At 41.7% G+C, this 106017-nt stretch overlaps 2 protein-coding genes and 2 long non-coding RNA genes across 8 annotated transcripts; 1 reads left to right on the top strand and 3 right to left on the bottom strand.

Annotated features, from left to right (window-relative positions):
* Positions 1-7396: 7396 nt before the first annotated feature.
* On the bottom strand, positions 7397-8417 carry LOC124307668 (uncharacterized). The gene is made up of 3 exons (XR_006908848.1): positions 8384-8417; positions 7707-7789; positions 7397-7429 (listed from the first exon to the last, which is right to left on the bottom strand). It is a non-coding gene; the product is annotated as an uncharacterized LOC124307668 (long non-coding RNA).
* A 2487-nt stretch (positions 8418-10904) lies between these two features.
* On the bottom strand, positions 10905-16400 carry LOC124306955 (uncharacterized). Of its 2 annotated transcripts, none has more exons than XM_046768165.1 (3): positions 16185-16400; positions 13371-13576; positions 10905-12408 (listed from the first exon to the last, which is right to left on the bottom strand). In XM_046768165.1, the coding sequence occupies exons 2-3, from the start codon at positions 13462-13464 to the stop codon at positions 11774-11776; spliced, it is 729 nt and encodes a 242-aa protein (XP_046624121.1). In that variant the 5' UTR covers positions 13465-13576; positions 16185-16400; the 3' UTR covers positions 10905-11773. The 2 variants fall into 2 exon arrangements, with proteins under 2 accessions (XP_046624121.1, XP_046624123.1); XM_046768167.1 differs by lacking the exon at positions 16185-16400 and adding an exon at positions 14064-14193.
* Positions 16401-19460: 3060 nt separating this feature from the next.
* On the top strand, positions 19461-20093 carry LOC124306808 (uncharacterized). The gene is made up of 2 exons (XR_006908687.1): positions 19461-19596; positions 19944-20093. It is a non-coding gene; the product is annotated as an uncharacterized LOC124306808 (long non-coding RNA).
* Positions 20094-24052: 3959 nt separating this feature from the next.
* Positions 24053-99194, bottom strand: LOC124306875 (uncharacterized). Of its 4 annotated transcripts, XM_046767980.1 has the most exons (11): positions 98229-99194; positions 75850-75917; positions 74945-75435; positions 74321-74600; positions 53231-53568; positions 47593-47656; positions 31488-32066; positions 29779-31401; positions 28932-29030; positions 27111-28568; positions 24053-26942 (listed from the first exon to the last, which is right to left on the bottom strand). In XM_046767980.1, exons 2-11 carry the CDS (start codon positions 75878-75880, stop codon positions 26917-26919), a joined length of 4989 nt encoding a protein of 1662 aa, XP_046623936.1. In that variant the 5' UTR covers positions 75881-75917; positions 98229-99194; the 3' UTR covers positions 24053-26916. The 4 variants fall into 4 exon arrangements, with proteins under 4 accessions (XP_046623936.1, XP_046623938.1, XP_046623939.1 ...); XM_046767982.1 differs by lacking the exon at positions 28932-29030; XM_046767983.1 differs by lacking the exon at positions 74945-75435 and having other exon boundaries at positions 98229-98240.
* Positions 99195-106017: the final 6823 nt, after the last annotated feature.

Below are 106017 nucleotides of genomic sequence, written 5' to 3' on the forward strand. Positions count from 1 at the left end.
GGTGAGAGTCGCGCTCCGCAAATTTCGAGTACCGGGTTCTCAACCTCCCGGATCCCGCGCTTCGGATCCGCTACGCGGTGAAACTCGACATTCAGGATAAGCGCTCCGTGGTTCCTCGTTCACGTTTACAATAAATTATTTCAATTCGTTTTTCGCGCAACCTCAAATTCGGTAACTGTCAGTCCGCTAATAAAATTTCTCGACTTCCAGGATAAGCGCTCCGTGGTTCCTCGTTCACGTTTACAATAAATTATTTCAATTCGTTTTTCGCGCAACCTCAAATTCGGTAACTGTCAGTCCGCTAATAAAATTTCTCGACTTCCAGGATAAGCGCTCCGTGGTTCCTCGTTCACGTTTACAATAAATTATTTCAATTCGTTTTTCGCGCAACCTCAAATTCGGTAACTGTCAGTCCGCTAATAAAATTTCTCGACTTCCAGGATAAGCGCTCCGTGGTTCCTCGTTCACGTTTACAATAAATTATTTCAATTCGTTTTTCGCGCAACCTCAAATTCGGTAACTGTCAGTCCGCTAATAAAATTTCTCGACTTCCAGGATAAGCGCTCCGTGGTTCCTCGTTCACGTTTACAATAAATTATTTCAATTCGTTTTTCGCGCAACCTCAAATTCGGTAACTGTCAGTCCGCTAATAAAATTTCTCGACTTCCAGGATAAGCGCTCCGTGGTTCCTCGTTCACGTTTACAATAAATTATTTCAATTCGTTTTTCGCGCAACCTCAAATTCGGTAACTGTCAGTCCGCTAATAAAATTTCTCGACTTCCAGGATAAGCGCTCCGTGGTTCCTCGTTCACGTTTACAATAAATTATTTCAATTCGTTTTTCGCGCAACCTCAAATTCGGTAACTGTCAGTCCGCTAATAAAATTTCTCGACTTCCAGGATAAGCGCTCCGTGGTTCCTCGTTCACGTTTACAATAAATTATTTCAATTCGTTTTTCGCGCAACCTCAAATTCGGTAACTGTCAGTCCGCTAATAAAATTTCTCGACTTCCAGGATAAGCGCTCCGTGGTTCCTCGTTCACGTTTACAATAAATTATTTCAATCCGTTTTTCGCGCAACCTCAAATTCGGTAACTGTCAGTCCGCTAATAAAATTTCTCGACTTCCAGGATAAGCGCTCCGTGGTTCCTCGTTCACGTTTACAATAAATTATTTCAATTCGTTTTTCGCGCAACCTCAAATTCGGTAGCTGTCGGTGCGCTAATAAAATTTCTATAACTTTACAATCTTCTCATAATCTTTTTGGTAAAATATGTCGATAAAAAAATTATATCAAACCTTACACATTATTTTTGATTTGTTCTCACGCTGAAAACATTTACTAGTATTCGAGGTATAACTCGAGGTGGTTGGCGGTTTTCGTTGGAGGTAGTTAGGGGTGGTTGCGGGTAATCTCGGTGATTCAGGAGGAGGGGGACGAGGATTTGTGCTCGGTGAGTAAAACACTTTTATAATATTTCACGGCAATTGTAATTATATTTTATCTGAAATATTTCAAACTTCTCATGTTTACATTGAATTATTTCAATTCATTTTTCGCGCAAGCACAAATTCAGTAGCTATGAATAAGCTTGGACAATTTATTATATTATTAATTAATCAATTAATATTCTTATATTTGATGGCAATTGTAATTATATTTCATCTGAAATATTACAAACTTGTCACGTTTACAATAAATTATTTCAATTCATTTTTCGTGCAAGCACATATTTAGTAGCTATGAATAATCTTATACAATATATTATATTATTAATTAATTATTTAATTAATTACTCAATTATATTAATCCTTACACAATATTTTCGATGTGTTCTTATACTGAAATATTTATTACTATTCAAGGTATAACCTGAGGTGGTTGAAGGTGGTCGGAGGTGGACGAGGAGGAGGACGAGGAGGACGAGGATTTGTGCTGGGTGAGTAAAACACTTTTATAATATTTGATGGCAATTGTAATTATATTTCATCTGAAATATTACAAACTTGTCACGTTTACAATAAATTATTTCAATTCATTTTTCGTGCAAGCACATATTCAGTAGCTATGAATAATCTTGTACAATTCATTACATTATTAATTAATTGATTAATTACATTAATTCTTACACAATATTTTTGATGTGTTCCTATACTAAAAATATTCATTACTATACCAGGTATTACCCAAGGTGGTCGGAGGCGGACGAGGAGGAGGACGAGCTGGACGAGGAGGAGGACCAGGTGGACGAGGAGGAGGCGGGCTGGGTCGTGGGAGAGGACCTCTCCTCTCCTCAGAGGAGAGGAGGGGAAGGGGCAGGGAAGGGGAGAGGTGGGCGGGGAGGGGGAAGGGACGGGAAGGGCCGGGAAGGGAAGGGAAGGGAAGGGAAGGGAAGGGGGCGGGGAGGGGGAAGGGGCGGGGGAGGGGGAGGGGGCGGGGGTGGGGGAAGGGGCAGGGGGTGGTGGGCGGGAGGGTGGGTGGGCGGGTGGGCGGGTGGGCGGGAGGGAGGGAGGGAGGAAGGGCGGGCGGGCGGGCGCGAGAGGGCGAGGGGGTGTACTGATCTATTAACTGTAACGGGCTCGCATCGACATCCGTCCTCCACTCTCTCCCTCCCTCCCGCCCTCCCGCCCGCCCGCCCACCCTCCCTCCCGCCCTCCCTCCCTCCCTCCCGCCCTCCCCCTCCCCCTCCATCACCCCTCCCCCCTCCCCCTCCCCGCCCCCTTCCCTTCCCTTCCCGGCCCATCCCGTCCCTTCCCCCTCCCCGCCCACCTCTCCCCTTCCCTGCCCCTTCCCCTCCTCTCCTCTGAGGAGAGGAGAGGTCCTCTCCCACGACCCAGCCCGCCTCCTCCTCGTCCACCTGGTCCTCCTCCTCGTCCAGCTCGTCCTCCTCCTCGTCCGCCTCCGACCACCTTGGGTAATACCTGGAATAGTAATGAATATTTTTAGTATAGGAACACATCAAAAATATTGTGTAAGAATTAATGTAATTAATCAATTAATTAATAATGTAATGAATTGTACAAGATTATTCATAGCTACTGAATATGTGCTTGCACGAAAAATGAATTGAAATAATTTATTGTAAACGTGACAAGTTTGTAATATTTCAGATGAAATATAATTACAATTGCCATCAAATATTATAAAAGTGTTTTACTCACCCAGCACAAATCCTCGTCCTCCTCGTCCTCCTCCTCGTCCACCTCCGACCACCTTCAACCACCTCAGGTTATACCTTGAATAGTAATAAATATTTCAGTATAAGAACACATCGAAAATATTGTGTAAGGATTAATATAATTGAGTAATTAATTAAATAATTAATTAATAATATAATATATTGTATAAGATTATTCATAGCTACTAAATATGTGCTTGCACGAAAAATGAATTGAAATAATTTATTGTAAACGTGACAAGTTTGTAATATTTCAGATGAAATATAATTACAATTGCCATCAAATATAAGAATATTAATTGATTAATTAATAATATAATAAATTGTCCAAGCTTATTCATAGCTACTGAATTTGTGCTTGCGCGAAAAATGAATTGAAATAATTCAATGTAAACATGAGAAGTTTGAAATATTTCAGATAAAATATAATTACAATTGCCGTGAAATATTATAAAAGTGTTTTACTCACCGAGCACAAATCCTCGTCCCCCTCCTCCTGAATCACCGAGATTACCCGCAACCACCCCTAACTACCTCCAACGAAAACCGCCAACCACCTCGAGTTATACCTCGAATACTAGTAAATGTTTTCAGCGTGAGAACAAATCAAAAATAATGTGTAAGGTTTGATATAATTTTTTTATCGACATATTTTACCAAAAAGATTATGAGAAGATTGTAAAGTTATAGAAATTTTATTAGCGCACCGACAGCTACCGAATTTGAGGTTGCGCGAAAAACGAATTGAAATAATTTATTGTAAACGTGAACGAGGAACCACGGAGCGCTTATCCTGGAAGTCGAGAAATTTTATTAGCGGACTGACAGTTACCGAATTTGAGGTTGCGCGAAAAACGGATTGAAATAATTTATTGTAAACGTGAACGAGGAACCACGGAGCGCTTATCCTGGAAGTCGAGAAATTTTATTAGCGGACTGACAGTTACCGAATTTGAGGTTGCGCGAAAAACGAATTGAAATAATTTATTGTAAACGTGAACGAGGAACCACGGAGCGCTTATCCTGGAAGTCGAGAAATTTTATTAGCGGACTGACAGTTACCGAATTTGAGGTTGCGCGAAAAACGAATTGAAATAATTTATTGTAAACGTGAACGAGGAACCACGGAGCGCTTATCCTGGAAGTCGAGAAATTTTATTAGCGGACTGACAGTTACCGAATTTGAGGTTGCGCGAAAAACGAATTGAAATAATTTATTGTAAACGTGAACGAGGAACCACGGAGCGCTTATCCTGGAAGTCGAGAAATTTTATTAGCGGACTGACAGTTACCGAATTTGAGGTTGCGCGAAAAACGAATTGAAATAATTTATTGTAAACGTGAACGAGGAACCACGGAGCGCTTATCCTGGAAGTCGAGAAATTTTATTAGCGGACTGACAGTTACCGAATTTGAGGTTGCGCGAAAAACGAATTGAAATAATTTATTGTAAACGTGAACGAGGAACCACGGAGCGCTTATCCTGGAAGTCGAGAAATTTTATTAGCGGACTGACAGTTACCGAATTTGAGGTTGCGCGAAAAACGAATTGAAATAATTTATTGTAAACGTGAACGAGGAACCACGGAGCGCTTATCCTGGAAGTCGAGAAATTTTATTAGCGGACTGACAGTTACCGAATTTGAGGTTGCGCGAAAAACGAATTGAAATAATTTATTGTAAACGTGAACGAGGAACCACGGAGCGCTTATCCTGGAAGTCGAGAAATTTTATTAGCGGACTGACAGTTACCGAATTTGAGGTTGCGCGAAAAACGAATTGAAATAATTTATTGTAAACGTGAACGAGGAACCACGGAGCGCTTATCCTGAATGTCGAGTTTCACCGCGTAGCGGATCCGAAGCGCGGGATCCGGGAGGTTGAGAACCCGGTACTCGAAATTTGCGGAGCGCGACTCTCACCCGTCCGCTCTACTGCGCGGTTGATTCCAGACTGAGGAATTCGGCTAGCTGATTTCAGGTCGGTAACGTCACTTTCTGAACATCCGACATCCAAACTTTGGTTTCGACCTTTAATACTATGTATGATGATGTATGATGTATGATGTATGATGATATGATATGATGTATAATGATTTTAGTTATTACGTTTCGTACAAGAAATACGCACTTTACCTCTCCTGCCGATTCCAGACTCAAGCGGCCAGGCCCTTCGACGGTCAGCCGTTGACTGAAGATATATTTTTCAGTGAACGGGTCAGCTAATAACGCTGCCGTTCTGCGACAGTTGGATGATGAAAAATTTCGCTCGTATCTTTCAAATGTGTGTTAAAATACACTCGAAGTGTTGAGAAGCGTCGTTCTTTCTCTCCCTATCACCTTTCTAGGTCTTTAAATCACTACGCAGCGTTAAATACTGTCTCATATACGAAGCATCCATTTCATCTCTTTCAAAATTAGCGCATCCGTGATGTATTACAGTTACTCTGAATTTTTTTCCATCCGAATACTTTTCGAAAAACAATTCTGCTCCTCCACCCAACGCAGATACTTCACTTGCGACCAGCTAAAACAGCGTTTCGATTCTATGCCTATGAAAATTCATGATCGAGAGAGCAAATGAAAAGTTGTTGGAATAATTATGAATACTAATGTTATGGAATACATCGAGCGCGCGTCGAATAGAATCCCATTTCGAAATGAATAATTCTTCTCTTTTCATATCATAGCTAATCTAGTAATATAGGTAAATAGGATGGTTGGAGGTGTTCAGAAATGGTAGGACATTTCAAAAGTTAAAGTCGACGATGATCCGGTGCATCAATTTTATCGTTACAGATTTTCTTTTCCCATGAGGCATAGAGTATTCAACAACGATAATGCAGTCCTTAAAATTCATCACTCATCTCTGTCCGGAAAACTAATTCGCAAGGCGTGGTATTCTAGATATGTCAAAACTAAGCTAGCGGCACGTGTTTGCATTGTTAGAAAAATACTCGTACTCTACATACACTGTTTCTAATCTTTCGCTACATTTGGTTTAATCCCCATGCTTCCACAGCACGAATAGTCGGAAATGTTTTTGATTATCCATAATAAAATAAAAGAAGTAACAAAGCTTAAATTTATTGTTAAAGCTCTAATCATACATCAAACTGCGGTCGAATTCATTTATTATTTGCACATGACCTTTATATATTTGATAAATTATTCCTAAATACATTGAAACATATGTATTTATAATGAAATATCATGCAATGGGCTGTGTTAACTATAAACTATAATTTCTATCAAACAGCTGCTTTTATGTCAACAGGGCTTTGAGACTCAGTTAAGTTGGATCTCGATTTTTGCCATTGTATGTAGGACATTGGGTTACGAGAACGAATGCGAATTACGAAGAACTCCGTATTAGAGATAAGGATATTTTAGTTCAAGTATACCTATACACAGAAATCCGTATGTGAATATACTAAAACCTCTGTGTTTATTGTAAAAGTCTAGTTTTAAATATGTGCATATATGTATATACACGTGCATAAGTATACATATAAATATATACACATACATGTACATAAATAATTGCCAAGAAATTAGAAACACTCACAACTTGTCGCAAATAGAGTAAAACGTAAGGTTAATAATATACAAATTACACAAACGCACCATCAAAACATGACAAGGGTAATCCTAGTGCAGTGATTGTACAAACTGAAGAAATATACATTTACATATACATCATATAAATTAATAGTCTAGAAAAGAGTATTTAGAGAGCTTATCTAATTCTGATCGTATCACAATAGATCATTAACATAATCAATATACGGTTAAAGCTGTATTAGCTACATTCACTATTAGAGATAATATTTTTTTATCCATTTTTATAGTTATTTAATTTCTTGTACAACAATTCTTCAAATTTCACCGCAAAATGCCCAAGTGTTCTCGTAGTCCATGAGTTCTCGTAGTGCAAATACGAGTCCAATTACCTTACAGATGGCATTACATTGATTTTTGCCTCCTCGCGTCGAGTTATAAATACAGATAAATCTCAATGAGAGCTCATTTCTATAAGATTTATTGTAGTGCTGTATTCGTAGCTATACCTGTTATTCTATATTATATACTGTCCTATATTTTAAACACACAGCACAACAATGGCTGAAAGCACAATGGCAAGAAGAGAGGAGCAATTTGCATCTTAATAAACCTTTTCTTCTTTATACGTAGTACAGCGATGTCACGTCGGAGGATATGTACTGGTGGATCACTAGGTGGGGCACAGAACTGAAACATAATTATGTTGAAAATCTTCAAAATCTCTTACAGAAAGTACGTACGTTGCCAGATCTTATATACCAACAATGAATATTCATAGAGGCTATATTCATAAATACTTACAAAAGTAAGCTAATATTTTACCCGCAATTGCTTATTACTGATAACTTGATATGATAATATTCCCTCCCCGCCCCTCACCGCATACATCTACTTCTACTCCTACTACTCCTACTTCCTGATCCTACTCCTACTCTAATGAATATGATAAAAATGTTATACTCACAGTGTACAAGTCCTCGTCATCCTCGTCCTCTTCCTCGCTCACCTCGATCACCCGGAACCACCGCGAACTACCTCGGGTTATACCTCGAATAGTAATGAATATTTTTAGTATAAGAACACATCAAAAATATTGTTCAAGGATTGATATAATTAATTAATTAATTAATAATATAATCAATTTTATTAGCGCATTTGAAGCTAGTGAACATGTGCTTGCGCGAAAAATGAATTGAAATAATTTATTGTAAACGTGACAAGTTTGTAATATTTCGGATGAAATATTATTACAATTGCCATCAAATATTATAAAAATGTTTTACTCACCGAGCACAAATCCTCGTCCTCCTCGTCCACCTTGTTCTCCTCGTCTTCCTCGTCCTCCTCCTCGTCCACCTCCAACCACCTCCAACAACCACCGGCAACCATCTCGGGTTATACCTGAAATGGTTATAAATATTTTCAGTATAAGAACACATCAAAAATATTGTGTAAAGATTAGTATGATTAATTAATTATTAAATAATATAATAAATTTAATTATCGCATTTATAGCTACTAAACATGTGCTTGCGCGAAAAATGAATTGAAATAATTTATTGTAAACGTGACAAGTTTGTAATATTTCGGATGAAATATTATTACAATTGCCATCAAATATTATAAAAATGTTTTACTCACCGAGCACAAATCCTCGTCCTCCTCGTCCACCTTGTTCTCCTCGTCTTCCTCGTCCTCCTCCCCGTCCACCTCCAACCACCTCCAACAACCACCGGCAACCATCTCGGGTTATACCTGAAATGGTTATAAATATTTTCAGTATAAGAACACATCAAAAATATTGTGTAAAGATTAGTATGATTAATTAATTATTAAGTAATATAATAAATTTAATTATCGCATTTATAGCTACTAAACATGTGCTTGCGCGAAAAATGAATTGAAATAATTTATTGTAAATGTGACAAGTTTGTAATATTTCGGATGAAATATTATTACAATTGCCATCAAATATTATAAAAATGTTTTACTCACCGAACACAAATCCTTGTCCTCCTCGTCCACCTTGTTCTCCTCGTCTTCCTCGTTCCCCTCCTCGTCCACTTCAAACCACCGCCAACCACCTCCAACAACCACCGATAACCACCTCGAGTTATACCTCGGAAGTCGAGTTTCACCAGGTAGCGGACCTGAAGCGCAGAAACTACAGAGCGCTTGTCCCGGAAGTCTAGTTTCACGACGTAGCGGACCTGGAGCTCAGAAACTACGGAGCGCTTGTCCTGGAAGTCGAGTTCCACCAGGTAGCGGACCTGGAGCTCAGAAACTACGGAGCGCTTGTCCTGGAAGTCGAGTTCCACCAGGTAGCGGACCTGGAGCTCAGAAACTACGTAGCGCTTGTCCCGGCAGTCGAGTTTCACCAGAAAGCGGACCCGGAGCGCAGGATCCAAGAGGCTGAGAACCTGGCACTCGAAATCTGCGGAGCGCGATTCTCATCCGTCCTCTCTACTGCGCGGTTGTTTCCAGACTGAGGAATCCGGCTAGCTGAATTTAGGTTGATGACGTCAAGAGAAAAAAAAATTGTGTGACGTCACTTTCTGAACATCCGAACATCCAAACTCTGGTTTCGAACTTTCATACTATGTATGATGTGTGATGTATGATGTCTCGTGATGTAAGATGTGTGATGTATGATGATATTTCATGATGTATAATGATACTAGTTTTCACATTTCACAATCAGACAAGAAATACGCACTTTATCTTTCCTGCCAATCCCAGATTCAAGCGGCTAGGGCCTTCGATGGATAGCCGTTGACTGTAGATATATTCTTCAGTGAACGGGTCGGCTAATAACGCTGCCGTTCCGCGACAGTTAGATGATAAAAATTACTGCTCGTACCTTTCAAATGTGTGTTAAATTACACACAAAGTTTCAAGAAGCTTTGTTCTTTCTCTCCCTATGAAAAAAAAATCTACAACAATCACCTTTTTAGGCCTTTTAATCAGGACACTGCGTTAAATACCGTCTCATATACGAAATATCTATTCAATCCTAATCAAAATTAGCGCATCTGTGGTGTATTACAGTTACTCCAAATTTCTTTCCATCCGAACGCTCTTCGAAAAACAATTCTGCTTCTCTACCCAACGTAGATACTTTACTTGCGACTAGCTAAAACAGCGTTTTGATTCTATGCCTACGAAAATTCAAGATCGAGAGAGCAAATGAAAAGTTGTTGGAATAATTATGAATATTAATGTTACGAAATACATCGAACACGTGCGGAATAGAATCCCATTTTGAAATGAATAATTCTTCTATTTTCATATTATAGACGATACATTCTTCTGTCGGGTACCTATACTTTAATTAAATCACTGTTTTGCTACGAATTTTGGAAGAAATTTGTTCTCATTATTAATTTTTTGTATCGCCGACAAGTCGGTAAGTACACACAGGTTAAGTACTGGCTTGAGCTAACAATTGCGAAGACTTTGTTACTCGGAATGCGAATGCAGCCAGCATTATCTTGAAACCGGTAACTCTGTGATATTCTACAATACGCTCTCAACTCTACTGTTGCAACATCTCAGGGGGCGCAATCGCATGACGATTTTTATTTGTGACACCAAAGCTCATTTGGGCAACTGTCTTTATATTCTTCAGTCAACGGCAGAAGCAAGCCCCTGCACGCCTTTTTGGGCTAGCAGGCATTGTATGCGCCCACGCACCCAGTATCGATGACGCAATCAATCAATTAACCCCTGTTTTTCAGCTACCTCCTTGGCCCAAATGATTTTCCGACACCAGGAATAGTTTTATGCTGAAATTTCTTTGATATTTTCCAGCCGCTGGTCCGATGCTGTTACGGACGTCTTTTCTAAAATCAATTTTTTTAAACACTATACCGACGTTATTTCGCAAATCACAACATTGCGCGTAATCGCCAGTTCGCGTGAAGAATGAATTTTTCAGATTTTACAACAGAAACTTGCAAAAATCTTGTTCACAAGGCAAGAGTGATGTAAAAATCATGTACAACAATTCCGATGCAACATGGCGACGTATTTAGCGAGGAAGTTCGCCTTTCTCAGTGTATCAGAAGTTTGAATAATTACTAGTCCAATATAGCGTTTCTAACGTTAGTAAAAATTTAGAGATCAAAGGTCTATCAGATAATTTTTAATGACAAAGCCCACCTTACTTGTGAAATATTTATTTACAAATCAGTGCCACAAAGCAGTGCTTAGTCTTATGCCAACAAAGTAAATTATTATATACCACTTTGTAGCTTTAATCCGAGCCTTGCCTTTTAAAATTACTTCCAACACAACTTGCACACATGTTAATAACATTATCACGAGAACCATTTGCATGTTTCCATGTACGAAGCACTCGAGTCCATTCTAAATTTGCTGTTTAGGATTTGATAGAAAACATCTGGAATTCGCTCGAAAAATGTGTATGTGATTTTAATCTGACTTGACCTGTGGAAATTCAAACTAAGGTATAATCGAGTTAACGATACCGATCATATCTGAAAGATCAGCAAACTCTGCGTGCACATTAATCTGGATTCACGTATTTATCACATTTTCATAAACTACCGACGTTTCATGAGAGCACAAAATGGATTGATCAAATAAGTTTCTCATATGACGTTGAAGACGTTCAGAGCTCATCTCGAAATATATTTTCGATATATCGATACCAGTAGTATATTCAGTCAGTTCATTTTCTACCACTACAGCTGGCACAAAAATATTTTCAAATGGATGTTTAATCTGTAAACTCATAATTTAATTACATCTTCAATACGATAAATGATAACGAATTTTTTAAGAATGAATATCATTCACGTGATGTAAGCTTTCGTCACAGCACGATAATATTTATCGCAGATTACGGTCTGCAGAGGAGAACTGCAGTTTTGAGGGTGAGGAGATAACGTATCGAATAGAATACAGAAATGTGGTAATTTCTGAACATGCCAGTTGTTACAGCTAAATTTACAAAATATTCTTAAAAAATGAAAGCTGGTAAAAAATTCTAAAGACTAGGGTAAAGTATCACTCAGCTTTCCTCTTCTGTTCTTTGAATCCATGGCCCCCTTTGTCGAATGCCATTATTTTCAAAGTGATATATCCAAGGAAGAGTAGAGCTAACATTAGGAATATGAAACCAGGTGGATATTTGCCAACGAGCATAACACTGATGATACCAACGAGCTGAGAGGCGAGTACTAGAAGAGCAAAGTACACGGCCAGCGTAAGAACAAGGGAGATCCTCTTCCGTTCACGTGGTTTGAACTTTGCAAACTTCTCTTCTTCTTCATTTTTTATTTCTTGCGTCGTCTGCGGTGACTTGGAGGTCCGTCGAAGTGATGCGAAAGCCTCGGAGGATCTGGTCGATCCTTGCGTATGGAGGTGTTTGAGAAGAACTCGCTGGAACCCGATTGCGAAACGGACGGAATTCTTCACTGGGGTCGACTGGAGTATCGAGTTCAGCATGCTCTGTATGATTATCGAAAGGGTGTGCATCAGCAGTATGAAGTTTCTGTGGAGTTTTTTTACAGTGGGATGAGACTTCGAATTGCCGAATGAGTACAGCAGGTACGGAAACAGGTTCAAATTCTGGCAGCAATGACGAAGGCGCTGCATTGATGCGTGACGAAAGAGGAGTGGAGGTCCGCTCGATTTTCCATCTGTAAAGGATAATCAGAATGTCAAGCTGAAGCACAAACTCGATAAAATGATAGGTCATAGATATCTGTGTATGATGAAAGAACCCGTGATAACCGCAACTTTACATAGAAAGTGTGAAACTCAATATCATATTTACAAAACGAACATTATCACGAGTAAATGAATACGACTAGGTACTCCAGTTTCAAGTTTTAACCGGATAATTTTTAATCCGCTTCATACAACGCAAAACAGATTAAAGTATCAAGAATAAATTCCAGCGAGTAATTATTTTTTTATCACACGTAAAATTCACGCTGATTTCTTTTCTCAGTGTGCAATAATTGAAAGAAAATAACACCCGAAGTTTTATAACCACGGAACAAGGTGGAAATACCAAAATTGCTTCAAGTTTTTTCTCGTCATTCCTCGTCACTCATATACACAAAATATAATAGATTGTCAGTTGTTAAAGTTGGAAATTTCTTTGCCGAAACACGTCTTGCCAACGATTCTTATACTCATTCCTTCATTTCGTAGTTGAAAAATTGATCGCTAAGCCAGATTCCGATACGCCTGCACAGAGCTTTGCAATTTACAGTAATTATTACATGCACTTTGGGCTTTACTCTACTGATAAAAAAAAATATGTATTTAATTATAGAGTCGTATTATTATGATCATGTTTGCCAGCATCACCGTAGACATAGCAAGTGGTTATTTTATTTTCATATTTATCCAGCACCGCGCCGCGTGCAATTTTATTACTCGCAGACAGACAGAACATATGCAGATCGCAAAATGTCGTATAGAGAGAATCGAGATCACTCAGGAAAATGAAAAACACGCAATTCATGGTCATGTGGACAAATGCGTATCCGAGACACCTTGTGACTCACTGTATGCATACAATGTGTATACATGTATATTGTTCCCAAACGTAACGACGCATCGAGGCAAAAAAGATGTTTTAGAAATTTACCTCTGAACATGTCAGAAACACGCCGTACCAGCGTGTGTCTCTGCTCGATGATCGGTAAAGACTGTTTTTTCACCGACTCGGTACTCTCGCTCATGATGCTTTCTTGCAGAGTATTATTTCTGATCCGCCAATGTCAACACTTCAGCAATTATTATTATCGTTGCGCTTGGTGTAAATGCGAAGGTGAAGAGCTGGTAATGACTTGGCTGTAACAAAAAATAAAGTTTCCTCAATAATAATCTAAAATTTCGAAGCGTCATTTACGTTACTTGTAGGAATTTCGTCAAAATCATGCTATTGTTAAATCTTAGTATGTAATTATGTGGTAGTATAGAGAAGTTTCAAGTTGAGAAGAATATAGTACAGACATTGAGCATTTAGTCATGTATGAGCTTCACTCTTGAACAGTAATCTACAAGATGAAAATAAAAAAAATTTTTTTTTTAAATTCAGAAAAAAAGAAATTACATAAGAAAATCCCCATGCACAGTTAATCAAAATATTGTGACCAAAATTCTCTACGGATGAAACAGTAATTACTTGAAATTAATACGCAGATGAGAGATATATAATTTAAAAAAATGTAGAGGATGAGCGTAAAGACCAAACTTGCTGTACAGCTATAATTAATTATTAGATGTGGGTCAATGAATACGTATTCCCTGATCAACTAATAATGGCGACATGTCTTACTTTTTTATGGTAATTCATGGAATTACAATAGCGAATCATCCGTCGGGACTGCCATCGGTAATGTTGAACAAATCGAAGTCTCAACTCACACTGGTTGTCAGCCAGTTGGGAGAAATATTCGAAATGCATGCTGGATAAAAAGTTGAAACGCGCGATAACTTTTGACCCAAGATTACAGCCATTAAACGCCGCGACCCTAGTTCCACGGTCACAAAAATGAACCAGTTAAGACTCAGCTTGTGAACACGTTTTTTCACCGATCTTGTGAGATGCGTGATGCGTACTATATTACGATACACGACGAGCTATATACAGTGTAATACCGACTATGATGCGAACAGTACGTGTAGATATTTGTTTTCCTTGTCAATCCTCGGGCGCCGATTTGAGTTCAATCCGAGTCAAGATCAAGGAAACTGATGATCCTACATAGCCAATTGAAAATTGCAGTAGAGGTCATCTCTGTGCGTCAGGCATGCAATTTCCGAACCGACTTTGATACTGCATTTTATGAATTTGTATATATAATACACAGACACACACACGCATATATTTTTTACGATTCTGCACAATACATCGTCGGGCCAAATCCAAGGCCAATAGAGGAGATTTTTAGAGGCAACTAATATTTACATAGCTGATACAAGTATGGCGAAACTAGTGTTTTTCGAGTAAAAAAAAAAACTGATCAGTTCAATAGTTTGCACTGTGAGTGGCAAAACGTCGCTTACATGATCTAACTATAACAATTCGCATTTTAAACGAACAAATATTTTTACCGAATATGGTTCGATCATACGTTGGCTAACGCAAGCCTTCTCTGTCTGTATTATATGTAGGTATACGTCACAAATGGAGTTATACAATATACATGGGGCATTCCGTGACATCTCGATCAAGGTTCTAAGTCGATGTTTCAGATCGGCTTTATAATTTTTTTGTATGAAAGTGCATGACGAAAAACGCATTGCCAATTTTTTTTACAAATTTTTAACACAGCGTATCTCAAGTATAATTTAAAAATTTGAAATGAAAACTCCTACTTCCTTGAATGTGAAAAAATTTAGAAAAATCTTACAAGATATGAAAAAAATTTTCACACGTATTAGAAGGTGGAGATAACTTCAACAAATAAATAATAAACATTATTATTACAGAACTGCATTTTTGAGATAAGATCAATGTACATTTTGATATAAAAAAAAAATGTTATTGTTATTGTATTGCATTTCTGACTAAAGATCCATGTACATTGTGATATTAGAAAAAAAATGTTATTATTATCTTGCTGCATTTCAGACATAATATCAATGTACATTTATATCTAAAAAATTCAACCGAATAATAATAAATATTCTTTTTCTATTTTTCTTGTTTATCTTTTGAGGTTATGAAATCTCCATCTTCTAATAAGTGTCAAAAATTTGCTGATCCTTTTCATATTTTAGAAAGTAGGGGTTTTGTTTCAAATTTTTAAATTATACTTTAGACACGCTGGGTCAAAAATGATGAAAAATAAATTGGGATTCCGTTTTTCGCCATTCACTTTCATACAAAAAATAGAGAAATGTCATGGAATGCCCTATATATATGTATATATATATACACATTTATAAACATCATTACTGACCATGAGTCTATGTAACGATGTTTTCAATTTAATGTGTTGTTTGACCACGGATATATTACTATTATCATCATTTCAAAAGCAAAACACAATATATTATTGTGAAATCGAGGCACGAGCGACACAATTGCAGACAAAACATGTTCCAAGAGATTTCATGTAGCATCGGTAATGTCGAGTATACTTCTACTAGTCCGACTGCGAAAAGAACAGTCTAAAAATGTCAATTGTACCGAACATTTGAATTTGACAAACAACAACAACAACCTTGAATGGCTGCAAATAGTATAAATAACATCACTCAAGCTAGAAATCACTTGAACATTCATTAGTCAAACAACCACACATAATTGTTATTATTTAAGATGAATCAATTAGCAGCGACTTTAAGCAATGATGACAAGCATTACCGGAAATCCTGAATACTTATCGACGATACCTACCTATACCTGATTGCAACGGTGTTGATAAAAGTGAACAAGAACAGTACTAACCTTCGTTCCAAATATACAGTGTATTATTTACAGTTGGGATTGGGCCCGGCAGAGAGTTCGCATTTTCCATAAAATGAACTGCGTCTAACTATACTTTTTATAAAGATTGAAAACTATGGGAAATTCACGAAAAATGCCCATCCTTCGGGTCCGGGTTCTATTTGTTTATCCTCGGTGTCGAACAACGATCCCTCGCGACGTCCAAACAACTACTGATTGTCTGCTTCGGGCGCTCCAGACACCCATGCCAGCGTCGATATCTGTACCGCCCTCTGGGATTGGCGGTGGAACCCGCTTCCCCCGAACCCTGACCCATCCCTGACCAATAACCGGGACTCTGTTAGAGCGACGAAGAATGCTCACGACGTTCGCGCAGTCACGTAGCTATCGGGTCGAAACGATGCTTTTTCAGGGCCTTTCAAGATTCACAAAAATCATGGTTGGAAATTTATCAATCACAAGTCTCCACTGTAACGACCAAGTTCTCGGACTTATTTTCCACTCGGAAAATTTCTTGGTTTCGATTTACAGCCGTTCAGAATTTTTTTGAAATTTCAAGAAGAGAAAGACGAAACTTTGATCCTTTATTGGTCAGCGCAACTTTCCCACTCTCTGTGTTGTACTGATTGTCAGACATATTTTCGAATAAACTAATTCTCGGTGAGACATATTATGCCATTACCCAAAAGTATCGCCACGACTAATCGCCGTGGTCTGTAGATTTTGAGATCATTTTAATACTTGTACCGATCATCGCAACAGATCATCGATTGTGCCCTCAAGAAACTGTTGGTAGCAGTTAATCGCAAGCTGCAGGAAGATTGGAAAGATGCCAGATTAAAATAGTACATATTACGTATACGATGCTGCTTAAACGACAGAAAATCTTTCATATTCATATTTCAAGGGTCTCAATCGGTTAATCGTGTATTCCTTCTTCGAAGCCTATTGAAATTTGACAAGTTGAAGCGTCAGCTTAATTCATAGGAAAAACGACATTATTGGATTTTGTCCAATTGAAATCAATGTTTGTTAGTTTCTATTCCGTTTGAAATATTTCACGACTTTTCATTCCACTTCCGACCAGGCAGCGGTGATTTTGTCCAGTTTCGAGCAGGCGGCTTGAATGTTCTGCACATTGCGTAATCCGGTTGTTATTCGCGTGCTACAGATTTTGAAAAGCAAAATAGCCAATTAGCGATCGATGAGCGTTGATGCAAAAATTTATGATTTTTTACACATATGGGTGTATGCAAAGTGTAAATACGTCGTGTGGAAAATTTCGAATGCTCCTCAATACTTATATACGGTTACGTGTATGATCTGGTACGTCAACAAATGGCTATATCGGCGTCTAACGGTTCCACGGATATTGGCCAATGTGAATTAAACGTCTGCAGATATCAACCGTGTACATAAGTATATGCGCATCGTTCATCTATGTGCAATAAAATATTTTACACGGTTTAATATGTACGTAATTACGACCGCCGGTTAACGCGCTGCAACGTATATACTCGAGCACGTGCGCGTGATATCCAACTCGTTCACAGTTTACACCCATACTTATCTTATATTCTAGGCACACGTGGTTCGGCAGCGAGATCCCATGCAACACGCTGAAACACGCGCTGAAAGCGTGATCAGCGTCTGAAGTTTTCTCTGCAGCAATACTCACACACGTGTAGAACATCGGCGGACATCTTTTTGTGCTGTACGTAAAGGCGTAAAATCATTAACATACTCGAGATCACTCACACAACGGAATCAATAGTCTTAAGTGGAGTTGGCCTGGAAGAGATATTAGAGGTATATGATGTATCAACAGTCGTCTGCTTCCGTCGACCAAAAATTCCGAGGGTCCCACGCGATTCGAAAGATCAAAAACAAACCGAATGCAGCGCGCATGAAAAGCCGCCGCACGCGGCTCGACTCACGCTCGCAGTAATCTCACGGGGTTTCCCGATCTATTTTAAACGGCGAGGACCAGCTCGATCTGTTTAACAACAATATCGAGCAACCTGCAGCTGGCTGCACTTCCGAGGTCGGTGCACTTCGGTGACCGCATCCTCACGTGAAAAAACGGAACAAGAAAGGAAAAAAATGTTGAAATTCACGCCATTGTGTGGAAGGAAATATGTATGTGCGTTGCTTCCAGAGTCGGACTTTTAACTACACAAATTGTAATTTTACCGTATCCAGGAAAGTAGACGCCTTGAAACAATCCTACAAAGTTTTCTATGCCTCTGGATTTGTGCAAATGATCGGTAAGGATAAGCCCATAACTATCCGTTTTATAATCCATATTTTACAGCTAGGTCTACCCGTGGGATATGATCCTCTGGTAGTTCGATCGATGTCGAATATTCACCGGAATTGTAAACCCAGCGTTTCAGTTCAACGAATTAGGTAAATACCCATCAATATATGTATTCACACTGAGCGTACCGCAAACCTAAGGTTTTCTGTGAAACTTACCGTTGAACGCCAGCAGATAGGCAACCGCTCAACAATTCGTAGCCCTACATATTCGAAATGTAGTTTTCGTTGCCTATCTGCTGGGATTCAGCGGCGAGTTTCACAGAAAACGCTTGATACGTACGTACGTATTACAGAAATAATCCGTTCTTTTAGGCATATTGTGTATACGGTAAGCATACGTGTATAAAATATATATACAAACTATGTTTCATTTTCATCCGATTTGTACAAACAACCGTCCCGATTTCACTATCCTCAATACATACTGGAAATGAGATAGTATATTCTAACGAGTCCTGAACTTTGTACCGAACGATCATTTCGTCGGATTAAATTGACAAGCTTCGTCACACTTCCTCTACGGATGTAACGTTGTCTTGTTAGAACCGGAGCCTGTTGAAGAGATTGGTCTGCATCATAAGTAAATTATCCGAATGAATCGATCAGCTATTGTAAGTAAATATTTTCGACCTTACAGTATCTCTGTGTAAGTGAATGACGACAGCGATTTTTGGAAACTGGTATTCTTAACAGAACCACAACTATAATATATTTTGAAAATAATTCAACAGAAATTGAAACAATAACAAACAAGGAAGAAATGTACCGCGCAGCCGATCGTTTTCTATGCTTAAGGGGGGAGCCTGCTTTAGAGGCTTCAAAAAATCTATTTTTTTTTTTTTTTGCATAAACGTCTTCCCAAACTATCCAAGAATGTGTCCCTAAAATTTCAGACGCAAATTCGAAATATTTTCGGAGTTACAGAAGAAATAGTGAGCAAGCGTCAATCAGGTATACGAGCGGTGTTTTGAAGTTTTCAACCAGTTTTTTGAAGAGTCTGAACCAGTTTTTTGAAGTTTTGAACCAGTTTTTTGAAGAGTCTGAAGGGCAACTCTATGGACCAGGAATTGCTGATTAGCATATTAATGCGGTAAGTTCAAGAAAATTACGATTTTTTATGTACGAAAACTTTGGCGCACGATTTCTCGGTTTTTCATTTTTACGATTTTTCCTAATTGGCGGGAAAGATAGGGAAAAAACTAAACGTCCTATCGAAACGAGACAAATTGCATTGTAATCGGGATTAAATTATCTTCTAGTTGAACCTAAAAAACCATAAGAAAGTTAAGATTAACCCACTTTTTAAACAATCTAAATTGAATTTTTTTTTTAATTTGCGAAAAATCGTTGAATTTTTCACTTTTTGTTGAATTTTCTTGGTTTAACTAGAAGCTATACTATTGAGAAGTAATAATTTTTTTGGGTTCTTTGTTTCAGATGGAAATTGCGACCTGCACCTTTTCCGCCGCACGACAAATGCACACTCGAGACGCCTCGGTGAAATGCTTGTACCAGGCATAATATGACATATATCTTAATGAAAAAATTTAAGAAGACTGCTGAAATATATAACAATAAAACCTGAAAGTTTCGTTTCAATCGGATATTTCTTTCTTTCCCAAAAAAATCCTTGAAAAAATCGATTTTGTGAAACCTCTAAAGCAGGCTCCCCCCTTAAACGATGTGTTACTCGGCTAATTGAGAACTAGTTTTCGAATTAATACAAATTAATTTTCACAAAATATTTAAGGCTTGAGGAACGGTAATCGGTCTTTCTCCGCCAGCCAATTTAATATCACTTTGTGACTACTGCCGTTTTCGATTGTATTATGAACAATTGGGCGACACGAATTGAAGGCGGCCTGTCCGGGGTTCTAGGAACCTGTAAAAGTTCCGTGAGGTCCGAGGGCCCGAAAATTTATACGGGCGAGGGCCGGGTGAACGATTACCTGAATAATAAAACCTTTCCCAAAAAAACCAAATGTGCCGCTTGTAACAATTGTTTAGTTGTCTTTATAACTTGTCCGTGACGAACAATAGGAATTGTTTAATTAAGGAGGTTTACAGCTTGGACGGTCTAAAATCATACCTATATTTCAGAGTTTTATTTTTCTATAAAGAAAATGAGAACTCAGAGCAATTTGAGTTTTAGGGCTTTAATTTTTATAGTTTTGAAAATATTTTCAAATTTTTTCATCGAAATTAATAACGATATGGCGGCATGGCGTATGTAAGTAGCGAACGACTGCGAAGTCGAGGGCTTTTGCGTTTCTACGTACCGCCTCATGTAAATCTAAATGTATTTAATGTTTCAAATATTGATTTGTAAAAATGTGAATGAAGCATGGGTAAATAGCCAACTCAATCGAGAATGAATTTATAAAACGGTGTAACAGTTGCGTTACTCCAACTGCAGTTTGAAGCGACCCGAATTTTTTTCGGGCTCAAAGTGTGATGATGCACGCACACATGAAAGTGCATCGCAGTGCATGGTTACGTGATTACTACAATTCTTATCTCCCACAGACTGACGGAATTTATCAATGCTTCAGCAAACAGACTTCAAAATACGACTATGATAACCGTACGCGACTACTACGCATTCGAATGATTCTGGAGGCTATACATTTTACGTCTTTAAATTTTGTTACAAGATGCAGGTGCGCATTAATTGTATTTCATTATACGGACCTGCACGTAAAGATTGGCCGTATATCGTATATGGTTCAGGATTCGAAATGTTATCAAGTCGTTTTTAAAAGGAAGTTGTAACCGATTTCAACAGGAAAAAAACATAAGTTAATGGTAAGAGAGAAAACTCTGATAATCAGTCTTGGTACAAACACTGGACCGTGACTTAATTATCATGTGCTGGAGTTATGAAGTGAGTGGGAGGAAAAAATGACATAGATATTATCTTTTGGTTTCATGCATCAGGTCTGGCATCGTACATACATACTGCTTAGATGAGTTACAATATTTTCAAGGAAATTCTCGAAAGGCTAACAAGATTGGTATTGATTGAAGTGGAATGTTTCAGCGAATACTTGGTTAGTTTTTGAACAAAAGTTCAATGGCACGATCCGATATATCGCGAGTTTATTGAGATCGCGCATGACTCTGTCCATTAGAGGCTATATCATTGGCCGCTCAAAGAGTATGCAACTTTGTGATTTTGTTGCTTCAGGAACGGCTTTACAGTCCGGCTTTGCGACTCTCAGCAACGGCATTACTACCTGCGTCTGCTAGCTAGGGATAGCATAAGTGATTACTAAAAGATTCTTCTCCATATTCATGCCGAGTTCCAAAATTAATTTAGTTCCCTTTAATTGATAAAACTTGATTAACGGACAAAGACACTCACCGGCAAGATATTTAAGTGCATTCAGCACATCGAATTCCGTGTGATCGTTAAAGTATACGTAACGTCGATCAACAAAATTTTTATGCCTGAGTAATGTGTAGTTTGATCTAATCTCTCTCACCTTTAAAATGAAGGAAATAGTCGTTTTTATTTTTCAAAAACTTAGTTTTTCTGACCAGAAGAGCAATTATTCTGAAGGTTGATGAGAGGCAGCTACAGATAACTTAGACCGAATGCCGGTGGTCGGGTCCATAAAGTAAGCCAAAAATTTTTAACCATAAGACAGGTGGTCACTGCAAAAAACGGTGGTATTAAGATTGACTAAAATTCATCGAAATCGATTACTGCAGAACTATTTTGTGGTAAATTCGAGAATTCGGCATGAGGTACAGTAATATATCGACACTAAATTGTAGTCTACAGAAGTTGTTACCGAATTTTTCTTAGTGTATTTTTAATAAATTTACTCGAATCAACTACTTTACGACTAACAGTAATTTACACCTACTGTGACAAAAAATATTGTTCGTGTCTCGGACATACGACGTTAAACTTCTCGTGTGATCGTCGTTCTTTACGCCCTGGATACGAAATGTACTATTTCGTGTATAATATCTATAATGTTCTGATCACAACAAAAAAAGTCCAAGCAAAGTATAGGTACCTTTTTACATTTTTTTGGGCACGAAACACGAATGAAATACCATTCGTAATCCAGGCGCAGCAGAAAAATTTAGTTTGTTAAATCGTATAACAATTTCGAAGAATGTTGGCTTTATAATAGCATGCAGAGTCAATGTTGAAACACGTTACGTTGGAAGATTATAAGCAATACAAGTACACACAATAGTTTTCGTAAAACAAAATATCGTTGCGGTAGATTTCAGGTAAACTCAAGTATCGACGCGTCAAGACGCTAAACCTATGCATAAATGGACATCAAGGCCTATAGAGAGCCAAGAATATATCTATCAATCTTGGCATAAAAATAAGTTACGCATATTCGCATAATATGAAGAAATTCTTGAAGATAAATTTTCCGATATGGACATGTATTTTTTGAACCCGCGACACCGCACAAATCGTTTTTTACATCGAATTATTCACCGCGAGATAAAAAGTATCATCGGACTAGAGTTGTGAACGAACAGATATTCGTTGAATATTTACCAGATCTGTTTGAACGCACGCAGAAAAAAAACAATACGGCCGCCGTTGATAAAATTGCAATTTTATTTCGGCTGAAGGATTGTAACCAGTAGTCGCCAGTTAACTAGCATTATTTCAAGCCGAACAAAACGCCGGAAAACTAGTATAAATTTTACAACCGATGAAGACATAAAAACTAAGAATTCAGCCTGCAAAATTAACGGGTATCTGTCCTTTGCTTGTATATTGCGTATTATGATAAATAATCTGGTAATTTCGTCTCAATTACGGCTTCGCGCAATGTAAAAATATACATAATTCTGATTATTATAATAGTTAGTTATCAGAGTGTATGTATATGTTCAGCATTACAAGTAAATTATAATAACAAGAGATAATATAGACAAATTAATGAGTGACTCGTAAAAAGTTTTCAGTTGATGGCGAAAAAGATAGCTTGTGAATAAATTTGCATCAGCATTTTGTAGACGCGTTTTTCATCACAAATACACAGGTATCGGTGGCTCAGGCGTCAATTGGAAACTGGAATTAGTACTTCTACGTGTCAACCAATATCTAAACAACTAAGTTAATTGCTATTTGTTTGCGAAAGAAAAAAATGTTAACGTCATCATGATCGTAATCGTGGCAACTTGTAAATTAGCAACGGTCGATAAAACTCATTTTTATCCTGCCTTTACGCGTAATCGAACTTCCATAAACTCGAAATTCCACATTGATGTGTCAAAATCTTATTACGGACAATACGTGTGGTTCGCAAAGTTGATTTTACAGGGATATCGAATCGAGCGACCACAGTGAATAATTGATTTCTTTTGCTATAAATATTTTTAATTTTTACTTTTTGAAAGCAAAATCACAGCTACATAAGATGTGTGGTTCAATAATAGGTTTAGAGAATATTATCAATTATTATTAATAATAATAATATTATAATAATAAAATAATAATAATAAAATTAAAATAATAATAGTAATAATAATAGATAATAGATAATAATAGACAATATTAATAAGGGATAAAATTATATAATGATTCTCTCTTATACATCCATACGGTAAATATTATAATATTAATGATCTTACATTGTATTCTGAATAAACCTAGAGTACATTGTAATTCACTTGATTTCAAATCTAAGGTAGTCGTAAGTGTCGTAGATACAAATGGGCGTATCATAGGCATCGATTCACGTTACGTTCAAAAATCGATTCAATTTTCCCGACAATTGCATCGTATTTATGAATGAATTTGTTCGTTTTTGTTACTTAAGTTGAAATACAATATTAATTAACGGTGTATTTATACATGTGTTTATTGTATCACCTATATACTCATATGTGTATGTATATATTTATATATATATATATATATATATATATATATATATACATACGCATATATATATATATATATATGTATGTATATATATATATGTATAATATATATCTCATGCATACATCTACACGCTAAATAAATATGTTACAGGGATTTCTCTCTCTCTAAAAAGTATATTTATTTCGTTATTATTATTATTATTGTTATTATTATCATCATTATTATTATTATTATTTGTGGTATGGCACTCGTATGGCTGCTAGCCTAGCCCTCTGTGATTACGACTTCCATTTTTAAGCACGGATCCGATGCCAGTTAACATGTTCTTTTTTGTTTTTATTATTATTATTATTATTATTATTGTTGTTGTTGTTGTTGTTGTTGTTGTTGTTGTTGTTATTATAATTATTATCATCATCATCATCATCATGTTTCTCTTTTTTCCTCTCCCCCGTTTTCTTCGCGATTACTGGTTATATATATTCGTATAAGTTACTACTATCGCAATTGTTGCGTGAAAATTGTAAGCCAAGGGCTAGGATGGATGACTATCAGTGTGTACTTCCTATGGAATGCTACTATTAATATAATTAGACTATTATTTTCACGTTTCTTCTATTTGTAATTTTCACATTTATTTTTTTTTCACCTTCGTTTGACGGTTCTCTATTAAACGATACGACGATCAAACACCCGATAATTGCTTACTTCAGGACTTTTTTAATTTATATTGTTCATTACAATTGTGTGAATTCCGCTCAACAGGACGGACAAGAGAAACAGATAAATTTTTCAACAGCATTACGTAGTTTCATTTTATTCATTAAGTTGTAATGATAGGAAATAGTCAGTGAAAAATCTGAGAAATAGGACAAATTTTACATAACACCTACGTTGTCGGTTTTAAAACAGATTTGGTGTGTCACGTGTTTCATTTCCTTATTCGTTTCACAATTTGTTTTTGTTTTCTTCACTTTTTCTTGTCGTGTAAGGCACTAAATTCAGATTATTTGTCTCAAGTTGCCAGAAGTTCGTTTTCATCTCTGTATGTATGTTTCTCAGTGCTAAGGCACGGTTCTAACTGTGTTACCACCCTAAAGGCACCCTAATGTGAGTCAGAAAGATATATGTATGTATTCAGTTGTATACACATATCTAGCTTTATATATCTAAAAAATATCTGCGATACATGTAAAACTGTGTCTGTCTCCCTAATTAGTTCACTTCAAATACATAAATACATAGCTCCGACCGTTTGCAAAAACAAAAAGGCAGAAAAATAAAGACTGAAACTATAAAACACTATATATTCACCAAGTCTTGTTCACACGTCGCAATCGCTTTTCGAAAACGGTAATTGAAAAAAAAAAAAATTTTTTTTTGTAATAATAATCGCCGTGCCTACAATTGTGATACAATATTACGATATAATTATAATTCTGTGGTATACATACAACATGCAACTTTCAAATACATCAACTACACACTAGAATGTACAGAATATTGTTTCGCTTGAGCATGATCCTATAGAAACAACGCAAGAAACCTACAGTGTATATCAATGATTTTATTTAAATATATTAGAAAATTTATTTTTCATCTCTGATCAACACAGTATATGAAATTGATTTAGATTTCAGAGTATACCTTTCTTGTTATATACTGTTTCGCAAAATTAAAAAAAAAAAAAATAATAATTTTCCATTTTGCCATGTATATCGCATTTCGTATTCTCACCTCCTCAATATTATTCATATTCATTTCGTCTGGCAGTCTTTATTTAATTTTCTGAATACTGTTCGTAATACAATAATATTTTTATTACCTCGTGGATTTTTTAATCCATGAAATAAATCTAGTACGATAATATATAAATGATCATAAGTCAGTATTAGTTCATCTATTATGATATACATATTTCGTATTATCTACGATTTAAAATAAATACGGCTGTCTTTTGTTTCCTTGTCTTTTTGTATAAACCCGGACTGACTTATTCGACTGTTCATACTTCACCTTGGGCATCGTAAGGTCTGTCCGGTGGTCTCCATCGTCTCCAATCAATTGTCATTTCCTCGATCGAAGAATATTCAATTCGACTTGTTTGTTTTTGATCAAGTAATTTGATTCAGTGTATGTTACGCCTCATCCTTCGATGATAATTCTATTCACTATTTTACTAACTATACACTACGAGTCTAAAACCGTATAGTACGACACTTCCATGTAAATCTCTCTACAACGATACACATTATTATACTTATTGAATATTAAAGTTTGTCTTTTTTTCATGCTAAAGCTATATCGCGTCAATGATAATCTTATTGTCTTAAAAAATTTTTGCCCCGGAAGGTCATATTATATTATATATTTATAACGTTTATTTTCGCTCTTCAATATCTTGATCCTCCTTCGTCCATCGTCACGTCTGTTAGTGTATGATGTTTTGTTTTTTTTGTTTGTTTCTTACACCATTCGATAGTCCATACTTCTGACATCGACCAGCGCAGCAACGCCGATGCAGATGCTTGGTCGTCGTCACCCCTCGTCCAAGCATTCGCCGTCTGTGGGGGCGAATATTCGTAAGTCTTTTAAGAGCCTCTATACACGGTATGCTTCATACACGGATATACCCTTAGGGATATATACATGTATTCGACAGAACACATAAGGTTGAATTCGATCGATTTATATCAGCCGTTCAACGGATTTATTCAAATCGCTATACTAGCCATCCATGTGCCGGTACTTGTGCGCTGACATCTGCGCAAGTCCCAAGACCGCATACTGGCACTGCAGGCAATGGTAATGGGTCTGCTTTCCGGAGTGTTGACACTGTACAGCGCCGCAAGGTTGGCTGGGTGTGAATTTCTGGAAACCAGCTGCGGCAATGCTATCTAACTTAGCGTGCTGTCTCCGATGAGCAACGACCTTATTTGTGTCCGTGCAGACAAAGTCACACTTCAAGCAGTGAAAGTGGGACGCCTTGTTCTGCATCGATCCCAAAGAAGAGGTGTAGGCGCACTGGGGCCTACCGCAAGGTACGTTTGCTCTGTACTGCTGAAAGTCACCTCCCATCAAAGTGTCAAGACGTTCGTGCCGCGCGGTGTGCTGGACAAACCTCGTCTTGTCACAAAAGGAGTAACCGCAGTCTTGGCGCATACAGTGAAAGTGGGTCTGGTGTTCGCGGTATCCACAGTGCTGATAACGACAGTCCTCGTTGAATCTGAACCTCACGTAACCCTCCGGTACGGGCTCGTCCTTCAGCATCCTCATCGAATGATGTAACCTCTGTTTCTTCGCTTCCGGTGAATTACTATCAGGGGGAGACAAGGACCTCTTACCACCAAGGTTCAGGTTCGCCGCCAGCGACGCTAATGGGTTCTCGTCTCTGGAAGGCGGTAAAAAGTTCCCCGGGGGCAGACCCGGGGCGAACATAAGTCCCGGAGTACCGGCGTACATCCCGCCATGCTGAAGGAAGGGTGGCAACGCTTGGTTCATAAGTGCGAACTGTTGGTTCATCGCGGCCATGACCGCTGGACTAGGAAAGTGGAATCCGTGGCTAAGATCAATCTCAAAGCCCTGAGAAATCGACGGCTGCTGAAGGGACTGCGTCTGATTCATCAGCTGAGATTGCGCCTGGCCGTTTTCGTTATGCATCATTTCTTCTTCGCGATTGCTCTCCGCTGGTTCACGTTTAACGCTGGTTCCGCTCGCCACCGCCAACTGATCTATCCTCTGGTTCATATTGCCACCGTCTCCTGACTTCGTCATGCTGCACTCCTTGGCCGACTGCTGACTCATTGTCAGATTTTGCTGGATCTGCCTCTGCATGTTTTGAAAGTTTTGTACGTTCTGAGCAATCTGGGCATTTTGCGCCATAAATTCGTGCTTCTGCACCGAAAACTGGGTGAGGTAATCGTGCTGTTGTTGATTCAGAATCGCGTCTCTCTGAAGTTGCGAGTTTTGGCCGCTACTTCCCACTTCATGTTGCTGTTGGCTCAAGATTGCCCCAGTCGAGTGTTTTGCGATGTGGGCCACCAGTCTGTCCAATTCCGAGAATGCTTGGTTACACGCGTTGCAGTGATAATGGTTTTTACGCTTCAGCTTACAAAATGGCCGGCTACAACTCTGCTCTGGTCCGTAAAGAGTGTGGGGTGAAGAACTGGTAGATGGAATTGCTTGGGGTTCTGTAAACAAGAGAAGAAATGGATATTACTGGGGTGTAGCTCTGTCGAGGATGACAAGAAGGCAGAAGTTGGACACTGGCAGCTGCAATCACCACTTTGAGGTGTTTTTCTGTTGGTACATTTAGTTATTTCTGACCGAATGCCAAATGCATGAATCGTTGATCAATATAAATCGTCAAGGTGGCGAGATCAGCTGTATTTCTGTACCTACATAGGCACATACGGTAATTATGCAAAAGAAGAAGACAAAGACAGTGATAAATATATATATATGTAGAAGGAGCAAAAAACACAGTATCTACTATTGATTGTAATGGAAACGTAGGTATACGGAGTTCTAAATGCAAAACGTCAGACACGAACCTTGATGACCGGAAGCTCGCATGGATAGCATGGCGCCCGGATGTGCCGTTTCGATCGGCGGTCCGCTGACCGGATAATAGGTGCCTGCCGCCCTCACCACTAGCAACAATCAACCAAACAACCAACACTTCAAATACCGCCCACTATAATACAACCACCACATGATATATGAGAAAGTAAAACGACAACAATTAAGCCCATTATACACTGTGTGCGATGGAATGTCGAAAAAGTGAGTTAGATGGAGGGTGCAAAAAAACGAGGAATGACCAAATTCGATATTTGGTAGAGGCCTTTCGATGATGAGCAATGAAAAATGAAGTGAGAAAAATGATTTTCGTTCACGAACTGGCGAGATCAGGCGTAGGCTGTTACCAAGAGACAAAATGATTCAGCAATGATATGGGTATGCGCAATGATAAATGGCTTGTGATAGTTTGCAGATGTGGGTTATCAAGATATTGAGTCTATTGGTAAGAGACGAGCGGAAAAAGGATTTGTGATATTACGTTTCCTAGGTTTTCCTATTTGCCACTCCATACCTTTATTCCTCGGCATTGTATAATGGGCTTCATTAAAAATACTGGCATCTAAACCAGTGATCTGGTGTAGTAGGTATGCATAAGTAGTTGATAACGGTGCTATATGTCGTGCAATAGATGATGTACATGCTTTCTGATTTCGTGTGTATAATTGGTGAAGAAAAAGAAAAAAAATACATGTTTTCATTGAGCCACTACTAAAATTGAAAATACAACTATACATATTGAGAAAAAAAACGTGTCTAATTCATAACTCAGAGCATAATAAACTATACCCTATATTCTCAAAAAGAGATTTCACTCACCCGTAGTCTTGCTCGAGTCAGGACTTGGTATCTCTCTCTCCTTGTCGTCAGCTGTGATGATGGTCCTGCCAGTTTCCTCGACGAAATTTTCTTCCGGCTTGTCAATTAGTTCAGCAGGATTTTTCACCTGAATTCGCGGTTTAATATCTTGGCTAATCTCGCTAATTTCCGGTTCGTTCGTACCCCCGCTACCCTGGCTTGAGGAATTACTGTGTTGTTTCTCGTGTAAAGCCATAGCCGAGTACCGTACGAAAGAATATCCGCAATTCGGTCTGGTGCAGTGAAAATGACGATTAACCCGGTTGCTGTGACAGCCGTTGAGCTTACAGTCTATCATCTTGTCGAAGAATGAAAACCCCGGCAAAATGTCAACGTTATCGTGAAAGTCCTTGCTGTGCATAAGGAGCTGGTCAGGACGGTCCGTCGAAAAATGACAACGAGGCTGGGAGCAGTGATGATGCCTCGTTGCTCTGAGGGCGCAGACAGCCTCGGGACAGCACTCCGCGTTGTACGTTGAGAATCCTTCGGGTTCGCCGAGGCTGTTCGAGGGAGATACGCTGCCCTCGCGTTCCTCGGTCGGGGTGTTCGGGGTTGACGACGGAGTCGGCTTTGGTAGTTTGAAGCTCGTGAAAATCGCCTGAGGTGAGTCGTGAGTTTGGGTAGCTGGGTCGCCGCCGGACCATATTTCGATGACACGGTTTTTCGGCGGCCTACCCCTTTTTCGCCTGAACATCGCGTCGATGTTGGTCAGGTGGGTCAACGTGACGTCGGAGGATAGAGGGTGAGACGAGGAGGAAAGGTTCAGTTGTCTGCTGTATTCGTGTATCTTGTAATGCTGCAGCCTCCGGAAGGGTTTGTCGGTGGCGAGAATCACCTCGCGGCAATTGTCCCAGTTGCAGTGGTAGTGCTTCTCCTTGTCCATGTAGGGACAGCCCTCCTCGCAACCGCCCTCCTCGAAGTACGCGTCGGTTATCCTCTCCTGAGTCTCGTGCTCCCTGAGGTGCTCCCTGACCTCCCTCGGGTCCCGCAGCGTCGCCCCGCAGCGGTCAAGGCCGCAGTGGTGATGATCCCGCCCCAGCTGACAAGGGCAGTCCGCGGTGGCCGGTGCCAGGTACGCTAGCTCGACGGGAGTTAGCTGCTGCTGCTGCTCGCCGGAGTAGCTCGGCATCGTGGTGACGGTCGAGTTCCCCGTAGGCGGACCGGAAGCTGAAGAAGTCAGGTCCATGGCGAGGTCGCTCGCACTCTGGAAGGAGTCATCCAAGGAGAAGTAAGACGGCGAGCCTCTCCCCTCGTTAGAACTTTCCCCGTTCAAACTGAGCGCGAGACTCTGACTTCCGAGATCTTCCGGAGCCCAAGAACTCGGAGGTCGGATCCCGGTGCTTCCCGCCTGCTTGTACTTCCGGTAGGCCAATTCCGAGTCGTGTCTCTCGTGCTTACGCTTGTGGGAAAACAGCTGACCGGACGAGTGGAGGACGTAGCTGCAGTGCGGTCTGATGCAGTGGATGTGGTTGCAGACCCTGGAGAAGCGACACTGGTCGAACGGGCAGGCTTCCGACTTCATGAACTTTTTGAACCCGTCGCGGGACAGTTGCTCATCCTTGATGTGGTACGATTTGTGTTTCTCTGAAAAGAACAATCAGCGAAATAAACATCGCACCTTAAATTACCTGTGTCGAAGGCACGTGGTTTTTTGTAACATTGACTCTTACCCATGTCGGCCTTGTTCTTAAACGTGAATCGACAGCCGGGTCGGCGACAGTGGAAATGAGTTGTGCGCTGACCGGCGAAGGGACAGTACTCCGTGCCACAGCTTTCGGTGGCTCTGAAGCGTTGAAAACCTTCCTGGATGATAGCAGAGTCTTTCCGGTGATAATTGGCGTGCATCTGAACGTCCGAGGTTGATATGTAAACCTTGTCACAGTTCTCGTGGATGCAGTGGTAGTGGGTTTGCTTTCTGTTGTGGGGACAGGCACGGCCAGGGTGTCTTTCCGAGCAGTCGTCCGTTGGCGAATACCTCATAAACCCGTGCTGCAAGGATTCGTCCCTCTTTTTGTGCCACTTGAAGTGCCTTATCATTTCCTCCTTCTTCACAAACACCCTGCCACTGCAGTCGAGACAATGGAAATGTTCTCTGCAACCCAACTCCTTGCAATAAGAGTTACCGCATTCTTGGCCGGACGTATACCGACGGACGTATCGCGAGTAATCGATTATTGGCTGAGGAACTGGAGATTTCGTGCTGCCGATCAAGGGGTCCGCCACCGGGGACATGCTTTGCCTCAACAGTGCTGAAACAAGGCGCAGACGAATATATTTCAAGAGGTGTATACAAATTTCAAAATACATGGACAAACTACGCGGTTGAAAGTTCAAAGTTTCATCATAATTTTGTGGAACGAAAATGTACGAAAAAATCTGTCTAAAAATATATTTTCACGCTTTATTCTGTACACAGAACAGAACATTGTCAAAGAAAAAAACCTCATTTTTCAAGTTAACCGAAACGTATTGATTATTTTCTGAAGTAACGCTACCCTAACCGTCACATCCAAAAATTTCCAGTCGATTTTGGATTTCAGTATTTTCTGAAACCAGTGAATGTTCACAGGTTATTTCGAGCCAGTCAAGATATCTGTGATCTTTGAACTAATTAATGCCCTCCACTCCTCACCAAGAACAATGGAATGTTTACCAACAGTCGTGTTTATGTGGAATGCAAAAGGTGCTATACGGATGTGATTACCTGACCTTGAATATAAAAACGTGAATTGTTAAAAACAAGACGAGTGTATTTTATACGAATACGGCAGCTTTTAAGTGTTTTTTTCTGAAACTATAACTTTCTTATCTAATCGAACATGGAAGCATGAACTCATAAAACCAGAATTTAGAAGGCATCCGAGTATAACTATTATCTTCTATGTATAACTTTTGAATAGATAAATCTAATGACAATACAAGAAAAAACTTCGTTACAATCAGACTTTAATATTTAAAAATCCATAAATGGAATGCTTCTTGACCCAAGCAGATCATCGTGATTCACTCGGTATGCGGATGGCTTACGGTTGGAAAGAATCGCTATTTTTGAATCACTGTCTTTGTCGTTGAGCGAAGTTGTAGGCCAAGGTATGAAGAAGAAAAAACAAATGAGGCCAAACTTTTCACGTGGCAACGGACCCAGTTTCGACGCTAATTTGAATCTCACAGTTGGAAAATGTAGAGTAAATTCAGCTGGCTACCTAGTTAAATAGAATCCACTTATTATTAATTGTGCCTTCATTATGTATCGCCAAAGTATACCATAGTTTCAAAGAACTTTTTGCATGGTAGGTCACCCGGGTTCGGGGATTCCCTCACACTTTTGTGTTTCTGCAAGTTTTTATAGCAGGGATATTTGAATCTGAGAGATGGCTACGTTATCGACACTGAATGCGCGAAGGTAATAGGCACATTACCATCAACAGATACATACAAACCAGTATCGATGAGTCGCTTACGCGGCCAATAAGGTAGGGGTTATTTGATCGACCGCAAGGAGCACGATTTTGTCGGTAAGTAGCTTGCAGCAGATCCAAATAGGGACAAAAAGGCGAGTGCACAACGCGCGCGGCTACCTCCGGAAGATGCCAGTACCTAACCGCTTGCATGGCTCGACAATGCAGCGATACACATCGGAGGGGACAATTTCCGATACACATATCAAGAGTTATGAGCGGAGGGGACCCCGTTCGTCGACCCACGCCTCCAAGACACCGGGGCAGCGGGCTTGTTCCGTACATATCGAGGGCCCCGAAACTGGTTGTTAGGGCACCGCGAAATAAATGGAATAAGAGCGAGAGCGATGCGAAGCCAGAGTAAGAGCGGCGAGAATGCAGGCAGGAAAAATGGAAGAAAACGAATATGAGTCGAAGGTAATTGTAGGAACAGAGCAAAAAAGTGTATCGCACATATGGGCGCTGGTACTTGAAATGAAAACCATTGCGATCCGTCCGTCCGTGAAAACGATCCTCGCGAATCGTTTCAGAGCAATTTCGCGACTCGGCTCAGCTGAGCAGTTGGACTGCAGTTTGAACGAATTTTCGAATCGGTGGGTAATTCGACGGTTCGTTTTATGGTATGAACGTACCGCTCGAAACGGCATTTGATCGGTTTAGAGCAAGCGATCTCATGACTGTACGACAGTCATTTCTGCACGCTGGTTCCGCCGTTGTACAAGTGCGCGTAAAAAGAGTTTCAAGTATACCTACCTACCTTATACCTTCGGTGAAAGAATTTCGCGATAAAACACGCGGGTCGACATTGAAACAAATGCCGGTCGCTTTCCGGCTAACAAGCTGTTTTTCTACCAATTTAGCCCCCTCCGGTTCCCGGGGTCTCCGCAAAACGCGATTAAAACGTCGCTTGACGCGGGTTCGATCCGTAAAAGGGTTTTAAAAATAGTGCAAAAGATAAAGAGAATGAAAAAAAGTAGGGATGATGAAAAAGTTGCCCGTGTGCGGAGGAAAAAAGGGAAAGAACAAGAAGAAGGGCTATCGCGTTCTGGGTCTCCGGCTAAGTACCCGCCGAGGTACAGGAACGCCGGACAATCTGAATCAACCGAGTTCTCAACACGGACGCATCCGCATGTATCCACACCCCTTTCCGTTATAACAAATGAACCCCGATACGTCGCCTTGCGCGGTAAGAATTTCTCGTTTATGCGGAATCGCGGGCTGCACCGCACGCAGGCGGACCCGTGTCGAAGTATCTGCAAGGAACTGCAGCAACAGCCGCGAACGGTCGCGAACTCGATTCCAGGAATTATTTGGCGCAGTTTGAATGCGTTCAGAAACGAGTTTAAAAATTGTCGAATATTTCTTCAGCTGCGGCGTCGTCCTGCCGGTCCTTCGTTCGTTTGCGCACAGCGCGCTGCGTACACGCGTGAGTATATCACGTGTATGCGAGATACATATATCCCCGCACATATGGGAGAGACTCCGATGTTCACTCGTGTTCGGTCCGCCGGTACAGATATAAGAGCGAGGCACGTCGCTCCGTTCAAAGCCTCGGAGAGAAAGAGAGAGAGAGAGAGAGAGAGAGAGACGCGGAGCGCTGCATTATTGCGGAGCATTACTTTTCTCCGGCAGACGCATGGGACCTCCAAATATGCGAAGGGGGAATCATACTTATACACGTGCGTACTTGCAGCAAAGGTGTATGCGTAACGCACCGACCGAATCGGATCACAGTTTCTTCCTTTTTCACAATTTTCGCCATTCCCCGATGCACCTTATAGGTGTATGTTGAGGTATACCTGCAGCTTCGCCTTTTCTACGCTTATAATCTCTCTTATGACCCAAAAAAATTTCGCCCATATTTCACCCGAAGATTCATGTTCGCACAGTCCGTGTGTACATGTTCCGATTTCAAATATCCCCGGTATATTATAGATGCCTATACATATCTGTATCACCTTTGCGAAAGTATATACGAAACACGAACGACGTCTGCGCTCGAGTCACGATTTATCAAATATCTAGATTCACGTGTTGCACCAGCTACGCCAACTTTCTCTATGCTCACATGGTCATTAATAATAATATCGACACAATTGATCGTAGAAATATCACAAATTCGAATGAAGCTTAAGCTGCTCCATTAAAGACAAAAAGAATTGTATCATTTACGCCTTCCGTACAAACCAACCAAGCATCGTATGTCGCTTAGCTGGCAAACTGCTATTCTTAAAAATTGTTAGAAGAATTTAGTTTCAAACTAAGAAGTTTCCTTACATATCGAAGTTAATAATAAACAGAAATAAAGGGAAAAAAAAACAGGGAAGTACGAATGATTGGTCAATCAATTGACCGAAATGTGTGTTTTCTTCTTCAAAGATCATAACGCGTAACTGACTCGCGGAGTGATTTAAATCGATCGAGAAGAACAAAGAGCGTTCGAATTACCGTTCGCGATTCCCGCCTCACGGCCTGCGGGCGCAAGTTTCAATTATTGTTCTTGAATGGCGAGAGAAGCGCGAAAAGGGCCGGGCGTGCTGCAACACCTGCGCATGTGATCACCGCCAGTGTTCGTATTGTAAAGTAAACGGCGAATGTGGGTGCGATACGCCGAGCTCGTGGTCTTGAAGTACGTCGAGTCGCCTTGAGGCGGTGCAGGGTGCATCGGGGAGTGTGTTATGCCCTCGTGAACCTAATGCTGATACCACCCACGTGCGACGAGACTTAATTTTAAATAAGAATACGAAAAACGTGATGCGGCTTAAAGGGCAAATCTTAAAAATATGAGAAACCCCGGGTCCCGTGATCCCCTCCGTGTCGCCTCTCCGCCCCCCCCCCCTTCTCCTCTCCTCTTCCTCTTCCAGTTGTCCGCCCCACCCGCGCCCCTGCAGCAGCAGCAAGCAGCAAGCAGCAGCAGCAGCAGCACGGCTACGTGCCTCTTTCAACGAAACCCCTTTTATTCTAGGTTCTTAAAACTCGCGCAGCCGGGCGAAGGGGTTTAAAATTTTGAAAAAGCTGCTCTGAAAAGGCCCGTATTTCAAACGGGGTCTCTCTTTTTTATCATTTAATCCGTGGGCCCCCGGCTGAATAACCCTTTATAAAAAGTTCCTTACACCGCGAGCCGTACGTGTGGTGCTCTACATATGTATAAAATCGACCCTGAGCATATAATGTATTTTAAGAACGTATATTTTCGATATAATATAATGTGTACTGCGCGTATGTATAATACATATATGCCCCTGTACATAATCCGCGGCCCCGGGGCCAAGAGGGGCCTTTCAGTCTCAACGAGGACCCAAATACCGAAAAATCCCAACGGACTTTTTTTAATGATGCTTGTCACAATATTGTTTTCCGTACGGTGTACTCCCGTCGATGCCGATGCTTGTTCCCAGCGATTTAATCGTTCCACACCGCACCTTTGCCAAATTCTTCGAAGCGTGCATATCAGGGATATTAGCGAAAAGAAAAAGGAACGAATTTTCGGTAATGATTTACAAAAACTCGCTAGTCGTCCTCAATAAAAAATATGATAATAAAATTAGCCCATTGGACAACATTTGTTTCAGCGCGACGTAATATACGATTCTGAGTGATATATGGTAATGGTTTATAACGACGTGCGCAGGAAATTGTTGCTAATCCGTTTAGGATGCATGCTATGGATTATTTAAATAATTTTTACCATCCATTTATAGGAACCATTGGCCTCGGTTATTACTATTTTCAACAAATCAACGACATCAAACACTATAAAGGTTTAAAAAAAAACCTGAGAAAGAAACTCACAGCAATGATACTCGCTAGCTCATTACTCCGAATATCTTATATGCTTCAAAACTAGTAGGTATACCACTTAGTGCGAAATATATTAATGCGCAGAAATATTGATATCGTTGCTGAAATTTATTCGATGTCTAATATATATTTATTAAACTAGAGGTAAATTGTATGCGAAACCCACGACACTCGTGTTCTCGAAACAGGTTTTTTCCGTCATTAGCGTTTTACACGGTTTTTTTGTTTGATTTTTTTTTTTTTTTATTATTATAAGTCAAATTCTGCTGAATCCGGTTCAACTGTTCGTTTGGTCCAAGATTTTGTCAAGTACATACGAAGCGATGAAACGATGGAATCGCAAAAAGTATCGATAACCATACAAACGAACGAGAGCTCGCGTAAGTTTCGGCAAAGTGTTTTAATCATTACCGCTAACCGATCATTCTTTCACAAGTCAAGACAGCGTATAGGAAAAGTAATTCGTGCAATTGTCAAAAAATTCTACGAACTACTAAATCAAAGTACGAATCGTGACGTGCAAACGTTCAACGTCCGCACCTTCGAATCACATAACACATTTACGTCGAGATTTATGCACTTACGACACGGTTATGTGCAAGCAGATTTGCGCGTGTATACAATATGTATGTAAGTTTGCGAAGCGGTCACACACGGGATACTACCGCAAAATTAGATTTTCGAGTGCGGACAGGGTGAACTGCAAACAGTATGGGCATCGTCTGGTTACTAAACTATTCTCAGATCGGGAAGGGTACAGTTTGAGTCTTATTGTCTCCAGCAGAGGAGCAGAACTGGTCGGTGTTATTTCCGTCAAAATTACGCGCGTTATGGCCCCCTTTTCTCATTTTCTCATTTTCGCGTTTCTCTCCTATGCATCTCTTTTCGCAACGGCTCGTCGTCCTGCAGGGGCCGTTTATCACCTTTGACCAAGCGGCGAAACTATACAGAGGAGGTGGCGGCGAAGACGCCAAAAATAAACGGAAATTCTTGGTAATTGTAACTTACGAGTTTGGAATAAACGCCGCTGCGGTGACTGCCGCATAACCTGACACGAACAAGCCCGTGACAAAGAAAATTCTAATTACCGTTGTTACCTCCCCTCTGTAGATAGGCTGCGGCTAAGACGACGAGCTTAACTCTAATCTTACAAGATCTATGAATGCGCCGATTTGTTGAGTCTGCTCCAAATTAACAGACTCACCTGTCATCGCGAGCTTTATCTTATACCATGCACTTGGCAGATGCTCCGTTACAACGATCGTATTACAAGTAACGCGGTCGACCGATTCGTCAGCATGAACGGAAAAACGCGCGCGAACTTTTCCGAATCGAATTGGTACATCGGTAGACGAGAGATTTTTTTAGCAACTTGACGATATCCGCGGGCAGATTCACCCGACATTGTGATTTCGTGAAAGGATCAATCGAGTCGAGCCATTTATTGCATACCTGAGTTGCCACACTGCTTCAAACGAGGTCGCAATTAGTACGGTAGTCGCTACTATATCAAAGGGGGCGAATTGAGTTCGGTAATGTCGAAACGGCGGAACAGGGGGTTCGGTCATAGAATGACGGGGGACGACGCAGGACGCGGGGGTAGCAGCGGCTTATACAGGTATTGTGAAAATTTTGAACATTTTAATTGAGAAGTTTTCTAAATCGGCTCGGCAACCCTTCCCGCAACCCTGCCGAAATGTTTTCTATAGATTTTTCAACGACGCTGAATTAAAAACGTCCCCGCCGTTTCGTATGACGCCGGGAGTCCGCAAGGCCGGCTCGACGCCCCTACGAAAGTCTGCTTAGCGAACGAACGAAAGCGACCCCCCTAGTGTCAGTTTTTACGAAGAGAGAGGGGGCCCGGTGTGTAACATTACCCGCACAAAACCGACCCCTCCCACCCCTTGAAAATAAACAGAATCGAACCCTTTCCTACGCGCATATATGTACCTACCTACACTATGCAAGCACTATATGCGTGCCTGCCGTATTACGTTCGAACCCACTAGCGAGCCCCCACGCTTCTCTAAATTCAAATAAAGCCTGAAAGGAGAATTGCAATCGGATCTCTTTGTCCGCAGCTTAAACTTTTCAATTTTATTACGATCGGTGCCAATCCGGCTCCGCTCCACGGATCATCGGCGTTCTGTCAAAACAGAAATCTGATAACTCAATATGCCTCGCGAGATTTCCTACACAGATATATATATATATATATATATATATCATGCGATTTCGACGACGTATTCCAAGTGAAAGGGCTCCCTGCGGTGAAAATTTCGACAAACGATCGTAATATAACGATTGGTCGTCGCCCCAAAATAGATATCGATTGCAAGTTTTCGTTTCTTCGCACTTCCATCGCACGTTCCCTGACGATCTTGTGTGAAACTGGGAAAATCGATGACACAGTCGATCCACTTGAAGGCCGCGTATAATTCGCTGAGCAACCTAACGCTCAAAAACCTTTCTCGCATGAGCAGCTTGAAATTTCGAATATTACGTGTGACGTTGATACCGCCGTTGAAAATGTATAGAAAATTTCGAATTGAAACCAGAGCCGGGATGCATTTACAATAATCGCGGTTATACCCGAAGACTCGCGTGGAATAGTACGGTAGGGTTTATACCGTTGGCTATTTTTCACCAGTCATTGGCAGGCCGGCCTGACGATTTCGAAAGACCAAACGGTCGACCGTACGAATTAAATTTAGAATATTTTTTAAATTTCTCCGATTCCGTTCGCATGATTTGGCAGCCAACGCCGCAAGTTTCAACTCTTACAAAACGATCTTACGATGCAAGCGGCTAAAACAATCGACGATCGTCAAGAACCTCGTCGCAACACGCTAATGCTTACGTTGTTTTTATTAAGCACGGAAATATACTAGAACGCGGCAGGTTAAAAGCTGCCCTCTTCTTTCGCAGGCATTTGCATTCGGACTCGCCGACTCCTCGGCGCTTCTTCTCTTAGGTATATGTACATACACGCACGCCTGCAGCTGTAACGTAGCTTTTACGCCTGCCGTAACGCCGCGTACGAACGTCGTAAAAAAAAAAGTGCAATAAAGAGAAAGAAAGAGAAAGAGAGAAAGCGAGGTGGAGGGAATGAGAAAGAACAAAGAAGAAATAAACCAAAAGTCATCAGCTTTAATTTTACCTCCGCACTTCCTCCTCCCTTCGCTTCGTTATTATTATTATTATTATTATTATTATTGTTGTTGTTGCTGTTGTTGTTGTCGTTGTCGTTATTATTAATATTTTTTCTTTCCATTTTTGAATTTTTTTTATCATCATTATATTTTCATCCGACATTATGGATCTTTTTACTCAACTCTCCGCCTGTCTCTCCCAGTTTTCTTCTCTCTTTATCTGGCCTCCCTCTCCCGCTTCCTTCCAATAAAGACAGTGCCCTTAACGACGAACGAGACGCACGTCGCTCATCTTTCGCCGTCTTTTATGAAAATAGTCAGCCGGATGTCGTTTAGGCAGACGTGAAGTTAAAATATTCATATATTTTTGGACAAAGTTTCGGTCATCTTTTATTCTCTTTCGATTTACGTATAGACGCGTACCGCGTTGCATAGATTTGTAACATTCAACTGCAACAATTATTTATTCCGCCCGTTATGGGTGGTAAAAAAAAAAAAAAACCTAATCCAGCTTTCCTTACTCGAGGATAATCAATCCTCTGAAATGACAAAAATTATACTCGAGAAATCGGTTGGGTCGATCAATGAAACGAATTGACGGAGTGAATTTCGTTCCTCCGTTTCTATAACAACATGACTCGCATGTAAGAATAATGCCAGCTAGAATCTAATGGTCGGAAACTTTCAACGATTGCTGATAACGGTCCGTAAGGCTAGAGCTCTTAAATGTGCCGAAAAATCGCGACGACTGACACCGAGTGGCTGTCTGCAATATATCTATGTAATAAGAATTAACGTAACCGATAATTCAGACTCTGTCATATCTCTCTTCTTCTCCATGCGAGCGATTTCGCACGGATCGTATAACGCATATATATGTATATGTATATACGCAACGCGAGACTTGTGCGCTACGTACGATTCTCCTTTTCTCAATTTCTCTCTCCCTCTCTTTTTCTCTTTCTCTCCCCGCGTCTATTCGTCACTTCTACAAACGAGCACCACTCGTCGAATCAGTCGAATTCCCAGTTTCGAGGACAGGCACGCGATTGCCAATTGTTTCCCGAAGCGAACCAATCCGGGCCAAGCGGCCAACTGCGACGCTAGCTTCTCCACGTCACGCACGAAACGCCTATAACTATTTAGGCATGTATGCAACACGCGCATATTCGCGCTAGCGAGCTAGAGAAGTTTGCAACATTTCGCAAGTCGACACCACCCAGCTCTAGGCTCAGCTAAGCTAAGCTAATCGTAAGCTGTATAGAATCGGAGCCCACTGAACTCGATTTAGCCCCCCCTCACCGAATGTTACAAAACGTTACATTAATTTGAACCCCGCCCCTGTGTGTACACATCCAATGCAGCTACCAACCTTTACTACCCGCAGAGAGACATAGAAACAATTTTCACAGTCATGTAAAATTCGGTTCTTCAACTGCAAATTCTAAAAAAAATTATTTTACATTTTAGATGTAAAATGGTGCTAATTGTGATATTGCGCAAACACGTGTGCAGGAGGTAAAAGCTACAAAACAATTTAGTAATATTTAATAAACTTATGCGATGAAAGAAAATTCGTCGATACGATCGTGGAAATTGTTGATTTTTGACAAGTTTATTGGGATGCTATGTTACAACATAAATACGATACGGTTTGAACAGCTCGACACGTTACATCTTATCGCTAATCGAATACTTGTAATTTCTCACGAACTAAAACTTCTACCGAATCGATAAACAAAGTCTAAAATTCTGAGGAAATTACATTTGTCGATAGTTCGAGTGGGTACGGGTAAAATAAAAACACAGCGCGAAATTTCTGCTGAAACCTCGCGTTTCGCATTGAAATTTACTTCGGGCCGACGTAATGTTGCAATGAACGCCGTCGCATCTCAATTCGCGGATTCGGTCTGCATGGCACAACAGATGTAATACTGAGCTATAGCGATCGCCGAACCAATTACTGCTAAGATCTCGCAATCACTGCGTTGCCCTCCCCGTTGAAAATCGATGTCAATCTATCTTTGAGCGCGGTGTGACTTTCAAACGTGCGATACGCGTCGCGACGGTCGATTCGAGACGTCTTGATACCTGCTCCGCGCTTGAAAGGGCGATCCGTCAAACGAATCACCGTCGTCTTGCTTGACGTTGTCGTTCGTTACACTTGGCTGCTGTAATTATCTATTCGCCAAAGATTTGTCGCCTAGTTTTCGAAATCACCCGCAATCACCATTCTGCCCTGCTAGAATTTGATTTATCACCGCAATAATACCCACAATTTCGCAAAACGGATCAATTTGGTTAAAATTGTACAGATAAGAAGAAGGGGGGGAAGGAATTAAGAAAACGACTACGTTACTCTGTAAAGCTCGTTGAAAAGATCAGTCGATACATTATAATTATTAGTGGTTAAATTATGTTTTTTTTTTTTTTTTTTTTTTTTTATGGTCTTCCTTTTCAAAGTACAAATCAGGGTTTGCAGGCTCAAAATCTCAATCGTGAGAGAGTGTAGGATACTTGAAAGTCAAAACGTTGAACGGACTAGTCAGCTTAAGATTTTCAACGTCAAAAGTTGTCTAATATTATCGAACTGTAATTACACCAAAAATACTTATATAAATAAATCTATCGGTAAGTAGGAAAGAAGTTGGAATAAGAGACTGTAATAAGCGACGGACAAGGTTGGTATATGAGAAACGGGTATTACAGATTGTCTTAATTAAAAGGATATTGTAGAGAATATGGTAGACGTCGATTCTGCATATAATGCAACTCCCAAGGCTGCAGATATCTGCGAGTATTATGCACGTGGTTTTAACAAACGTTACTCATTCCGCACAACGCGGCACACCTGCGGACTAATTATTCGGCATTTTCACAGACTGCCAAGTAATCATCGCATGCGACGTGCAACACCGGAGAAGATAAGAAAAACCGTACAAAATGTCAAGGTCCGTGCGTTTATAGTTACACCCACTACTGCGAATTCAGCACAAGTGCAAGCTTCCTTTCTTTTCAAAGGCGTCCGCTGGGCAAAAATCATTTAACGGTGCAGTGCTGATAAAAAATTAATTCTCATTTTATTAGGTTAGAATTATACTGCCAGGTGCCAATTAAACACTCTGATAATCTCAAATCGCTACTTGTACATGCGTGTGTTATATCATTTTCCCTCTCCCTCCGTTCTTGCCATTTTTTTCTTCTACTTATCAACGATCGCTAACGTTCCGCCTTTTTTTTTACTCTCCTTCTTTTTTTCTTCACAACACGTGCACGTGACGTACCTTCGAAGAGCAATTATTGTTGAAACTTGGCGGTCGACACGTTTTCAAACTTGATTTTCTATATCCCGACAAATTTGGTACGCGGTGATTTCATCTATTGAAAAATTTCAAGTTTCTACGTGTTTACTGGAACAAAGTTATCAATGCGTGTTAATATTCTGTAATTTATTTAAAAAACATTCTATTCATCGATACCTAACAACGCGTATTTTGACTGGAGTTTCTGGGACACCGAAAAGTAAGTATAAATAAAGGTGCGAAAAAACGACGGCAATCACTTCGTGATGCCGCAGTGATATTGATCGCGAAGCTCGTAAGAACCGTAATTTGTCAATAAAATAATTTCAAAACAGAGCTTTGCATTGAGTACGATGTATTACTACGTGTTCTCGGTATTACGTACAACCTACGCGTCTGTGAGAGTGCAGTGTGTGTTTAAGCACGCCTTATTTGTGTGACGAAACTGAGCGTATAGCGATCGCTTACGCATTCGGTTTATCGAAAATTGCTAAATTGAATTCGATTGTTCGAATTTGAACAACGCAGTTACGCCGAACAATAATCAACGTACCTTCGGTTTTGTTCCTCCATTTTTCGAGCGGTACAATATACATATATATATATATATATACACACACAAGCGTACGGTGTATACAAGAAATACCATTAAAAACAAAATCGTTCGGCGACCAATCGTGAGTAAGCTTGAACGAATTTCACGGTTCATTCGAAACTTTTAAACGGTTTACACGTGCCGACGCATATAAACGGGGTTCGAACTTTTCAAATTAACGGCAAAATAAGTACCTATTTGACAGTTCGATAACGATACGGCTACATGTTAGAAATTTATATCCTATCGCGATTTTGTCAAGTTTTTTAATTGCTAACAATTTTATTCATTCGAATATCAAGTATGTATAACTTGATGTTTCGGCTTGTCGATCTCGTGGTCAATCTATGCACGGGTGATCACACGACATTTGTGCACGTTAAACCCTAATAAATTAGTTGAAACTAAATGTGCATAATTTCACCAGACGATCACACAGGCACTCGAGTGCGACAGTACAGCGCGGTTTTGACCAAAGATATAAAATAAATAAAACAGATATTCTGATATAAAACAATAATGAACGATCGAACGAGATTGAAGAAACGAAAGTGAGAAGCAAAAAATCCATGTTTCATTTTCGGTTGGATAAAGGATCGGGATGTATTTCTATAATATCTGCAGTTGATTGGATAAAAAGCTCGCCTCTGGTTAAAAGGCTTAAGTTAACACGCGGGAGAGAGAAAGACGGAGTGAATTCGAACAAAACAGGATTTAAAATTTGATATTTGAAATTTATCGGAGAACGACTCCTGCCACCGGCTCTGACAAACACACACACACACACACACACACGCACAGTTTCGCCTACACCTGCACAGCTTACATCCATCCTGATCCAGAAGTCCCGGTAAAGTTCATTGGCTGAGTGAGGAGAGAGGAGAGAGGAGAGGAGAGGAGAGCCAGCAGCCGTCGGCCTAATTTATCGTTATTCAACTTTTTATTAATTTAGGCCATTCCGACGCCGGGCCAAGCGAAACGACCAAAAAGAACGATACTCGGACTCTGGCACAATAAAACTGGTACACTTCGGAGACGGAATGCAGTCCCTAACTTTTAATGCCTATTATTCCGTTCAGATTCCTCCCCTCGAAGCCTTCTCCCCACCTTTCTCATACGTTTCTTCGTCTCGTTATATGTAGCTATAATATACCGGCTAGGGTTGTGAGCCTCCAATCAATTTCTGTGCATACCAGATTTCAAAATTTCAAATGTCCGATATCCCGAAGATTTGAATAATTTTGAACGATTTCAAGAGATTTCGATACATATCTATTTCACAGATTACGAATTTCAAATCACATCGAAAGAGTACATTGAGAGCTGATGAGGCGTACGTATTTATTTCAACGAACACAGTTTCCTTCCAACTACCAACGGTTGATCCGGTAGTTTGATAAAACTTGAGGAACTTTGAAATCCAATTTTCAACAAATTTCCACAGTCACGATTTGTCTTTATGTGGTACATGGTGTATGGTTAAACTTTGGGTTACGTCGGTGCGTCGAATAACCGCGATATTCGAACTAGTGAAACGCGATTCGCGAGTTTGAATCCACGCCTTGTGCTCCGCAACCCGCAGGACTCTCCGGTAGGTATCGTATGTCAGAAGCGGGCTGAGAGACCCGCACGATCGGATCGTGGAAGCAACAAAAGGCGGAAGAAAGGCGAAGCGTTGGGAGAAAACGGCGTAAATTCGCATTGCACGTGAGTACGCGAAGGACGGGAAGCGATGAGGGTAGGTGGATGTGCGTAATTAGAGGAGGAAGGACGCGATGGATTTGCCGAGGGGAGGGAAAAACGGAGACGAACAAGGAGGGCGAGGACGAGGACGACAAGAAGACGAGACGTGCGCGCGTCCGTCGAGCCTCTGTGTATAGGATTATTTTTGAATAGGAGGGTAGAGGCGAAGCACAAGGTTCATTGTGAAGCGAGGCGAGATATTATAAGGTATAGTAGGCAGTTTGGTATAGAAACGAGGAGCGATGAAACGGCCGTCGTTGGTAATTCCGTTTAAGAGAAGCAATATTCCTCCAAAGAGAGACAGATAGAATACGTTAAAGCAGTAGCAAGCAACTACTCTAATTGGCCACTTTGTCCATTTATTCGATTTATTTAAATTATGGGACAATTGACAGAAGCATTCTATTTTTTAAATCTCCCCGGCCAGTCGCTGATTGGTCCCGATTGGCGTGAGACTGACCAGAGGACTCACAGATTCCCCAGTTGGATTCCCCATGGGCTTAATCAGCTCTGATTGCTGCCCGCCATACTATATCATATAATTTTTTTTCTACTCTCTCTCTCTCTTTCACTCTCCGTACCTACCCCGCGCTTCTCTACAATTTATCCCTTCGACACCCCCAGAATGTGGGATCGTTATCGGACGTGCTCACGCATCGCGTCGACCACCGCGATCAACCCTCTGCCGATTGTTCGTATTGCAATACGAATTCACACAACTTACGCACGGTGTTCGTTTGCAAGATGGAAAATCTAAGAGGACGTCATGATTTGCCGATTGCCAGCAGCTGATACGGGCAGCGTCGACAAATTGAGATGTTTCGGATACACGACCGGACTAACGCTTCGGAAAAGAATTAGATTTCAGTGAAGACGGTCGATAACGCGAAGGAAAATGTTCGGTAGCGCATTTTTTCACTTCGATAACAGTTGAGGGTTGTTTTTGAAAGCTTACAGATCTAAATTTCGAACGATCGATTTGGTACCTAACGCGAGACAAGCCGAGTCACTTCGATAAGCGAATGCCGATTCAAGGCATTAACTGTAACTTAAACCACTGTCAATTACTGATCAAGTAATTAGACGACAAAAAGAATGTCCGCAGCATAAGTAACCTGAATTTTCATTTTTATTGTTGAATATCAACTATTCTCGCGATCGTTTGTATAAACGAATGAAATTGATTTCCAGCGAAGACAAGAAATACCGCATTCCCGAGAAATTGAATGAAATTTTCCTCCTCTGTTGTTAGATTTGATTCATCTCGTCACACGGCTACAGATATCCCGAGCGTCAACGTGTCCTCATGCCTACATGGAATGTATTTTTTTTCCTTCTTTCAATTTTATTTTTATGAATTCGAATTATCCCGCCCCCTTCATCCCATTTCCTTGATAATTCCCATAATGCTGTGGGCGGATATTCCAATAAAGGGGGGACACCCTTTGAAAACGGTGGAAGCTGGGAGACCGCGTCGAGCTGCTGCGAGTTTGGAATAGGAAGGCGTCGCGTCGTCGACCAACACGACCAACACGAACACACACGCACGTGGTATACATACGTGTGTGTATCGTACAGTGGGGGAAAAGTGTAACTAGCATTGAACAGAAATTGTGCGTACACAGGCGGCAAACGGGGAGAAAGTTCGATGGAAATGTACTTGCTTAAATTTCATTTAAATTTAATTTAAATCTTAATTCTATAAAAAGGAAATAGAGACTCACCGGAAACCTTGGGGTCAGCTGCCTCGACTGTCATTGCCGCCAGGCTGGCTATTGTGGGGGGAACCTGAAAGAACCGAGGAAGTAACATCATGTACATAAACTGTATACCGGTGTGTGTGCGTGTGTATGGAGATATACACGTCCGTGTGTGAACGGTGTGCTGTGCTGTAAGGACACGCGTGAAAATCACGTCGAGATGCGGAAGGAGGCGTACGTTTTTCACTTTTAGGTACGTATCGCGGTGACAAATATGCGCGGTGCGTGGGTATAAAACACATATTCCCGTGCGTGTGTGTGTGTGTGTTTATACATATGCATACACACAAATCGCAACGTGTTACAGGGATGTCTTTAGAACGGTGTGTAAACTGAAGAAAAAAATTTCACCCGCCCGAGTTGCCGTTAAATGCCTGAAATTTGAACACGCGCGTATTTCAGCGCAAGTATGAAGGCATATGTGTACACGCACACACGCATACAAAGGGGAAGGGAATACATTTGCGGTGGCACGAATATATAGGTATGTATATATTTTCTCATTTCCTCAAAGCAGAATGATTATCAAGAGGGCTCAAGATTAACGACCTTCCCCGCCGGACAATGGCTTCGAATTTCAAATGATTTCCGTCCGGCGTAATAATTCTGATTAATTTAAAAATAGGGAACAATTAGAATTTATATGCTAATGACAACCGAGCGGCGCAACGCGGTTGGGCTTCGAAGTGTCGACGGGTTGCGCTGGTAACGAATCTTCAAAACAATGAATCGGACAACGGAGAAAAGGCATGAAATTAAAAACAACAACGATACGATGAAAATTAAAATGGCGGCAATGGTGGGTGGTGGAAAAACAAAAACACCGAGTATATTTCAACAAACAATAGAAAAACAAAAAAAAAAAAGAAAAAAAACGAACCCAAGGTGTATGTATGTAACCTATACGTGTATGCGAGAACGAAGAAGGAAGCCCCACTGGGATTCAAATTATTCGAATCCTGTACGATTTCCGAAGCCTTACTCACAGAGTCCAAGACGTTGAATTTAAAGTGGTTGCCACATCGTAACCTAATCGAGCCACTGCACCTTACATATGTACACCCGATATACGTATACGTATGTATTATATGTAAAAACCACCGGTTAAATTTCACATATCTCGCACAATTGACAAACAGTCTCTCAACGTTTTTTTTTATCTGTTTCCGCGTTCCGCGGATAGAAACGGAGGTAGTGCGATTACAGAAATAAAACGAAATTGTATCATCTTGTTGAAAATCCATGGCCGATTATTATCGGAATGAATCCATAGCCTTCTACAATACGATTGAAATAAAATTGTAATCAAAAGTCCGCGTTTTTTAATAGTAAGCTAAAGAAAAAAAAAATCGCAAAAACGAAACCCGCTACATTTCTAAAATCTCTGCTCCAATTAGAGCACCAAAGAACCGAATATTCAAATACTACACATGTAGCGTACAAAAAACGAGATATAACGGACATTAACCTTTCTTCCAAAAAGGTGCAAGATTTAATGGACCGTGCTCGATCCGATTTGCACCGACGCGATTTCGTTCTGAAAAAGTTATGAATGAAACCTCGTTAATCTGAAGATGCTGAAGGGATCGGGCCCGGTGTTCATCGCGTGACTGTAATTACGGTTCCCCACATACTGGATATAAAGAGCAGACAACGTACGTACCGAGCGAATGCACGTATATACGCAGCGCGCGGTGCGCCGTTACAATAAATTATACGCGTGTAGACGACAGGAAAAATAAAAAAACAAAAAAATTAAATAACGAGAAAAATCAGAGAGAGCTAGTTTGTAAATGTGCAATTATTACATAAGTGTAATTTTTATCCCGTATAACGTGAATCTGCATTGTTCGAAGTTTATCGGAGAATTAACATCGGCCACGTGGATTATGCACGTATACTTATATGCATATGTATGCGTATAATGTGTGTACGTATATATATACCTTCGGTACCAAACGACCCTCTACATGCGGGCTGCATTTAATATTATAGATTTAATGCAAGAGCAAAAGTATCGCCATCCCCGGTTCACTCTCTCTCTCTCTCTCTCTTTCATTCTACCTCGGCACAAGCACACGCCTGCAGTGATTGTGTGACGACACAGGTATAATCGTGAATAGGCGAAGTTGGGTTTGTGTCTGTGTGTGGCCGGTGGGCCGCGGCGAGGAGCGAGGAGACAGGGGATGGTGAAGTACATGAGAAGACAATAGAGCTGATTTGCAAACAATAGAATAACGTTAAGAGTCAAGTATTATACGCCGTTGTTACTTCTTGTGCCATAACGCGGGAGAGCATATGCCCATTAATATTCAAAGGCAAATAATGTAAACGTCACGAAAAAATTGGAGAATAATTTAAATTTTCTCCGTACTGTACGTATTCCTCTCTTCTGCACGCGTACACAAATATACACTCAATCAAATATATATATATATATATATATATATATATATATATATATATATATATATATATATATATATATATATATATATGTCTTATTTGCGTACACATATATACAATGTACGCATATACGGTACATTGCAATTTCGTACAGTACGGTTCAATTCCAGTACCGTCTTATATGAGTACGTAGATGCACGCGAAGAAGAAGCAGAAGAAGGAGAAGAAGAAGACTCACCGACGACGGCGACGTTTCGCTCTTCATGTAACTAAAACGCGATTTCCGCTGCCTTTAATAGTCATTCATGCTCCTGGTTCTGCCGCCGGTTTACTACCGGTGGCAAAAGTTACGAAACAATTAACAACCGTCAGAAAGAGAGGCGATGTGCCAACGAAACAACGTTATATGGGTGAAAAATGTGAAAAAAAAACAAAATTGGAAAAAAAAAGAGAGAGAAAACAAAATAACTAGAGAAGTGGTAGGAGATGTATAAATCACCGAAGAAACATGAGAATCAATTACAAACACACTCAATTGAAAGCCGCGTGTGTGCAACGATTTTGACGTATGGATTTGCCGGTTTCCCAAATTTTTTATAAAATTTTTTATTTTTCATTTTTAGACAAATATATATAATTATATATACATAATGTTGTCCGTACAAGAGCTGAAATGCTTCTTCGAACAGGTAATTGCAAATATTACGCAAACTGGTATAAAAAGATGTAGAAAAAACGCGAGTTACGCTTAGGGCAAGGATTATTATAATGGGTTATACGTTTTCACCTATAGCCGTTGAAATCATTTTTATTAATACGAAGTACGTACGCATGGACCAAGAGTGTCGGTATGATATAAATACCTGAACTCAAGAGACGGTCGTTTCCGGGTAAGCTATAGCCGGTGTTAGTTTATCACAATAATTTATTCTATATACACGAAATAAGAATTTGCGAGAACGAAACCTACGCGGATTGAAATATTCAGTAGTAACGAAGCCAAAAGAAAGAGGAACTTTGACCAGGCTTGTGTTTTGTTCGGTTATACTTGTTTGCGTTTCTTTTTTTGCAACTTCGTTTTTTTCCTTTTTATTCTTACGTTTTTTTCCCCCCCTTCACCCGACACCTCTCGTTATAGCTATATGTAAAAATACTTGGAAACTGACATTCAATTAAGCGCCGATGTTCCGATAGTCATAGATTCTATGATTACAGGGCCTTATTTGCGCGAACATAACGATTAGATACACACATCTGACAATCTCCAAGTTTCCTATAACCACTTTACACACAGCTGTAGGTATCTAACCCGGTAACAAAAGCGAATATAGTTGGACAGGACGTGTTGCGTTAGGCACGATTAGTTTTTTCTCTCTCTCACTCTCTCTTCATCTTCTTTTTCTACTTATTATTTCTATTCTATTTTTCACGCGTAGCCAGGGAAAAAAGTGACGCAAAAAAAAAACAAACTTGAGAAGAAAAAAAATCCTCCGCCTTTATACCGCAAAGTAGGTAACACTCCGTTCGTTTTACCTATCTGCGTCGAAGGCCTCTCTCACTCGCTCTCTCTCTCTCTATCTTTCTCTCACTCTCCGTAACCAACGAGGCTAGAACTTCCATTGGTAAGCCATTTGTGTTCGACGATTTAGTGCGGACTGTTAAATTTTCATTCGCCACGAACGATTAACGTTGAAACAATAGTATCGTTCACACGGAATCCCCTTCCAGCTTCGAACCGTCACCCGTGTATTCCTATTTTCTCCCGACTAAGTGAAGCTTTTCACGGTACACAAGTCACGTATTTACGGCTGCGGTGGTCGAATCACGAGCGCATGAAAAGCTCTTAGCAATGACAGTTGATTTCGATTCAAATCGTAATTGTACACATAACTAAGTATGTTATATACATATAGGTTGTGTATATATATATATATATTGGGTGTTTCGGAAATAAATAATTAACGGTTTTCCACCGTGGCATCCCCTAATAAGTTTGTTTTGATCAGAAGAAAGATTCTGTCAGAAGATGACCGTTTTAGTATTACGTGGAAGATCGAGCTCGGTTGATTTTTCTCTTAGTTACATTTCTTTGAATTTATGAAGTATCGTGAATAATTTTTATTGCTTCCATCAATCGCAATATCAATTTACGTCAGAAAGAAGACCCACGGTTCATAACATTAAGTATCTAGTTGATGTTTCGAGAAGTGTATCTGACGATCTTTTCATTAATAATTCAGTCTCGTAAAATAGTTATAATTTAATACGAACTTTTAATTTAGAAGAATAAGATTAATGGATGACATATTATTCTGTTATGGATCGAGATCTTTCGGTTGAATATAAATGTCAGGAGAGAAACAATAATTGAAGTGCTATAACGTGTTTCTTCACAAATTCAAAAAATAAAATAAAAATGTGAAAACGAAAGCGGAAAATCAAATGAGCGCGATATTCAACGTAACGTAGCACGCTCATCTATTGACATGATATTTCTTTTTACCTACACAAGTTTTTCAGGGGATGCCACGGTGGAAAATTGTAAGTTATTTTATTCCGAAACACCCTAATATTGTATACAGAGTGTCTAGCGTCAAAGATATATTAAATTCTCTGACATTTGAAAATAATACACATTTTCCAGAACTCTTTTCTACCTAACTTTACCAACAAACTCACTTTTTTTCGTACAAATTATTTCAAAATTAGACATCAAATGTACCCATCGTGAGTTAAAATAGTCCAATTTTTCTGTCAGCTCAATTTTGCTTAAACTCAATTTTGTATCAAAAAGTACTCCAATTTTAAGAAACTAAGGGAAGATTAGGATTAGCCATTCTTTCTCAACACAAAGGTAGAAACATGAATCTGAGTTTTGACTGTTTTCAGTAGTTCTTCATATTTTTCATAAATTTTACACAGCGTATCAAACTCCTCCAAAAATCATATTTTCCGTAACTTATACTCTTTTCGCATTATTGTTTTTCGCAAATTGTCTCACGAAGAGAACTATTTTCTACATTTAAAAAAATCCTACGGTAGTGAGGAAGCAAATGTAAAAATTCCCCGACAGCTAGACACCCTGAATTTACAATGACTCGCCAACGATTTCATTCCTTGTAATTCGAAGCTTCATTTATTATCGAACGCGAGATATGAAAAGAGGGAACAATGAAATAAAAAATCTGCGTCTTACCCTTTCTTCGACGTCGTCTCGTCGTACGTTTTGGAATAGAACGGAACCCATTTGCGCCAAATTTTGTTGCAGCAGCTGAGCGAGCTGGGGATGCTGAGTTAGGATGGCCGGGTTTTGCTGTAGCAGCTGAGCGAGGGCGGGATTCTGTACGAGTATTTGACTTAGCGGTGAATTCTGTACCGCGTGTAATTGCGGCGGGAAATTTTGCGGGGCGTGATTCGAGGTTTGACTCGACTGCGACAAACTCGAGGCGACATTCTGCCGCGGTGGACTCTGCGGCGTGTGAGGAGGCGTCGGTGGACTTCCAGGCGCCATTGAAGACGAGTCGTTCATCTTTCCTGTTGATAGACAAAAGCGAAAACAATAACGTTAGCCAGGTCGGTAGGTAGTCACGTCCGGAATGCTCTTCCCATGCCGTCCGTGCTCTACGGAATACATTTCTATCATTATTATTCTTGTTGTTGCTGTTGTTATTTTTCATATCGTTTTGTTTCTCAATTCCGTAACACACGCTTGAAACGCACTGCGCAGCATTATAATATGCGTAAGTACTTCCGTTTTGCCCTACGCGTGCAATTAACTCTTCAAACTCTACGATCCTTGTTCGTTTATTATCAGGTAGGTATACGCACTTCCGTGTAGTATCTACGATATTTTGTCACGTGGAACAAACAAAATTCTGTAAATACATTCCGACAGAAAATTGCCGGAAGACCTGCGGAGACGATTTATACACCATCTCGCAATACTTCCGCCTCCTCTCGCCGCACGCACACACACACGCACCTTTATAGGATGTGCAATACGCACGTAACACAATTACGATTAAATTCCAGCGTGAGCAGAAGAACGTCAGAGTTCCGCTTTCAACCGCCGAGTATACGAAGAACTCGACTTCGATTCAATCAATTGTAAAGTCACGAACCATACGCATATTCCTTTTATATACTCACTGTCTGTCGATGAAAAGAAAAATCCAAGAGGAGTTCTGCGGGAGTTACAAAAGTCGTGGAAAATAATCGATGCGTCTCTTTCCCCGAGACGGAAAAGTTTTCTTTATTTTCGCCACTTTATTGAAAAAGTTTGACAACCGTACGCGTGCCGCTTGCATGTTGAAAAGCACCGAAAATTGACGCACGCGATGCCGGATCGCCCTGAAAATTATTTCGCAACTCACCGAGGGTGAATTGAATTCGAGGTGAGTGCGAGGTGGAATTCGCGTTTCGCGAATAATAATAATAATAATAAGTTGCCGCGCTTGTATCAGCATACGTGGCGGAAAATGTGCATTTGCAGGACCCACAATTCTCCGCGTCCAATTCCAAGGTCCGTCGTTTGGATCGCGCGCGATTGATCGAAGAGTAAAAAGAGCCGAACGCTGGTGTAACGCGAATTGTGCGAACAGTTGCTTCGCCAAAAAATGTCACCTGTTAGACTAGATTCTCCGGCAACCGAATTGTATATTCGTTATTTCGTTAATGTGCGAAATATTTTGCAAATACTAATTATATTTCCTTCTCCCCCCTCTCGCACGTATATAATCTAGACGCGGTGTGCGAAAAATCTGTCAAACATTCTACGGCCACGATCCAATCGTAAAAAAATTTTTACGACGTAGATAAATAACCGCGAACAACGTTTTATATCGACCGAAAAAAATGGCGGAGGTGCGAATACGATACGTGAGTAAAATGAAATATGTTGAAACGGACGAAGATGCGTGGTAATATAATTATAAAAAAAAAACAAAAAAAAAAAAGTAAGAATACAAAAAGTGAACACAAATTCTGGTAAAAAAATAGATGACCGGGAAAAACAAAAATTATATCCGACTATTGGAAGGATAAACGGATCTAGTGTGCAATGACGATGCGGTTGAAAATATATAGCACGACTTTCTCCGAAAGTCTATTTCGATCCAGAAAGTGAACCGAATCACCGGTGCCGATATTGCAGGAGAGAAAAAAGTCTTGGCTAGCCAGAATCTCGTCGTAGATGTTAACCTAGACGCGTTGCGCGCAAGACTGACTTTCGGAGATTCCGAGATTTTGGAAAGCAGAGCTGTAAGGAGCGGGGTTTCCGAATGGTGGTGGGGGGAGGGATAGGGTGCCGTGGATCCCTTCCATTGGCTGATTCGGACGAAGGGTGGTGACCAAGAAAAACGGCATCGTATAGCCGAAGCCGAGGAGACCAAGGGTGGGAAAGATGCATGCGCTCAGCGTGATGTTCAGCCGCATCTCGGGGTGATTTTCGTCCGAATTGAGACGTTTTCAGCGAAAAATTTGAGGATTCTCTTTTTGTGCCGTTTCGTAGTCGAGTTACGTATTCGAGTGTTATAAAGAGAGTTAGTTTTTACCGGAGGAAGCTTACTTAGGCCTGCACGGTTTGGTAATTTGGTTAATTAGCGTCTAGTGTAATTATACTAATCGGAACCCTGTTATTAGGCTGTATCTGCGTCTTCGACCACGCTGAGTGCCGGAGGGCCAATTGAGATGAGATTTTTGACGAAAATTGACTGTCGCAAAATTAGAGTGAAGCGAACATGCTGACGAAATAAGCTACTAATTATACACGTATACCTGCTCCTAGTTTTTACAAAATCAACGGGTTGTCCGTGTCGAGTAACCTGCTTTCGTGTTGAATGAAATTTCCCCACCACTGTTTCATCAACAATTGGATTCATAAATAAGTAATCAATATTTCTTGTAAAATAATTAATCGAGTATCATCTCGCCTTGGTGAAACAAAAAAAAATAAATAAATAAAAATAGCGCAGGTTTAAAATACTGTCAGTTCATGAATTCGCCACCCGAACAGAACGAATTTATAAAAGACTCGTTTCGTCACGTAGTTACATTTACAATGCAAACGATTGAAATGAAGTGATCTGACATAATGTAAAGGGAGAGAAAAAAATCCCTCGTCGGTTGAGGTTTGAGTAAAATATAGAACGCGTAAATGACTTTATGGACATGTCTGGGCTGCAGATGTAGAGCATTATATGCGGATAGCATTCCGATAAGTGTACACGGTGAATTGTGAGCTCGTTAAAAGATTGCCAGCCATATAGAATGATTTAGTCACTTAGAAGGGTGAGTAATTTATTCGCATACAAATTGGAATCGTAGATATGTGCGGCGATAATCATAGTCATTGACAATTCGCTGCCATAATATACCTTGACTCGACAAAGAGGATGAAAAGAAGAGGGCAAAACAATGAGCGATAATGAAAACAGTACGAATCGCTAATTCCATTATCGTTCTAATGTAAGTTCTGCGAAGAAAAATATTCCGTATTTATGCATCGAATCTGCAACACATCAACTTGACATCAGCGCTGATCGAGTATTGAGTCACGGTGAAAACGGTGAAAACGCTCGATTCGCAACTCTGCGGCAATAACGGAATACCCGTTAACGAAGAAAATAATATGCCGCATATGTATGCGTAAGGATGCGAGAGAAAAATTTAAGGAATCGGCTAGACCGTTCAACGATGCAGGGATAAAAAGGAAGAATAACCGGGAAGAAGCTGGGGATTGAAAAAGTGGTAAGCCTAAGAAGAATACGTATGCATACATACGCACACACACATACGCACGCATATATCCTTCATTTTTTGATATAAACGATAAACCAACACGTTCTGCGGATGGGGGGGGGGTTGTATTTCTAATGCCTCTTAGGCCGCAGGTATAATATGAGGAATATCAGGTTAGGCCGGAGGGCTGCGCTGCCAGCTCCGAGGCTCCTGAGAACTGAGCTAAAGCCAAAGCTCATATACCTGTCTACACGCCACGTTTGACCCGACCGGTAAAAAAAATTGGGACTAAAACGGGAAAGGGGAAAGGCAAAGTCCCCTGCAGGGGGCCCCAAAAGAGAACCCAGCCCAGAGACCCCCGTGGGGCCCCTTTTTCCTCATTCCTTGCTTATCTTATTTTTATTTTCCCTTTTTCAGTCGAACGCGTTGATCGATGATTTGGCAAAAATTACGCCGGGTAATTTGGCCCGGTGCGATAATAACTCAACAGATAATTTCGTTCGTTCCCATAGATACAAAAGTCCTAATAATCATTGGCTAAAAATTGTGCACGTGCGTCTGTTTGAACTTTGTTACTCCAGCTGGATCGTCGTGTTCTTTAATTACGATCTTATTTTTATTTATATGTTTTTTTTTTGTATTATTTATTTATCTTCCACGGTGAAAAACTGTGTGAGAAATTATGAGTGTACCGTATTTCAAAAGTTGCGCTTTAAATCGAGGCAATTTTTTTCACAGTGCTCGCGGTTCGAAACGACGCCTCCGCTGCGGGGCGTCTGTGTTTCTCTCGTTTTAAAACATTTTTTTAATACAAGACAGAAACAGAGAGAGAGAGAGAGAGAGAGAGAGAGAGAGAGAGAGAGAGAGAGAGAGAGAGAGAGAGAGAGAGAGAGAGGTGGAGTGAGAGAGAGTAAGACGGCACGCTGGTACGCACGTGGGATCGACCACTCAATCATTATCCGAGAATCCAGAGTTAATTCTCGGGATGCCTTAGAATTTTTAATTTCAAAATCATGTTACTCCTTTTCTGACCTCCTCGCTCCGAGGAACGTCGGATTGTTCGGTGCGCTCCATTAATAATAATTAAGATAACAAACGACTAACGATTTTTCAAGAAAACTGGGATACGGTGACGCGCCAGCTGAAACTGGTTTCGAGGACGGGACGGCTTAAAAATTATCTCGCGCAGCCTCGCACCGCTTAGATAAACCATTTTCAAGAAATCCTCGATAACATTTTTGTCAATTGTTAAACAATGGTCGCTCTCCCTAAGAATACGATGGTCTTGCTAAATTCGTGGCAATCTTACGCTAGGTGTTTTGCTGCAGTCGCACAAACGTGTCTATAAAATCTAGACGTTACTAACGTCGGTTAGGAAATCGTTGAAAAAATATTACTTAATCGAGCGATTGGGAAATTTGGTAACTATGCAAGTGTTCAGTCTGAAATTTTTTCTTCATTTCACAATTCGTGAATTCCAGTTTGCTCAGTTTTTATCAGTTTTTCCGTCATCAAAGATCCGCAAAGTTTTTCAAACGTTGCAAACGAGCGATTAAAAAAATTAAACGGACATACAACATATCTCGGAATCAATTTAACGTATCGACGAAAACACGTGTGGATCGTTTCGTCTCATCTAATCACACGTTTGAAACATTCGACAAACTTTCAGTACAGTTGATTACTAGAAAAAATTCTGATACGTTACCGAGACGAGAAGCCGAAGGCGATAGGCTTGCGAAGAAGAATGGCTGTAAACCCGACAGCGATCACTGACAGACATCGTCGAGATTTTCACGAGGTACTTAACGGGAGAATGGGGCAAAGGGGAGAGGACGGGAGGGGGGTAGCAGGTCAACGACATCGGTTCAAATTTCAAATTTTGCGCAGGGAAATCGGTTAACCCTCCGGGGCGTTGCGGGGCCCCAATTTTTCTCACAGGTTAAATCGAGCGTGTCCCCTGAGTCTTCGGTGGCGCAGGTAGCCGTGCGCCAAGTTTCGTCTACCTGCACGCGCCCCGCCCGATGCGGAAAACGGAAGATTACGTAAAAGTATGAAAGGCGGCAGGAAGGCGAAGGGCAACGTAGAGAAAGAGGTTTCCGCACCGGGGAAACGGGTGAAACTGAGTTAATAGTTGGTAAAACGGTATTCACCCGGTGACCCGGAGGTTATTTTTTCTCCCCGTTAGTTTTTTACACCGTACGATCTTCTCTCCTTATAGCGTCCTTAGTTTTTTTTTTTCTTTCTTTTTTCTTTTTTCTTTTTCTAATTTTTTTCCAACGTTTTCTCTTCGGATTTGTAAGGGTAGAAGAGTCCGGGGACTGAAAAAATTCCTACTCCTGGGATAGGGGTTGCCCTCCGACGACGGGACCCGGAAATTTGAGTAATCGCTGGTCGTTCAACCATTCAAGACGGCACACGGTCCTCCTCGATCAGCTGCGAGACGGACAGGCGTTGTATCCACTCGACGCTTCGCATGTTCGCCTTCGCCATGAGAAAGAACCAACGACGAATTTTCACGGGTTTGCACGGCTGCTGTTCGCAGGATTACAACACTGTTTCGTCGGATTTTTTTCCAAACTAATCGCAACACGTAATAATCGACACACTCAACGACGCCTTCGACGATTTTTTACCACGCGATGTAGGAAGTTATCTCAATCGAGGAGATTTTCTCTTCGCGTGTCGAGTAATGTGCGATCAATTGATTTCTCAAAATCGATTGAAAATGGTGAGTTCGGAACGTTTCGTTCTTTAACAGAGCTCGATTTACGATAAGTTGAAACGAACATGAATGTCATATTCCTTGCGCTAAATTGCGTAGATGATCTTACTTCAAATACAACTAATTTCAAATTTTCACCAATATTAAAGAAAATAACCTAAAATTTCGTAGCTTGTCCCAATTTTGCAGGATAGTAGAGAGCCTCGGTGAATTGAATGGCGTATCGAAGCATCGATTCTTCATACTTTCCGTACTTTTCTAATCGTTCTTCGCGTTTTATGGTTTCGCGCAAACAAAAGTCGAATCTCGTATCGGCATTGTTTGCGAGCACCTCAAGAGATATGGGTACCAATCGTCGGAGCATAATGAAAAAGCTGCACGAGCTTATTAGGAGCAAAGGTGTAACGTACACTCGTACACGTGATATATTCACACCCATGGCTCTGCGATTAATTCGTACGAACCAACTTTACCGAGGTTATAAAGATTGAAAACCAATTCCCGCCCCGTCAGACTTTTAAATTCCGACTACGATTCTTCCTAATACGATCCTCATACAAGTAGGCACGAAACTGTGTCCGTGACTCTCAGCTGCAGGCAACGCACTTACGACTTCTTCGTATACAAACGCGAGATGTCGAATGCGCAGTGTTAAAATCAATTAGAGGCGCTCCAATTGTTCCAACTATGCAAAGAGACTGAATAATTCTCATTATACCGATAATTTTTCGACCAGCGTTTCTATTTTTAGGCTAAATTTTACGCATATCTATGGTTTTCGTTCGCTAATACGGTAATTTCGATTACACGCATCAAAGACTAGTTTTTATTTTTACGGGACTAATTTCTGGAGTTTTAAGTAGAGTGTCAACCTAGACCTGACAGTTCATTGGCATATCAAAATAGAAAGGAATAATGAAATTGCACAAAAACTACATTCTCACAGTTTCAATATTTTCTTATTGACCTCACTGTCTTTAAATTTACACACGATTGCATATACGATAAACGTTAGAAAGACTGGGACAAAAAAAAGAAAAAAACAAATTAAAAAGAAATGTACGAGCTCGCGAAGAACCCGCGGGCATATAAAAAAAAATAACAAGTATAGAATCCCTTCGGTCAATTTATGCTACTATAACCGTTTCGAAATTGCTCAGACTGATTAGTCGTTTAGTATAACTCGAGGTCGATGCTTCTCGCGTTTCCCCCCCTTATGCATACACACAAACACGCGCACCATAGGAAACTGTATATCTAGATTGCACGCAAGAGCGTCGAATCCGAGAATTCAAAGTACAGTCGTTTTATTTGCTAAAATGCAATCCAACGCGATCATGCGCCAAATGCTCCTCCATATTTTTGTTTTTTTTCACAGTCCCGCGGTTGATGCAAGAATATGAATATCATAACTTCACAGGCATAATATATACATGTGTATATATATATATGTATATATGTATAATACATTCACGGGTATATAAAACGCGCAGCAGCGCCTCCGCATAGGAGGCAGGAGTAACGAACGAGGGTATAATGCGGGATTTGACGTTATACATGATGGTAGGTAGCCGGGACCGTGACTCTGATTAATATGGGACAGAATATTTTGTAAAATTGGACACGGTTATTCACCGAGCGGCGGATGGTTTTCAGGTTGAAATATCCCCAAGTATTAGGTTTCCAAATTTTAATATTTGAGATGAATCTTATCCCCGAACGACGATGACTTCTCAGGTCAGGTAGCCGCACCGCCGGTTTGTAGGATACTACCAGAGATAAAGAGTCTCGGGTCCATTTTTAACACCTAACAGAAGTTTAGATGAAGCACCGCGATTATACGAACCCGACATCGCATTCTATATGAGAAATAAGAGGCCGTTACCCTTTGTTCCAGACAATTTTTTATTGACTCAAATTCTAAAAAGGGTTAGGCGACGCGCCGCGAGGAAATACTGATAAGAATAACAATGACGACAACAATATTAAATAGGAAACAAAACTGACAAAAAAAAAAAAAAAAAAAGAAAACACCGTCAGTAAGAAAATACGAAAACGGTCCGTTGATTTTCGCAGAGATTCATCGACTGGGAACAGGCGATAATGTCGGCCGAAATGTGTGCGACAACGATGTCAAAGATAATAACAAGAATAAAATTAACAGTAATCATTACCAGCCAAGAATTTCTCCACGGTGCACGCAGCGTTCGGACAAGTTGCCTGCGAGGGGAGAAGGTGAGAAGGTGAGAAGGTGAGAGGGAGAAAGAAATAGGGCTATATACGCGGCATGCTCATTTTTTTTCTCGCGCCCGTACCCGAAAACCCTTTTATGCCCTCCAAGATTAATTATCTTCCATATTCAAGAAATGAAACGAGCCAAACAAAGGCGAGCAAGTCCCGGCTTCGGGTGCATTGCAAACGGTTATAATAATACGCGGACACGTGAGAGATACGACGGATAGACACGCGGTATTATATACACGGCACTAAACCCGTGAACATTCGGATACGTTCCCTGCACTCCCCCGTTAATAAGCTCGAAAATCAAACGGATCGTATTATTCGTTAAGGCGCGCGGGATGCGGGCAGAACAGGCTGGGCCCATTTCGTTGAAACATGACTTATCGTTAGTAAGCAGCAACCGGTACGAGAATCAACGTACAAAATGACGAGAGGAAAGATCGTTGTTGTTGTTGCTGTCGTTGCATTTCGCTCTCCGCGGGTCACCGCATATTTTACAAAAATCTCTCCGTATCGGGGCCTATAATTCGCGAGATTGAATCCAGCAAGCGATACTGCAGCGACACAAATATCGTTAAGCGTAAAAAACAATGCCAACTCCTCGAGAGTCATCCTCTTAAAATTTCACAATAACAGATTCTTCCCTTACGTTTCGTTTCTTCGGCCTCGTTATAATTCTCTTTCTTTTTTGCTTTTCCGTAAACTTTACTCCGCACCGTACCGGAAACTGGAAAATTGTGTGAGCGGGCGGACCGTATTTCCTATTACGCTACACCCATTAGTTTCTACATACGCCGTAATACATTCGTACATCGCGTATCCTTGCGGAGTAGGGGGATCGGGTTTACCCCCCCCCCCCCTCCCCCGCCCTTCAAAGACACCGTTGTTTCTTTTGTCTCCGGTCAACGAATCACCCGAGATATTATACGTATGTACCATATAATACGCGCTTACGTGCATACGGAGCGAAAACGAAGGAAGAGAAAAGAAGAATAAGAAGAAAAAAAACCGAGATTTGAGAAACAAAAAAGGTATGGAAAAAGAGGAGAGGAAGAAAAAGAACGAAAACATTGGTCGGGGTACCAATATGGCGAGCAGCGGGGTGCCACTATCGCTATAGGAATCGTTCTTCTATTGTTTGAGCTCGAAAACGGGAACGATTCCTCCACGTCACGCTCGAAAATTTGAATTTTCTCGGCTCTCTCTTTCTCTCTCTCTCTCTCTCTCTCTCTTCCCCTCTTCATCCCTCCCCCCTCTCAAATACACCTTTCCTTTTCTTCGTCTTCCTCCTTCTCTCGTTCTCTCCCTCTCTCTCTCTCTCTCTCTCGCCTCGACCAAGGGGTCATTAGCGGTTGGATAAAAAGTCGACACGTAAGATAACTCCCGACGCGTTAAAGCTTCATTCTTCGGCGGCTCGAACTTGCACAAGCTTCTCCGACTTTTGGGACGAACAGCGAAGATATTTCCTTTCACTCTCTCGCTCTCTCTCTCTCTCAATGTCTCTATTCAACTCTATGCAGGTCATTCGTCGATTTTATCCAATTTCTGTTTTTTTTTTTTTTAATTCTTCTCCGATGCTTTCTCCTCCTTGCGTACGCAGGTACACAAGGAACCGTAACAATTGTTGTGCGGCACAACGTTTTCGTTACGAAATGAATGTCGTACATATTTACGCGGTACTCGGGCGCACGAGAGATTCGTTGCAACAGGTTGCAGGTGCGACATGTGTAACACACGCGTCGACGCCGAGGATATTTCCTCGAAATTTCGTAATCCCCCGTTTAAAGCTTATCATCGTCGCGCGGCTCTGCTTTCTATAAGTATACGGTATGTTGGTTTGAAAATTCAAATGATCAATTTGAATATTGTAATATCAAATTAATGCTGGAAATTCGACTCGCTAATGGGGCTGAAATTTCGTCTAGACCTCGTAAAACGAGCGAGATCGTTTTAGGCATAACTTGGGCCCTTCCCCTCGTACCCCTCTCCATATTCCTATCCGCCACCGCCGAGCCCGATCCGTTTTCTGTTTTTTCCCCGCGGACCAAAACTCAAACCCGCGCGCTCTTTTATTTCTACAAGGTTGGTCCCACCGCGTGTGCGCGCGCGCGCTTCTTTTTTCTTTGACATAATTTAAAATTTATGAGTTCGAGAATCGGTTATGTGCGGTGTGCCACTCTCCTCCTGGCTCGCGGCTCCCTCTCACTCTCTCTCGCTCTCTCGCGCAGCGACTCGGAAGACCCGAAAGGCCCAAAAGGCCCGAGAGAGGCCCCGCGTCATTCCACCGAGCATGCAGCCCCGGTGCACCACAAATTCTTCCTTCAAGCTCGTTTCGCATCCAGATTTAAATATTAAAATTAGCCGGTTTTAATACTCGGACCGCTTTTACCCCGTCCGTAGACAGTACGGGCCGCAATGCCCGTTCGCCGTATAACAACGCCTCTTTCACCGACGAAAAAATCATCCACCTTCCGGCAGCGGATCTTTCGGAAGGCAGTGATTTTCCGACACGCCTTTCGATCGGTAAATTCGCCCTTGTCTCCCTCCGGGACGGAGAAAATAAATTCACCTTCGCTGTTCGCATAGCGATAAGTTAAAACGGTAAACAAGCTCGTACAATTTCCCCCCACAAAACTGTGCAAACTACCTTGATTTTTGCAATTTTACAAAATCCGAGTTGTTCCAGGTGTGCGATAAAGATGGAACGACTTCTCTGCTGTTTTTGGTTAGAAAATTAGTGCACGTTCTAGGATGTCATCGTTCAACGTTGTTTCGGAAGTTGATAAGACGGCGAATGAAATCCGATGCCGCAGAGCGTGGGTATAAAAGCGAATCGAGAACAGGCGAAGCCAGAATTTGGTGCGTGATACAAACACGTATGCGATACGGTCACCAATGCGTGTATATATGAAGCTTATTAATATTGGTATTGCACATTGGACGACGGATAAAACTGGTTTTCGCATACCTTTTCACGTGCCTCGTGTTCCTCCTTCGAGTGTTCGAGCAGCAGAGGATCCACCCGCACCGGGCGGAATTTAAAAAACCATAAAACAAACCCGCGACGATTGTTTAAGTACGGGTGAATGAACGAAAACGGCGGAAGATAGGGAAATGAGGGGAAAAACGGAAGAAAAATCGTAAGAATGTGAGAGAATTGAGCCGTCGAACCCGGCACCGCAGCATCCAAGAACCGCGGGTTGACTGCACCACAAAAAATGTCATCACCGGCACAAAGAGAAAGAGAAAGAGAAAGATAGAGAGAGGGATAGAAGAGAAAAAAAAAGGCATTCGTTGCTCATCAATTATTTATCCTTATTTTTTCCATCGGATTACACTCGCTCCACCAATGCGACATTTTTGACGGACTTGAATATGCGCGGATACGCGAGATATTGCGGCTATTTTACCTCCAAACGCGTTATCAGATCGTGCAGCCGAAGTGATCGCGGAAGGATATGGGTATTTCCACGGTTGGAGAAAACAAGCGTATGAGAATATATTACAAAGTGGATAAAAAAAAAAGAGGAAATCTCTGTTGGGGGAGGGGGATGGAGGGGGACGGCTAGAAAAACAAAATACGACGTAGGCCGTGGCCCTGGGTACCCAGATACATAATTTCGCGGCTGATTTCATATTTCATCAATAATTACTTGTTTCTCGTTTGAGGATTTAAAGGCGTCACTTTCGGAAATAAGAGGTTACCGGCTCGCTTGGCTAGGCTCGCACGACTAGCTCGCCTCCAATAAATCAAAATATCAAGTCAGGCACGACTGGAAGGCCTTATATACCTCACAGCAGTGCCTGAGCCGTACATACACCTATGTACCTGTACAACTATGTACGATACATCGGAACCAAGCCGCGTATGGACCATTAACAAGTTACAGAAGAATGCTGATACGGTTAAGCTTCTGCTGTCCCGATGAATCGTTTCGTGGCATCGACTGTACCTGCACCAGCCATGTGGCTTCGAGTAAGATTCGATCTCTCGCTCTCTTTCTTTTCAGTTTTTCTTCGACTCCCCCGCCCCCTGCCCCTCGCTGCAACTTAGGAACGTCAAGTGGCCAGCAATGTTGTTTTTTTTTTTTTTTTTTTTTAACTTCTCTTCTCTGTATCCTTCGGCTATACATACCGAAAACACTTTTTTTCTACAGTCTGGCCACTTGAATCGAAGAGATAAAAAAAGAAATAACAAAAAAAAAAAAAAAACATTTTCCCGTCACTTTTTCCTCCGTTATTAGAGACTTTTACAGAATTTTTCTGATGTTTCTTTCACTCGTCTGAGCGAAGAAAAAAAATTCAGATCCATCGACTGGAATTTGCTTCCTTCCATGCATTAAAGAACAAATGTTCAGTTCGAGGAGGAAAAAAAAAAAAGAAAAGACAAGCTAAAATAACGAATAGGTTCGGAGATGAGGAAGAGGAAAAATAAAAGTATATACAGCGAACTCGCAAGTCGAATAATTTCCGTTAGCGCAACTCGGGCTTAAGAACACCGCGGGTGCAGTGAGTATGGAATACTCGCATACGTTTATAGGCGTAAGAAATTCCGAGCTTAAATAGCGTTAGCAGCCGTAGTAACGAAAGAATCGAAACGGCATTTCTTTTCCGAACGAGATGAGAGGCCAGCTTGACCATACGCACGGGTACGCGTACCACGATGGGCGTGCTGTACGTAGGCATATAAAAGTGTGGGCAAGCCATCGGACGAATAATACGGCTGCGTGTATGGGTTTACGCTTTATGCCTATATCTATATACAACTGATGGATCGGTCCATGATTAATTTGACGAGTAGTCTTTCTGGTTTTCGGAGACTGACGTCTACGACTGTACCTCCTAATGGGCAGCCGTACGGTTCGAGCTGCCTATCGCCCTCTCAAAGTTCAATAACTCAAAACGGAATTGTTTGAAAAGTTAATCGGCATAAGCACGGCGATCGGTGCCTTACGGAGAGGGGGCAAAACTTGACACGGAATATGTACGAAATAACTCTCCTGCCCGTGGAACACGTCGAAGAAAATATGCAGCCTTGTCCGTCGCGTATTTATCGATGTATTATTATTCCTCTTGCTTCTTCATCGATCGACATCAATGTTTTTGTCTTTTTGTTTTTAATTTTCCCCTCGGCACGTTATTCGCGCGCATATCGCGCGACGCAGAGGCGATTTGAACGGGAAGTAAGGGATTAGTTCGGGTTAGGACAGAGACCAGCTGTGGAATTCCCCGATGAACCGTGAATACGGACGATACGTTTGTACGCATGCATTGTACGGATCTCGCAACGCACGCGTACGTATAGGTGCTGAAACGAAAACAGAATTGAGCCGAGTTCCGGCTGGCTCTGGAGCCGTACGTACGAGCGTGCGTGGCAACGTTACACTAAAATTAAATAAATAATCGAAAAAGTTGTACAGAAATCTGTTAAGATTTGAAAGGCTACCACTAAAAGGACTCCATTGAATTCTAAATTTAAACGAATGTCCGAGTGTCAGCTAGTTGACAGGCAAAATAAACAAGATGCCGAGAAAAAACGTGCACGTTTCCATCTCACTCCCGGTATTCCTCGCGCTCGCGCTCTCTCTGTCTCTCTCTCCATCTCTATCTCTATTCTCTCTGTTACTCTATCGTCCTTTTCGGGCTGGTTCACACACGTTGAAGTTGCGTGCATGGCGAAAAGCTGTGATATAGAAATGGAGAGAGGAAGAAAACCGGGAAAAAGTTTGTCGAGAAGAAAGAGGCAGGAATGAAAAAATTGAAAATAATAAAAGAGGAGACGACAACGGCGAGATATTCCGACAGTCGGAGGCAGCGTTGATGCGCGCGAGGCGGATGAAAGTATCTCTTGTAAGACGGGTGTTCCCTATTCTCGTTCTAAGCAACGTCGCCGTCTCCGTCGTCTCGTCGTCGTAGCGCGTTAGCCGAACGATTCGTCTGCGTTGGTCATTATTCGAGAGGTTTGAACAAAAAGTGGGATTCTCACAGGCGTTTAGACAATCAAGAGGAGAAGAAGAAGAAGGAGGAGGAGGAGGTAGAACGAGCCGGAGGCTCCCGCTAGCGCCGAGTTAATTAAGAAGCAAAAAGCACATATAGTGGCCAATTGGCTCGAGAATAGTCGTCAGTGACGTAAACCGTCAGCCGATGAAGTCAAGTTTCAAGAAACTCGGATGGAGACTCTGCGAAAATCGCCAGAGACCAAGTAGTTATAGTCTCGAGTAAATTGTTTCCGGAAAAATTGATTTCGCGCAGCGAAGCGTTTACGCAAACGAAAAATAACTCGTATATCCGTTTATCGCTATCCCTGCGAGTTAAATTACAACTTAAAGTGTACACAATTATATATCGCAACGGATATACGCGCACGCATGTGCGAGTTTTAGCTTATTGAAATCATCTAAGAACATACGGCACATGTGCAGGGAAAGAGCCGAGCCCAGGCCACTGGCAGCAGCTCGTCATTTCTGTTCAGCCAAGAGTCGTAAAATGTGTTTCATAAAACATTCTACGATCTCATCATACCTTTTGCTGCCGCTGATGCTACCGCTGCCTGCTGCAGACGTTCCCAACCGTATATACCATTGCGAACTACTACTACTACTACTACTACGCAACTACTGCTGCCAGCCACACATACGTACATGTATACGTATTAAGGCGTCATCATCGCGAAATCATCGTTCGAATTTTACGAAAAGGCGTCAACCGTTTAAATAGTCGCCGAATCATTAATTAACAGAGTCGAATTTCTCGTATCCTTGAACTGTGCGACAATCTTTTTATACCGCGTCTTAAATCATTTTTTGACGATTGTTGTTTTATTTTTCGTACGAACTGAAATATTTAGTCTCGTTTTGTAACGACTATCGTTGAAGAATGATGTTCGTCTTAGTTGGTCGGGTGGTAGATATTGCCCGCTTTGCAGTTTCACGTTTTCCTACGTTTTTTTTTTTTTTTTTTTTGAGAGAAAAAACAAAAATCTATTCATCACTGCACTGGCAACGGCGAACGTTTCACGCTCGATTCGCCCCGGTAGAATTGGTGTGAAAAAAAGTGAAAATAAGCAGCGGAAAAAATAAAAAAACAAAAAACAAACAGCACGTGAAATCCTCAATGTCTTCTTGGTTATCCAAATATTGTACTCTACGCCCGATGCATATCAAAGAGTAAAAACATGTTCGAGTATCTCAGAGTGCGTTACTTTGAATTATGGCAAAATTTCGAATAATCGCGTGCGAAATTCGACAGGAGATTGCGACAAATATTCAACATCGTACACGCTACCCTGCAACGCTGGAATAAAACTAGAAAATTATACTCTCCAATTTCAGACAGCGATCAAGGAATAAAAAAATGAGTAAAAATAAACAGATTGCCGATTACCGTGTGTAACTCTATAAATCATGGGAAATCAGATACCCACAGCTGTCAGTCAGTCGGTCGGTCGGTCGTCGCGGAGCCCGATGATTGGCCGTTTATACAAGCATAACCATTTTCATTGGGTCTATTTTTTTATTTGATTATTTATTTATTTTTTTTTTTATTCCTCGTTTCCATCCTCCTCTCTGCTCATAAGTTATAACTACAAATTAATTTCAACGCGTGAGATATTTTCTAATACACGGTAACGTTCTCCGTAAGTCCGTTAGGTAGCGCCGATGGCGTTGAGCAACGCGGTGTGAGAATAAATCAAAATTCGTATTGGGTGTTTTGGTGAGGGCATGCGATAATAAAGGGGGGGAGGGATTAAAACGCGTAACGCAGCTACAGGCTGGAGGAAAAAGGTAACTATCCGTAGGAAACGAGCGACGGACAAGCAATCGTCGTGACATCCAGCTCTCGAGGCCCAGATTGTAATTTTTAACATCGACTGTACGGTGTTGCAGAGAGAACAGAATGTGGCACTTACATATTGCTCTGGTGCGGGGCTGCCCTCACATGTGCGGCACGTACGTGAATATATGATGGCTCGCAAGATGGCCGACTTATAACTCATAAAGTTCGTCCGCGTAGGTACGACCACACATGTATAATGTATAATATAAATGTACGTACGGCGTACATCGTACACGCTGCGTCGTCGCGCACCTACTCAAGTACGCGCTCACCCACTTCGCGCTCAGCGTGCACGCCTGATAATCGCCGCGCGACGATTCCGCCTATCGATGCGCCTCGGGATCCACCGCGTCGATTAGACGTAATAATTTGTATCGGCCCGTCGTCTCGCCCTCTCCGCCACCCCCGAATCGTCGACTCGTCGTGGGCCGGCAGTCGCACGCTAATGCGACTCGTTGCGCGTGAGACGCACCGCGAGCATGGGGAACGATCACACGCGTGTAACACTAGTCCTTGACTGTTTTCATTTTTTACCAAAATCGAAAAATATACTTCTAGGTAAAAAATGAAAATTAGTTTCGTAGCTGTTACCGGAAAGTCCAGTATCCGTTGCTGTTCTTTCTCATTACGATCACCGTTGCTAGATTTTCTTATAACTGTTGCGAAAATTTAACGCTCGCGCAAGTATAAATTGACGTTAAAGCCTCGGTCAACTAAAAAAGTAGAGTAAACCGAACAAACTGATATTGCGTTGCAATTACCGAAAAAGGATCGACAATGGCGCAAATTGGTTAGGCGTACCTCGTTTTTCGTAATTCCAACAGTATTAAAACAGTTTTTTTAACGGTACCTGTTTTACCGAATTTTTCTAGTTACTATGACAAATGAAATTTTTCTCAGCGAACGTCGTAGCGACGATACTCCCGCCGGCCGGCTCCGAGACAAATCCTTCCATGCCAATTATCGCCCCCCACCTGCGACCCTTCGTACATTTTATTGTAGGCGATATACGTGTCGCAACTGCATCCGCAGACTGGACCGATATCTGGTATACCGACTCTCGAAGTTTACGGGCACTTTCGGATGGTGGGATTAACGAAGCGAAGCGTAGGCGGAAAGGTCAACTTCTCAGAAATTAAAATTGACATTTCTTTTTCATCGTTCTTTTTTTTTTTTTTTACTTTTTTGCTCACGTGTCTAATTCGTCGTTTTCGCTGTCGTAGTGCCGCGTGCAACGTTAGAGACGGATTGCGATGTATCGTTGAATTGGACAATGATGGAATCAACGAATTTCAGAATTAATTGGAGTTTGTTGTAACTCTGAAATAATCGATTAATCGATTTTCTCAGCGGGTTGATTATGGAGTGGGAAGTTATTTACACCGCTGAGCAATGAGTAGCAAAACGTCGAATCCACGACAACTTGTGACTCATCCCGCAAGGGCTGATGGGTGAGGTGTCGCACGAAAACGCAATTTCCAATTCACCGCATTTGATAGAGTATAATCAAACACAGGGTATTAGCCACTCAACTACCAAGGCGCCGTAGCAAAAATCGTGAAATTGCGTCATAAAGTAATTCAATGTTTTTGGGTTTCTTAGGTGATTATTTACTTTTGGAAGCATGTGTATCAAGTATTTTTGGGGCCAAGGAATCCGATTGTGACCATAAAAAGTTGTATTTTTTGCGCATTCATACAGTTTTGATTCCTCAAATTTCACAAGTTTTTGATCACTTTCTTTTTTTTTTTTGGGATGCATTTTTCTTTTGAAATACACTGAATAATACTGTTTTTGAGTCCAAATGCGCAATTTCGCAAATTATCGAGTCAATGTGATTTATTATACGGTACAACTATTACTTGTATTAGAAAAATGACTCGGTAATTCTCGAGATCGCGTATTTGAACTCAAAAAATATTATTATTCAATGTTTTTCAAAAGAAAAATTCATCACCGAGAATGAAAATGATAGCTTGTTCTACGACGCCATTTGAGAAAATGATAAAAAACATTCGTCAACTTCGTGGTCTGTACAAATGCGCGAAAGAACGAACTTTTTATTGTCATAATCGGATTCCTTGACATCGAAAATACTTAAAACTCATGCTTTCAAAGGAATATATATTCACCCGAGACACCGAAAACATTTGATTACTTTGCGACGCCATTCCGCGATTTTTTTCAATTACGGCACGGACGCGCTTTACGCCGCTGTGACGCCTAGGCAGTTGAGTGGCTAATAAATCACAAGACGATTATAACTGTTTTCGAATCGCCGGATATCGTAATGCGTCACGTACAGAAGAAGACCGAGAATTTTGCAACAAAAATTTTCCCTTCTGAAGGAAATAGGCAGTAAAGTGCGAGCGACACGAGTTTCCAAAGTGTAAAGACGGGCTGCTGTAACATTAGAGTATGCAATAACTCTTGGCGATGATCCTGTGACTGTAATTGAAAAACCACCTTCGAAATCACTGACTGCGATACCGTCACGTGTGCGGAGTTGAGCGCAAACCGTGTGACCGTTGAGACAGAATACGGTACGGTTTTGGGAACTAGACGATAAAAGCAGGTTATTTGTGCTCGGAGGCGAAGACCGAGCGTGGATTATCGGATTGTAGATACAGCGAGTGCGGGCGTTTGAGATCGGTAGCAAACAGCGCGGCACGAGCGGCACGGTCATCTCCTTTTCGTAACCAATTCGAGAAAATTAGTGGCGTTAAATTGAAATTGTCGTGACCGAGTGTTGCGGCTGTTGCGGAGAGCGGAGAAGGGCGTTGCTGTAGAGCGGAAAGAAAAAGTGTATAAAAAGTATGAGACGAGGGGAAAGAAGGAACGCGGGGAGCATCGCGTCAGAGAAATCGCGTGAAAAGTGGTCAACGAGTAAAACGCTCGCGCCTTTGTCGATTTTCTCTATCCGGCTCTCTTCCTTCTTTTTATCCCTCTTCTTTAGTTTATCACACTTTAAGAAAACACCCACTCCACTTCAGAGAGCCTACGCTTCGCTTACTCACGCGGGGTTGGTGTATGCGTGCGCGAGTGCGTGCATGGCGTGTCGGAGAGGCGACGCACCTCACGCCGACATATTTCGTGCACGACAGAAAGCACAACGCCCAGGCATGTAGCGCGCGGCGAAGCAGCGGCATCACCACCACCGGGTCCGAAGAAAACTAGAAAACATCTGAACGTCGTATTTCTGTAAACCCCATTAATCATTCCGGCTCGGATAAAGCCAGAAAGGATGGAAGGAGACGAACGAATGGACGGACAGCCGGACAGATAGACCCCCGCTTATGGAGGGGGGGGCACGACCGCCTCTGGTCGGGAACCCGAGGAATCATTTTTTATTTTTCGAATTTCGTCGGGACGCGTACCCATTGTCAGTGAGGAGGCATCTCGCCCCTCTACGCCAAACGACCGCAAGATTCATTAACTGATAGTGTTGTGTTATTTTTTATCTTACCATACATTTTATTTCACTTTTCGTTTTACTTCATTGGTTCGTGTTACGGTTTTTTTTTTTTTTGTTTTTTTTTTATTTTTTATTTTTGTTTTTTGTTCTTTTTATACCATTTCTTCTTCTTTCACTACCGACGATTTTTAAAATGATATCCTCCGACCCGCCAGTTGCCGAGAAGAAGCCCACCCGTTGAGCACTGAGAACTGGGAACTCGAAATCGAGTCCGTTCGGTATTCAACCAACGAATTGGACGGGTTTCCTTACCGACTTCAAAGGGTTGGAAGGTCCGCAAGGCCGAATGAAAACGATTGACGCGAACGAATTGATCGAAATCTGAATACGTTAGGAACCTCTTATCGTTGCGATCGATCCTAGCATGGGATTAGACTTGAAGAAAGACGAAAAATGCTGCGCTCGCATCATTTAACGAGCAAGAATTCAGATATATACAGGAATCATAAGCATACCTAAGTGTAAGCTGGAAAATCACAGACTACACGGGACAGGGACAGGAGAACTTCGTTTATTTGCGTTCGATGCATTCGCATTTCGCGCAAGGAATGCCACGCAAAGCTTCGCTAAATTCCTTTATAATAAGAGGTAAATTAATTATTCAACTTTACGGAAAATCCAACCAATTTACAATTTTATACCGAGGACTAAGATTATTTTGTCGTCAAAATGACAATTTTTCTTTCGAACTCTCCAACAAACTTGCGAATCTTTTCTTTTTGGTCGGTTTAAAAATTTGAATTTTGTATCGAATCTTGGATTTCGGTAGCTCGTAAAAATTGTTCACGGAAAGATTTGCACTACTGATTGTATCGAAAGTAGCCGTAACTGTGATACTAAATTTGATAAAAGGTTAGCCACGCAATGATAGTCGGTAATAAATAGTTCAAGGATTCAAGTGGGCGTTGAAAACGGAAACGTTATAAAAGAGTTGGAAAGAAAAAGAAAAAAATAATACATATCACGCGGTAAAACTCGGCCGCGCCAAATGAGTAAATTATCTTTCATCTCGATTTCCCGTAAATCATAGACACGGCATTTGTTCGAAAATGACGAATGAAAAATAACGCCCATTCCTGCGCTACGGCCATTCGCCGCGTTTTAAAATTGCGTAACAAAAAGAAAGACGGAATTTTCGATCCTGCTCTCACGATACGGCGAAAAATGAAAAATCTCCGACTTGATCCGTCGCTGCGCGGTAACGATAATGAAAAACCAAAATGAAACAAACACACATCCCGAAACGGTGGGAAAGGAAAGCTTTTACTCACCCTGGGTATGGCTGGCCGGAGGATTGAGAAAAGTGGGCGGAAGCTGCCTCGTGACTGACTTGGCGAGCTCTCCGCCGAGGCCGTAGATCGCAAGGAGTTCCTGCATCGTCGACTCGGCGTACTCCCTCATCCCCTGGGTCGGTACCCTCTCCTCGGTCCCGGGTCGCTCGTCGTCGAATTGGCCGCCGTTTACGTCGAGCCGTCCCCCCGCGACCTCGGGGTCGAGTGGTACGCCACTGCCGCCGCTTTTCTCCGACGAATCCGAGGTAGGACTCCTTACCTGCAGGACACGCAATCCAACTTCCTATTCATCCATCGCGCATACAAACGCTAACCAAGAAACAAAGCAACAAGAATAATACATTCGCAGCGCAAACCGCATCTTCGATACCCTTGGAGGTTCGATCAGAGCTTTCGCGCAATCGCCGACAAATGATTGGCGTCAGAGCGAGCGGGCGATTAAAAATTTTTCACGTTCAACTGCCTCGCTCGCTGCGAACGCGTCTTCGTTTTCACAGTCGATGATTCGAAAGGAAAGTGCGAGCAGCAACGCGAGTTCCCTACCGAAGCGCGAAGGAGATGAGAGCGAACCCTTGGGAGTAGTCTGAAGGTGGTAAGTCTTACCTCGCGACTCGGGGAGTAGAGCTTCTGGGACCTGAGTTGTTCCAGGATGAACTTGTGCCTCATCGAGTCACTGCTGTCGTCGTCAGCCTCGGAAGAGGCAGGCCGGGTCGTAACCGAGAGATCCATCGGACTGGCCTCGTTGTTGTTCAAGCCCTGCTTCACCCTCTCGTCCGTCGGAAGTTTGACCCGCTGTTCGTCGACCGGTAGCATTTTCTTTCTCTCGTACTCGAGTATCTCGACGGCGTTGTCGTTCGAGTTATTGTCAATCTGGTTGTCCTCCTCGTCGATGTACCTGTCGACCTCCTCGCGATCAGACTCGTCCGAGACCTCGGCCATCCGGCTGCTAATTGGTTTAAAATTCTTCCTTTTGTTCCTAGGCTTTTGACCCGACGATATCTGGATCGGCGTTTGCGACTCGAACTGAGAGTCAGAGTCCTGATCGGCGGTGCGAGCCGTTGCGTAATTGTAAACGGAGTCGGACAGCATCTCCGCTAGATTAGGGAGGCAAGAAACGCGAGCCGTGAGTGATGGCTGGATGAATCCAAATCTATTTTCACTCTGCGTCATAACTTTGCCGAAAATCAAGAAAATTGTACGTCGTTACCGTTCGGACCAGTGAAACAAGTATGGTAACCGGTAAAAACGATTACATGGAACTGAACGAGAAGCCGTCTTTTAATCGAACGACCGAGTCGTTGGAAGGTTGCGATTGGATCGTTGGTCCAATTCAAATGATGGAAATCTCCGTAGGTCCGTAACTTAAGCCACTGGCGTAAGAATCGTGGAAATTTTGACGAAACGTGCGTTCGGTAGAGGAATATTTGAAATTCGGTCAAGGTTAGATTTGAATGAAAAAAAAACAACTAAATTTTAATCGGATATTAATAAAATCTGTAGCGACTTACTGGGGCCATACGGACTGGTGACAGCTGACATCTCAAAGTCCTTCCACCTCTCGTTTCCTCAGTGCATTCTAAAACAGAAATTCAAACAATTTCTTTAATTAAATCGTTGGAGCAAAGAAGGAGAGGAATACGAAGGAGAAGAAGTAAGCAAGCGCGGAACAAAGGTCGGCATGTATTTGGTACTTGCGAAGTTCGCATCGGTATTAAGATACATACACGTACTTGTTGCAGATGCAAACGCACGCAGAAGCTTCAGATTGGTCCGTCTAGATTTGCTAACTGGTACAGTGACCGTTGGCACGATTGCCAACTATTTTTTAGCGAACACAAGTTCGCGTATTCTGGTCAGGCGAGATTATTAATTGCCTTCGAGTCAATCGGGCCAACTTCGAGTAGACAAGGGAAATAAAATCAGAAGTCAAATCAAAGACTAAGAAATTGCGAACTATTAAAATCTTTTCCCCCGTTTCCTATCTTTCTCCTACGGATACGCTTTTCTCGCACACGAGATGGAACACACCGGATTCGTTGATTAAACATTCTCGGTTTGTTTGACGAAGTGTTTATTTGTCATAATAATGGAATTACAGAGGATAATGTTTGGTCACTGTCAAGAAGATGACCTCGACTTGCCGTGGTGCTGGGAATGATTGGGAATGGCCCGATCATAGAAAACCAGAGCGAGATCTTCGTGCGGGTAGATGAACAACGTACGCGGTACACGCCGTCGCATACACAGTCTATTCACACACAAAAAACAGACGTGTACGTAGGTGAGAATGCGTGTCTGTATCCACATACATACATGTATATATATATATATTCTCTTTGTCGACCATATACAGTAGGGGTAATTAACATCTGTTATAGTACCTATGGTGAACGCCCAGTTTTACCCCACCACGCTCCCACAGGGCGGACCTTGAATACATTATCAGATGTATACGGAGAATTTACGATCAAAGGGGGTTGGTTGGTCAGGATATTGTAAAAACCGGCCAAGTAACACATGAACCGTTTCCAAATCATTGTAGAGGTCGCGCTTTTTTAGACAAACCGGCGTACTGCCGAGTCAACTTTGACAAACGGCAAATGTACAGGAGATTCAATTAGGTTCCGATTGCTCGACAAAACAATTGATTTCGCTCAGCGATAAGCTTCAGCTGCGCTGTAATTCATTTCATTTTCCTTACGTCAGCAGCAATCGGCGCCGATTACAGCTGTACGGAAATTAACTAACAACCGTTATCCAGCAAACATACTCCGTTGTTGTAAACTTCCAAGCTTACGAACGGACACAGAGTTTGAGAACAATTGTCCGAACAATTTCAAAGCTGGAATCTTGCGAAATCCAGATTATTTTCTGAGAGAATAAAAAAAATCAAGCAAAGCAAATTCGTTCCCTTCCGTAACGCAACCATAACAGTTTTCTAGTGGTCTTGATTATTCGTCACCTCAAGCTCCTATCAAAAAATGCCAATGCGATCGAATCTGCGTTGTTGGCATTAGTTAAACTGCCCCAATATCGGATGTTCAGCACGTCGAATGAGATTTTAAGAAATTCACGTACCCGAGTAAAGTACGCCTTTGTGTATAAGTATAAACGCGGTCGAGTCCCGTCTTTATTCGTGGTCTTCGGGTACCTAGAATGGTAAGTGTATGGTACGTAGTCTGCAAACGGTGACCTAGATTCACTTGAAATGTTACCCGGAGTGTAGGTTCTAATTTTAAAGACAAACAAGGAAATTAAGACTGCCTCCTCGGCGTCGGTCGCGAATCGCTCACTGGCATTCCCTTAAGTTCCAAATCCGGTGAGGCTTTCTGGGTACCAAATACGTCCGGTCGAAACGGCGTGTCTAACCGTCGTGGAAATATTTGCTCCGTCGTCTAACGGAATAGTAATAATCTCATTACAACCTCGAGAAGCCACCTCGACGATTACTCATTGTCGGGTTCTCTGCAGGTTTTAATCAAGAAGAGGTTTCTTTCGAATTGGTGAAAGCACAGATTTCGAGTCAATTTTAAACGCGAAAACAACCCGCCACGATCAACCGGACGTTCCGCTCCCCGATGTTAATTCCGATCTACCGACGTGTCGTTTGATTGCTCGAAAGTGCGATGCTCGCGACGGTTCGACGCGGAAGACGAACGAACGGCTTGTTCTTCAGAGGGCGAGACTCTGACCACTCGACGTAGCTGCTCGTTCTCCGACGAGCCCCGATGGGCCCAAAGGCTGCGGAATGATGAAACAAAAAAAAAAGCAGACAAGAGAGAAGAACAAATAAAGAAGCAAGAATGATGGGGGGGGGGGGGGGGGGGGGGGGGGGGCGTTCAACTCAACATTCGTCAAACACTCAAATGTAGCGAGAGACCGAGACTGAGACTGGCTCTAAGACTACCGTGGATACGGAGCAAAGCCGTCCAACGAAGAAACCAAACCAACTTCCAGAGCGTCCGTCATGCAGCTTGCGCGGTCCAGCAGCCGGCTCTTCTTCGAGTGTCTTGAATCCCCGAGGATTATTCAAATTCAAAGGTCTTAAAATAAATAATTTACTTCGAGGACGAGTGTGTGCCGTGGAAATTGTTATTTCAGAGCAAACAACGGACGCGTACTCACCATCCCTTGAAACACACGCGTGTAAGATCGTACAAAGTTGGAACGAATGACTCACCTTCGATTGCAGTTGGCAATCACCGATGCGAATACCGTCTCAATGCTATCGTCGTGAAATTCATTCAACGAACGATACGCTCTCGATCGGAATATATTCGGACTAGGTATGTAGAATTTCTCTAGGCGTTAAGTGGAAGGTTGGCAGGTAGAGTACGCGCGAATCAAAACGGCTACCCAGAGTTTTTCTATTCCAACAATCGCGACGGTCACAACACGGCTGCCTTTATGTTTTTTCCTCGTCTTTATTCCGTATGCGCAAAAACGATCCGATTATCGCGAACGTGTCTGTTTGTCGGTGGGTGGTGTGGTGGTAGTGTGGCGGGTTAAAGACGAGTACCGAAAGAGAGAAAAATGGAGAGAAAAAGAGAGACGCCGAGCGTGTATACCGTGAGGGAATGTGTTCGTAAGATAGAGTGTGAAACGCGAGAGCCCTGCTAAGATTAAAGAATTAAAAACATGGAATTCTGAGAACTGGTTCAAGGAGTCATAATAACATATTCGTAGGTACGTTATACGTATAAATACATACGTATGAAGAATACGGCGGAAGAAGTGTGCACAAAGCGCAAAGCGGGCTGCAGAAGTGTAAGGGAAAATAAAAAAAAAGAAAAATGAAAGAAAAGAGAAGAAAAAATAGCAGAACTTGGTCGTCGTCGTCGTCGCGAAAAGAGAGCTAATTTTCTTGCCTCGGCTAGAACGAACGGATTTCAAAGAAAGCATAACACGAATATTGTAAATTGTAAACCGTAACGGGCAAAGTGAACGCGGGGGATGAAGTCCTTACGAGTATAAACTAGCTTGCGGCGCTGCGGCGGTAAGTCTGTTTGTAAATGTACGAGGCTACTGATTTTCCGCTAAACTCTTTTAAAACGTTTTCTAAAGAGGGTAGGGTTGGTGGTATGTAGGTTAAAAATAGAGCAGGCAACAATGTACTAATCTTGTTAGGCCATTTAGCGGGGCGCAAGGCATTTAGAGCTCTGGCTCTACCTCGTAGCGAGTTGGTGTAGAAGCGATGAAGGCGAAGAGGAGAGGAGAGGAGAGGAGAGGAGAGGAGAGGAGACTCTAAGTAGCCGGCGATATACGAGCCTTGGAGCTCATTTCTCAAAATATGCTAAATCGTCTTAATGGACGGGCAATGGCGTGGAAAATATTATTGTTTCAGCAAGTTTCGCGCGGATCTCACGCGCTGCACGCGCACGCGTGCGGCTTATCGGAAGCTCCGGCTCGTCAGGACTTTTCCGGATGCGGTGCAACCGCCGTGTCGAAATGTCACCCGATGCAGCTCGGGATCGACTCGTCGATCCGTAATTTACCGTCGAAGTAATCGGTTCTCGGTGAGGAAATTAGGAGGCTTTCCTTATCGATGTTAATGCCGGTTTGACACCTTTCGGCTCGCTTCTCCACCAATTCGAACAAGGCTACGCCGGTGTGTGTGCCGGTTCTAACGAAAAAAGCAACAAAAATTTTGTTTTTACGCTCATCTTTTGAAATTAGGAGAGAAGAACTGTCCGCGCATTGGCACGGTGACGCTAACCTGATTTCCTTCAAAACTCAATATCGTATTTGTACATTTCCTTAGCTCGAATTTCTACACACGCTGCCAGAGATCACTCAGCCGGCACTTCGGTATTCGTCTTGAACTCGGAACAGGGATGTAGAAAAAGGTGGAAATAGAAAATAAGAGAATCAGAAACAGAAGTGCGTACAACTGCGCTTTAAATTACAGTCAACGCAGCCGTACAACAGGATATCGTAACGCATTTTTTATTTCTCCGTAACGGATGAAACAACGCCGTTAAACCGCACGTTTTGTGTCGAATGCCGGGTTAGGTACCTACATGCAAACAGGATTTCAGTTTCAGCATTCGTCACTCGAGTCGTTTTGTCTTTTTTTGTTCATCTTCTCTCGTACACCAATTTTTTCCTCCCCACACACACACACACATCGCATTCGCAGCGAGGCGAATACCTAATCCAACAAATCTGCATTGTAGAAGCTGCGCGTTATTATAGGTGGTTCCGATTCGCCTTCCCCGTCTCTCGGAAAGGTGAGGAGCAAACGAGACGAGGATGCGTAAGCGTATACGTAGCTACGCACACGGGAAAGAAAAAGGGAACGAACCCCGGTACGAGCATCCCATAAAACGAGATTTCGAAAATCCGTTATTTAAATAAGTAACGTAGGTAAAAGGTGCTGCGGCTGCTGCTGCTGCGCAGTTTCGAATGGGCTGAATAATTTTATAAAATTAATAGTAAAGGGGGTAGGCTACTACGGCGGTGAGGCGGCCCAGGATCCCGGGCCCATTATGCGCGTATGCAAATATGTCCTTCCTGCAAGGGGTTTTTTGTGAGGGGAAGTAAACCGTGGCATTGGGCGTGGATGAGGGAGAGGAGAGGAGAGGCATACGGTGGCGGATCCGTGTACACGAGGGAGAGAGAAGGAGAGGAAGATGTGGAAAAGCGTAGCCTGCAGCAGCAGCAGCAACAGCAGCTTGATGCAAAGCATTAAAAACTTTCGAGATTTATAGTACGTGGCCGACTCTCTCTCTCTCTCTCTCTCTCTCTCTCTCTCTCTCTCTCTCTCTCTCTTCGCGTTGGGGTTCGAAGCCCCCCAGCCCCCTCTTCGCAATGCTGAAAAATATATGCCTACCGCCCCACCATTCGCGGGTCAATTTTTTTTCATTAGCCTCTCCCCCTGCAATCGTCGTCCTCGCCTTGCCTAAATTCAAGTCCCGTACCCGCGATGACGTCATCGGTAAACTGGATTAAGCGATGCGTGTGTGCGTGTCTTTCCGCGTGCGCTTATGCGGATTATGAACTATAGAAAAAGCGAACCACGACGAAGCTAACTTTCGCCAAAAGTTTCCGAGCTTTATTTTTATTTAACATTATTCTTTTTTTTTTCAACTCTACCGTTCGAAATCACTGTACAGTATTTAGGGATCAATTATTACGCTACGGTGGAACGGATCGAGGCTACAATAAAACAAGAATCCGGACAAGTCAACTGATTCATCCGCGAATTATAAATTGCACACTTCCGTCCAATACCTAAGCTATGAGACAAGGATTCATTACGGTACAAGAAATAATTTATTCACGAGATTCCAGTATATACCCTGAAACTGTCGAAGGTATTGAGAATGAACAACCTTTCTGGGAATGTGGACGCATAATTACGAGGTTGAAGTTGTTAACCATAACTCCACGTTGAAGAAAACGTTGAACGAAAACTTACTGTAATCTAGCAACTTAGGCATCCAGCTTCAAAAGTAACGAATTTACAAAATACGAGTTTCTATGACGTAATTGACGTTCCAGAACGCAACAGTATTACGGTTTACCGAATATTTCAGACAATCGTAAGGTTTGAAAAACTGAAATTTTCCAAAAAAAAAAACGCGTCGTTAAATCAATTTCACAATCGGCGTGCAAATAACCGACTAGCCAAGAAGTTCGAGTTCACGGCAAGTCCGCTTGAAATTGGAACAGAGTTACGTGGTTGGGCGTTGTGTCTATGCCCAGGCAAGCACACTGACGGAATTGTCTCGGAGACTATAACGGAATTTGGAATGTATAAATTTTGAGTAAAAACTGGCTCGTCCGTGTTCGGTTCGTGGGTGTGTGCTCGTGGTCGAGGTTTCCACTTTTCGACCAATATTATCCGGCTCTCTCACGTACGAGCGAGGCACCTCATACACGGTGCGAGAGGTTACAAGTATCATCCACCACCTTCGTAGAGACGCGAAGTATAAGCCGAACGCACACCTGCCAATCGACAATCTGGACGCAATAGTGAGACATACGTACACTACGAGAGAAACGGACACAAGCGCGCACATTCACGTATCGCGACGAAGCAAGAGAGGGAGGAAAGAGAGAGAGAGAGAGAGAGAAAGAGAGAACGGCAAGAAAAAGTATACTACTATAGGCAGCGAGGGAATGATGGATCGCTTCTATTAAAATACTTTTTCGACGTAGAATACAGAATGGGCCTTGCCCTGGCTTGCCTGCCTTCCTTCTCCTCTCTTCTTCTCTTCTCTTCTCTTCTTTCCCTTTCTAGCGTTGCTGCTTCTTCTTTTTCTTCTTCTCCTCTGCACCGGACGAGTGGATTTATTTACATATTTTCAATCTGGATTAAGAGGTACACCGGGCTGCACTCTTCTTCTCTCCTGCATCCGGGCATGCAGGAGAACCTCGAACAGCGAAGCGGGGCCTCAGCTCAACCTCGCCGGGACTTCGGCTCGAACCTTCGACCAAATACACCATAAAGCATGAACGAACGCCATCATCGTCCGATACACATTGGAACTCGGGCCCGTCCTCCCATCGAAACGCGCGGCCACCAAAAACTGGTGGGTGTCACTGTGTACAAGCGGCCGGTTATGATGGTGATATTAATGCGCTCCAATTAATGAAACCCGGAGAACACAACGCGCCCGGCAACTCTAATAGGAAATACGAAATTATTAAGCCCGCTGCCGCTGGTTAGGACGATTATCCATCTATATATTAGCCGCGACGCGGGGGCATGTGGCGGTGATTATTGCCGGCCTCTACGGACGGCAGCGAAGAGAGGAGAGGAGAGGAGAGGAGAGGAGAGGAGAGAGTGCTGCTCAGCCTCCGTTCGACTTCACGCGTTGCCAGAAACAAATGACAAATGAACTCCTCTTAACCGGTGAGCTCTTTCTCATATCAGGAGCTATTAACATAAGGCTAGATAAAGTAACGAATTTAAAAAAATCGAATGTAAAAGCGAGAGGGAGAGAGAAGAATTCCATTCGAGATCTTATCCTCGGCAGGACCAGGCTGGCGCTGGCTGCAGCAGTATAGCGACCTGCGACTCATTAATCACCCGGCACCCTTCTTCTCATTCTCATTCTCATTCTCATTCTCATTCTCATTCTTATTCTTATTCTTTCTCCACTTCCACTTCTTCGTGGGTTTTCTTGTTTCCTATTATTGCGACCGGGGAAAAAGGAGAAAATGAGATAAAGGTAAATCGGAAGGATTGGAAGCCGAGCGGACGAAGAGCGAACGCGAAACAGAGACATTACAAGTTCAAACACGCCTCTTCGCAAGATAGTCACGTACAGGTATGACAAATCAAACACTTTTCCAGAAGCCGTCGCGAGGAAGTCCGGGTAATTGACAAAGCACCTTCTCACGACCTAGCGACATGCGATAGCATAATTATAAATCGAACTAGAAGCCATCCTACTTCCGGTGCGATTTCCGAACTGTCTGAAATTCAGTAAGCCGTAATGAAACGAAACGTACTCGTATTTTGCAATCTCAGTTCATTCGAGATCATTGTCAAAATAAGAAAATATCGTTTTTTCCCCCAATGTTTCGCTACGACAACGTTACCAACTTCAACCTGGTAAATCCCATACAATTTTTCGATCATTCGCTCAACCTCGAATCTACCGCTGGCCAAAAATTGTTCTTACAATTCGACGAGTCGACGTCTTGCGTAAAATAAAAAAAATTCATCCATATCCCGTGAAAGACGATACGTAGTTACACACGCACGGTATTCTAATGACACCGCGCTTGTGTTGGGAATAGGTGCGTTATAATCGAACGGTCAGGTAACAGCCACGTTAATCAACTACCAATTGCACACCGCGGCGGTGGCGGCGGCGCTCTTCGCCCGATGAATGTTTTCAAAACTTGACTGCATTATATACCCACGCACGTTCGTCGCGCGGTGTTTTATGTAGCGGGCAATAGGTGTACCTACAGCCCGCGGTCCCTGGAGGCAAGATATATTCAAATCGGAAGTCGAAAGACGAGGCGGCGCGGCGCTAGATTATACGTGGCATTGCCAGAAGGCGGTGCGCGCAACCATTTTTCCTTTTCTTCGCTTTTCCTTACACACGCTTGTATTAATCGCGGTAAATTTTTTACCAATTTTTTCCCAGTCCATTTTTACCTCGCAGGTCGGAGGAGATGGGGATATTCGTTCGATGTAGAGCGCGATGAACGCGCTCGTCGCACACGCATTTGTGATCGGTTGGAGGGAGAAACGGAAATTGAGATTCTAGGCCAACTGACGGGTCAGTTAAATACAAGATGGTGGATGCGGACACCGCATCAACTCTTGCACAACTCGACGACAAATTGAATTCTTGTCCCGTTGCGCGAAATCGACCAATTATCGAGTTACTCGATCGTCGAGCTGCTACCGACTTCTCTTCTCTTCGACGCGTATCGTACGTTACACACGTTGTACGTGTACGGAGAAGCCGCGTATGGTTTAGCCGTGTGAAAACGATCGCGAACAGGCACGCGTGTGCGAGCTGTTTGAAATAATTTGTGCGAATGTTCAATCGTTTAACCAAGATTAACACATACGTACAGAATTTTCATGTATATTTGAACATTTAGCGTTTCTGGCAATTCCTCGAAACGTCTTACATACCAATGTTTGTTTACACATGTTAAAAGGTGAGTTGTACAGGAATATACGCATATTTAAACACGACGATAAGCGATGTTAATACAGATTGTCACCGGTTGAAAAATGTTAGGAATCTTCGCTAGATGCTTTGCCGAGCTCTCTCACCGTTTCCGTGATAAAAGGACCCGGAAGCTGCAACGAGTAGAAAAGAAAGTCAGCAACGATATCCGTAGCCGCTGACGAATGCTTAGCGGATTTTTCGTTCCAGCTGCTAAGTACAGACTCAAGTTTTCCTACGATAAGCAACAAGCGTTCGCTTCAATTATAAATTACGTTCGAGCGACTACGGCGATGAACGTTATAAGATTATGGCGGTAAGTGATTCGCGTACGTACGTACACAAATTACGTTGACATTAAAAATCGGCGCCATCTTTGTAAACTTGGCGAGGTATAATCGGGAGCTGCGAGTAAATCGAAGAGAACCGAGTTTTCTACGTACATACAGGTATATATGTATATTTATTATGCGATTCCATACCAGAATGCGGAGGTTTAATTTATTTGAAAAGCGTTCGGCGAACGTGTTCCACGTTCAAATCAAGAACGTTCGTAACGTACAACGGCCATAATCCGCGGCCATATTCTGGATTTCGCGCCTTTTTTGTTATTCCATTGTTTTCTATACCCGTCCTTTTTTGGCTCTCGAAGCCCCTTCATCGCGGTCTTTCATTTCTCGAATACGCGTCCACCTGCATACATAACGGAAACGACAAGCCGACTTAGATACAACGGCAAGCTGATCAACTTTAATAACCAACTAACAAACTAACCGGCCAACGATACATCGCTCATGCACGATACCCAGGTATACCCACATGCCGCGTTACTGTTTCATTAATGCGATTTAGCCTCGCGTAGCTCGCGGGTACGTGGCGATTGGCTGACATTTTTATAGCCAAGGAAATCTGGGCGTTCCATATTCGCATATGGTATTGGAACTATTGGAAGTATTGGAAGTATTGGAAGTATTGTGTCGATATACGCGAGACGGCCATCAATTATCGTGCGCATTTCAATTGTGTACGCGCGAACGCCTACGCGTACGATATGAATTACCAAAACACGCGGCATAACGCGGAGGTACGTTTACTGCGTATACCCGGTGTGCCCGACGAAATCAAACCTCGAGCAGCGACGACGATCGAGAGAGAGAGAGAGAGAGAGAGAGAGAGAGAGAAGCGACGTCGAGAAGTTCTTCAGACCCTTCGGGTTCTTGCCCGCTGATTGTGAGAGGCACAACTTTTGCACCACCGACTCGGTTAGAAATTACATTCAACCTTCTCGCACAACCGGTCACAACTTGTTCCAAGTTTCGCGGACCTAGTCATATTTTATCAACGTATGTCTTGCTTTAAACGTGGGGAATGGTAAAAAAAAAAAAAAAAATTATGCGACTGTAATGCGAGGTTTACACCGATTAACGCGATTAGTACACTGCAAAAAGAGAGAGGAAGGAAATACACGAGAATTGTTCTCCGCACTCAACATGCGAATGCAAATGATGAACCATACTCCGATGCATCCAAAAATTATAACGACCGAATAAAAGGGACAGCTATTTGTAATCTGAGTTTGAGAAATGTCAGAGCAAGGGGTAGACGAATACGGCAAAATATCGTCTCTAGTAATCTTGAAACGTGCGGTGTGAACATGTACGTACATTATACATATCCATTCCATCTATCCATCTTATACTAACACGAAACGGTGAAATGATTCGTTTCGTTTGTCCGTTCGCTTTATGTTAGTTTCTTTTTTCTTCTATTCGTTTCATTTGAAATTAGAGAAAAGAGCACGGAAATGAGACGAAGACGAAGAAAGAGAAAGAGAGCGAGAGGGAGGGAGAGATGTGACAAAAACAAAAACGAAAAATATAAAGAGTGAGAGAGAGAATAAAAAGAAAAAAAAAAAAAAAAAACAGAAACAAATGAGACCCGACGACGGCGGCGTCGGTTTAGCTGAGGCGAGGGGGGAAACAAATGAAGTCCGGCGTTCCTGTGACAAACGAGCGGTTCGCCCCCGAAACGTCACTCAACTGTTCAAACGCCATTCTACTGCCTATGCCTATGCTCGAAATGGCCAACTCTTTTACCGGGTCTAGTCCTAGTGGAATTATATCGTCCGATGCCGATTCGCGGCTCTGGTCTCACAATCAATCGGCTTACAAGCCCTCTCACTGTAAGGAAGAATAACAACCGACGCATGCTACGCGCGAGGTTATCATAGGCAAACGATACTCGTCAGCGAGTGAACGAAGACAACCGTTACTCTCGAAATTGACAAATTCGCCAATGAGAATCGAGTCGCGTTGGCGATACCAATCGCTCGATCATAACGATATTTAGCTTAATACGACAATCAATTTTTTCCCCCCCGAGTTGTACAATTGAATTTTCAGCTACGTATAGAATATTGGAAACGTGATTTAATTAAGGAGGTAACAACCTTCGGATAAGGATACGATAGGCGGTGGTCGTGTGTCGTAATACATTCCGCGCTATGCGAGCAGTCGAGAATTGCGTAAAATGAAAAAAAAAAATAATAAATAAATAAAATAAAAGAAAAAAAAAACGCTCAATACTTTGCGAATCATTGGGGACGAATCCTTCTCTAATCCTTAAACAGATACTCTACCGATGCACGCGTATGTTTGCAGTATACAGACATATACATACGCATACAGCAAGGATACAGGTATGCATATCCACAGCTGAACCTCGTGACACGTCATAATCTTAGCGGATTGGTACGAACAGTTGCCCCGTTGTTTGAAGCGGGGAGTTCGACCATTGTCGAGTGTGTATAAATATATATATATATACATGTATATGTATGTATACAAACACACTCATTCTTACATACACGTACGTATATACATACATACATACATAACATCTGCCGATACCTACAGAGCTTTTAGAAAGTCAGAGTCTCGAATGTATAAATGTATAATATATTAATAATGACAATATTGTAATTGAAAGAACAAAACCACAGGAGAGTAGAAGAAAGAAGTGGAATAAAAAAGAGAGAAGTAAAAAAGAAAAAGAAACAAACAAAGGAAACAAATATTAAAAAACAATGCATCATGAGCGGCCACACCCAGAGCCCTAGATACATATTAGTACACGGGCTCGCGTTTATCGCGTATCATTTCAACCGGACTAATATGATTAAAGCTTCTATACCTCCGCGGGAATGAAATAACGCTGGAAAATATTACTGTTCCCAGTGGGTGGAAAGTTTTTTAACCGGTTATTTCGCCAAGTTGATCGGACAAACGATCAAACGCTGTCCGTGGTGTCTATTCCGCGTTCAAAAAATGACTCGTGGTCGAATTTCATTCCGTTGTTGTGAAAAATGGTTTTGTTGTACGAGAGAAAATTAATAAATCGGCTTGAATCGATGAACCCGTTTATCTTACAATTAGTTCAATGGAAAATAAAATGTACGTATATCTGTAAAACAATCACAAACAATTAATTATTACATATGTTGGAAGGTTAAGGTAACCGAATTGCGTGTCTGTCTTTTTCAACTGAACAGAAATTCGTTGAAACGATTTTAATCGTGCAATATCGTTTTATAATTACATACTAAATGCGAACTATATTTATCGAAGACGTATATTATTTTATCCTCATTAATTTTACGAGTGTAACAATGGTTTAATTGCGAAATTTTTCGTCAAAATGTGACCGATTTGTTAAAAATATTCCCTTCACCACCACAATGTTTCATCAAATATTACATCCGTCCGCGAAGCGTGTTCGCGTTGATTTTACAACAATCACGAGTGAACACAAGAATGAAAAACCGCGTGAAGCCGACGCAAATATCGCGTGATTTTGCGGGATATTATGTCGTACACGCGTTGTAACGAAGCAGCAATGTAATTTTGAAAAAAAAAAGTATGAAATGAAATCAAAGTAGAGAAGACAGCACCGACAAAAATCTTGTTTACTTGATACAACGATATTTCATTAAAATGAAATTTCCCGAAAGAGATTACAGAGAATAGGAAGTCAACTTCCTGGCGTGGGAGTTGTTATATCGAACAATTAACACCAGAAGCTATACAGAGATAAGAAAGTACGCTGCATATCTTAAATCGTACAGCAATTATACGTACATATTGTTTTCGTAAATTTCAATCGCGTGACGATCGTTTCGCAACGCAATATCGGTAGACAACGTGCCGATTTATACATACGCGTATAATCTCTACAAACGCAGTTGTACATCCAACGACGTCAAGCTCATAGACGCCTAGACGCGTAGGCGTGCTCGTACGGCGAAGTATCGAAATATCCGGACACCTAACACGGTGTAGGTTTGACCAAACGTCTGCATCCCTGCTCCGTCGCTGGTTTCTCCATTTTTTTATTTATACTAATTTTTTTTTTTTGTTTTCTTCTCTATATTCTATCTTTTGATATTTTTCTTTTCAAATTTTTTCTCGTTGTCTCTTTCGGTTTTTCAACTTATCGTTCCCCTATCTTTACCAACGGAAAAACACGAGCAAGGAAGTGAGATTCAGATAAATAGTTTTGCTTGTACACACACGCTCGGCGTACACAGAGCCGGAGAACGGAAGTAGGCATGTATTCTGACAGAGCACAGAGTGAAGAGGAGTGAGGAGTTACTTTGAAAGCCGAGTTTCGGCCCGATCCATTCCTTATTGAGAAGAGAGTATAGACGGCGTATTATTTCTACCTTTCTCTCTCTCTCTCTCTCTCTCTGCCTCTCTTTTTTTCTCTTATATTACCGGCTGCGTTTCTACCGGCGTGTGTGTAAGGGTTAGGCGGTACGCATGCACGTACACGATACTGCGGTAGGCGATGGACGAGCGTGTTGAAAAATCGGAGCATTGACTACTTTTTCGGAAGACGATGCGATGCCCCCACGGGGGCAGAAAAGAGAGACAGCAATTTACGACAAAACCTTCGGCCAATCTTTGCGGTTATATTTTGAAATTCAAATGGTCTCTCTTCCTCTCTCTCTCTCTCTCTCGTGCACGCACACACACGCGCACTTTCTTTCTCTCTGTCGCTCTCTCCGCGGGCGCAACTTTTTTTTTTTTTCATTTTTCGTTTTTCTATACGAAAAACCTGGGCGATCTAAATTTAAATTTACGATTCGCCCGGGCAGCTTGTCTCCCGAGTCAACCGTCTTCATTTCATTTCCGAGTGAACGAATTTATCCCGACAACACGAACGCGTATACACACGCATGCACAAATGTATCTGTATATTACGGGCGTGTGCGTTATACCTGCAACAGTTCCGTAGTGTAGGTATTATGAGACGATCCCTTGAATGTGCCGCAGTTGTTCGGGCCCAGAAGGTCCGAAAACTTCCCCTTCTCCTCGACAAACAATGAGAAAATAATTATCCTCTTATAAAACGGTTAACAAGCTTCACTCGTCACCATCATCGCTTCTGTGGACGAATAAATTAATGCCGCTGCTGCTCTACTGCACCAGAGTTCTAAACGCTCGCTCCTTCTCTCTCTTTCTCTCTCTCTCCCTCTCTTTCTCGCTTCCTCTATCCGTCCATTCATCTCTTTTTATATCACTTTATCTCACTCCGACGTGTTGCACGTCTCTCTCTCTCTCTCTCTCTCTCTGACCACTATTCCGGAAAAAAATTCCCTCTCCTTCTCTCCTACGACACGGGGGATCATACGCGGCATGTATCAACGGGAAGGTGCCTATCTTGTACTGTAAGGTATAAATATGAATATGTATATGTAGACGGATAATAAAATACAGCCGTCGTGCGGTACATAATGATATACCTAGAGCAGTGGCGATCCCGGGATCGGAGCCGAAAAGAGGAAATCAACATATGGCGCGATATTTCGGACATTATAAACCGAGTCATCGCAGGCACACGTAGCGTTAATACAATGGCAGGGCTGTGTGCGTGATAATAATGGTAACTTGCGAGGGAAATTGAGGGAAACTGAAGGAGGACGACGCGCGTGAAAAAAAAATGAGGGAGTGGGGGGAAAGGGCAAAGGGTTCGTTCACGAATTCCTGAATAAATCGAGTCAGCTCATCCTCAGCTGGTGTGCTAAACAATGAAGTATTAAATAGCTGACACACACAACACGTGTATAACGTACCCACTATATCCGAGCGGCGAGCCACTCCTAACACTTTGTGTAAATCCCTGACGTTTAGCATAGAATCACGTAAATTACACATACTCCGAAGAAAATTCTACGTGGGTATACTTGTACGTACATGAAAATATACACATACGCGCATGTGTGCTATCGAAGCATTTATTTATAAGCGTGGTAAAACTATACAGGGATTATACGCTGGCTTAGGTGAGAATTCTTGTTCATTCGTCGAAATAAATAGAAATCTCGTTTTTCCAGATTCTCCGCAGAATTATATAAAAGACACGTGAAACCTTTATTTTTGTATAAATATTCACAAACAATTTTATGATCGATACCGCAAAACCAGCTGGCGTCGTTTATTGCGTTCCTTTTGGCAAACAGTTCCGAGTATTTCGCGTAACGTTCATCACCGATTACGTATATCTGAATAAATCGCGAATAACGTCCGGGAATTACAAAATTGACGCAACGATCCAATTCCAATTTCTCGATAATCGGCCCGGCGAGTCGGTCACATGGTCGGTATTATTTTATACACACTGCCGGCTGAACCCGCTGCACTTCTGATATGTAACACATTGAAATTTGAATGTCGCTCGACCGCTTTATGCTTTATATATATATATATTATATGGTACATGTACAAGTCGAGACCGTTATTCAGGAATTAATTCATAATTAGAACGGACCCGCCTCCATACCACGGCATCTCACCTCGGCGACGACGACGACGACGAGCAAGCAGCCGCTGATAACCCGCGGATAAAAGAAACCTCCCTAATCCCTGTAATATACATGCTACATATGTATAAGCCTGTGCGACGTGTGTATATGTGTATTACTTTATAACGTGCATAGCCAATTTCCGTCCACGTCAGGTTCAAATAACCGAGACGTCAGCTGGCCAGTGTTTCGATACATCAGTAATATACATATACGTTTAACGCAAGTTTTGTTTCACGGAGTGACGAATTTTGCTAATTACGGATTTCGCGACGCGTCTATCCGGAAAATCGGAGGAGCGTTTACGTATTCCCGTGCCGATTAATTAATCAAAATGCAAGAATGCTAAACTGCTGACATCGAGTATCCGCGGGTCGTCGTCCGGAGGATATGATATACAACACACGGACGCTTTTCGCCAACGCGTACAAATGTGTCCGGAGGCTTGTGTCACAGGCTGCCAACCTCAACACGCGCTGGTCTGCTCGACCCTGATCCCGATTTCAATATACCCACAGCGCCGTGCGTGTGTCTGCATATACATGTGTGTGTACACATCCGCGTGATACGTATGTACATAACTTTTGTCAAATAATCAAATTACAAATATACGCTACTTGTTGCGGAAAAAAAGAAAAAAAGGAAAAAAAATATCGCGGACGGCACGCGCCTCGGCGAACGACAAAAGAGATAAAAAAAAAAATAAATAAAAAATGCGGCGAAATGATGAAAATTGAAGCGAATGAAAAGAATGAGTATTAATTCAATATAAGTGATCGAAAAAAAGAAAAAAGAAAGAAACAATCATTTACACCCCGGGGTCGCTGAACTCCTTCCTCCTCTTTGCTTGATGGACATTATAATAATATATGTATAAACATGCACCGATGTTAAATAGCATGTATATGTATGTACACATACACAATCGACTGTATGTGCGTAAATTAATGGAATGTGATCAAATTCGCGAATAACATGTACAGCTTATTTGTGCAATATACACGTAGTAGTATAACGTGACGAACTTCGACGAAATTCTTGTTTCTAATAGACGCCGGAAAGCAAGAGACTGCAATCATGTACATATTGAATAAAATTTTAATCTAGGAAACCGATCGCCAAGTTTCTTTTTCTTCCTCTCTACTTTGCTTCGAATTCCTAGCTTCTGAATTATTGAAACAAATCTCGGAACGAATGAGTCAGATTTCGAGGACGAAATGAAGGAAAATTCCCCAAGTTGAATCGAATATCAGAGAAAATAAAAGTGATAAAAAAAAAAAAATAAATAAAATAAATAAAAAAAGTTAATAACAAGGAATACGGGGGCGGGGAAGGGAAACGCGCGGGTGCGCGGTATTTCACATAATTTCGTCGTTCAACACGAAAAGCAGGAAATGGGGGATGCTGGCGTGACGAGGAGTCGTCGGCGTCGGCGTATATCTTTTGAGGTTCAAAGTGATACAGTTGTTTAGTTCCAGCGTATACATATATTTGTCGTTTAACGGTCGGGACGATTATGAATTACTAAACCGCTAAATTTCGCCTGAAATACGCACGATATGCGGATAAATTTTGAAAAATCGTGATTTAAAAGGACTCGCGTCGATGTGTCGAAGGAGATACGAAGCAGAAATGATGAAAAAAAAAAAAAATCTAAAAAGCAAAAACACCAAATATATAATCGGACAAGGAAGCAAAGCGATAAATAAATATACGATGTCATTATTATGTGCACTTACACGTACGCGGTGAGCGATACCGCTGCGCGTGATGAGAGCTACCGACTAGTTTGCAGAGCCGGTAGTTTAAGTCTTCTCTGCGCGATGATTTTTTATCACTCATTTATCTCGACTATTTCTATTGTTTTTTATTCCTCTCTCTCTCTCTATCTCTGGCTCTCTTTCTTCTTCTTTTAATCGATTCGAAAAGCGGATCGGAGGGCGAAGAAGAAGAGGGGGGCAAATAAGAGGAGTATCCGAGGTAGGTACAACAACGTTTTGTACGAGGAGAACGACCAACGACGATTCAGAGACGAGTGCCTATAACTCGGCGCTGAACGCGGGGCGCAGTAGTTTATAGCAATTCACGTTGATAATTAAAATCGATAATTATCGGGGCTTAATAACCGGTCGTTGTCGTTAAGCCTAACGAATAGTAGTCGGGGCATTTCGAACGATCTTATTTTGTTTCTCCTTCTCCTCCTCCTCCTTCTCCTCTTCTTCCCCGTGTCAAGGAAAGGGCTTTTGCCTCCTCCTCGACGAGAAGGGCGTACACGCGTGTGGATATGTCGGTACTGACCCGCTCCATCCAGACTCGGCGTGGAAGAATCAAGAAGAGAATCTCTCTCTCTCTCTCCCTCTAACCCTGGGAACCCGGGGGTGGAGGAGAGATTCTTGCGCATATATGCAAGAGAAGAGCAAAGTCACTCCTTTAAATTGAAGGAGAATCCTGCGGGCAGGAGAGGGAAGGGAAAAAATAATATTATGGATAAAAAATAAACCGTATATGTATACCTCGGCATATGCACAGGCAATGTTTGTACGTATCACGAGACCCTCGTCTCTGCGGGGTGGTTGTTAATAACGCGCGTGGAGTAACATCGTTTCTCGATGCTTCGTTCGCGGTAGATGGTGTGGGTGTGTATACTTTTATACACTTTTCAGAATTTTCTTATCCCGTTGAAGAGGATTGGTGAAAATTCGAAAATTGACAAGTTTCTCACACGATTGCTTTGTCTGATGGAGTTGGAATTGCGTTTTTAAAGTACCCGCAACTGTAAATCGAAATCACGTGTGACTTTTCATATTCTTGCGCAACTTTGATATTCGTTTCCTACGTTACGCCAACGATACGCGGGAAAAACCTCGCAAGATCCCATATCGTAATCGTGGGTAGATTTATCATCAAATTTTTACGAGCACAGCGGTAAATTAAGATTCATTTTTAGGCAAATGTTCCCTTTGTAATTGAAAACGGAGTTGGTAAAAAAAAAAAAAAAACACATTTAGAAAAAGAAAGCACGGCAAGACAATTCAAAGGGTAGAAACAAAAGCCCCGCCCTCACGCGTATCTCTCCGTTCGATATAAATAAATGTCTGTCAAAAATTCAATACAACAAATCATCGTACGCGGTTGAGTATAAATCGTTAGGTCAATTTCTGCACGAACACGTTTGAAAAATAAAGAAGAAAAATCGAAAGAGGATCGAAAGAGCGAGAAAGGGAAGAGCCAAAATTTTCTGCCAACTCTTCGCGTGGCATATCGTCCATGTCATAGGTCCTGATATACAATGCAAGCATGCATATACACACATAATACGCCACGGGCATCACCAAAGGCGTAAAGAATAGACGAGGCACGCACATGTGTTCGTCATTTGTCATTTGACATTCTCGTGTCTTCGCTTTTTAATTCACGAGTTCAGTCTCCTCTCCTCTCCTCTCCTCTCCTCTCCGCGACGCTCCTCGTCGCTTCAGATGTTACATCCGCGTGTGGGTGTCCGCCACAGCACGCATTGCGCGTGTACGCATACATATGCACGCATTTAAACGCGCGCACGGATGCGTCATGCGTATTCAAATTTTCTATCCCGTTCGAAAGCGCACGCTTCGTCCCTTAAGGGTTCGTCACGATCGTGGCACGTTATAAATCCGCGTTTGTGTTACGGTGAAGTGCACTGCAGGTATATATACACCCATATAATATAATATAGTATATACATATACACGTATATAAATTCGTGGACAGGTACGCGGGCGCCTATTGAACGCTAGTGTGTGTGTGTGTGTGTGTATCTCTCTCTCTCTCTCTGTGCGTGCTTGTGTGCTGCGGGGATATATAAGAAGAAAAAGACGAAGAAGAAGGAGAAGAATTCCTTTGGCGATATTATATCCTGATGCTTTTTTTACTGGTTTATGGGATTTTTTTCACGCTGTAAGCCAAGTCGTACATCAGGAGAAGAGGGCTGCTGCTGCTTGCCGTCTTCCCTCTCTCTATCTCCATCTCTCTCTCAGTCTGCGGCCTCCGTGAACGAGCAGCAATGGTAGCTCACAAGTCTCGACGATAGGGGAATAAAGAGAGAAGAAAGTAATGAAAATAAAATAAAGGATATAAAGAAAGAAGGTAAGAAAATATAAAATGAAAATAAAATTTAGAAAAAAAGAAAAGATGCATAAAACGTAAAAATAAAAAATAATAAAACGTAAACACACAGGCACACGGACTACGGACAAATGCCAGTCGCCGTAAAAACAACAACTGAAAGTATTAAAAAGTTTAGACCTTTTATTACTACTATACTCCTTTCGCTGCCTCCTAGGAGGTAGAGTCACTCGCGCTTATGTATTTTATTATGTACAGACGTATCAACGAGACAAGCTGAAGAATCAAGACCAACCGTCCGTTCGTGAATGATTTAAAAAACAGAGAAAAAAAAAAGAAAGAAAAAAGAAAAGAAGGTGCAACTTGCGACAGTTGGGCGTAGAGCGCAGGGTGGAATTTGCTGTCCGAGGATAGGAGTTGCAGAAAGCAGAATTCACACGGCGAATACTCGTCGTAGGTGTAACCCACCAATAAAGCGAAGGAAGAACAGTAAACGAGGGTGAGAAGCGACTTTGGATATGAGCAAGCAAACGGCGATGATAACAACGGAGATAAAATACGGTTAAATTTGCGTTTGTAAAAGGTAACGACGCAGGTAGAAGGTAGGATTTGTGAAATCAAATATTGTTAGAAATAACGCGTTTGCAAGCGAGATCAAGGAGTGCCGTGCTTGCAGAGGTTGAACAACCGAGCCCTGTTGCTACCTGTATTGTAAATCGAGGAGAATTTTAATCTGAACAAACCCGCACCCGTTACTGGGTTATAACTGGGTTATAACACGTAGTATGCAACACTTTGCGACCCGATGCCGCGTGGATGGCGGTGCGTAGGATACACACAACCACCGCTCGCGTTACTATAATTTACGACGATAAGAAAAGAGAGGCGGAAGAAAAAAAAGGAGGTAAATAGGATAAAAACTCTTTAAGGAAAGCCGATCGACGTTGGCCGAAGAGAAAAAGAACGAAAACTCGAGGCACGCGCTCGCGACTCGAATCGTCGACCGACGAAAAACTCTCGCAATCAAACACGGCGCAAAAGTTCGGGTGCAGTGTCCGAATTCGATCGATCGCTACAATTTTCTCCACGCGATATTCCACTTTTTATTTTTATCTCTCTCTCCTTCTTCCCAGGTCGGATCGTTCGAAAGTGTGTCAGATTCCTCGTTCGTTTTGCTCGTCCTTTATTTTCCTCCGCGTCGAAGGAGCGGAAAGCCCGGCTCTTTAACGCGCCTTAGGACGAGCGATGACGTAATCGCGAGAGAACCACGTGCGTGTGCCGCGAGAGTATTTATTTACACGCGAGAAAACGGAAGCGAATTTAGCGAAACCAGGTGGAGGTGCGACGAGCGAGTTGGACGGTGACGGAGTCTCCTTTTCCTCTAATATTTCCCTTGACAAAAAACATTCCCCGCGAGCAAGCTTACGCGTGAGACAGCCGTCGAAGGAGCGAAAAGCGACGCGGTGATTTAGAACGGCTCGTCATCATCCGGTCACGGAGGTAAGAGCCGAAGAGAGCTTCGAGGGATCGAATAGCCCGGATCCCGAAGGACCCATAACGATTTATCAGATTGTTGGTTTTTCGGCCGTCGCGCTGCCCGGGAACGAGGGGTTTCAAACTTAAAACCTCGGGAAACGACTATTCGACATTTTTCGTTATTCTTTTTACCACTTTATTGGTCATTCCGGAATTTCTCGGACGGCGCCTCGGTGTGAGACAGAAACAATTAAAAGTTAAAATTTAGACATTAAAGATTTTTAACGGCCGAACTACGTCGGACAGAGAAGGAAGGGTGGAGGGGGGGGGGGGGGGGGAGGAGAGATCCTCGCCCCGCTTCCCTAGGGAATAGTAGACGCGGAGGGAGGACGAAGAGGTGGAGAAAAACAACAACCGGCGAGATAAAGGACGAGGCCTAGTCGGTCCGGCAATAAAGATTCGGATTTCAAGATGTCTCAAATAATATTATACGTTCGTTGGCTGACGCGGCGAGGACGGATCGAAACTCTACGACGAGGTTGACGACGATTAATTTCGAGACGATGCCCTCGATCTCTTTTACGAATTCCCCGTTGCTTATTATACACCGACGAGGGTCGATTGTCTCTTTTATTACGACTCGACGATCCGTCGCAGTCCATTTTACAGGTAGGTACATGTAACGTGTAACGTCGTAGTGTATGAACTGGAGAATTGGGGAAAAAAAAACAAACGAATAAAGCGAGAGGGGGGAGGATCAGATAATATCATCGTTAGGTACATGTACCGATTCTTTCTTTACCTTGATAAAAGATTAAAATAATCTCTCGTTCCTCCGGCGGCAGGTCCACACGTTAATTATCATCATCGTCACAATTTAACAACAACAATACAGCTATCGATTCAGCGACAATCAATCAACTCCGTGTATAAATTAAACTATGTATTATCTCCTCTTCTCACCGCTTTCCGCACTGTTTCGATACACGAATCGTACGTAATTCGTTTATATACGACTTCACGCTACCATAATTATATTGTCAGTGGCGATAGTTCGACCGATTCCGCACCATTTCTTCGTCAAGCCCTTTCCTCTTCCTCTTCTTCTTCCTCTTCCTCTTCGTCTCCCTTCTTTCCTTCTGTTTTCTCACCACCCCTCACCGTTCGGCAAACTGTCAATAACACGCGCAGCGTCGCATCGCCGATTAGTATTACGATTACGGACACTGTCGGATCAAATTCACGCACACACACACTGCATGTACACCATAAACAACGCAACGACGGCCAAGGGTTATTGTCGGTGGGGCGGAGGGTTGGCGGGGCGGGGGGCAAGGGGGCAGGGGGAGAAGAGCTCCCTTCTTACTCCCCGTTCCATTTTATCGGCTCGCCAGTCTTCATCCGCATCGACATTGTTGTCCGTTCCATGGCTCTCTCTCTCTCTCTCTCTCTCTCTCTTTTCTCCTCCTTAAAACCACCCTCCGCTCCTCTCCGTTCAGCGTAAGTCACCCCGAACAATAATCTCGATCGATGCGATATCTTCCCGATGACGATCGACGGATCGCTTATCACCCTTTCCGTACGTTGCGATTAGCCGCCTCAAACCGAAGTGGAAGTGTCCTTGGTGTTCCGATCGTTGTACGCCTTGTATACAACCGTAACGCGCGACTCTTACGAACTTAAGAACGACGAACGAATGAGGGGTAAACGGGTTAAAACCGAAGATGAGAAAGGGGAAAACTGTTTGAAAAACGAAAAAAAAAAAACAAAAAAAAAAAGAAAAAAAAGAAAAGAAAAGAAAAAACGGGGATAACCGAAGCCGGTTGCAAAGAAACGGGGAAATTTTCCAAGCGATGCGATACGCGGCGTGGCCCGTCTCCGTGCAGTTTGAGGAAAAGTCGTGTGGCCGTCGAGAACCCGCAAGGCTCGCGCTCTCCTCGCAGGATCCAATTCTCGCCGCTCAAAGGTGGGATTCGAGTGCGCGTGGTTCGGCTGGCGCGAGATGACTGAACCCCACCACCGCCGAGGCGAGCTTGGACGAAAGGGTGGCGCGGAGCGAGCGGCGCGACGGCTCCTCTCCCTTTTCCCGCCTTCCCCGCCTTGCCGCCTTGCCGCCTTGCCGCCTACCGCGATACTCCGCGACGTTCTTCGTCGCACTTTTGCGGCACCGCCTGCGCCCCTCTTAGAGATTCGACGACGACGACGACGACGACGACGACCCTCCGCGAAAAGCTGACACTCTGCGCAAGCCGACGAACGATACCCACGTGCGTACCTCGATTCCTTCTTGCCTGCGAAACTCGGAATGATGTTTTATTACCGATTGAATTGTTCAGTTTTTTTACGATTAATCAAACTCGATTAGTCCACCGACTGGGTCATTTTTCATCGCCGTCGGTTTTTCGTTATTTACTCCCGTGAACGACGCGGTACAATTATCGATTCATGTCGTTCGAGTATCGATTGTTATCTTTGTCTTACTCGCTTAGTACCTGTTTGATGTTAATAGTCAATGATTAATGAATATTTTTACCTGAGATTGCAAAAATATTTTTAATCAAACTGTACGTTATCAGGAAACTTTCCCAATTAATTCGGACTACGTAATGAACTTTACCAAATTTTGATTTCGAATAAATGTATCCGTTTCAAAAAAAAATACAAAGTAATCGATTCATTTTTAGACTATTTTTAGAATAGACAAATCAATAAAAGTAAAAAAAGACAACCGCTTCTTTTGCTGATTAGCTAAGATATGTCTGTAAATAGAACAAAAAAAAAAAAACAAACATCCATTTTCTTAAAACAAACTGTTTATTTGAAATAATAATAATGAATGAAAATTTCGAGATATTTAGTTTTCGAAAAATTGTTCTCACGTTTTATGATAGATTTTGTTTTTGTTTTACCCAAACATGATGAATGAACGCGTTTTCACGTTCAACGAAAATTAGCTAGCATTTTCCTTGACATCTCTTCTCTGTCGGAGAATTTTGAACAGCAATTATTTCAAAGTAAACAGTCCATGTGCTGTCAATATTCTGTGAAATGTATACAGATGTCAGAGTACATTGTTTATTAATCTATGGTAATCGGTAGTTTCTTAATCAGGGTGCTAATAATACTCTTATGCGATAAACCGTCGATAATAATATCAGATAATTTATTCCGATGTAATGAAATATTTTTAATATTATTCTGTCGATTATAGAAATCTTGGATACCGATGTTTCCTTCCAGATCGCGAACAATTGTTCCACACTAGCAGTTTTTCGATTTTATTCTGTAGCAATGGCTCATTTTGTCCGATAAATTCTAACCGACAGAAATGTCTAGTTGTGCGATCTTTCGACTGTTTTTACCCTCGACCATTATCGACGAATATATTCTGATTGTGAGTGCAGATAATGAAATTATGTTTCATAGCTGTAACTAGAGAAGCTAGCGTGCATGTTTTATTATTGTCATTCCCACTGTTTTCTTGTCACTGTTGCGATAGTTTGATATTGGCGCACAGACTGAAAAAACTCAGCAAACTAGTCAAACAGTTCTAACGTTGCAATAACCAGAAAATGTACCGACGATAACTATGATTACACTAAATAGTTATTTGTGCCGCATTTTCTTGTAGTAATATTAACGCGTGAGAGGTAGACTAACCCAAAACGGGTCGAGCAAAATTCTTCGTGTAAGAATTACACAAAACAACTGCAATCTTGGGGTTTCTATCGTCCCTCGAAAAATCCTGACTTTCCTCAGTTTCCGCGTTAGGTAATCGTCGTGTAGTGAACAAGTCTGCATTCTTTGTTGACCCAATTGGGGACAGTGTAACGGAATCGTCAAGTTTTTTATTTTCATAAAACCAAATATTTCGTTTTTATATAATTTTTTTGAATGATTTGACTACTGTGAAATGTAAGCATGGATCGTATTTGATTATTCGTATTTAAAATGAGTTGTAAAAATACGCACGTAGACATAAGGGTATAAAAAATGTACTTTATTCTCAACTGAACCGAAATGTTGACCACGGTGTTCACTTTTTTGTTGATCTAATAAACGGGACGAAAGTGGCATATGATTCCCTCGTATACTTTGCAATTTTTTAATTTTTTTTTCACCATATGTGAGACCACCTAACAGCAAAAAACAATGTAATGAAGTTTTGCAATAAAAGGTATGTTTGATGTGCATTTTATTGTTTATCATATGTAAAACCGACTAAGCATTCAATTTCACCTATCCTAAAGAAGGTCCTATTATCCAAATTCATCTTACAAGGTAAAATCGAATACTTCACAATAATTAACAATCATCGATGCCACGTGACAGAGCACATTTTTAACTATATAACCTAAAATTTTCATCCCAATATCTTCAAAAGTATTAATGATATACAAAATTCAGTAAATAGCCAAAAAACAACGTCGACTTTTGTACATTCAAGGATTTGTATTGCCAATAAGAATTGAGATAATTTAAAAAACAAGTAATGTTTTGAAAACCACAAATCGAACACTCTTTTTATTAAAATAAAAATGAATAACTTTCTACGATCATCACAAGCGTCACAATTCCTGCTTAAAGGTCGCCGACCCTTTTCAGGTCAGTGTACCTGTCAAGTGCAGTAAAAATCATGCGTATCTCTCAGGGGTTAATAATACGTGAACAATTTGTAACGATAACCGTTTTACTACAACTTTCAAGTGACCATAACAAATGAAATATTTTTTCAGTACGCGTAATTTTTTTTTTTCATCATGTTAGCATCGTTGAATATTTAATTTTACAACATTGCATCGATACAGATTATGATCAACAGATTGTAATTGTGAATAGACCACTGAATAAGAAAAAGAAATTTTGTTTCCGACATTAAAGAAAAATAATTGTTTGGATAAAATCTGCTATCGTACACGAAAATCGAACAATCTTTTAACTAAAAATTTTTAATCACCTTGTAACGGTTTGAAATGAAGCATCGACATTCAAGCTTTCGTTCATAATTTGACTCTTGTATTTTTCAAAGCAATCTGTGCGTGGCTTAAGATTGCAGCAGTTTGACTGAATATCCGATTTGCGATCATCTCGTGATAGAATTAGTGAAGATGTCGATTTTTGGCCAACTGAAATGAGCTTCCTTGGATGTTTTGATGATTGTAATTTACAATATTAAGCTCGACTCAGTTGTTTAAAAACAAAAAAAATATCAGAAAATACCAACATCGTATGCAAATTTCAAGTATTAACCTGCAGGTAATGGTTGAAATACCTTAGGGAAGTAGAGTTTTTTTAACCGCAGGCTTTACGAGGAGGAAATCTGTACTCTTATTTTGAATGGCCGGAGGAAATGTTACTCGTACTTATTCCAAAGATCGAACTGCGTTTGAACTTGGCAACACTGGCGCACACATATAATCAAGATATGTGTATTGTTTAGATCATAAATTTGTCTATTTCTACTTAGCAATAAAGATTTTGTCTTTTCAATCTGGTACAACCGATAATCCGACTACATTTTTTGTTTCCAGCTCATGATCTACCAAAAAATTGAATATCTTGACCGTATAAAACATGCATCATCTCTATTATTATACCTATTAAAAAATACATTGATCTGCGAAGTAAATTCACCAATGCTGCAAGTTAAAAATATTTTCCAGTGGAAACTAGACGTTCGCATAACATACGTACACCTTGTAGCAAAAATGAACGTGCGCGTACCTCCCTTGCATGGAGGAGGTAAAAACATGGAGTAAACGGGTCATAAGAGTAAAATTCTATTTGCATGAATTTGCAGCAATATAAAATTTAAGCCGATAATTGAACCGCGTCTGCAGTAGGTACAAAAATCATCGTTCGTAACCGTAAAATGCGAAGACTTGGGCTTTTGTTGCAGTGAAATGCGTGCACGTACCTACGCTTATACTAAACGGCGAATTTCAAGTGCTAGAATTATGCGGCAACGAATAGTCGAGTATTTTCTTGATGTGCATAGGGAAGCGATTGTTGTTACAATTACCCCCCCCTAAACCGCAGTTGCATATTGCGGGCATCCATCCACGTATTATACCTAGCTGCCCACTGCCGGCTGGCTGCTACGCTGCTGCTGCTGCTGTTGTTGCTCCTTCGCCTTACGCGTTACAAACGATCCCACAGTCCGAGAAAGCATCGCGTAAAACGTACCTACCATTCTTACCGTAAATAAACACAGATGTAAATACCCGTCAACGCTTTGGAAGAGAGTAAGAAACATCGAATATATAACAGGAAGACATCCCGGCTCAACAATTGCCTCGATCGGACTAAAAATTTTTGTTTCTCCTAATATCGTCAATATTTCGAAATATCCCCGATCCGCTATTTTCTTATCTTTCACGTTCGTTCGCGAAACGATGGTATGCATTCAGAAGTAATCGTAGGGTGACAGTAGTCATTAGGAATAAGATACGACCTGATTTTGCGTATACCGTTTGAAGAAACAAAAAAAAAAAACGCTCTCAACACGATAGAATTGATCGTCAGCCATGATAAATACATAGGTATATTTTAACAACAAAACTACATCGCGATATAAAATAGCGATGCATATTGATATTACTCCTCGGGCAACTCGCGATGCGTCAAGAGCTGTGAAACTCGGATCGTGTCGAACTACGCGCTTTGAAATAGAATCCGTTGAAAAATCAGAAAACCTTTTATCTCCAAGCCGCGCCTTACGTTCGTACACGTGCGCGTACCTTATTGCATACTCCACACCCATACGTGATACCGTTGAACAATGATTGTTGAAAACCCCGGTGAAATTTATCATGTGGCTTAATTATATCCTTTCAAACTTCGGCACCACGACTTCGTGCCGCGGTGTTCTAGTTTCAAAAGTAAGCTGTAACTACACACGATACGTTATACCTGTACGAATATTACACGCGGAAGCGCTCTTTAAAAAATGAGATTTTTTTTTTTCCACACACACGCTGACGCTCGCGCGAATCAAAATTCGGTACGCGATGGTAGAATTTTAACAGCGGAAAAAGACCGCGGCGTAATGCAATAATAGCCGAGTTATGGGGGGAGGGGGGGTGTTTTGCCTTTTTTGCCCATCCTTTTTCCGTATTCCTGCGCACCCTTTCACGTGCCGCGGTACTCCGATTCATATATCTCTCACAACCCACCGAAGATTCCTCCTCCTCCTCCTCACGCTTCTCATCCTTCTCCTCTTTCCATATGCGAGCATCATCCTCTACTCGCTGCAGAGCTACTCGAATATCTGGCTGACACCATGAGCGCGCCCCGCTTGGTGGCGAGAAGGGCTTCTTCATTTTTTGAAAGGGTTGTCTCAAGCCGTTGTTGGAATATTTTGGTACCGCTATGCCACGGGAACCGAGACGGTTTTCCCCTACTTTTCACAGAATGTTGGTTCTACTTTATTTTTTTCATTTCTTACTTCTCAGTCCAATTCCACGGATGAAAAATCACATGCACGTGTCAAATTTTTGTTAAAAATAAATGCGAGATAATTAATCGTCGCGCAAGATTGTTGGTGTTTTTTTTTTTTTTTTCCTTTCACCAAACGTTCGTGGAAACGCCCGATAAAACGACAAAATTTCAAAGAGAAGAAATATTTCGTACAGCCATTATGTTTCCGGGCAAAGAAATCGACGCTTTTCCGTCAAGTTTTTAACCCTACTTTCCTCATTCCATTCTTCTTTCTTTCGTCGTTGTTTGAATTCTAATCGAGGCACTTACACATGGAAAAAATCGGGCGAAATTGGAATGTGGGAAAGTGGAGGGCACGCAGGGAACGAGTGGAAGGGTTACCGCAGGGAAAGATCCTCAACTTCCGAATGGGTTACGAGGGAATGAAAAGCCGAACAAAAGCGAGACGAGGAGTGCTGCTGCTGCCGCTGCTGCTGTGGGCTCGGCTTGAAAACCCGTTACGATTTTCCTAAAAAGTCTCTTTAGCAGCAATAAAATATCCCCTTACACAAGGTAGCCTATTAACTCAGGGTGTACCGTACGACGTGATCATATATGCGCATACATGTACGTACTGCACGTATTGTAATATATATACATATATATATATATCTGAATCCTGTAATTATCGCCATGTGCATACATAACGCTGAGAATATACCTGCAGGCCATAAATGAATTTCACAAATTTATCCTATCCCATTTTATAATAAAATATGAATATATATATAAATACATGTGTAGAGTTTTTGAGAACGATCACTGTATAATTATTATGATCTACGAACTAAAATCTTACTTGATTACCCGACGAAAAAAAAATCTAATTGCAAGACGCCAAGTTTCAGATTTTCGACGAAATTCTTATCAGTCACGCTGATCATCGCGTATTACAGAATGATATACAATTTCACTGAAATTTGGTGAGCGAATTTTGGACTCGGCGCGTTCAAGCCTGCGAAACGTGAGGGAATAAAAAATCGTTGGCCGATCAAATTTGTCCCTAAATCGTCGAAATTCGTCAGGTACGTGAATATAGACAGCACGCACACTCGGGCGTGTAAATATAAAATATCCCGCTATACAAGGTTCAATCGAATAACGCGGATGAA

The sequence above is a fragment of the Neodiprion virginianus genome, chromosome 6 (assembly GCF_021901495.1).
Source record: "Neodiprion virginianus isolate iyNeoVirg1 chromosome 6, iyNeoVirg1.1, whole genome shotgun sequence".
In the NCBI taxonomy this organism is placed as follows: domain Eukaryota; kingdom Metazoa; phylum Arthropoda; class Insecta; order Hymenoptera; family Diprionidae; genus Neodiprion; species Neodiprion virginianus.

Coding starts and splice junctions, on each gene's coding strand:
- LOC124306955 (XM_046768165.1), bottom strand. CDS start 13,464: ATGAGCGAGAGTACCGAGTCGGTGAAAAAACAGTCTTTACCGATCATC. Junction 12,409..13,370: donor TGTTTCTGACATGTTCAGAG/GTAAATTTCTAA, acceptor TATCCTTTACAG/ATGGAAAATCGAGCGGACCT.
- LOC124306875 (XM_046767980.1), bottom strand. CDS start 75,880: ATGTCAGCTGTCACCAGTCCGTATGGCCCCA. Junction 29,031..29,778: donor TGACTCGAGCAAGACTACGG/GTGAGTGAAATC, acceptor GATTGTTGCTAG/TGGTGAGGGCGGCAGGCACC. Junction 26,943..27,110: donor CAAGTACCGGCACATGGATG/GCTAGTATAGCG, acceptor TCGCCCCCACAG/ACGGCGAATGCTTGGACGAG.